This window comes from Populus alba, chromosome 6, assembly GCF_005239225.2.
Source record: "Populus alba chromosome 6, ASM523922v2, whole genome shotgun sequence".
Taxonomy (NCBI): Eukaryota; Viridiplantae; Streptophyta; class Magnoliopsida; order Malpighiales; family Salicaceae; genus Populus; species Populus alba.
This window is the reverse complement of record NC_133289.1, coordinates 21,496,789-21,640,967: the sequence shown is the minus strand read 5'-3', so window position 1 is coordinate 21,640,967 and position 144,179 is coordinate 21,496,789. Positions and strand designations below refer to the sequence as shown.

General features: G+C 32.5%; 12 protein-coding genes across 18 annotated transcripts; 6 read left to right on the top strand and 6 right to left on the bottom strand.

Moving 5' to 3' along the window:
- Window positions 1-37,863: 37,863 nt before the first annotated feature.
- Window positions 37,864-42,199, top strand: LOC118030684 (carotenoid cleavage dioxygenase 8 homolog B, chloroplastic). The gene is made up of 6 exons (XM_035034891.2): window positions 37,864-38,194; window positions 39,187-39,930; window positions 40,061-40,254; window positions 40,564-40,753; window positions 40,944-41,046; window positions 41,664-42,199. The coding sequence occupies exons 1-6, from the start codon at window positions 37,898-37,900 to the stop codon at window positions 41,807-41,809; spliced, it is 1,674 nt and encodes a 557-aa protein (XP_034890782.1). The 5' UTR covers window positions 37,864-37,897; the 3' UTR covers window positions 41,810-42,199.
- Window positions 42,200-42,257: 58 nt separating this feature from the next.
- Window positions 42,258-46,250, bottom strand: LOC118030685 (probable transcriptional regulatory protein At2g25830). Its single transcript, XM_035034893.2, has 7 exons — window positions 46,049-46,250; window positions 45,754-45,941; window positions 45,338-45,399; window positions 44,988-45,144; window positions 44,577-44,854; window positions 43,217-43,337; window positions 42,258-42,921 (listed from the first exon to the last, which is right to left on the bottom strand). The coding sequence occupies exons 1-7, from the start codon at window positions 46,128-46,130 to the stop codon at window positions 42,829-42,831; spliced, it is 981 nt and encodes a 326-aa protein (XP_034890784.1). The 5' UTR covers window positions 46,131-46,250; the 3' UTR covers window positions 42,258-42,828.
- Window positions 46,251-46,750: 500 nt separating this feature from the next.
- LOC118030683 (F-box protein At5g51380) lies at window positions 46,751-49,556 on the bottom strand. Of its 5 annotated transcripts, none has more exons than XM_035034890.2 (3): window positions 48,171-49,556; window positions 48,017-48,066; window positions 46,751-47,073 (listed from the first exon to the last, which is right to left on the bottom strand). In XM_035034890.2, exon 1 carries the CDS (start codon window positions 49,396-49,398, stop codon window positions 48,229-48,231), a length of 1,170 nt encoding a protein of 389 aa, XP_034890781.1. In that variant the 5' UTR covers window positions 49,399-49,556; the 3' UTR covers window positions 46,751-47,073; window positions 48,017-48,066; window positions 48,171-48,228. The 5 variants fall into 5 exon arrangements, with proteins under 5 accessions (XP_034890781.1, XP_034890780.1, XP_034890779.1 ...); XM_073410157.1 differs by lacking the exon at window positions 46,751-47,073 and adding an exon at window positions 47,084-47,889; XM_035034889.2 differs by having other exon boundaries at window positions 48,017-49,556.
- Window positions 49,557-56,259: 6,703 nt separating this feature from the next.
- On the top strand, window positions 56,260-61,756 carry LOC118030682 (protein unc-13 homolog). The gene is made up of 5 exons (XM_035034887.2): window positions 56,260-56,871; window positions 57,523-58,389; window positions 59,058-59,513; window positions 60,030-60,219; window positions 60,305-61,756. Exons 1-5 carry the CDS (start codon window positions 56,329-56,331, stop codon window positions 61,231-61,233), a joined length of 2,985 nt encoding a protein of 994 aa, XP_034890778.1. The 5' UTR covers window positions 56,260-56,328; the 3' UTR covers window positions 61,234-61,756.
- A 2,463-nt stretch (window positions 61,757-64,219) lies between these two features.
- LOC118030681 (uncharacterized) lies at window positions 64,220-65,270 on the bottom strand. The gene has a single exon (XM_035034886.2). The coding sequence runs from the start codon at window positions 65,111-65,113 to the stop codon at window positions 64,388-64,390; it is 726 nt and encodes a 241-aa protein (XP_034890777.1). The 5' UTR covers window positions 65,114-65,270; the 3' UTR covers window positions 64,220-64,387.
- A 677-nt stretch (window positions 65,271-65,947) lies between these two features.
- LOC118030680 (uncharacterized) lies at window positions 65,948-69,558 on the top strand. The gene is made up of 8 exons (XM_035034885.2): window positions 65,948-66,061; window positions 66,462-66,653; window positions 67,364-67,424; window positions 67,547-67,583; window positions 67,942-68,019; window positions 68,138-68,210; window positions 68,591-68,630; window positions 69,065-69,558. Exons 1-8 carry the CDS (start codon window positions 66,020-66,022, stop codon window positions 69,112-69,114), a joined length of 573 nt encoding a protein of 190 aa, XP_034890776.1. The 5' UTR covers window positions 65,948-66,019; the 3' UTR covers window positions 69,115-69,558.
- A 1,277-nt stretch (window positions 69,559-70,835) lies between these two features.
- Window positions 70,836-73,453, top strand: LOC118030679 (protein NONRESPONDING TO OXYLIPINS 2, mitochondrial). Of its 2 annotated transcripts, none has more exons than XM_035034883.2 (3): window positions 70,836-71,105; window positions 71,328-71,446; window positions 73,219-73,453. In XM_035034883.2, the coding sequence occupies exons 1-3, from the start codon at window positions 70,975-70,977 to the stop codon at window positions 73,242-73,244; spliced, it is 276 nt and encodes a 91-aa protein (XP_034890774.1). In that variant the 5' UTR covers window positions 70,836-70,974; the 3' UTR covers window positions 73,245-73,453. The 2 variants fall into 2 exon arrangements, with proteins under 2 accessions (XP_034890774.1, XP_034890773.1); XM_035034882.2 differs by having other exon boundaries at window positions 71,328-71,508.
- A 5,346-nt stretch (window positions 73,454-78,799) lies between these two features.
- Window positions 78,800-80,489, bottom strand: LOC118030678 (GATA transcription factor 12). The gene is made up of 2 exons (XM_035034881.2): window positions 79,873-80,489; window positions 78,800-79,733 (listed from the first exon to the last, which is right to left on the bottom strand). Exons 1-2 carry the CDS (start codon window positions 80,233-80,235, stop codon window positions 78,975-78,977), a joined length of 1,122 nt encoding a protein of 373 aa, XP_034890772.1. The 5' UTR covers window positions 80,236-80,489; the 3' UTR covers window positions 78,800-78,974.
- Window positions 80,490-89,021: 8,532 nt separating this feature from the next.
- On the top strand, window positions 89,022-92,667 carry LOC118030677 (uncharacterized). The gene is made up of 10 exons (XM_035034880.2): window positions 89,022-89,355; window positions 89,475-89,519; window positions 89,636-89,692; window positions 90,264-90,333; window positions 90,674-90,715; window positions 90,841-90,914; window positions 91,547-91,617; window positions 91,770-91,855; window positions 91,955-92,064; window positions 92,442-92,667. The coding sequence occupies exons 1-10, from the start codon at window positions 89,227-89,229 to the stop codon at window positions 92,499-92,501; spliced, it is 744 nt and encodes a 247-aa protein (XP_034890771.1). The 5' UTR covers window positions 89,022-89,226; the 3' UTR covers window positions 92,502-92,667.
- An 11,077-nt stretch (window positions 92,668-103,744) lies between these two features.
- Window positions 103,745-111,106, top strand: LOC118030676 (homeobox-leucine zipper protein ATHB-8). Its single transcript, XM_035034879.2, has 19 exons — window positions 103,745-104,307; window positions 104,443-104,668; window positions 104,898-105,057; window positions 105,367-105,470; window positions 105,587-105,677; window positions 106,289-106,384; window positions 106,470-106,583; window positions 106,669-106,752; window positions 106,864-107,019; window positions 107,102-107,176; window positions 107,413-107,519; window positions 107,601-107,793; window positions 108,002-108,187; window positions 108,321-108,398; window positions 108,620-108,754; window positions 108,889-109,214; window positions 109,338-109,437; window positions 109,844-109,993; window positions 110,714-111,106. Exons 2-19 carry the CDS (start codon window positions 104,448-104,450, stop codon window positions 110,858-110,860), a joined length of 2,523 nt encoding a protein of 840 aa, XP_034890770.1. The 5' UTR covers window positions 103,745-104,307; window positions 104,443-104,447; the 3' UTR covers window positions 110,861-111,106.
- A 13,082-nt stretch (window positions 111,107-124,188) lies between these two features.
- On the bottom strand, window positions 124,189-128,504 carry LOC118030675 (uncharacterized). Of its 2 annotated transcripts, none has more exons than XM_035034877.2 (4): window positions 128,346-128,504; window positions 128,049-128,122; window positions 125,257-127,866; window positions 124,189-124,800 (listed from the first exon to the last, which is right to left on the bottom strand). In XM_035034877.2, the coding sequence occupies exons 3-4, from the start codon at window positions 127,808-127,810 to the stop codon at window positions 124,439-124,441; spliced, it is 2,916 nt and encodes a 971-aa protein (XP_034890768.1). In that variant the 5' UTR covers window positions 127,811-127,866; window positions 128,049-128,122; window positions 128,346-128,504; the 3' UTR covers window positions 124,189-124,438. The 2 variants fall into 2 exon arrangements, with proteins under 2 accessions (XP_034890768.1, XP_034890767.1); XM_035034876.2 differs by having other exon boundaries at window positions 128,075-128,122.
- Window positions 128,505-135,981: 7,477 nt separating this feature from the next.
- On the bottom strand, window positions 135,982-136,578 carry LOC118030674 (uncharacterized). Its single transcript, XM_073409883.1, has 2 exons — window positions 136,540-136,578; window positions 135,982-136,422 (listed from the first exon to the last, which is right to left on the bottom strand). The coding sequence occupies exons 1-2, from the start codon at window positions 136,576-136,578 to the stop codon at window positions 135,982-135,984; spliced, it is 480 nt and encodes a 159-aa protein (XP_073265984.1).
- Between the last annotated feature and the right edge of the window lie 7,601 nt (window positions 136,579-144,179).

Sequence of the window (144,179 nt, the reverse complement as noted above, 5' to 3'; positions counted from 1 at the left end):
ATTTTATTAATTCAATATTGATTACAATATTAATTTTACACCAATAAATACATTGTTATACAAATGAAGGTGGAGGTAGAGGGGGGAATCCTGAGCCAAAAAGAACTGGAATAAGGAGGATAATGTGAAGACATATATTCCATCACTTTCACCCAATTTTACCTACCTTCCTTTTCTTCTTCTTCTTCCTTTAATCTAGCTATCATTTCTTTTTCTAATTGGCTTTTCACTTCTTGACGTGTTCTAAAACCCCCGATTCAAATTCCAGCGTCGACTGGCTTGAGTCGAACTGTTAAGTTCCTAGAGTTGAAGTAGTATGACCCAACCTCATTTCTCTAGCTGATGTGTTTCTTTGTTTGGTTTTGTGACCTGAATCGTAATTGCCTTTTAAATTCTTTTGATTCCACAAACTCTTGAAATTTCTCCCAGTTATCCTTTTTTACATGACTTGGTTTACACTTTTTTTATAACTCGACATCATTAGAGTCAGCTTGGTTTATCATTTTTTTTATATCATAACACAAATCACAATCTGGTACAAAAATATTTGTTAAATATACATGAGATTTTCGAAATTTTATATTACAATTTCTTGTTTGATACTTACCCAATTGTGTTGTGATTTTTTCCACTCTCCTAGCCAAACTCTTGTTTTTCCTTTCCCAGTAAAATTTTCCCTGCATTTTCAATTTGTACATTATTATTAGGACAATTCACATCGTGCATCATGATACACAATTCTTGTTATACATAAGTTTATAAGCATGATTGAATTTATATAATTTTAACCAATTTTTTGTAAAGTTTTCCCTATATGAGGCCCTACTCAAAATTTTATCCTGCTACCTTCTTACATGTAATCTACACCACCTAACATAATCATCCATCGCATCACATGTTGTATTATCCCACATCGGCGAGTGAGGACTTGGAGGGGTCTTATATGAGCATTTTCACCTTAACTAGTAAGATGCATTTTAAGGTCATGCGTGGCTGTCAAGAACAAATCCGTGAGGCTCGTTAGCCAAAGTAGACAGTATCTTTCTAGTGGGGTGGAGTGTTACACATGTAGCCTCAGGTGTACCACCGGTCAATTTAATTTTTATCCACTTAATGATTATATAACAACAATCTTTAAACATTTCATAATTAATTTCATACATGAAATAAAATATGTTACAAATGCTAGAAAAAAACTATACATTAACTAAAAAAAAAATATTTGTATCTTACCTTAAATAATCCCCACAAAGCATTTACCATTGTCATCTATTTAGGAAAGTCTTGGAGTTGACTTTTAAATCCTTGGAATGATGTTCTTCATCTAGATATCATTAGCAATACAATACTTTTTAAAGCCTCTTTAAATATACTCATCTTCATTGTCTAACCTCAAACACTTCAGCGTTGATCATGTTTCAGTCTTCATCATGGCTTTCTATTACTTGAAGGTATTAAATATATCAAATTTATTTTTTAAAAAATAAACGCACACCTTCTATTTGAATCATTGATAAAGGTCACATAATACATTGAGCCTTCGAGGGATGGGACTAGGAAAGAACCGCACAAATAATGTGTACTAGCTCTAATTTTTTAGATTTTGGAATTCTACAATTCTATTAAAAAACCATTATTTGTTTCCAAAAAATGCAACAGTCACACATATCAAATTTAACTTACTTAAATCCGAGTAGTTTTTCTTTTGAAAAGAAACTTTTCTTTCCCTTTTCACTCATATAACTGTGTTTTTAGTGCCATAATTTTGCTTGATGTTTTACTTTAGCAGTGATAATGGTACTTTTTGGTTTTGAAGCCATATACAATGTATTGGTTTTCTTTTCTCGAGACAAAACTATCACTCTCTTAGAGACCTTTTACATGCCTCTTATAAAGTTTATTGAATAACCATTGGCATCAATGTATCCCACAAAGATCAAGTTCTTTTTAGTTTAGAAACATGTCTCACTTGCTTGAAATTTCATATGAGACCATTTGGCAATTTGATTTTTACATCTTCAATGCCTATAAATCTAATGGTTCTTCATCGGCTAGGTACACTATATTATAATCAACTATAATTTGATTTTTACTGTACCTTTATAGTAGTAACACTTTTCTTGTATTTATGCAATTCTTCATAAAAAAACTAGATTTATCATAATTCCAACAAAAACTTGACTTTCTTGACTTTGACCTGCTTCTGATCCTAAATTTGGGTTTTGAATTGCCCATGTTTGAGCTTCTATCATATATTTTTTTTGCCTATTGTCTCAAGGTTTAAGATAGCACTAGAAGTTGAGATTTCATATACATCTTTTTTTCGAAATTCTTCTCTAAAAATCAAGTCCCGAATGTTGTTAAATCTCATTTGAACTTGGATTTTTTGGTAGTTGCTTCCATTATTTCTCATGGCTTCCCCAACTATTTAGGAGTGAAGCCAATAAGATCAATACGTATATCTCATCTCCATACTCATTTTCAACATAAGATAACTTATTTGTGTTGATGTTGAAATTTTTTAGGATTTGTGGGATGGGCATTCCTTCTATCATTTTCAAATCGAACTTCTTCATCATATACACCTTGTTGTTCGCTGACATATTTTTATATATACTAGATAAAGCTTTTATTAGATCTGCAATAGTTTTTTTTTTCTTTGATGACATTGTGGGCAACCTTTCTTGTTAAGTTTAATTTGATTAGGCCTGAGATATATATGTAAAAAAGATCCACTATTCCTTCTCCATCTTATCCAGGTTTCCTAATAGAGAAAGATGCAGTTTCCTCCCATAAAAGATGATCTTTGATATGTATCCTTTAATACCCAAAATCCATGTCAATAAATCTCTTTATCCTAGCAAACTTCTTTTCTTTTCCAACCAGTGCTTCATTTTACACTAACTTTCAATCTGAATTCAACTGATGGCTTAAATTAAAAAATAACACTAGTTGCACATACACCTAAACGCATTAAAATATCACCCAAGATAGAGGTGATGTAATAGACACATTGAATATGACTAGACCATTTGGGTTGATATGTTTGTCTATATGGAAAATATGTAGATGATGACTTGTTGAACAACGTGAAAGGTAGGTATTGATTTCTTAGTCGGCTTGTCGATGTCATGGATGATAACATGTCCAATGAGTTAATCATCACTACCAGAAAATCAATAAATACAAACGGAAATACCGAGAGAATATTTTCGTCGGTAAATTTCTGAGGGATTTTACCGACAGAAATATTTCCGAGGGATTTTACCGACGAAAAGATTCCCTCGGTATATACCAAGGGAATTACCGTGGGAAAAAAAAATAAAGCAAAGCAAAAAAAAAAAAGATGACGTGTCATTTTTGACCAACGGAAAAATTCCGTCGGTAATTCCGTCGGGAAATCTGTTGGTAAACTGTGAACACTGTTCATCATGTCAATTACAAAGGGAATTACCGCGGTATTTTACAGAGAGCTCCAGAACTGTTCATCTTCCAATTGCACTGTTAATTGTTTTACTTTATGGACAAAATCACCGACGGATTGAAAATTCATCGGCGTGTTTTGGCGGTTTTCTGAAAAAATTCAATTGATTTAAAATTTTCATTTAAATATTACAGACGGAATCACCGATGGATTTAAAAATCATCGGTAATTTTTGGCGGTTTCTAAAAACTTTTTACGAAATTGAAAATTTAAATTAAATATTACCGACGGAATAATTAAAAAATATTAATATTCAATTATCCGTCGGTAAATCCATCGGTAACGCGCCCCAATAAAAAACCTGAATCCGCTTATTTCACAAGAGACAGACTCATTTCTTCTTCTTCTTCTTCTTCTTCTTCTACTACTTCTATTTCTTCTTCTTCTTCTTCTACTTCACTATATGTAAAAAACATCAATATCTATTTCTTTCTCTTCTTTTCTCTCCTCATCTCCTTCTCTTTTCCTCCATGCTCGGGTATGTCTTCTTCTTCCTTCTTCTTCTTTCTTCTTTTATCCTCTTAGTTTTTTTTAATTAATATGCTTCATGCTTTTTTTTTTCCTTAGCTTCACTTGCAAGTATATTAAGGTAAGATCTTTCTTTTTTCTTATTTTTTCATGATTTTTCACTATATTTGTTTTTTATTTAATTTTAATTGATTTTGTTCTTAATAATTGTATAAATGTTGTTGTGAGTTTTTTTTTTTTCATATGAGATCAATTTTTAGTTGATTTATTTATAGGATTTTTAAATTTTTAGCAATTGCAACTTCATTTTTTTCATATGAATTTTTTAGTTGAATTAATTTTTTTGTTTTATTTATTTGTTACAAATTTGTTTGAGTTGATTTTCTTATTCTTTTTTCCAAGCATTTTGAGTATATATATTATACAATGTTGATTTATGTTAATTTAATTATTTTATAATTTTATAAAGTGAATTTTTTTAAAATGTTTTTAAATAATTACCGACGATTTACCAACGGAAATTTCTGTCGGTAAATCTGTTGGTAAATCCATCGGTAATAAAAAAAAATTTACCGACGCGTCTGTTCCGCCAGTAAATCCGTCGGTAATATTATTACCGACAGAATTACCGACGGATAAAAAATTACCGACAAAAGATTCACCGACGAAAATTCTCCGTCGGTGATTTAGTCGGTAAATTAATTACCGATGGAATATGTGTCTTACACTGACGGAAAAAGTCCGTCGGTAAAACTGTTAAATCTTGTAGTGCATGTAGGGTTATCTGGTTATAGGCTAAGTTATCAGGTGAAGAAGACAAGATGACATGGCTGGCGAGCGTTGAGCACATAGATAAAATATTGGGTAGTATGTGATTAAGCATGTATCTCACTCCGATCTTTTTTTGCATATGATTTTCATGGTTGTGTTCATCTCGGTCTCCTCTTTACAATAATATATTTAAAACATGTTTCTAAATACTTTTAATTATGGGAAAAGATCAAAACACAAGGTTTTTCTTAACAATGCTTCGATACCAATTGTAAAGAGTCGTGATCAATGCTCATAATTAAGAATATATAATTTAATGTTATTCGGTAATTTACCTAAATCCATCGAGCTACTACTTTTTCTCACAACATAGAGAATTGAAAATTACATTAATGGAAGAGGAGACTTTCTCAACTCAACCGACAAAACCCTTTGTAATTTTCATCTCACTTCTCTCTATAACTTAATGTTTCTTGTTATGTATGTCTACTGCTCTTACAAACCCCTCTATTTAGAGGTCAAAAGAGGGCGCACACATCATGATTCTTTCCCTTTAATTTGGTAGAATCCAAAAAATCTCTTCCCTGAAAACCATCCAATCTCATCCCTCAAAATAATCCATTTCTATCCAGCTTGATGTGGAGATGATATTGAGCCTAATTTGTGTCCATCCATATCACAACCTAGTAGTTAGATGCACCACTACATATAATACATATATTAAATATTTAATCTCTATAACTTGGAAAATTAGCTTAATTCAAAGAATTACCATTTATGAGTTACATTAGATGGTAGTATTGAACCATGGTGAGCCCTGATATTGATGACGAATTAACAATGCTAGATGTGGGCCTGTGGCTACATGTGCTAAGTGGTTCTAGCCAATGAAGACTTAATGCACCTAAGTTTCTGTCTCCCATCATACATGTAAAACTTTTTTCAGATGTAAAATATTTTATACAGAACAATCTCCTCTTACATAAGAAAAGATGAAAAGATCTGCTCATTATATCCAATATTTTATAAAATGTTGCTTAGATTCGAACTTCCTTTTCAACTTGTTTGATTATTTGGTTTCATTTCGTTGTCAGTGCCAGCTTTTTATTCATGGCGATCTATATTTTCATGCTTGAAATGAAATTGTCATGTTTTGAATAGAGAAGATATTGCAAAATGAAAATTATAATGCTCCAAATGAGGACGCGATTGGATTCTGCAGAAGTAAGAGGGCCCGGTCATGAGTTAAGGTCTTAAGAGACGAAGACCTTACTAGTATTAGCTTTTGTGGGACGCCATGTCTAGAAAGTCTAGGATTGAAAGCGAAACATACAAGAGAACATTCAAGAAAATACAAAAGGCTTCGCTGTTTTCGGATTTTGGACATGAAAGCTCCGGTCCTAAATAATTGGCTGCTAAACTTCCAATCAAAAATAATATAAATTATTTTTTAAAAATTTTATTTAATAATTTAAGTTTTTTGATCGAATTGTTTCTTTAATATAATATTAGAATCTTAATAATCAAGTGATCACGAGTTCAAATCTTACCATTCATATTTATTTGATAAAAATTAAACATAAAATAATATAAACTTATATAAATTTCAAACTCAAAATATTTTTCGTACCAATGCTTTTATACACAAGGCCACAAGTAAATAATCTGTATATGTAAGTATAATGAGATGACCAAGAAAAAAACAATTTAAGTTATGCTGAAACTTTCAATCATTTGAGAATAATATAAATTATTTTTTGAAATTTTATCTAACAATTTAAGTTTTTGGATCGAATTGATTCTTTGATATAATATTAGAGCTTTGATGACCATGTGATTATAAGTTCGAATATTACCATTCCTATTTATTCAATAAAAATTAAACACAAGGTAATACAAATTTACGCAAGTTTCAAAACTAAAAAAATTTTATTTTAAAAAATAATTTAAATTATATCTTAAAATTTTATCTAATAACATAAAATTTTGAGTTGATATAAAAAGTCACAAATAAATAATCTGTATCGGTAAGTATAATGAGATGACCAAGAAAAAAAACACAGGGTTTCGTAAGGTGACCGGGTCACCAAGTGACTCCATGAGAGAAAATGTGTTCTATCGTCAACAAAAGCGTGCTTCTTCAATGAGCTGTGTCAAAAATTATCTTGTAGTAATTGGTGATCAATTTCAAAGACAAGACCTGACAATTTTATAGCCTTTGTTTTTTACCTCGACTCTGCTATCATTTGGGCAAGGCATTATTTCAAAATCCGCCTGCATGTTGATGTGTGGTTCATATTTCATTTTCTTATCTCCTTACAATAAAGTCGTCATTCCATTAATAAATTGACTTTAAGATAAGTGGGCTCTCGTCCTGGTTTCCAAATCAAACAGTTCAAATGAAAAATACTAAGAACAGTACTTAATTTCTTACCAGCAAGGAGAGCTAGGCTCTTCCGATTGTTCGTACGAAAGAATGTTTTCTCACAAGTTCCCTCACATTCTATAATCTATATTAGGGATAACCACTTTATATTATTTTAGGTGTCCTAGGCCTTGATACAAATAGATATATGCTTCCTATCATCTAGACATGGATGGCTTGTTTAATATCTAATCTAGAAATAAAATAAGAGACTATTCGGAAATGTAGTTGTGATTATTTTTTAAAATAATTTTTATTTAGAAATATATTAAAATAATATTTTTTTATTTTTTAAAATTATTTTTAATATTAGTTTATTAAAACACAAAATCAAACAGAATCTTAAACTTATTATGTAAAAACTATTTAAAAAATTATGTAAAAACTATTTAAAAAATATACGTACAACTACATACACCAAAGTTGATAAGCACATAATTTATTTGTTATGATTGCATGTGAATAGTTTCGTTGATAAAATGTTATTATTTCGAGTATTTATAAATTATAAAATAATCTTTGTAATTTAAAAAAACAGATAAACAAAATCTTTTATCTTGTAGAGGAAATAATTTTGTTTAGGAAAGGTAGAGATGGGATTTGGGTTAGAGAAATTTTTAAAAAAAGTTTATAAAGAAAAAAAATAAAACAAATTATTTATCTAGTAAATTATTAACGAATGAGGAAATAATTTACAGAAACCTATATATTTTTTTAAAAAATAAAATATAGATTGCATTGTTCCTTACAGTACAACTTTTTTCAAAAAAATATTTTTTATATTATTACATTATATCAATTTGAAAATATAAAAAAAAAATTAAAAAAAAAAACGGTGTCATATCGCAAGTTCTGTTTCTGAGAGAGGACCCTATGGCTAATTCGTTTGTTTTCTTGTGTGATTACTCTGTTTGATTTGATGTCTTTTCGACATGTTCTAACGTTGAGGTTTGGTCCCACCTAAAGTTGAACTAAAAAACAAAACACCTGATGCCACGCACCAAATTTGTTAGAATCTTTAAACACTAGCAAATAGGAACCCAACCTCCTTTTCTTATCAGATATTTTCATTACTACTTTTGTGTATTTAACTTTGGTCACTATTTTTTAGCGATTTTTTAACTAAAGTTAATATTATTACTTTCCAATGTGATTGCTAGAAATAAAAATTGTTATTTTCTATCCATTTAAATAAAAATAAGTTCAGTTAATGAAATGATCATAATAATAGAGCTAAAGTTAATATTAAATAAAAATTGAGGGACCAAATAAGAGTTTGAGCAGAGAAAATATGAGATGAATTTATAGTAATCGAGAAAAGCCAACTTTAAAGGTGGAGGTAAGTCACATGCACCATCTAAAAAAGACCACGTGTAACACATGTCTGGTACTCTATTTTAACTTGGTGGGCTGACACAAAAAAATTGATTGTGATATTTGTGTCTCAAGCTGCGTAAGATAGATCTGGACAACCAATTTACTATGATAGTATAGAAAAAACTTTTTCTAGCTAGTTTGGAAGAAAAAAAAACACTTTTTTTTTTGTTATTTAATTTAATATAAAATTTTTATTTAATTTTATCATTCAATATTATATTGATAATAAATTAATTTTTGTATTTTTTATTATATAATAAAATAAAAAAATTAATTCAATCCGATAAAGTCCATAACCTAAGTCATGAGTTTGACATGTATATTAGAATTAACGTGACTTGTTTCTTTATTTTTTGTTTAATTTTTTTATTCCAATCAAGTTTAGCCAATAAAGTCACATTAGAAAAACTCCTACGTAATCTAATTTAAAATTTAAGTTAAATAAAAAGTTGAGTAAACAATTATCAAGTTTAAACCGCTATACGGAATTTCATAATAATTTTATGGTATGTATATTATTTTTTATGTTCCAGAAAGTTTTGGTCCAACCAGCTAGCATGTGAAATAAACTAAGTACTAATCTAAAAGACTTGCATCCACTTTTTTCACTATCTATATGAACAATAAGTAAAAAGGGTAGCTATTTTTTTTTCCAATTCCCCCTTTCTTTTTTGTTTTTTCATTTTTATTCTTATTTTTTTTTTAATTTTATTATTTTAATATATACTTGATTTTGTTTTCATAAACTATTTTGGTTTTTTCTGAGATTATTGCAGTATCAAACAAATATCCTAGCATTTTATTTGTATCTAGTTCATATTAGATTTTATAAACTTTTATTTTTTTATCATAAAATTAAATATTTTTTTGTTTTTTAAATAAAGTTTTTTAAACTAAGTGGAGTCCATCATTCGGATTGTGAATTCGAATGGTTAAATTGTAAAGCTCGGGTTGATACAATATGTTCCCGTCACATTATTAAAAAAAATTCATCTTATTTTTTAAGTCAAACCATGTTTTTTATTAGTCCTTCATGTTACTTTTAAACCTTTTAAGTTGAATAAATATGTCAGAATAACTTTTACTTAGTTTAATTTTAAGTTCTAACTAGTTAATGAATCATTTTAAGCTTTAAAGTTGACTCGTTGAATGATTTATAATAACAATACCAAATAAATCTAAATGTTTTTTTATATTTTTTAAAAAATTGATTCAATGAAGCGTGCCCCGTAAATTAGTTATATCTTAAAAAAAATATAATTAACGTGTAGCATATGACAATATGACGTCATATCATTAAGTAGAGTATGACAAGATTAACTTGAAGAAAAAAAAACTTTGACAATATATCTAGCTTTTCGATCCGAATAGAAAAAACAATATATGTAGTTAGCTAGCCATCGATTTTCTTGACATTAACATTATATATTATATACGCTTTGGTTCATTGAAGTTAAATTACTTGGTTCACTTTTTGTGATATAATAGTATATTATTTGTAACCTTTAATTGAATTTAATTTAGATATTTAATGAAATCTTATATTTAAAATTTTTTCAAGTGTTAAGAAATGAAATTTAATCTTTAAAAATACTACACAAATAAATCAGAAGTCAGCATCTTTTATTTACAATTTTAAATAGAAAAAAATTAATATTAAAATAAATTTCTCTAAAATATTTATTTTTATAAAAACCTTAAAATAAATAAAATGAAGGTAATAAGAGTAATATAAATAATAAAATGAATTGAATTTTATCTCATCAAAATATGTGAATTCAATTTATTTATCAATTGAATTCAAATTAAATATTATAATTTTATTTAATTATAAATAAAAAAATTAGTTGCAAATAACCTGTAAATTACCTCATACCTGACATGAGAAACTGTAAAACAAAAAATATTTTGTTAGTTAATTAAATAATTAGTCATTTAGAAGTTGGAACGATTAATTAACGATTTAAAAAATAGGATTGTCTAGCGCGCGCGCATATATGTATATCAAGAGAAAAAAAAAACATTTACGACTTTGTGACTCTGAATTAGCTTTTAGAGTTTTTATGAAAGAGTTTTAATTGTCCAAAAGGTACATCTTGAATTAATATTATAACAATAATTAAACATTTTCTTAATGATTAATTTTGAGAAACTGGACGGGATATAAAACAATAATGTTTTAACATTTTTTAATATAAAAACGGAGATTGAGATTTTTTTTTTTAAAAAAAGCGGCACGTGACAATGAATACTGAAGAATTAATTATGAAGCATTTAAATATTATGTTTCAAAATTCTTGTTAAATATAAAACCATGAACATAGATTAATACAAGGGGGAATGATGAAGAATTAACCATTTCCTTGGTGACATTAAAGAATGTGTCGCACATGGAGGAGCCCATATGATGAATTAACCATTTTCTTCATGTAAAAACAAAAAAAATGTACATGTTAGACATGCATTTAAAAAAAAAAAAAATTACACACATACTTAATATCTTTAATGCTTTATTTTCAACAATTTATTCATACAATTAACACTTTCACCTCTTAATAATTGACTCTTTACATCAAGACTCTAATTTTTTACCTATAACAAGAACACAACCTTAAAATTAATTTACATAAGGAATAACAGAAGAGTTTACTTTTGTAATTAGTGTAAGCAAAATTCATATACGAAGATTAAAATTTTATACTTTTTTATAATTATTCTTTGTTTAACAACTACTCCTTGGATTTATACCGATAATATTATGAAGAAAAAAAACTTCAGTTACCATCTCATTCAATGTCTTAAAATCATAAATATTAAATTCGGATTGATTTAGGAAATTTGGGACTTGAAATAAAATTTTTACATTAAAAATAATCATCTTGACTTATTAAAACTTTTACGGTTCACAAAGATGTTGACATGATTGCTTATAAATTCACCCGAAATAATTACAAGTTGACATGATGACTAAGACCCCTTTTAAAATCAATTTTCAAGTTGGATATGACAACCATGCCAAGACCATTAACAACTTGCTAGTTGCTCCTCCGAAGGAGGAAGGGAAATAGGCAGTTCCCCTCGGGCCGGCACGCACCCCTCCCTCGACCAGTGGATCTCGAGCCCTTACCACAATAGGCAATAGGGTTCTAATTAACTTGGCATGTCCCGAGCAATTACATTAATGGCAAGAAAATGACCATATTTAATTTAATCATCAAACTTGACCTTCACATTTTCTCTTCTTGCTCGGATTATTTGTTAGGTTTCGTTGACTCCACTTTGTCAGAATCCAATCTTAAACAAATCGTTGACTCCCCTTTTCCAAAAATGTATGTATACAACAATAGTTTGTCAAAAAATAGAAAAAGAAAACGACAAGGAAAACATAGTAAAAAGAAAAGGAAGGCACCAGCAAGACACAGGGAGGGCACCATGGCGTTTGTCATGACCTGAAGGGGAAGGGACCCAAAACCCTACGCTCTGATGGCGATTGTCGGCATTAGCTTTCCTTGCCACGTTTCCTCATCACCCGCCCTTGCTTTTTGCCTCTCTCTCTCTCTCTCTCTCTCTCTTACACATGAAAATTAAGGATCCACGCATTGGTGGCCGTGCATGAACATCGAGGCACGAATTTAGGGCGTAGGGTGGCCTTTGTCCTAATTTCAAGATTCTTGGCATGCACCATCCCCATCTTCCCCACCCCACCAAAACCGAAAACCTTGATTTTGTTTGTAATTCGAAGTAATTTTACACGAAAAATGCCTTTCATGGGCCAAACTTTCTTCGGTCTGGATTCGTACAGACATTGTGGCTATGGATGCAGGGTCTGGGTTTCATTAGTCTAGGGGAATCGAGCCCTCATTTGAATTCCAACCATTAACATTTTATTCTTGTAAATTAGTGGCCATGTGTCGGATTTCATGTCAAATCTGTTCACGGCCCTTGTCATCGTCGATTAGGGTTTTCAGAGGCCCCTACAAGTTTTATAATATTATTATGTGTGTCCCATTTGGCACTCGATTTTAATTTTGAATTACTTTCAATAGACAGATTTTATTTTTTTTCATCTAAGAACACACCCGATATTTTCATGATGTGCTCCAATACCCACACTCAGACACAGATTGGGTTTCTGTGTCCATCTTTAGTTTTTTTAATTGGACTTCAGAGGTCTAGAGATGAACACGTGGCATGAATGGGACTCCCCTGATTTAAAACAAAACCAACTGTTTAATTATTGAGCGTCTATTCTGCCATCAACATTCTTTAAGTACATGATATTAAACGATGACCCCTATTTAGAATATATAATTGATTATATTTACATTAAAGAATGATTTTATTTTAAAAGTTTAAATTATTAAGTGAGGTTTTAATAATATTTTTATATTATTTTATAATAAATTTCTTCAAGTGAAAGTTGTTTCAATTTGAAATTTATACATGATTATACTACATTGTGTTTAATTTTTATTAATTAGAATGAAGATGAGATTTGAACTCGTAACTATTTGAGGAATAAGGTTTTGATACCATGTCAAAGAAGTATCTTAACCTAAAAGTTTAAGCTGTTAAGTGAGATATCAAGAATATTCTTATTATTCTCGAATAGTGTAAAGCACCATTAAAGTTTTAGAATTACACTTTTGAAATCTCAGTTTATCTTATCAATTGAATGCGTACTTTTGTCATCAATAATATGTCTCCTTTTGATTGTCTTTTTCAACATTCTCTTGATTATGATTTTTTGCGTACGTTTCGGTGTCTTTATTTTTTATTTTTGTGTTCATATCATAATCATAAATTAGATTTTTGTTTCTCTCTATGTGTGTTTTTGAGCTATAAGTCATCACATCTTGATTATAGTTGTCTTGACCTCGCCTCTCAATAAATTTATATTTCTCGTCATATCCGTTTTCATAAATAGATGTTTTTTTTTACAAGTCTAAAGAAATTGCACAACCACCCCTACTCCCTCTCCTAAAAATTCAACTAATTTGTCCAATTTCCTCACCTCACCATTTTTTCACAATTCTACGCTTGCATCCTCTTAGCCTCCCATTTCTGCCAACTCACAACAACCCATCAGTTCTACTCTTACATCACCCTATGCATATATGTTTCTCTAATAATTATATTGCAGGTACATGTTCGACCCCTTCTAAATTGCAACATGACAAGTCTGATGCTGCTGGTTCTCTAATATCTGACAGTAATACCTCTATTACAAGCTCTACCTCTTGGTCTGCCTCTACTTCTGGATTAAATTTAGTTGTTGACCTCTCTCCTTTTATATGTTGCATCATCATCAGAGTTCAGTTCTCTCTGCCTCGTCATCAATGGTTCGTCTATTATTTAATATTCAACAAAAAATAAAATGCCAATATATATATATATATATATATAGAGAGAGAGAGAGAGAGAGTTAGGTTTGAATATAATTTCTAATTAGGTTTAATAATATTTATATCTTGTTTATTATTTATCAGGTAAATTAACTAATTAAAGAATTCATCTACTTAAATTGAATAAGATGATATAGAAATTATAATCTTTTTCTTGATTGACTCGAGCTATTAAAAAAACTTATCATAACATTTATTAAGAAACTCTCAACTTGCTAATTATATATATATGGAAGAGTATATATGCACTATACGTTGAGATTAATTATATGTAAAGCGACTTCTTGATTAACAAATGATGCTTTCTCCCCGAAGAAGCACCATGCCTTAGGCTCATGTGATGGTCCATGATGGTGGTAGTGACACGAGATTAACATGCATGAAACGATCATGCAGTGCCATGTTCGGTACCAAAATTTGCTAGCTATTTCAACGTGCAACTTTCTTTTAAGAAACAGCAATGATATAATGCTGACATTAGTGATGGCGTATGCTTGGAGGGCAAGGGGCCCTTAATTTTGTCGCGCTATTATAAGAAAGATGACGTTGATGCCTTTCCATAATTGGGCGAAGGGAGCCATTTGTGGGGCCAGAGGGCTAGCGTATAATTATGGTAGTTATCATGATTGACTTAGTAACTTCATGGTGATTAAGTTCTGATTATACTTAATTTGTTGTTTTCTTTAAATTGGTAATATTATTTATTAAATATAGTTTTTTTTATTTAAGTACATTTCAACAGTAAAAAATTAGTTAGAAGAACCGATTATATTTTAATATATTTGATAAATAGTCATATTATAGTTATCAAACCCGACTTGGTAGTTGGTCCGGTTAAGAAGTAAGATCCCAGGTTACATGGGTTGACTCGAGTTAACCCAGAAAAATTAAAAAAATATTTGAAATTTAATATTTTATATGAAAAAAATTAAAAAACAATCCATGTAAATATAGGCTATACATGTTGTAAATAATGAAGTTTAAAGAATTATTTCAAAAGATTTTTTATCACACATTGAAAAGATATAATGTTCATCATTTTGAGTTGAAGTATTTAAACCAAATTTTTTTTTTATTCCACATTAAAAAAACATAATTTTTTTCTTGTGAACATATATAGAGTATATATATTAAAGGTTTTCAAATCTCACATTGAAAAAAAAAAAATTCTTATGAACATAGAGTATATATACTAAAGACTTTCAAATCTCACATTGAAAAAATAAAACATTCCTTTAGTATTTATATAGTGAACTCTGAAAAGAGTTACAACCAACTAAAAAATATAAAAGGATCTCTGGGACTGGCTAGGAGAAAAAACACATTTGAAAAAAAAAATTTATCTACCGATTTTTGTCGGGTCAACCAGGTTTGACTGTTTTTTTGCTCTTGTTAATCTTTCATCTTACTCAGACCGATTCAACCATGTCCCGGGTTGACACATCAGGCTTGTCCAGGTTTACTAATTAAACCTGATATGACCCGGTTGACTTGAAGGGTCTAAAGATAACTCGAAAAATTACGAATCAATCCAATATTAAAAGATAGAATTAAAAAAAATCAATTAAACAAAGATAAAAAAAAAAAAACAAACAATCTAAGTCAACTCATAAAAAGAAACTTATAATACAGGTTTTAAGATTATAATAATTTCATATTAAGCAAATAAAAAAATTGAGATAAAAATATAAAACAATAGTAAAAAAAATTATTATTGCAATGAATAATCATCTGTAAGATTTTGGTATTTATGCAAAATATATGATGGATAACATTTTTGCAAGAAAAATGAAATCTTTTTATTTTTTCTAGCATTTACTTGTATCTTGTAAGACAATTATAGAAAAACTAATTTAAAAAAAAAAAAAAAACTTTTGACTCTCCATTTAGCACATCGAAGCGCTTAGGAGTAGGAGTTGCATAAAACAATTTTGTTTGGAGTGCAGAGAAGATCAAAATCAACTAGTTGCAACAAATATGGGACACCAAGTCGACCGAGATCTTGTAAGGGATTTTATTAGTTAATTAATGAGCAATAAGATGTTGAAAACGCACATTTAGTCAGCAATGCTATATTTTCTAATTGTGTGTAGACGAGCACTTCCCAAATTAATAATGAACTAGAGTTTTTAAGATTTATTGGGTGTTTTGCAACTTGTCATAGACATTGTTTTGTAGTCCCATTAACAATAATTGTTTGAATAACCATAGTAGTTGGACTAAACCTATCCAATAAGCTGCAAATAGAATAGAAATATATGAACCCAATGAGCATCTCCAATATGTTTCAATGTGTTGGCTTGACTTTTTTCCCTTGGCGGCATGAAATTCATTATTCGAAATAACTTCTCTAAATATAGCAAGTAATACTAGTTATAGAAACAATGCTTGTCACCTATTCCAATATTCTCCATGCATAGTACTAGCAATATGATCATATATTTAGAATATGTTTGTGAATATGGTTATGATTATTTTTTAAATGTACTTTTCGTGTCAAAATATATTAAAATAATATTTTTTTTATTTTCTAAAAATTATTTTTAAAATCAATGCATCAAAAAGATCAAAAACAAATAAAAAAAATTAAAATTTTTTAAAAAAAAATGATAAAGGATGCCTTAGGCACAAGTGTAAATTTAAAAAAAAAAAAAATGATAAAAGGATGCCTTAGCCACAAGTGTTGTGTATATCCAAAGTTAACGGATAAAGTAGCATTGTTTACGAAGGGATCACTTTGAAAAAACAGACCCCAAGTAGAAAGCATGGATTACGAGAGAAAAAAAATAATCAGTAGGGGATGAATTTATGGGAAAATAAAATAAAATAAAGATTGAAAAAATCATTTACCAATCCCTTTACATCCAAGGGGCTGGTATGATAGTTACGGAGATTTGCTTTAATTATACGTTGATCTTCTTCTAAATTTGGATTTTAGAGTGATTATTAGCATATAGAAAATATCTGAGTCACTGTACTTGATACCCAAACTAACCCAATAATATCTTAATCATCAAGATAAAATAAAATAAAAATTAACCCGTAGCTTTACTTATGACCACTGTCTCTATTAAAAAATATATACTTTAACTTAACAGATGAGAAGTGCATATATAAATAATCGATGTCAGCGCATAATGGTTAGTGGATTTATCGAAGATTTTTATGAACAATAAAAGTTTACATCACCATGCCGCAACTGAAGAAGAGATTCCCTGCGATGTGAACCTCAACCCATCAGCTTCCATGGCAGCTAATGCATCCCGAAGTTAAATCACTATAAAATGTGTTCTCTTTTTCTCCAACCAGTACGTAGAACCCACATGGCTTTTACTGGCCAGCGCTTGTGAAATAAATAGTGTTGCTTCAGAGCTTAATCAGGCAAAGTACTACCATTATTAGTATTATTTCTGCAAAGTGTTGTGAAAACGATGGAAGAAGATGAGAGATTGATTAAATTACGCAAGTTTACATTCATAGCCTAACAGGCTAGTTTCCACCTATCAATGTCACGTACAAAATTTTGTCTGTTTCGACATGGGATTGATGAGCACGTAACCAAGTTCTTGTCGTTATTTCCCCTGAACTAAATATCCGTTGTTGTTTAAGGAAAGAATGATGCGGGAGAAGACTAAAATTGTCTCCTCCATCCTTGAAAGAGGTAAACAACAAAGAGTTTTGTGATGCACTGTCTATTCAACCAGCTAGAATGTATGACAGCCTCAAGTTTTGTCAATTTTATTCTCAGCAACATCAAGAAATTGAAGGGACTTGGGACTGTCCGAAGGACAATATTGGTTTGTCCAGCTAAAAATATCCTATGACTATACAAAAGAAATTTAAGTTGTCGTCTGAGTGTAAGTGTAGATGGCTTACTTAATATCCAATTAAGGAAAAAACTTATTTAAATATGTGAAACACACCATCGAAGGTTGCGGCCGGAGTAATAAGAAGAGTTCTTGTTCTGTTTCTCACCAGGTTAGGGATTTGATTTTCACTTGGAAAGTCTTCCCTTTTTTTTTTTTTTTTTTTATGACAGTAAACATGGGCTGGTTGTGAGTTCAAAGAGTTCAGCACCTGGAATCAATCAAAACTAGGTGTGATCCGATGCTGACCAGGCCCAAAGAATGGTAAATTTAATCTTGCTTGACGTGAAGGCTAACTCGAGGTATAAACATTAAAAAAAAAAAAAAATGTGAGAGGTAGTCCTGCGTAATGATTTCAATAGCACATTAAATTATTGTTGATTTTAGTGCATTTCTCTGTGTTTTTCTAGATATCTCTAGGTTGCCTAATCTACTCTTGTGTTCTTGTATTGTAAATTTAAAAGATATTAAAAGACACAATAGAAAATTTAGTAATTATAAAAACTTTTAACGTCATATCAAGATTTTACAAACTGAACTACGCAGGCAATATAATTGGTTGAAAGAACTATTACAAGCAATTATTCTTCACACTAGGTGAGCCGATAATCCGAATGATTATCTAACACATTCATATTTTAGTACTTTTGAATGAATCAACACTTGTTTTTACATTGCTCGTAGCAGTATTAATATTTCAATTGGGTTTTTGGTTCAAAATCTAAAAAAAAAAAAAAATTCTGAATAAAAAAAATATCAAGATATGTAATTTTTTAAAAATAATTCTAATTAAAGAAAACAAATGGGAAAAAAAAATCTAATTCAACAAGGGTTAGCCGATTAAGAATATCATGAAAATAACAATCAAATTTGATTAAAAAAAAACCTAATAATTAGGAATAAAATTGAAAATAAAGATAAATTAAAAGAACATAAAAAAATAAAATAAATAGTAATAAAATAAATAAAGACTAAACTAGACATGGAATATAAATGTTAGGACATCCATTATCATACTTTGACCAGTCACTTTTTTTTTTCATTAATATTTTAGTTATAAAATATCAAATTACTCATAAACTGACATAATTATAACATAAGAACCCAAATGAAAGGATAAAAACGCCCATTGAAAAGAAGCTTTATTTTAATTACTTCCTAAAGCGGTTTAATTAGTAATTATATATATTGTACCGGGAAAATGAAATATCTCAAAGGTGCATTGATGCAAGTTAATATATTTTTTTCTTGCTTATAAGGCTAATTAAGTGACTTAATTAATCATAATAGTAGTTAAAGCCAAGTTTATTTCTAATTAATTTATTAATGACTAATATATCCTTATAAAAAGATTGATCATCTCTAAATTGTTAGGTTAGTAGATTTTTTTTTTTCAGGTTAAAGTAGAGAAAGTATTGTTCTTTGTTAATGATAATAATTTTCATGAATTTCACGATCTGATATAGACAATCCACTTGAAATACGTTTGAAAAGGTGCCATCTTGTTAAAATTTGTTAAAATAAATAGAAAGAAAAATATTGGCAAAAAGGTTTTAGTTCTCGTCGGCATTGAAAAAATCAAAAATTCTTTTTGGAACCTCTACTAAAATGGTACAAATCACTATCTATCATCTTGACTTGTTGAGAGCACAACGACAGAAAAAAGGCTTCGTTGAAATAGACCTCCTCCTCCTCCACCACCTCTTCGCATCGTCCATGGCTGCCATGTTGTAGGTCCATCTCATCATTTTAAGGCCTATCAAGATCAAAGGTCGAGATATCTCGGTGGCTCATGTCGGCCAACCAAAACGACACGCGGACCTCAGTAGTGAATTATTAGCCGTCGATCATTCAGTCAAATCAAACCAATTTCAGCTTTTGGTGATGTTGATGTGTCCTCATTTCTATGGTGGCCGTACATATTTGCTGGCCCTTAGAAATGATTTTTTGTTTTGTTTTGTTTTTGTTGTTAAAGGGAGAGAGAAAGATGGTGTTGACGTCGGACACCTTTAATTGGTTGCTGGAGACTTGTTGTCAATGGCGGGGGCACATCATCGTGAAGGCTGATTCCCTGCGCACGGGCCCATCTTCTCGTTGTTTTACTCGATATTATTTTAGAATATAAGAGATATAAATATATTTAATTATAAAAATAAATATATTTTTTAAAAAAGTTAAACTTTTTTACTTTTAAAATATAAAATACAGAAAAACATATTTTATTCTTTACTATTTTTAACTTCACGACAAAACAACTAAAATTTACCATAAATATTTTAACAAGCACTAAATGTGTGTAATTTCATTAATTAGATTCATCTATTCAATAAATTACAAATTATAACATTCGGATAGATTTGGGCAAAATCTTTTTTGAAATTTATATTACTGAGTATATGTAGGATTAATAAAATTACCGGCACTTTAAAATAAATTACTGTGTTGTTTGTTTTTGAGGTAGCTTTTATGGTTGTGATTTTAAAAAAATAAGTTTTAAAAAAATATGGTTAGCTATGATAAGTTGTTTTTAGATACTTGTTTGGTAAAAATTATGGTTGGGGTTTATGTACAGTAAAAAAAGTATAAAATGTTCGGTAGTTGTGTGGTTGTGGTTGCGGTTGCAGTTGCAGTTGATTTTCAAATTGTTTTTTACTTGAAAATATATTAAAATAATATATTTTTATTTTTTAAAAAATATTTTTTATATTAGCGAATCAAAATAACCTAAAAACACCAAAAAAAAATATTAATTTGAAGCAAAAATAAAAATAAAAATAAAAATTATTAATTTTTTTCAAAAGTTTTTTGTTAAACACAAAAATAAATAGTGTTTTACGAAACGCAGTTAAAAAAAATGTAAAAACTGCTTCAGAAAATTATGTTTCAAACTCAATTTTAAGTAGGCCCCACTGTATAAAACACAGCTTTTTAGTCACGAAATACCTTACTGTATTTTTTGTACCGCAAACACAAAAGCACGTGCAAAACAAACACACCCACACTTATACTTGGAGCATATCTTATATTATAAAAACTCTAGATTATACATGGATTATTACAAAAAAATATATTTATAGTTTGATATGAATTTTATTTTTACTCTTTATAGTTTGATATAACTCTAGAGCATACATTTTGGACTACTCATGCATGGAGATGCACCCGGTAACCAGTAAACACTGAAATGTGGTTGAAGAAGTTAATTTATGATCAGATTCATCAATCGATTAACTATAGTATTTTTATTTTTAAACAATACTGTCTTAATTTTTGTTTTATATAAAAAAAAAAAAGATGTCGATCGAGGGTTAAATTACAGAAACTCGTAAAGTCCACCAACCAATCCACTATCCGTAGTTGTATAAAACGACAAAAAAAATATCTACAGCTGGTGTTTCATTATAGAGTTGGCTGTCGGACACAGTACATGAAGATAAAATATTTAGGATTATTATCAGACGTTAAGACAAGAAAATCCCATGGCAAGCAAGCCCTAGTCTATAGGGCCCTAGCAAGCACCATTCCAAAGACAGAAAACGACAGTACTTCCTTTGTCGGATTGGAGTTCATTTGTCGTCTGGCTAGCAGGTAAATTCAGAAGGGGAAAAGAATAGCAATAAAGAAACACAGCAACATCCATCCATCCACACTCTCATCTGGGATGTTGAATCAACGACCCAGAATTGCTCGAAGTCTCAAGCTGCAATGCTCGGAGACCCCTTTCTTTGTTATCTAGTGGTAACTTTACATGGGCAAATTTCCCCTTCCTTCTCTGATGACAATGATTTCTCTAAGAATATCCCAATAAGGGAGATTGAAAAGCTTATCTTTCTATTTTTGTAAGCTGTTAGTGGCAACATTGCATTCATGTTGAATGTCAGCAGTTTTTACGCTTAAACGTTTAAATATTGTCGGATTGGCAGACAGGTAAAATTAGAGTCATGTGAGTGACAGTAACGATCGAGTAACGACCCTAGACCATGGATCGTACACATTTGGACCATGTGAACTGGACCCTCTACTGTTCCAAACACTCCAGCCCTAAAAATTGTTGCCTTCGAATGTCTTGATGCTCATGTTGGGTTCATTAAGTTTATGCTTTCTTGTCTCTCCAAAAACTCTAGGAAGGTGTGGATCACATCATAACATGGCAGAACATGTTTTCTAGTGTTTGGGTCTTCTCAACGTAGCACAGGCAAGCAAATACATGCGCACAAGATCTTCTGTGACTGCAACAGGCCGCTGAACCTAATGGAGCTAGCCTAGCCACAAACTTCTGACAACTCACAAGGCTCTGGACGAAGGACAATAGAGGTTGTCACTGGCCCTTTGGTGCTTGTCATCAAGTGGGAATGTGTCTCTCTCTTGAAGGGTAATTGCTGCAATCGAGGACTCAAAAGAGGTCAGCTTCAAGTCCAACAAGAGAGAGTGGGTTGGGTCTTTTATGACATATAAAGAGGTCAGACCCATGAAACCTACAATTCAACCTCAAATTTAAGGCAATTTTGAAAACCTATACTGTGTTAATTATGGGCCATGGCATGCAATTTGTAGGGAGACATGTTTTCTGATAGCTCTGCTAAAACAAAAGCCCATGCCATGTTTATATCACTAAATTAGCCCATTTAGCCCAGAATTCTAAATAGAATTAACATATTGATCCTTCTTGGGCCTTTAGTCTTAGCTGTGTTATTGTTTTCTGCAATCAAATTAATGTTAATTTGTATCGAAAAAGGTTAAAGTTTCACAAGGAAAAATAAATAAATAAAGAGAGCGCACAGGGTGTACAAATAAAAAAAGGAGGAGGGTGCATGGCCACATCAAGTGAATTCAGGGTGTCAAAGCCAAGACAGTATACTTTTCTATTTGTTATTATTAACAAAAACTAAAGTATACCGAGAAAACATTGTATTATCTCACAGTTTGTTATGGATTGTAATAGTAAATTTTTTAAAATTTTACTCTTGAATTTTTCTTTTGTATAATTCAGTTATTTTAAATCCAAATTTAATTCAAGTTGCATTTTTTTTAGGTGAGGATTGAATTGAAAAACAAAAGATCGAAGTAATAAAAACGGGTAAAATAGGTGGCATGTCTATAAGTTATTTAAATCGTTCATTTTAGTTTTCCATCTTCTTAAATTATTTGGTAATGTGTCATTATAATTTAAAAGAAAAATACATTTTGATACCAAACATTATTTTATTTTTTTAGTTATTTTTTAGATGGAGAAGAAAGAAGGGATTGCTAGATTCTGACTTAGAGAAAAAAAATTACAACTGAAAAAGATTTCAGCCATTAAAACAGTTGATTGTTGTGTTAAAAGGTTTCATATAATGAGAAAGGTTAAAATTGAGCTTCATAATTTGTTTTGATTTGTTTTGTATAGAGTTATCTCGATCTCATAATTCAGGTTTGGAAGGTTAATCTAGATTGATTCGACTTATTTTTTTAATTGAATTTGGTTTTTAATTTATTTTTCAACATTGAGTTGATTAAGAATTGAGTTTAATATTTTTTTATTATTTTTTTCTATAGTATTATCAGGGTCTCATGACTTGAGTATCAAATTTGACAGGTTAATCCGATCGAGTTGATCTGAGTCGATCTAATATGTTTTCGTTTCAATACTTAAAAAAAAATATTGTCTTGATTATTATTATTTTAGTTAAACTACAATTTTCTTTTTCATTGTGGTTGTTTTTTAATCTGTCAAATCAACTAAATCACATCAAGTCAATTCATATATAGTTATAACTTTTTTTTTATTAAAAAACCTAATAATAACACCCAAATATTTTTTTATATCTAAAAAGAATTAATTCGACTCGCAACGTAACGCTTGAAATTATCTAGTTTAGGAAACCATTTTAATCCAAAGAAAGATCCACCCTAGAAATTTTCAAAATACCCAAGAACAACTAGACAAAACTCATGTATTCAAATTTAACGGTTTAATTATATTTGTTTGTCACACACCATAAAATGAGACAAAACATAATTTTCAATTGGTCATTTTCGTATTATATTTTGTGAAATTAATGGTCTTCATCCTATAGTCGTAATCTTTCAGTCTTTAGTTATCTGTCCATACAAGCTAAGCAATTTCCTAAATTCAAAGCTCAATTTTCGGCGACATAATATTGTCACTGTCATGATCGGCATTGCTTTTTATTTGATAACTTAATGAGTAGATTTTTTCTTTATTTCTAATTATATTTATATTGTAATTTGGGAGATATTTAAGCCATTATTTCTGATCATTATAGCTCTAAATGAGAATTTAATAAAAAGTTTTGGGAGTGTTGGGAAACTATGTTGAAGGAGAAAATTAGTTATTTGAGTGTGGGCAGTTTGCACATTTTTTTTAATGAATGTGATGGAAATTTTATTAATAAGAAAATACGTAGAAATTACAGCCACCATGGAGAAAACATACGGAAAATCCATAGTTTCCATAAAAAACCTAAAGCTCTTTCCAATATTTCAAATATCAGAGATAATAAGGTGTACAATATAACACCCACCTGCACCTGCACATCCACGAGTAATATGTAGAGAGAGAGAGAGAGAGAGAGAGAGAGAGAGAGAGAGATGTTATTAATTAAATTACTCAAACAAAGTATCAAACTGGGTTTGGATGTTTTTATTTTTATTTTTTGTTATTATAATTGCCATGACAGTAATGTGATCCAGCCTGTTAACTTACTTTAAAAAATAATATTGTTCTTGAAAATAACTTTTTTTTTTCCAAGTGTTACTGCAAGCTAGAATTTGACTCACAGTTTTCTTATATCTGTGTCGAGAACATTTTAATAAAGAATGCAATGTCTTAGAAATTTTAACTGGCAGTGTATATAGCTGTGGGCACCATAATGATATGAACTCGGCTGGCATAGAAAAATGATGAGGCAACTTGGTTAGAGTCTGTTGTGTTGCAAAATATAAAAACCTTTTTCATGTTGTGTGGGTAATAGTTCATGGTTAAGCTGTTTGAATTACAATGATAATAAACTACATGAATTTTAGACTTATAGTTCAATGATAGGAAGCTTCTTGAAGATCATGGATTCAAGTCCTTCTTTAATTAAATGTTTGAATTTAAGAAAAAAATATGTCATAAAAAAAGGGTTAAATTAGCCTATCTCTCTGTTATATTATATATATATATATATATATTAACGTGAGTGTTTAGATCAGTTTATGTGTACATCGATTAATCCCACGAGTCCTGAAATTAATAACCATGTAAATCTCCAGTGATACTGAGATGACTCGAACTAGTGACCATTGAAAAGTAAACCCAAAACTTGATCAATTGAGTTACCTCTCAGGGTTAGTTAAATTAATCATTCATCCGTGGAGTGGTAGAAATGGATCTATGTGTATTTTATGAAAAATATTAACAAGATGTTATATAAATGTAAATTTTTAATTTATACCCATTTAATTTAAAAGTAAACATAAGATGGTGGGGTCATATTCTTAAAAATAATCTGACTTTAACGGCTCATAAAATCATTTGCCTTTTTTATTATTATGTTTTGTCTACAAGAAGGAACCCATATAACACCCCCCCTAATTTCCAATTTTTATATTTTCTTTCTTAATCATGAGTTTTCTTTCTTTCCTTTTTATTTTAAATAAACAAGTAACACTCAAAATTCCTTATTTGATTTTTATATTTCTTCAATTATCACTATACTTTTTCTATAAAGAAAATCAAAGTACTTTCCATTAAAATTAATTAATGTTCAAAAGTACTTTTGCTCATACACCTTGTTGCTCTTTGAACGTGATATGTTATTGACGGATTAGATTTTTTTTAATATATATCTTGGATTATATAGAAACAAATTCAATCTATTAGGGTTATTTGATGCACCTTATTTTTGTTGATCGGTGATGTTCATGGTTTACAACAATCAGAGATGTATATGAGGTTAGAGTTTTATTCTTATCTAAAGTCATACCATATCTTAATAGTCTGGGCAGGAATATAAATGTTTATGTTTTACTGTTGATTGATAAGATAAATCACTTGTGGTCATATAAGACTTTGACTTATGATGTTTTAAGGAAATAAAATTTTCAGATGAAAAAAGCATTGATATAGACTACCAATGATTTCCTGCATATAAGATGGTTTTTTGTTGGAGTACGTATAGAAAATTAGCATGTACATCGTGTATGAAAAATAACAAGGTTTTCACTTTAACAAAATATGGTATAACGACTTTTTTTTTATTGCCATTGGAGATTATTTCTAATTGATCAAAAGTATAAAAAGAACATAAAATACTTCTTTATAGGTATAGTTAAAAAGGATGTTGCATTGTCAGGTAAAGAATTTTATGAGGTGGAATCATAGTATGAAGGCATTGTGTTTGTTTTTCAATCCGGTAAACAGAAGTTTTCTTATTTTAGTTTGACCCACAATTGGGTAAATTGAAGTATATTTCGGGAGCTTTTTTATTAGAAGACTAATCTCCTCTATCATAACCTGGATATCATGAATATTGAAAAGAACATGTTTGAAAATATTTTTAATACGGTGATGGACGTGAAAGAGAAGACAAAAAACAATATGAAGGCTATAATGGATATACCTTGGTTTTGTCACCATAAAAATATGAAGTTGTTTTATGATGAGACATGGGTTATAAAAGCCATAACCAGTTTCTTTTTTGATAAGAATGCACAATTACTTGTCTACTAATGGCTTAAGAGTCTGTGTTTTCTTAATGAATATGCTTTGAACAAATCTAGATTGATAAATTTAGAGGATGACAGATTATATGGAATAAAGATTCATGATTGTCATGTGTTTATACAAACATTCATTCCAATTTTTTCAGGGGTTTATTACCAAAAAAAGATATGGGACACACTCATAGAGATTAGTAACTTTTTTAGAGATATATACTCTAACAAGGTGCATACCTGACACATAGAGAAGTCTGAAAAAAATATCATCTAGACAATCTGCAAATTTAATATGATATTCCCTCTATTATTTTTCAACTTAGTGGAGCATTTACCTATATATTTACCGATCAGGGCAAAAGTTGAAGGTCTTGTCCAATATAGATTGACATATCCATTCAAGAGATTAGGGATTACATATACGTCCTAAGTAAATTTCTATTATCTTTATTTTTTTAATTTAAAACATTCATTTATTCAATCTCTATTTAATTCCATGTAGAAACTTTTTCAACCTTAAAAAAAAAAAAAAGAAGTTAAAAACAAGACACATGTTGATGTTTTGATACACAAGGCTTATATTGTTGAAGAGATTTCAACACATTTATCTCGTACCAATTTGATCCTTACTTGAGAATAAGAATCAACCACATTCCAAGATATAATGGTGGTGGGGAAGTGTCTTCGAATGAAAACTTGTCAATATTTTCTCATCTTGGATAACCTTTATAAAAAAATACAGTGAATGAAAGATTCTTGATAAAAATCAAATTAAGAAATGCACATAATTATGTGTTATTTAACTACGATGAATTGAGACCTTTTATTCAATAAGTACAATATTAACATGTTATTTTTAAACAATTTTCTCTTATACTCTCATATAAATTGATAGATTAAATAATTCTTTATAGACAACATCATCAATTTTTGCTATAAAACAATTTATATATGATTGAATCTAAAAAATTTCAATTACAAGATGAGCAATTCACCACGTGGTTTAAAACACATGTAAGCAATACTTAATAATTCTTAACTGGCATGATATTTAATTTGATTACACCTTTTTGTTTAACTGTTAATGGTTGTAATCCATGTATCATATTTATCAAATAGGAGGCAATGCTAGTGGTAGTTTGAATTTCCTATGATTGAGTCCTAAAAAAAACGTTAAGTGTTATAATAAGTATTTCATCAATGGATATATCTTTCATATTAAAGAGTATGGTCAAGGTAGAAAGACCTACAATAATAGAGTTTATGTTAAGGGATTAATTTTTAACGAGTTTGAAGTTCATTATTATGGAAAGTTAGAAGAGGTGATTGAATTGTAATATTATAGTGAGCAAAATAGAGTTTTTTATTAAAATATTATTGGTAATATAACACCGATAGAGGAATCATAGTACATCTCCGCTATGTCTTGGTCAAAATTAATACAAAAGCTAGACTTCACAATGTCAATAATATCTTTGTTTTTGCAAAGCAATGCCAATAAATTTATTACACATAAACTCCTTCGTTTAAAAGAATCTTTCTAGAGTTGATTGGCTATTCGTTATGAAAACTAAATCTAGGAGTCATGTCCAAGTTGTTCAGGATGGTAACGATGAAGTAACTATGTGAAATAATGTCTTTCAACTTGATAAGTTAGTTAATCTATATCGAGTTGCTTTGTTTACTAACTTAGAGAAAAAAATCAGATTTTTATGTTATGAAGAATATTTTTATTGATGTTGATGAGTTAAATGATGTATTATGAATCAGTGAACATACAAAAATCAATGAAGGTGATGAGACCGATGAGTTTTGATTTAATGAAGAAAATAATGATGAACATGACGATAATGAGATATAAAAAGACGAAGAACAAGAAGATAATTTTGATTAAAAAGATTTCGAATTGATTTTATATGTAAAACATCAATGTGTACTAAAATTGACATTAATGTAACTTTTCCATACGTTGTTGCTTTATAATGAAATACTATTAATACAGTTGAAACGTTTATTATTGTGATTTTACTATTTTGTTATTAAACATAATTGGTGGAATTGTATTGTGATTTTACTATATTTGCAAGTGAAATAGATAGGGAATACAAAAGTATTGAGGTAAAAAAAAATTATTTTATATCGATGAAATGTCAAATACTAATAGAATTACCGACGGACTTAATCCCTCAAAAAGTTCTAGAGTGTTGGAAAAAATTATAGGACTTTTCCATCATTTTATACTAATGAAATTACCGACAGACTAAATCCCTCAAAGAATTTCAGAGAGTTAAAAAACAATTATTGGACTTTGCCACTATTTTATACCAATAGAATTAGTAACATAATTAGTCCATCAAAGAGTTCCAAAGAGTTCAAAAAAAATTACAGGGCTTTGCCAATGAAAAATCAAATCACCGATGGAATTACCAATAAAACAAAATTTCATCGGAAAATTTTAGGGGGTTCTCATGAAAATTTAGTGTTAATTACAGAAAAAATTACTAATAGACTGTAAAAAGATTTTTAATTTTTAATTTTTCATCGGTAATAAATGACGTGTTAATTTTACCAATGAAAATACCATTAGTAATGTCATAACCCAAATTTGACTATTTGCTTTTAATTTAATTTTAAGAGAGGTTAAAAATTATATATTAAAATATTAGGGATTAATTTTAGTTAAATATGTGATTTGTCAACTTGTTGGAAAACTAAGGATTTTTAGTGTGTTTTTGCCCTTTTTCTCTTGATCTTTAGTTTGAAAAAAAATAGAGGGAGGCAGATTAAAGATTTCCAAGGGGCATAACCTTTCACCAATGTTAACCCCACCATAATTCAGCCTCCATCTTTTCCCTTCTCAGCCTTAACCAATTCCACCATAACCAAACCAGTGATATCAAACCACCACCAACAACTTCTTTTTCATCTTTCTTCTAATCACTCATAAGTCTTCTCTCTTGAGCCCCATCGTTGACATCTTCCAAAACACATTGTGACAACACCTTCAATAACCCAAGAACAACACTATACCCATCATCATTTTTAGAAAGCAAAACTAGAACCCCTCTATTTCTTAATTAGTTTCTTCCATCGTAGCCTCCCAACACCTCTCACAAGAATCAACCAGTAACCCACTGTTATCGTAGACACAACAACAACCACCCAAACTCGAAACCACCAAATTGAGACCCATTAATACTAGCCTCTCCATAGCCACCCAATTGACCCAACTGTGGTAGACAAAAACAATCTACAATGCATATACACAACAAAAATCAATTCTTGTGGTAATTATTTATCACATGGAATGATTTTTGAACAAATAACGATGGTGTACGATTATTCTAATTTTTTTTTGGTACTCTATGAAAAATAATTGCATATAGTTTGATCTTTTTATGCTCCAGTAATTCTAGAAGGTTTTTAGGTGTATTTGGCACATTTTCTATTTCTGTTTTTTAGTGCTTTTTAGAAAGTTTTGTTTTTATTTGAAAAAACATTAAAAAACATCAATTTAAAAAAAATATTTAAATTGATGTTTTTTAATAGTTTTGATGTGTTGATGTCAAAAATAAAATAAAAATATTTATTTTAATGCATTTTCAAACAAAATTATTTTGAAAAGCACTTTACATTGCAATTCCAAATATCCTGGTCAAAGATTAAGTGAGTGTTTGAAAATATGGTAGAAGTTGTTTTTTACTTGAAAATACATTAAAATAATTTTTTTATTTTTTAAAATTTATTTTTTATATCAGTACATCAAAACGATCTAAAAATATTAAAAAAATCAAAATTTAAAAAAAAAACACAAGTTCAACCTTAATATCGAATGGGTACTAAAGCTAGCCAGCCAGTTTATTAATGGTTCACATGCATGTGTTATTGTAAGGCTCAACCCCATGTCATATTCGAATCCATGAATACAAAGTGCAACTAGAAAAATGCTCTTGGAAGAGGCTGAGAAGTACAAATGGAGCATCTGTTTTCGCAGCTCTTCTCAGCTCTCGGAGCATCGATCTAGACCTTGTGGATACCATTAATGTTGCTTCAAAACCATTATGGAATAGCTCCTCTGTACTGTTCAGACTCAGAGTTTGGATTCTGTTTCCTCTTTTCTCAAAACAAAGACAGAAATGTTCATCACGGTTTGCTTTATTTGACTCCATATGTGGCATACCTCACATCAAATCTCATATTCATCTTTTAATTATTGTATATAACCTGAATTCCTTCAGACGAATCAATTGAAGACCTCACTGATTCAGAACTTGAATTAAACCAAGTTAAAAAAATTTTAAAAAATATTTTAGTTAATTATGTTAAAAAATTAAACTGACCATGATTTGATATATTCAAACCCGAACCAGTGAAAAGTTAACCCCTAATTCATTAATTGTTTTTGGTTAAACAGTGCTATTTTCATATTTAAAAAAAAAAAAAACTAGAGTCCACTTTTTTAATCTATAATCTGAACCTAGCACAAATTAATCCCTTGATCAGGTTTTACATCTATACCCACAATCAAACTTGAAAAAGAAAATAGCATTAATAACACCAAACCACGTGACAAAGAAATTAAGAGATCTTCCAATTATGAAATTAAACAAGTTGCGGACAGGACACGGTAGTGGCATCATCACCGCCCACTTTATTGTGATGGTTTTGGGGCCCTCTCTCCACTAATTACTTTTGTTTAATCGGGCACCAAATTAATTAAGGGGAAGTGTTGATTGCTGTGGCAAACCCTAATTGTGTCTGCCATACTTGGACAGACTGATTGATCAATTGTTGGAATCAACAATAGGCAAGAAGAGACCTGAGCAATTACAAGGGTCTTGATTTCTCAGTGAAACACGACCGGTCCTTCAATTAAGTTAAACCAGGCAAAATGTTGGATTAAAGCACTTAGGGCAAGTGGGTGATTAGTAGTTTTGTTGTCTAATTAATTCTGAATATTTAAATCAGCCTGTAATGACACAACTGTCCTCCCCATTTATGAAACCTTGAATGGTTCAATCTCGAACCCACATCTACATATTATGGTGCAATTTGAAATGATTCTTCAATTATACTGCGGATGAGTTGTAATGTTGACGGGAGGGTTTTTTTTATTATTATTATTATTATTATTATTTATGAATCAAATAGAGAAAACAAAGTATAAGAAAAAGTTTGGATGCAAAAATCATATTTGAAAATAATCAAATATTTGACCGCATGATCAATCATGATAGATCGATGAGGATTCAATGACCATAATTCTTTTATAAATTATATATGTTTTCCTAGTTATTTTAAAATTTACTAGGTTGCACGTAAAATTATTATTTTTGACCCAATGCAAAAAATATATATACTCAGAATACATAATGAAAAAATAAATTATTGTCTACTAAAATAAACCTAGAAGTATATGCATACAAAAAATATAATCTTTCTAAGCAATGTTCCTTATCTAATTGATATTGAAGCCGATACAATTTTATGATAACATTTTTTTTTTGAAATATTATGTTGGTAATATATTAGATTGATTTTAGTCGATCAAAGTTAATTGTTAAATTCATGACCCTAGTAATATACATGAAAATATTATGCGAACTTAGTTGATTAGCTCTCTTTTTCCATTTCCTTTTCCATAGTCTCTCCCTTAATGGGTCTTTATTAGCATCAGGTTTTACAAAATTTAAGACTAAATTGAAGATTTATTAGAAAAACATGAACAAAAATGAAAGAAAAGGATTTGCTCTCAGTCATATTGAGAATTAGGACTCAATTAAAGAACCATTATAGATTCAGGGACTAAATTGAATACAAAAAAAAAGAGAATGGTATGGCTCCTGCAACACATGCACCAATGTATAAGAAAAGTTGTCGTATTTATCGAATACTTGTGGGCTCCTTCACCCTTATAATCATCCCTTGATGTTATTGGAATCTTGATGGAATAGATGATGTATTAAGGTGGTATATCTACCCTATGAACCGGCATCTCTAGCCATCAAGTTTTTTATTATTATTATTATTTCTCTCTCCTTTCTAGATCCTTGTGCATGCTTCATGTTTGTAACATAAAAGAGTTTTTAAAAACCCAAACTCAATTAACGTCCCTCTATTTCTAATCATTTGTCTAACAAAAAACCCAAACTAATTTTTGCAAATCAAGTATCAAACCGATCATTAGGATGTTTGTCTAACACCATGAGACCCGATACTAAGCTAATTTAATGAAACTATAAAGTTAATTATCAACCAAGATAACTGTGAAAGGACTAAACTAAAAAGCAAAAAACTATGGTTATGCAAATAATAAAGATGGAAGAAAAATGTAATCAATAAGTCTACTGTAATTGAAGAATAGATATAGAAGTAGTTTCAATTGAAATGTTAAAAACATAATATAAATAATTTGAGATTTGTGTTTCCGTTTGAGAAAAGATAGGTTATTAATACTTTGTGCGTAAAATGAAAATGGGTGGCAAACATATGGACCCGGATTGCAATTATATACAGTCAAACAAGTCCTCTAATTAAGGTAATAGTATATAGTAAAGTTGCAAATGGGGGGCTCCCCACTTTCCTAAACAGGTATGGACTAGGAAACTTGAGTGGACAAATTAAACTCATTGAATTGTTCATCGGAAAGCATCATTGTATCTTCGGAATTCAAATTGCTCAACCTTGTGATTCACCACCACCATGGACGGTCGGACACCACATTAGTTTCTAAATTCTTCTTGCCGGTTTTCTCACTTTATCCTTTCAATTTCCCTTGATTTAGCTGAATTGGGCTGTCTTTCAGATTGATGTAGGCTTGGACCCAGAATTTTTTACATTACTCAAGCTGCTTATTATTCTGGTGTTAATTTCCAGAATTTTCTTGCAGCTTTCTCAAATTACTCGAAGTGTCCGTTATCGGTTCCTACACATTCTAAGCAAGACTTTGTCAGCTCAAATTAATTTTAGTGAATTAATTTGTACGTGCTATATAAATACATTAGAACCAATATTGTTGAACACAGTGACCAGATGTCATGATTAGAGTGACTGATGTGATTGGAATATATCCTAAATCTGCCTCTTAAGATTTCTAATCAAACTAATTTTTGAAAGAAATATTCTAATCCGGCAAAAACTAACATTTTCTATATGACTTCAAAGACTATTGTTCGAAATATAAATTAATATTGTATCTTTAACCTAATGGCCTGGATGTAATTAATTAACAATGTTTGATCTGCTTAAAAGATAAGCTAGATCAAATCGCTCTTCTTTGCCAATGAGCCATTGGCTAAGTTGTAAAAAAATTAAGAAAAAAATAGTGCAAGTTGAAGTTATCATTTATTTCGACTTGGATTCTGGAAATAAACATGACAAAACAGCTAATTATTATGAAACAATGAGTGCATCCCCACGGTTGAGTCTCCTCCCTGGCCCATTGTGCAAGGGCGACGATGATATCACTTATATAATTTATAATGGCACTCCAACAATAGTGAAATATATATATATATATATATATATATATATATATATATATATATATATAAGTGCTGATCATATAAATTGATGGAAGGTCATTACTAATAATTATTGTGCAAAATCCCCTATCCCCATCCGTGAGACCACCGTTTGAGCTCACGGTGTTTGTCCAGGAAAATGAATGCATCCTGAAGTCACCCTGGATAAACTAAAAGGAACTTATAGCAGTTAAATGGAACCCATCCTTGACCCATGAATTGGTTTAGCAGCTGGCCACTGTGTCCTATGCTAAGTAAAAACAATGACAATTAGAATGAAACTGAGCTATATGTAGCTAGAGGTCTAAGGTACTGTAATTTCGTCTTTCAATTTATGTATATTATGTGAGGATAAAAGGTGGATATATTGGACATGCAACCTTTTTTTATTTGATAGACCGGAAAAAATTAACTTTATGAGTGAAGGAACACAGAGCTAGAAGAAGTAGGTACACAGTGCCAAGTTAACAGCTAGAATTGCAGCAACTAGCAGAAAGAAACAAGAAATCAACACTGCAAACAACCAAACTATGTGCAAAACTAGACGAGAAAAAGGAACAGCTACACATGGATATAACAGCTTCAAAAGATATGGAATCAGTAGTGCACTAACTACAAGACTTTGTATAATAACTAGGACAGAAGAAATACATGGCATGGACATAAATATTTTATGTTTTGGCCGGGGGATGCTATTGGAACAGCCTCTTTTGTCTATTGTCGTGAGGGTTGGAGTGAAAGATTGGCGTAAGTGGTTTTCATGATATGGATTTCACTTGCCGATTTGCTGTCTGAGGTCTACGTTGGGGCTTGCTAGCTGCAGTTGCTCTTGTGATGATGGAGTATGGTGAAGGTGATGGTTGGACCATTGTGGAATTAAGTTTTTTGGATTTTTTAATTATGTGATGTTGAACATTCAAAAAAGTATTGGTTGTGCTTTTTTTAATGGATACGATAATGATGGTTTAGTGTTTGTTTGGGAATTCAGTCAATCATGTTCACGCACACCGTTAATCATATTTCAAAATAAATTTTTAATATTGTTTGACTTTTAAAATATAAAGCATAGTTGATTTTAATTGGGTTTTTTCTTTTATATCTAAAAAAGATTTTGGTTAATATATATTTTGCTTTGCTTTGAAACCAAAGCATGTGTTAATTTGAAATAAAATTGTTTTGTTTTTTATTTAATTAAATGATAAATTTCTCCATTATTTTTTTAGTTATTAAGATGCTAGTGCTTTACATTATTCTAGTTCAATATTATTTTATATCATTTTTTTTTACTTAACAATGTGTCTATATATATATTATCATTCTATATAGTTTTTTATTTATTTTTTTAAAACTTAAGAATCACTCTTATAAAAACATATATATGCATATATCATATGAGTTTAACTATACATCATTCAATATAAATAAAAATATATTTTTAGAATATTTGTAGTTATGTTATAGTATTTATTAGTCATTTTATATCTCTAAAGCACATAAAAAAATTGAACTAAAATTATTTAACTATCTTAAATATTTACAAATATAGCATAATAAATCATAAAATATCATAGCAACCACAACACAACTGTTAGAGAATAATATAAAATTATTCGTAGAACCTCACCTAACAATTTAAACTACTAGTTTGAGATGATTATTTGACATTCAAAGCACTAATCAAGGACCATCGCAAAGCTTTATTTTAATTAAATAATCAGACTTCCCTTGTTTATATTAGTTCTAAGTTGACTGTTTGATACACGGGGAAGGTCCCTAAAGGGGTCATCCCCTGGCCAGCACGTGATGACCCATTTTTGTCATGGGAGCAGCTCGAGCAGTCCACTGACATCCAATGGGTTTAGGACTGGAATCCCTAGCCTAGCCCTCAAAGCTAATCCTTTTCTCGAGATTACAAATCTGTTTTGCTAACTTCCCTTACCTACATTGTTCCAATGACCAGAGGCTATTCACCTTAGAGACCTGATGTAATTATGATTACGACTAGGCATGGGAGGCACTCGATCCTTTGGATTTTCAAGGGCCACCAAGGGCGCACCACACCATATGATGTATGATGCTTTTCCAGCCTCTGGATGTTACCTCCGACTAAGTCATTTCTAGGGCGAGTGAGTTGTTAAACAGAAAATATAACTCTTATTAAGGCCCCCGCCCATGTCTTCAGACTCCTTAATGTTGTTGTTAGCTGTCATGTCCCAATTGAAGAATTTGAACCCAATTCCCTTTCAAAACTCGCGCACGAAATAGGTTGTCAAACGGGTTTCCCCGTCTTTTAGGATCTACTAGACCATGTGCAAGTGTCATTCACATGTAACATTTCCCCTCTTCGACCTTCAAAGTTCTCGGTTGAATAATTGTTACTACCACCAAAATTGGCACTAATGTCCACTCAACCCAAGCTCGCACTTCGGGTTTTGCAGCAACTGCAACGCCCTCCTACCCATTGGTCAACAAAGATAAAGTGAGTATGTACAAGTTTCAAGTTTAAAGAACTTTCACTTGAGAGGTGTGTTAAGAGTAATATAAAATTATTATTGAAATCTCATTTAACAGCTTAAGTTATTGGATTAAGATAGATATTTTTACAACAACAATATCCATTTCTCATATTATTGTTCATGCAAAGGAGGACCAATGGAGGTTTATTTAACTTTCACAATGATGACTTATAAATAATATAAACTAACCCTGAGGGGTAGCTCAATTGGTCGAATCTTGAGTTTGCTCTCTAATGGTCACGAGTTCGAGTTTTTTCAGAACTACTAGAGGCTTATATGGTTGTTAATTTCAGGATCTATGAAATTGGTCGAGGAGAGTTCAAGCTGACCCGAATATCCACATGTGTGTCTATATATATATATATATATATATATATAGACACACATGTGGATTAAGTTAGGATAAATTAGGTATTCATCTCAAGGAAAAGAAAAAAAAAAAAGGAAGGAAGAAGAATGTCATGCCAACAACAGAGAGAATGTGGCAAAAGCAATCCCTTATGTTTCTTGTGATGATACACATTTTTTTTTCATTCCCGGATATCTTCTTGTAAAAATTATCATTTTTTCATGTTAATCATTTTCTAAATGGATAACATAATATATATATATATAACAAAAAAGGATCAGCTAACAAACAAAACAAGCTTAGTCCATATACATGTTAGGTACAAAAATATGCCAAGAACCATATGCTAAAAAATACATCAATCCTTAATCAGATCCATGTAATTTAATTTAAAAATCATTTCTAATTAGTTTACTCCAAGCAAAATCCTGCTCACAATGTGGAACAAAAACAGAAATGGTTAATTTTTCTCCAAGAAGATATTCAATGATCAAAAATTGAATTTTTCAGTTAGAAATTTTATAAAATTCGAACCCTGAAATGGAAATTCAAGTATAAAAAGGGCTTTACTTATTGAACAGTTCAAAAGTCGTTCAACCTTTCCATATATCAAGAAAAAATGAAAAAAAAAAAAAAAAACAGAAGAAGAAGAAGAAAATCACAATACCAAAGTGTGCGTCGCTTCAATTGAGAAGATTTGAACATATGTTGAAGCAATCACCGAGCTTGGACATACATGCCATGAGCATCTTTTTTTCCTAAACATGGAGCATACTCACACAAGATTAATTTCTCTTAATTAAAAGTACAAATAACGTAAGCAATGTCCTATAGTGGGGAGAAATTCCACTGATAAGATTCCAAAATGAATTCTCAATGTCTCTCCAACTTCTTATGTCCCCCCAGTGTTTTACTATAAATACATGTCATTATACAGCTCTAGCTCTCTCAAGAATCATCTTACCACATTAAATCATTCACTCCCTTCATATTGGTTAACTAGTTTCATGGCTTCCTTGGCATTTTCCGCTAGTATTGGTCGCTTTATTTCACCATCAAATGCAATGGTTTCTGATAAATTTGAGAGCAGAAGAGAAGGGTTTTCCCTAGGCAAGGGTACTTTTGCAAGAAAACGTGACCCTCGGGACTCAATGGTCCCGAAAGTTGCAACCCGAGCACCAACTGTGTTTCCATCACTGGAGAAGGAACTTGCTGGTGACCGGAATCATGTTGCATGGACAAGTGTCCGGCAAGAAAGATACGAAGGAGAGCTTGCTGTTCAAGGAGAAATTCCACTGTGGCTGGTATGTAAAATATTGCACTTAATTTCCATGCGCTAGTAGAGATTAACTACTTGATTTGTACCCCGCCTTACGAATTAAGGGATACACGATATTCATGTGTGGTTAGAGTATTCATCCAAAAATTAATAAAATAAATAAATTTAAGGGTATTCTTATAGGTTTTTTTTTTCCTTACAATTATCTAGGTTTACACTTCTTTTTTTCATCCTAATTTGTTTAGGTATCTTTTATATATATATAATCTTTGATTTTATTAAAAACATGGCTATTTAGGCAATAGCCATAAAAAAAGACAAGAAAATTTGCGTTGAGAATTTTCTAAAGGAAAACAAAACACATCAATAAGTCCAATAATGGTTTGTTTAGGTATCTTTATGAACTTGATTCTGATGCGGATTAAGTTATGTTTTGAAGTTGCAGCAAGTTTGAAAGTTGATGAAAGTGTACATAGAAAGATCCAACAGAATTTCCGTTTATTTTATTATCCTCTCTTATTCTGTCTTACATGTTTGTACTTTCAATTACATGACACGAAAACTTTGAATGCTTTTGTTAGGTTGTGATTATTTTGTTCATTTTCCCGCATAGTTTGAAGAGCTTCATATAGTTTTATCATGTCAGGGGTCCAGGATTTGGGAGGAAAGAACAAAGCATATTCCTTGTTTTATTAGTTTCATAATAATTGTTTTATTTATTTAGCATGGATCTGAAATATTCCAGGATTTGGGAGGAAAGAACAAAGCATATTCCTTGTTTTATTAGTTTCATAATAATTGTTTTATTAATATAGTATGGATCTGAAATATTCCTAGTGCCATAATCAGATGTAAGATCTGGCTAGTTCGCATCCATATATATAGCATATTTCATATATTATAAATTAAGTGAATAATACATCATTCTACAGCATACAATAGTACTGTTTTAGAAAGAAAAAATAGATTTTTGATTTAATTGGTGTTGGTTAATAACCTGAGTTTGATTTCATGCAGAGTGGAACGTATCTTAGAAATGGTCCGGGCATGTGGCACGTAGGGGACTACAACTTCCGGCACCTTTTCGATGGCTATGCCACATTAGTCAGACTCCACTTTGAAAATGGTCGATTAATCGCCGCCCACCGCCAAATCGAATCGGAGGCTTACAAGGCGGCAAAGAAGAATAACAAACTATGTTACCGTGAATTTTCTGAGGTCCCAAAGCCTGACAATTTCCTGTCCTACGTAGGGGAACTGGCTAACCTCTTCTCCGGAGCATCATTGACCGATAACGCTAACACTGGCGTGGTCAAGCTCGGTGATGGACGTGTGGTTTGCCTAACTGAAACACAGAAAGGGTCAATAGTTGTTGATCCAAACACGTTGGACACGTTAGGGAGATTTGAATATAGCGATTCACTAGGGGGTCTAATACATTCGGCACATCCAATAGTGACAGACACTGAGTTCTTAACCTTGTTGCCTGATTTGTTCAGGCCCGGATACTTGGTGGTGAGGATGGAGCCTGGAAGTAACGAGAGGAAAGTACTCGGACGGGTGGATTGTCGTGGAGGTCCTGCTCCGGGATGGGTCCACTCGTTTCCGGTTACTGAACACTATGTGATAGTGCCAGAAATGCCGTTGAGATACTGTGCACAAAATTTGCTAAGAGCTGAGCCCACACCATTGTACAAGTTTGAGTGGCACCCGGAATCCAAAGGGTTTATGCATGTTATGTGTAAAGCTAGTGGCAAGATTGTAAGTCCACTTGATATTTCCTCTCTTACATCATCGATCATCATTATTAATTTTTAGGATTGGGACTAATTATTACTTTGTAATTTAACTTATGGGTGGATTTGGTTTTGTTTGTTTCGAATTTTTTAAGGTGGCAAGTGTGGAAGTGCCTCTATTTGTAACGTTCCATTTCATCAATGCTTATGAAGAGAAAGATGAAGATGGGAGGGTGACTGCCGTCATTGCCGATTGTTGTGAGCATAATGCGGACACGACTATCTTAGAGAAGCTCCGTCTACAAAATCTACGGTCTTTCATGGGTGAAGATGTCCTACCAGATGCTAGGTACGTAATTAATTAATCTCCCTTTTTTATCATTAAGTTCTTTGTCAATGATGTTTATTATGCTTAATTATTGTACACAAGGCATGTTCGTCAAACTAAAAAACAACAATATCTTCATTTAGTTTGTCCTCCTCTGGATCATCCACTTGTGCGATAGCTAGCTAGGCTTATGTACTCCACAATTATGCCTTTTTTCAATGCTCTCAATTGGAAGATCATCTCATGCATGACGTTAAGGAACTATAAACATTGTTTAAAAATCAAAAAGCTGTTTTTGAATACTATATATATATATATATATACACGTAGGGTCGGGAGGTTCATAATTCCTTTGGACGGGAGTCGACATGGGAAATTGGAGGCAGCATTGGACCCAGAAGAGCATGGGAAAGGAATGGACATGTGCAGCATTAACCCTACATATTTGGGCAAAAAATACAGATATGCTTATGCTTGTGGAGCACAACGCCCTTGTAACTTCCCCAACACCCTCACTAAGGTAAAAGTCTTGACCACTGACATTAATTGATTAATATGCATGCGTACAAGTTTACCAGTATTTATATATATTGCCTTGACTTTTCAGTTTCTACCAATTGGTTATTTAAAAATGGTTTTCAATTTCTTGTAAATGGTTATAGTGGACACTTTCGTTGAAAGTTTTAACGTTGATCTTCGTCATATTGTAGATTGACTTGCTCGAGAAGAAGGCAAAGAATTGGCATGAAGAGGGTGCTGTGCCCTCGGAACCATTTTTTGTGGCTCGCCCAGGTGCTACAGAAGAGGATGATGGTGAGTAAATGTTATTTAATTCTTTTTTTTTTTAATTACCAATCGTTTCAGTTCCTATGAGTATGTACGTTCTCTTTCTCGAGAGAGAGAGAGAGATCTGAAATATGAGCTCCATAATTGGCTAAAAGAAACCATTCAAAACCCTAACTGAAAACTTGTTTTCTTTATGCCATATTAAGAAATGTATTGATTTTACAAGGAGTTTGACTCTTCTTCAGTCAAGCTACTTGCAATTGTTTTTCCTATAACCCTAATTACAATATTATTTATCACTTCTGAATTTGCCTTTTTTAAGTTGATTTTTGTTAACATAACAATCATCGATTGATAATTAATTAACTTTCCAATGACTTCATGATTGTATCTAACTATTTAGAGTGTTTAATAGTGTAGTAATGATTATTTTTTAAATTATTTTTTTGTTTATAAACACATTCAATAATTTTTATTTTATTTTTTAAAATTTATTTTTGATATAAAAACATCAAAACGATCTAAAAATATTAAAAATTTTAATTTAAAACAAAAAAAAAATTCATGAAAAACATGTTAAACCACAACCTTAAACAAGCATTTCATTACGAAGGACATACTAATTATATGTAAATGGGTCGCAGGTGTGGTGATCTCCATGATCAGTGAGAAAAATGGAGATGGATATGCACTGTTATTAGATGGATCAACATTTGAAGAGATTGCAAGAGGAAAGTTCCCTTACGGTCTACCATATGGATTACATGGATGCTGGGTGCCAAAGAAATAAAATCAATAATCAACTGAGGTTGTGTGATTTGGCTATCAGGCCTCATGATTTATCACCAGTTCAACGCTGCTTAAGATTTGCACCAGCAGAATGTTAATACACGTGCAAGGATTAATAGATAACTAACCCATGATCGAATATCGCTGGTTTGTGTAGCATATGGTGCTCCTTGTCTCTTGTTGTTGCTGTTGTGTTGTTGTTGTTGTTGGTATTCGGGTGTGATTTTTTGTTGGCTTGTCCATGTTTTATAAATAACATGTATCTTTATTTGTCTGTAAAATTAAAATTACATTCCATGTTGAAATGTTACCTTAGCATATCCAGCAGTTCTTTTGTACAAACATATGCATCAGAGAATGCTTTCTCCGCAAGGAAATCTAGGAATGATAACAGCTCCTTTAAACATACTGCTAAATAGGAAGGAAAAGAGCATAGAATCACATTTAAATAGAGCCGAATTGAACAATTAGATAAAAAAGGAATGGTTCTCTCTCAAGAAAGGGATGTTTTGGTACAATCCAGTGACAGGAATATCTGAGTTCAGAGGATTCATGTCAGGAAGTTAAAACATGGAACTAGCAAAACATCATATATGAAACTAGTAGACATGATAAAGTTTTCTTAGTTTAGCCCTGGCACAAGTTGCTCAGCTCAAGCATAGAAGGAACGGACCTGATTCTAGAAACTGGGGTTGACAAAACAGCTGTTATTGCCGGGTTCCCAAAACCAGGCTTACGGTCACATCACAGAATATGCTTTACATTGTTATTGCAGGAAGATTGAGAGTGGGGAAACAAATGTGGGGCTACTGTTCTAATCAATTTGGTAATCAAATAATCTATAAGATGGAAATCAATGTATAAAACCTGCCACTCTCCTGCAACAGCTACAACCTTTCCATGGAGTTGGTGGACAAAATAAGACTTGTATCATGTGAGTGGACCAGATCCATAAAGGCTGTCCTGCACTATTAAGACTTCAAATAAAAAACTGAGAAAACAACCCAGTGAGGGATTTCATTACTTCTGGTCCGTGTAAACAGCATCGACATCATCAAGTTCAAGTAATTTAGACATGAGTACTTTGTTCAACTCTACTGCCTCATCATCTACCTGAAACCCATTCAAACACTAATATCACTTATTTAATTAAAAAATGCAAGTAAAGATTAGGCTTGCATTGAACAGGCACAAAAACCGTTAAAAAACAAATAAAGACAAGAATTCCATCGCTACGCTGCTAGCATGTTTCACAATCTTTGGCACTTTGTGTGTGAAAAACACCAGAAAAATAATCAAATGCTCATTAGGCAATTCATTGAATCCTAAAGTTAATGAAACGACACCAAGAACAGAAAATCAGAGAGGTGAAGAGACAAAAAAAAGCATTTCAGCACTGTGGACATACCTCAATAGTTGTTATGGGAAGTAGCTCAGAGCCATTATCAGTCTCAAAACTTATTCTTTCCTCGCGTAGTTTTGACAATATTGCTGCATAGTTCTCTGCTGGACTGACAATTTTATAGTAGCTATCAAAAAGGAAAAACAGAAAATGATTAGGGCTTCGCATATCCTGAGAAACATAATTTATTAAAAGACCTCATTAGCCTGGTGAACACCATCACAATCAGATTTTGTGTATACCAGATAAATGTAAAAGACATCGAATGGTTTAACTTAATTGTGGCTTTTTGCAATGCATCTTGTATCTATTACAAAGAAATAAATAATTATTGGGTTCTCCTCACATAATATTTTATTTTCTGCTTCTAGAACAGGAATTTTGAACACGCATCAAGCAAAGCATTTGTTTTCTTCTCTTTTTTTGTTCATAGACTTTCCAAACTGAAAATTAGAGGTTCATTTTAATAAATATACATTTGAGGATGGACTTTCCTTGGTAGATCTAGGAATCTAGAAGAACTGCCCCCTTATGAAATCTTGGAGAAGGAAGACCTTGGCTGGTGCTAGTTTAGCTTACATACATTTTATGCCAAACTTTTCATAAAGCTTCCTACATGATGTCTTAACAGTTTCTTTCATTGCTAGCCTACAGCTTATTTTCACCCAGCCACGCATCTGTGAAGTGCAAAAGATGGCTCATCATAAGCTCAAAGTCATCACCATGCAAATACTTATTTGTAACTTGCCTTACATGGTCTGATTTCATAGGCAGTGCTAGGAATCAAGAGGTAGCAAACTTTGTTTCCCTTGAAAGTCCATGAGGAGGACCTTGATTGGTGTTCACTTAATTTGCATGAAAGTTTATGACAAAAATTTTATAAAGCTTCCAACATGATGTCATCGTGCAACTAGATATCACCATGAGTGTGAAAGGCTACTTCATCATATCATACATATCAGATGCTCAAAAATCCATTTTACATACGCAAGGACTTCTTACAACTTGTCTACAATGCACCAAGTGATCATCTACAGAATTAATAACTTGTTTCTTCTTTTTGTTAAAGGCTTTGAAATCAACACGTCATAGAATATTTGTACATTTGTATCAATAATCTAGAAATTGAAAGATTTGTGAAACTCATATGATTTTTTAACATTTAATCTAACTCTGAACAATCATCTTTAAAGCTCTATATCAGAAAAGGGTCAACTAAGAACCACTACAGGAACAAGTTCCAGCACGAAGTATCAAACATCAAAGTCATGGAGGATGGGACAAGAATTTGTGAAACTAGAATTGAAGCGTGGCATCTACAGATTCAAAAGCATCTACATATGAAATTGGAGGATGGGAGCATTACCTTTCTGACCTATCCTCATCAGAATCATCTTCATATGTTGGAGGTTCAATAACATCCTCAGCACCAGCGTCTAATGCAATGCCAAGGAGCTGATCTCTATCAGCATCTGTGACTTTAATATTCACAACCCTGGCACGTCTAAACTTGAACATTACAGATCCTGGATCCGCCATCTTTCCTCCATAGTCCTTGACCACCTCTCTGATAACTGCCACGGATCTTTTTATTTTATCTGTCGAGACCTCCACTACAATACTAACTCCACCGAGACCATATACCTAATGTGGAAGAAGCAGTTTATTTGAAGAAAATCAGATTGAAATAACTAATAGGACCAGCTTAAGAGAATCCTCCTACATGTATTGAATCTTAGCAGCCCCTGATAAAAGGATTGATGATAATCATACCAACCTCATAAATTTTCTCAATGAAAGCCTCTTGTCCCTTCTCAGAAGCCCTCTTGATATTGCGCTCCAAAATTTCCTTGGGTACATCAAGCTCCTTGAATTTATCAATTAAAGCAGCCAGAGCTGCATTTGATTCTGGATTTGGACCACCTTTCTTTACACTGCATCACTCAATAGAGTTACAATCCATTTCAAGAAACAGAAATAAAACAACTTATTTTTTCATCACCCTGAAAGCAAGAAATGCGGTGGCTATAATTATAAGAATTGGGTCAAATCCCGATGATCACAAACCACAGAAAATGTTCTGAAGTAAAGTTTTATTCACAGCCTATTTAGAAGCAACCAACTTACGCAGATACAACTTCCTTCCCAATCCTACAATACAATTTTGCCTTCTTTGCATCTTGAGCTCCCTGCATTTGAGGCACATTCATAAACTTAAAAGTAGAATACAACAAAAATCCCCTTGTAACTTTGCATTTTAACCGGTTAATGATCCTTCCTAATTGATATTGCCGCATCCAATGATGAAGGAACAAAAACTTTACTAGCATATATCATTCATAGTCATACCGTGAAATTGGATTTTCGGAGGTTTAAAGTTTAAAGTAACAATTAAAAAGAAAAAGATTGAGAATTTACAGATTAAACTGATACTATTAGAATCTGTTTTAGGCTTTTCATCAAACATGTGATATTCAATCAATTTAATAAGGCACTTGCTATTGAAACCCTCTAAAACCCAACACGGAGAGAAAAGGAGGGACCTTTCTGCCAGCAATTTTGCAAGAACGCCTGCCCATACAAACAGGAGGGAAAGTCCATATCTTTCTAACATTATTGACTTGATAACCACTACTATCCCTGTGTTTCTCTTCATATAGCAATAACAAACTAGAGGAATTGCTGCTATTTGATGATAATAATGCATCCATGCTTCCGAGAAAAATACTCCCTGAATCACAGCAATAACGACAACCCTTTATTTAGAATCACTTAAAACATGAAATATGATTGAAATAAATGAGAAATGTACTTATTTATTTGTTTAAATGGACTTACTTTGAATTGAAAGTGAATGTGTTGGACATTTTAAAGAGATCCCATTTGAGAACCTGTGGAGAATCGCCCCTACTCCTCTCATTTGATTTTGTTTTTATTGAAATACTACTTACCAGTTGCAGCTACAAAATCTTGTCTTTGCAAAGATGCAATGCCCATGTGTCCCTTGAAAATCCCAGAATTGTTTTAGAGCTTTATCGTCTGTCCATCCATTAGTAAAGTAATGGACTAGACCTGTGTCCCCTGCTCAGGTTCTGAGGCCCAGATTCTTTTGGGTCTAATTTACCTACAGATTTATTCTTTTTAAATTTTGATGATGGGGGATCCGAAGTTGAGCATTCCAATTTCTAAAGCTCCAATCTTAGTCCTTGGTAACCGTTAAAAAGGTATCTGATTGGTTTTGATATTAATTTTAGGTAAGATTTATTGTTCTCGAATTATAAGAAACTTTAAAATGAGTGGCATAAATATGTTAACTTTTGCATTGTGTACCAAGAAACGTTTCATTGTGTAAAATTTTCTTCTTCTTCTTTTGTCATCAATTTTTCTTGGGGCGATTTCATCATTTGTGACTTAATTGAAGGTCAATTGATTCATATTTGCCAGTGTGAATATTTTATGTAAAAAAACATATTGAAACAACCTGTATAAGTGGTATTTTTTTTAGCCTAAAAAGAAGAGAAAAAAACAACAAAATTTCCCTGTTTGAACAAGAGCTTCCAAATGTTACTTTTTATTGCAGGATTTGATTCCTGCACCTGCATCATAGACCAAATCGAATGGTTTTCAGAATCATTGACTCTCAATCTGAGACACTTGACTACCTCGGATTGCTCCTATGGAACAAAAAAGCCGACACTAGAGCAATTGAAAAGAGTAATTAACAAACACAGATGTGTATTGACCATATTTACTGTCCGAAGTTATCTAGCAAAGAAGTTTGTAAACTCAGTGCAGAAACTACGTATTCATTGCCCTTGGAGCTTCAGTTCAACTGTTGCTTAGCTTCTCCTTCGCGTATAGCTCTACACATGAAAGAAGTGGATGTTATATACAAGCAAACCTGCTCATGGTTTACTTGAAAGAATACCCAGATAGTGATCAGACTGTAAATTTGACAGCCAAGAAGTCTCTGGTGTACATTATTCCATTATCTAGATCAATCACAAAGTTCACAGCCCATCTATCCATAATTTCGACAATCCTCCACGCATTCAACAAACAAACTTCACAATACATATGTAGGAAGTATATTACTCTGTTGATGAGCTTCACATATTAAATAGAGATCAGCTAATTCTTCTTGTCTTTGTAGAGTTGAATGGAGTCATCCCAAGCCTTAAAAGTAATAATGATTATAAGAGAATCACATTGCAGGGATGCCCATAAGTCACATAGCAAATAAAGTGAATCACGAGCAGCAGGAACTACCTGGAGATTTTTTTCCATCTCATCTAGAACAGCTCTAGTTTTATAGAAAATGACCTCTTAGAGGGCTGATGCCTTGTCTTCCTTTGGCAGCGTGGTGAGCCAAAATTCATATAAATGTACCCCCAAAATTTGGTAGTTTGAAAAGAATACAAGCAGCCATTAATTCAGTTACGACAAGGCAGCATTGGGAAGGACACCAGTTTTTATGCGTAGTGTAAAACAACAGATCGTCTGCCTCTGATGGTAAAGGATAAAGAGGTCCTTAAACTTATGGGATAAAAACTTGACACATCGACATTAATTCTTATCTTCCCAGATAGAGTAATGACGATCATCAACGTCTCAGTACTGCTATCTGTATGCCCTGAACAGCTTTCTAGCTCAACCTTGATTTCGTCCGTCAAATTTGACTTCACGGATTAATAGGAAACCAACTATTAATAACTAATGAAGCAGGGATAAATTTCATCAATGTAAACACAAGTTACTATAGAAAACGAAATAAACACACTCTTGCAGGTTAAAGAATCTTTCTACCTATGGAAATACAGAAACTTTTTTTTTTCCTTCTCTGGTGTCCACGGAAACTAACAAGCAAGGAAAATTTGTTAACATTCAAACATGGAAATGCCGAACATAATGAAAATCGTTCAGCAATCAAAAGGAGCATGAAATATACTATTTCACTGACCTGTATAATCCCAGGTATCCAGCATAAACATTTTTTGCACTCTTTTTATCCATCATCGTTATCTCCAATGCAGCTGACAAAACCTGCTAATGTTTTCCTGCATCCTCATTGGCATCCACATCTTCAGTCCTTTATCAAGCACAATGGACCTCAATGACTTGCATTTCAACACCATATCCACATCATCCCAACAAATGTTGTAACAGGAAGCCAACACTAATGATTCCAAACACTCATGATAACCAAGGGCACGAATGCCAGCTCCAGTAATCATCTCACACCCAGTTAAATCAAGAGCTATCAAATTCCTACAATTCCCAGCTATTGCAACAAGTGTAATATCTGACACATTGATCAACCATGAAAGATTCATTCTTTTAAGACTAGCAATCGAGGCAACTGCCATACCTCCATTATCTGTCACTCTTGGCCCACATTCAGCCAAATTCAACTCCTCCAAACAACACATTCCCTGCAACAATGACATCCCGAAATCAGTAAGTCTATCACATTCTGCAAGAACCAACCTCTTTAATGTCCTTGAAGGAGACCCGGTTGCCAAAAAGGACAAACCTTTGTCAGTAACTAAAGAACAACCTTCTAAATTCAAAACCCGAATCGAATTCATACACCCAATTGCTTCAAGTGATGAATCGTTTATCAAACTACACCGCCCCAAATCTAAAACACTCAAACTTTGTGCACACTTGACAAGACTAATAACCCCAACATTCCCAATCCTCCTTCTCCTTCTAAACAACACTTTACACAATTTGCAACAGCCATTCGCAATAGCTAAAACACCAACATCATCAAAATCTAATAAGTCATCAAACTCATCAAGTTTTTGGCTTTCAACTGATTGTTGCTTGAGATTGAGAAACTCAAGTTTAGGACATGTATTGGCTATGAATTCAAGGTGGTTGTTGGTGATTCGTTTTGAAGACTCAAAAGTTGACAAATTTGGGAATCTGTGCAAGAATTTATGGAGTAATTCGGGTTCAAAAACGCGAATTGATAAACGGGTTTGGCCTTCTACATTAAGCCATTGCTTGCATACTAGAGAGAATGATTGTCTGTCATTCTGATCAATAACCGAGCTGATAATTAAGGCTAACTCATCATCACCCAGTTTTGACATAGTTTTATTGAATGAAACTATTCGGGGTACTACAGAGAGTTGAGATTTTAGAAGCTTGCCTGTCTGATCCGGTGTTGATGCACACATTCCTTCTGTTGTGCTACAATTCTTGCGCGAGGTCCCTCGAGTTTATTACAACTACTCAGATTGATCCCTGATTTAATTTTGGGCTCGACAACCCTCATGATTTCAATTCGTTGTCATATTCAGTCCCTGCATACAACTCCTTCTTCATAATTAACACCTACAATGATAAATTTAAGAATATATAGTTAGATACAAGAGAATATCGCAAAATTAGCCCACTAGAATAGAGTGGTCATTCTCGTGCGTGGCTCAAGATCGAGGGGCAATGGTGTAAATGTGGGCATTAGCTCGAAGACCTCTGTATCAGTCGATGATTTTTAGTGGTTGAAAATAAATAAACCCTTAGTAAGTGAGATCCACCAAACCTTTTTCTACACACATATGGCGTGACACGTGTCCCATATACTTTTTTTTTTTAATAAATGAGTGTCGATATTGGATACTTGCATATTCTTCAATTTTGTACATTCCCTGCTGAAGCATACAATATACTTGTACATATTTTCTCTTTATGAGAATATTTAAAAGAAAATATAATCATTTTTTTTAAATATAGTTATGCTTTCACTCAAAAATTCATTTTTTTTCCTTTATTAAGATGCATATTGATGTGCCTTTAATTAAAATATGTCTAATTATAGTGTGCACATCGATCAATATCGAAGCATAATATTATAAGAGAACAAAAATGAATATAATTATAAAATTTTGTTTGGATTTTAAGTTCGGGATTGATTCGAGTCGATCCCAAATATGACATTACAATAAAAATTAGATTTTTTATTTAAACAACCAAAATCAAACTTTAATTTGATAAATCATCAAATTAATCTAGTAGGTCATATCAGATTTTATAACTGTAAAAATAAAAATGAATTTTATAAATAAGTGAGAAATTGTTTATAAATAAGGTAAAACTTAGATATAATTTAACGGGAAAAAAAATGTGTTTAAAGTGTAATTGTGATTATTTTTCAGAGTGTTTTTTACTTTAAAATATATTAAAATAATATTTTTATTATTTTTTAAAAATTATTGATATCATTACATTAAAATGATCTAAAAATATTTAAAAATATATTAATTTAAAACAAGTAAAAAAATTTTAATTTTTTAAAAAATACTTTTAAAATATAAAAACGAAAACCATGGATTCATAACGTGCAATTTTTTTTTTTTTTTCAATCTTGAATTTTTTTGTGTCTCGTCTAGCCGCTAGTGTAGGAATATTCCTTTAAACCTGCTTGAGATATTTGGGGAGGGGGGGGGGCAGATATTTTTTATAAAAAAAAAAATTAACAAAAAAAAACCGTAAATTTTTTTTAAAAAATAGAAATGAGAGGCTGGGTTGTAATTAAATGCCTTTTCGGGGCATTAAATCATCAGCTTAGAGATTAGATTGGGTCGGAATTTTGTCAAAACCAACTCCATCTGTAACTTAGATTTCTTGGCACCATAGCGGAAAGCCTAATTTCTACAACCACCAACCATCCCTCTTGATGCCTATAATTTGATGAAGATATTAGAACACAATTGATTTTTTTTTTTTTTTAAATGATGATTCAATTTTGACCACACCTACAATTTTAGTAGCTGATAATCTTCGTAGAGTTTTTCGCCTGTAAACACCTATTGTACAAGGATCTAATTGTGAGCATGGTTAAAGTTTAGGGACACAAAATATAATTGCCCCCATATATTTAGACGCCTGGTGAAAAACAACAGGCCACCAAAAAAATAATTATTTTTAATATTAAAAGGTGTATCTCAATTAATTAGGTTTTAAATTTATTTTTAAAAATTATCAATTCAGATCTCACAAATATTAAAGCTATATAAAAATTTACATAATCATTAATTTCAAAAACCGTAGAATTAATTAAAATATACATAAGTAAGTTGATCAGACATCATGCAATAACAATCAAAAGAATTATGAATTTTGACGAGCAATTTGGACTTTGTATTGGCATTATTAGATTAAGTAGTTGGCACATTGCATGATCAAAAGCATGTGGTGTTGTCTGTGGCCACCATTTTTTCTCTTTTAAAAACACCGAAGTCAGCATCATCGTCACAGAACAGAATTTTTTTCTCTTTTTTTTCTAACATGGATTCAGCTCCAAGGGGTATGAAACATTTTCATTCACTGAAAAAAATCAGAACAAGAATTCCCATGACAGTACGTATGATACACGAGCAAATCAATGGAGAAATAATTCACAGAAAATGGAATTATTATTACTATTAACAAAGATTTTCCTTGTTAAAAATGCTAAATACCACCACTAAACTGTTTTTGTTGAATAATTTTTCTTTTTTTCGTTGTCTGAACAATGGCACCATATCATCGGCTGGTCATAATCTTTGCCAACAACAGGTAAGAGAAGCAGCTTTGTCACTTTAGCTAATTAAGGGTCCCAATCATAATCATAAATTTAGCACTTTAGCTATTTTTTATCCAACTGTTTAGAACCATCTGCAGCGAAGATTCCTTGTAATTGCGTCTAACTCTAGTTGGTGAGTAGATGTGAGAGTTTTAGTGAAAATTTCTTTAAAAATTAACTCGCAATCTAGTTAAGACTCGTCCATTTATTTATTGATTAAAAAAATAAAAATAAAAATAAAAAATATATTGTTATGATCTTTTAATTGCCATGTCCCAACTTCCGACATTGTTCATTTTACTCGGATGTGGTGCTAATTAAGAATCTAGTGGTTGTAAAAAAAAGAAGAAGCAAAAATCGAGTTACTGCTTTGTCGTGTTTGGTGTCGAACAACCTCATTTCATAAATAAAAAATTGCGAAGTTCATGTTTGGCTTAGTTATTGTAAGCTTGTGATGTAAGAGCGTATTTAGCAGTGTGGTAATGATTGTTTTTTAAATAATTTTTTTTGTGTTGAAATGCATGCTAATAATTTTTTTTATTTTTTAAAAAATTATTTTTGATATCAGCACAATAAACGACGATAAAAAAGTACAAATCACATTAAATTTTAATAAAAAAAAAATTAAATTTTTTTTAAAAATATAGTTTCAACTACATTTTCAAACACTACCGTAGCTCGTAGCTCCTAGCTCCGAACGCTAATTCCTCGAGAATATCCAGTGGACAAATAGGCTGTTCAGTTTACAATTTCTTTCTGACAAGCAGTGCAGAAATAAGAAAATTTAAAGCAAGAGAGAGGCTATTTCTACGAGATTTGCAGAAGAGCATGCATTAATGTAATGGAAGCACATTCTCAGTAATCGTGGCCTCCAACCTGGTTGCTTCCTTTCTCTTCCCCTCGAGCTTGCAAAGCTGTGAAACCTGACTTACCATGGGTCCAACAAGTTTGTGGGACTCGTCTCTGTGATGAGGCCGATTTTGCTCTTGTTTCATGTCCTGGGTATCCCCACTTCCAATGGATATGTTCTTAAAGAATTCAATGTGGATAATATTTATGGAGAAATTTATTAGAAAATAATATAAACTATATTTTACAATTTAGTTAAGAGTTTAAATTTTTTGATTGAATTGGTTCTTTGACTTGTTATCGAAACTTTAATGACCAAGTGATCACGAGTTTAAATTTATAAAAAAAAAATGTGAACTTGTATAAGTTTTAAGTTTAAAAGACTTTTATTTAAAATAACGTATTATGAAATAATATAAATTATATATTGAACTTTACCTAGAAAATTTAAATTTTTAGATTGAATTGGTTCTTTGATAAAATTATTAACTAAAAATTAGTGTATCTTTCAATAATAATCAATTTATATCGAAACAAAATTAGTGTTAATCTTGCTTCCTAGATAACGTAACAGAGATTTCTTAAATTACCATTCATCATTTTCTACAATAAAAGATTTAAGAAAAACTTAATTTTCATTAGCTCAGTTTGACGGGATGATTTAGTGGTGTGGTGATGTGTAATTGAAATTGTCTTTTATTCCAACCGCAATTTTAATTTTACATGAATCCCATTGAAAACTTTCTTTTTAAAATATTAGTAATAAAAAAAATATAATTTGTAACTTTTTTAGAATATATATTTTTTAAATCACAATAACAAAAATTACAATAATACTAAATACATGTTTTAACCTTGAAAGCCTTAAGCACTTAAAGGTAATAAAAATATATCAAAAACTTGATACTAGAATTTTGATCACGAGTCTTTTTTTTTCACATTTTAAAAATATTTTTTTAAAAAAATTAATATTTTAATATTTATTATTTGATTCATATTAAAAAAAAATTTATGTTTTTATATTTTCTTGATATGCTAATTTTAAAAGTAATTTTTAAAAATAAAAATATACTATTTTGATTGGAAAATAAATATCATTACATTTTCAAACATCCTCCGCGTCATCATGTCTACATAAATTTTGTCGTTCACCGCTTGTTCTCGGTCAATCTCAATATTAGCTGGGGGAATAATTAAGTAACAACCGCCAATTAAATCATAGCAACTTATGGTTGAAAAAAGTAAATAAAGGTGGTGTCATTATCTCTATTATTTTAACTTAATATAATAGAATTGGGGACCAGTCTTATAGGTTTAAGGTTTGGGACTCCATTGAGAATCTATTGATAGATTGGGGACTAATCTGAGGTTTGACCCTTTTCTTTTATAATTTTCTCCGCCGAAATCATTTAATTATAGGCCCGTGCTAGTGCCATATCCATAATTTCTTCGAAGTTCGGGGATCCAGTCAAATTAACCGTGTGAATAAGCCCCTGCCAGGAGTCCTCCTCTGCAATTACTGGTCACTGTAATTATGCTAATTAATTAATTAGTGAATATGACTACAGCTATACTATTTAATTAAAGTGGCTGCCAACCTTTTTTAGTGAAGAAAGAGAAACCTCTTGCGTGATGATCCTCCCCACCTGCTGTCCCCACCAATCAAGCATTTAAACACTTTAAATCCAACCTGATACCTTGAGATCCCAGCTTGCCTTGTTTTCACATTCTTTTCCGTGTTTCTAAACAAGGTTTCATGACATGGCAACACGGCTTATGCTGCGTAGCCCCCGCGCTCTGATGTGGGCAGATACTATTTTTTCCGAGGAAATAAATAAATTATTGAGGCCACCTCGAGCTATTAATGGGTTTAATAAGATTATTTAATTTAAATAATTTAAATAAATAAATAAATATAACAATAATAAGTAATTAAAAAAAGTTAAATAACAACTTGAACATTTATGAGTTAGCATGTGAAATCCACATTTGATTATAATTATAAAAAAAATGAGGACTAAACAAAAAAAAAATAATTTGAAATCAAATATTAAATGATGAAATTGAAAAAAAAAATAAAAAATATATAACAAAGAAAAAAATAAAGACCAAATCTAATATAAAAATTAAATAAAATCAAATGGTGAATGATGATATTAAAAAAGTAAATTCAATAAAAATAAAAAATAAAAAAATAACAATTAAAAAATAAAAACTATATTAAATAAAAAAATAAATGAAAAAAAAATTTATTTTTTGAAAAAAAAAGAGAGAAAAAAAAAGAAAATAAAAAGTCTACCAACCACCTATACACACAACTAGAAAAATTAAGTTGAGTTGCTTCAATATCATTCTAGAAGGTGGCGTTTGGATATGGAGCAACATCGCACACAAATAACTTCTTTTAATTAATACATAAAAACTCAAATATTTTACTTTCATAAGTCGTTCCTTAAAAATATAAAAAAACCAAATTAATCCCGTAAAACCTCTTAAGTAAATCTACTTTTAAGAGTAATACAGGGGTTCTTATAAAAGGTCAAGAAACGAAATTATCATCCATTAATTGCACAATGACAAACGACTCATGCTAAAAAGACTAGATAACTTCAAGAGAAAGTTCCTTTTTTTTTTTAACAGTACTATGTGTCCACGTACACTTGTTTTCTCATGGCTTTCATTTTTTTTTTAAAATAATTAGAATATATACTCGATGTGAGCTGTAATTGTCACCTTCACACCATCATCATCATCCAAACTTAACACATCCAATCCAACGCCAGCACTTTTCCATGTCAATCCTGCTAATAACATCTTACCCTCTTCTCTTCTCCCTTTATCAGCATCAAGCTAGCCAAGCTCTAAAATGTGCTTGGAAATGTAATGCAAATTCTGTTTTTTATTTTTTTTTTTTAATATTTTTTAGATTATTTTAATGTATTGATATTAAAAATATTTTTTATTTTGATATATTTTTAAATAAAAAATATTTTAAATCACCATTATTACTATAATCTCGTTCACATTCCTGCTCTAGTCTAGAAAAAGTTGGAGATTAATGCTTCTACATATTATCATAGTCACACCAAGCATCATTTAATTTATCTTACAACTTTAACATTACAAAAATGGATTCCCCTTGATCAACTCCCTCTTCTTCTTCTTTTTGTGTGTAATAGTGATTTAGTTGTTAGATTTTAGTATTTGTTCATGCAATAAGTTATCAACGAGAATAAAACCAAATCAATTTAAAATAATATTATTTTTATTTTATTTATAAAACCGGGTCTTCATTAGATCAACAGGGTCGCAGGTTATCTCACAGATTGACCGGGTCATTTCAATTTTCAAGATTGATTTTGTTTTAAACCTTACCTGGAACAGGACCCGGTCGGTCGAGTTGAGCCAAACTGCAGGCTGCCGTGTAATATCAGCGTTTAAAATATAAATTATTTTTAAGCAAGGCATATGGTCCCACGGAGGTAAGGCATACAGTAAAACACTGCACCATATCAGTCGTACAACAGCACCTTAAAAAAAAAAAAAACTAAAAAGAAAAAAAACCAAACAAATAAATGCTTTTCCCATTTCTTACTTTTTTTTTTTTTTTAATTGTATAAGCTATAATAGTGGTAGACTGGTAGTTTGTCTCCCCCCTCTCTCTCTCGAGAAAAAAAAAAAAAAAGAAGGAAAGATGGCTTCTCTCTTTAGAGACCTCTCATTAGGCCACTCGAAGAGAGAGTCACCACCGCTAAAACCACCGCTAAAACCACAGCAATTATCCATAATGCCCCCTAAACCCACTATCACCACCGCTGATCTCGACTCGCCACTGGGTCAACTCGCTACCCAACTCACCGATCCCGACCTCCGATCCACCGCGTACGAGATCTTCGTCGCCGTGTGCCGTACTTCCTCTGGAAAGCCCTTAACTTACACCCCCAACCCGTCCAATTCTGACTCAACCACGAACCACTCGAATCACTCCCCTAACTCGCCTGCTTTACAACGCTCACTCACCTCTGCTGCTGCTAGCAAGATGAAGAAAGCTCTAGGGCTGAAGTCTCCTGGTTCGGGCTCTAAGAAGAGTCCTGGGTCGGGTTCGAGTTCTGGGTCGGGTCAGGGGAAGGTGAGGAGAGCTTTGACTGTTGGTGAGTTGATGCGGGCTCAAATGCGGGTCAGTGAAACTGTGGATTCTAGGATAAGAAGGGCTTTACTGAGGATTGCTGCTGGTCAGGTTGGCTTTATTTTATTTTGTTCAATCTTGATTTTCCTTTGATGGGTTTTTTCTGTTTTTTTTTTTTAAAAAGTTTAGATTTGGTCAAGTTTGATGCTTTGTTGGATAAATAATGTGAATCATGATTGGTTTTATGGTAAAGGGAAAAACTCTAAGCTCAAAACTATGGTTAGTTAAAAAATGAGAATTAATAATGTAGTTTTATCATGATTTTTTTATAACTAAAAAGAAAGGTAAGTTTTTCCCTTTTCTTTTATATATTTCTGCTGTTAATTTTTGAAAGTCTGGAGCTGAAGAGTTCTAGAATGTTTCAGTTGTCAATGTGCTACAATGGGATTATATGTGTAGAACAATACAATAAGATATTTTCTTATCTTTTTGTTGTTTTTCTGAATTTAATACTTTGATCCATATGAATTATTATCCAAGCGTGGTTTCCTTTGCTCATGGTGTGTATTTTATCTTTATTATTGTTAAAGCTGAAATACCATTTTACTAATTGCTATAGACTCTTGGATAGTTATGCATTTGATCGCCTCTTTCTTTTATGCTTGTCTGTTGAGTCTTTTTATAGTTTGCTCAGCTGAGGTAGCATTTAACCACTCTCACGTTCATGGCTGTTTTGGACCCCTATTAATGTGCTTGTTACAGGTTGGAAGGCGAATTGAGTCAGTTGTTCTTCCGCTGGAGCTACTGCAGCAGCTCAAGCTTTCGGATTTTACTGATCAACAAGAATATGAAGTGTGGCAGAAGAGAACCATGAAAGTTCTTGAGGCTGGACTACTTTTGCATCCTCATGTGCCACTTGATAGGTCAAATCCTACTTCACAGCGGCTGCGGCAAATTATTCAAGGAGCTATGGATAGGCCTATAGAGACTGGAAAGAACAATGAGTCTATGCAAGTGCTTCGCAGTGCTGTTATGTCCTTAGCTAGTAGATCTGACGGGTCACTCTCAGAGATATGCCACTGGGCTGACGGGATTCCATTGAACCTTCGACTCTATGAAATGCTTTTACAAGCCTGCTTTGATGTTAATGATGAAACATCTGTAATTGATGAAATTGATGAACTCATGGAACACATAAAGAAGACTTGGACAATCCTGGGAATGAATCAAATGCTCCACAATCTTTGCTTCACATGGGTTTTATTTCACCGCTTCGTTGCAACTGGCCAAGCAGAAACGGATCTGCTGGATGCAGCTGATGGTCAGCTAGCAGAAGTTGCAAGAGATGCAAAGACAACAAAGGATCCACAATACTCCAAGATTTTGAGTTCTACATTGAGTTCAATTTTGGGATGGGCTGAGAAAAGGCTTCTCGCATATCATGACACTTTTGACAGCAGGAATGTTGAGACCATGCAGGGAATTGTTTCTCTGGGGGTGTCGGCAGCCAAGATTTTGGTTGAGGATATATCTAATGAGTATCGCAGAAAGAGAAAAGGTGAAGTGGATGTGGTTCGTACCAGGATTGATACATATATCAGATCCTCACTGCGCACTGCTTTTGCTCAAGTAAGTCTTTGCAAGCTATTTGATAGATTCAAGAGCCATAATTCTTCTCACCGTCCTTGCTTTTATTTATAGTATGAGAACACTTGTTATTTCGATGCTTCATGAACCTATAGGAATGGGATTCAGAATGCAGTACAAGCTAAAGTGTTGTGTACTTCGTCAGCACATTGTAATAGTTAGTTCTTATAAAGGATTGAGGCACATGTTACATCACTTTTATTTGAAAATCTGCTCAATAGTGCAAGGTGTGTGACAAAAGAATATAAAGAATGGAATACAGGCTTCCTTTTTTCAAAAAAAATTCCAGAGTCTTACTATCCATCAGACCTAAAAACAATTTCTTTTGGTGGCTTTAGATTTTCTATTTATTTCAAGATGAGTGGATGCAATATTTCTTATATGTTTTACATGTATATAAGCAATGTTTATTCAAATAGGGTTAAGATAGCTGTCGAGAGGTCAACCTAGTGCTACCTGTGATTAGCTCAGTTCAAGCTCAGATTAAGTGCGACCTTACAAATAAAACCAAGCTTCCAGTAATTTTTTGACTTTTGGCAGGCTGCTTTATGAACATTCTGAGAGAGAGAGAGAGAGAGAGAGAGACTCTGTGTTTATATAATTTTTTTTTTTGCTGGTTAGATGACTCTGTTTTATTTGGCATAAAATAGAGAATGGAGAAAGCAGACTCAAGCCGGAGAGCATCCAAAAACCAGCCAAATCCTCTTCCTGTTCTTGCCATCCTTGCAAAGGATGTTGGTGAGTTGGCAGTCAACGAGAAGCAAGTATTTAGTCCGATACTGAAAAGATGGCATCCTTTCTCAGCTGGTGTTGCTGTGGCCACGCTTCATGCTTGCTATGGAAATGAGATAAAACAATTCATATCTGGTATAGCGGAATTAACACCAGATGCAGTACAAGTGCTTAGAGCTGCAGATAAGCTGGAGAAAGATCTTGTGCAGATTGCTGTAGAAGATTCAGTGGACAGCGATGATGGTGGGAAGGCAATAATCCGTGAAATGCCTCCTTATGAAGCTGAAGCTGCAATTGCTGATCTGGTAAAAGCATGGATCAAAGCAAGACTAGACAGGCTCAAGGAATGGGTCGACAGGAATTTGCAACAAGAGGTACTTGCTCTTTATTTTTAACTTGTTTGTACTGCTGTTTCTGTCGGGATTTTGCTATCATTACATCCACCACTGCACAACTTGTCAGATTTATTCTATTGAATTTGGTAACTATGGCAACATTGACATGTTTCAGTTACTATTGGCTATCACAATGTTACAAGACTTCTTAAAAGTTAAATCCATTATGCGATTGCAATCTTATTCTGTAAAAAGAGCTGACCACTGAAGGAGACATGCCTTGAGGAGGCTAGAGTTGAATGTTGGCTATACTGCAACCAGATAGTGTATGATTGGACAGTTTGGCCATTGATGTGGTTCTGTTATGACATTTATGATAGTCTGCAAACTTGAGATAGATTGTGCAAGCATTTTCCTATCCATTCATGCTATCATATGCACTGATCTGTTGAATTTCTTAGTAACTGTCACAGTCTTGATTGTCCTTTCTTTTCTTGATGCATTTTCATTTGTTTTTACCTTACCCTGAGTTAACCAGCTTGCTGCAATGTGTAGGTCTGGAACCCGCAGGCAAATCAAGAAGGATATGCTCCCTCTGCTGTTGAAGTTTTGCGGATTATTGATGAAACTTTGGATGCATATTTTCAGCTGCCAATACCAATGCATCCTGTGTTGCTACCTGATTTGATGACTGGCCTTGACAGATGTCTTCAGTATTATGCAACTAAGGCAAAATCTGGCTGCGGTAAATGTTTGCAAAGCTCAAATAATGTCCATGGCTTCATGTTTTTGAGTTTCTAACAACTGAAATCATTCAATCTGATATGTAGGATCACGGAATACATATGTTCCTACTATGCCAGCATTGACCAGATGTACTATGGAATCAAAGTTTGCATGGAAGAAGAAAGAGAAGTCAGCAAACTCTCAAAAGAGGAATTCTCAGGTTGCAACAATGAATGGGGACAATTCTTTTGGGGTTCCTCAGTTATGTGTTCGTATAAATACTTTGCACAGAATCCGATCAGAGTTGGATGTTTTAGAGAAGAGAATAATAACCCATTTGAGGAACTCAGAATCTGCACATGCAGAAGACTTTTCTAATGGTTTGGCAAAGAAGTTTGAATTGACACCAGCTGCTTGTATAGAAGGAGTTCAAGCACTCAGCGAGGCAGTTGCTTACAAAATCGTTTTCCATGACTTGAGTCATGTTTTCTGGGATGGTTTGTATGTTGGAGAGCCATCATCTTCTAGGATTGAACCTTTTATCCAGGAGGTTGAGCGGAATTTGCTGATCATTTCAAACATCATACATGAAAGAGTTCGTCCACGTGTTGTTACTGACATAATGAGAGCTTCCTTTGATGGATTTTTGCTTGTTCTGCTTGCGGGAGGCCCTTCTCGTGCTTTCATGTGTCAGGACTCTCAGATAATAGAGGATGATTTCAAATCCCTTAAAGATCTATTTTGGGCCAACGGGGATGGCCTGCCTACTGATTTGATAGATAAGTTTTCAACTACAGTCAGAAGTATCCTTCCCCTTTTCCGAACAGATACAGAGAGTCTCATTGAGCGTTACAGACGGGTGACCTTGGAGACATATGGCTCTTCTGCCAAGTCTAAACTTCCATTACCTCCAACTTCAGGACAGTGGAATCCTACTGACCCAAACACACTTCTTCGTATGTTGTGTTATAGGAACGATGAAGCAGCATCGAGATATCTTAAGAAGACTTACAATCTGCCCAAGAAACTGTAATACACTTGAAGTGCTGCACACGGTAACAAGGCACGGCCTTGTCCTGTAGTTCTACTTGTCTGCAGCCAAGATGAACCAAGCAAAATACTGGCTATGGCATGCTTGGATAAGCTGGGCCGTCTTAGGAAGTTGCGGTAAACTTGTATAGTACACTGAAAGTGCCTCTGGCTCTTTACCAGGACCAGCAATCCCGAGTGAAGAAAATTGATAGGGCATGAGTCTTGCCATTGCCAAGCTTGTTTGTTGACTGAAGTGGTAGAAGATCCAACATTATTTATTTGATTATATTCACAGCTCTCCAGATTTCTGTCTATTCCCTACTGCATATTTTTTGTACCTTTCCGAGGTTCCTATTTCTTTTCTCGATAAATTCCATGCTAGTGAGATGTATTTCCTTATTAAATGGTGCAGGCCTGGTATAGCATCATCATGTTGATTGTAGTGCTTGTATTTTATTTTATTTTCTATTAGCTTTGTATTATAAAGGCAGCCTTCTCTTGATTATTTGATTTGTTTCCCTGTTTCTGTTTGTTCTCCCCCTCTGATTCTTTCCTTTATATGGGACTCGTCTATATGTCACCTCTAACTGCGCATCCCAGCCTCCTTGATCCTCCTATTGGCTGCCCCTCAGGACCCCCACTTGTTTTCTGCAGTGTAAGCTTCATAAGTCACTTAAAAGTTAAAACGGTCCCAATTGTGCGCCGCAAGTTTTTACACTTGAAAAAGGGAGTGCGGTAATGCTGAGCATGTGACCGCATGCATTTGTTCAGACCGTGAAGGAACACCAATATGTCGAGACGAGGAACACAAAAACTACAGCAGAATTGAATCCTTGATTAGTAGCAGGAAAAATTAGGTTTAAACATAAAGGTCATTAACATTTATTTGAATGCACCAACATACAACAAAAGCTGAGAGTTTTCCATAACAGGTGGTTAATTCAAGAACTCGCAATTTAGAACAAGATTTGAGGGGGATTTCAAGTTAAACTAGAAAAAAAAACATTAATTCGATGAAACTTAGTTAATTTAGCTAGGTTAATTTGTGATCGATTTAACTTGATCGAATCTTGTTTAAACTTGATCGGATCTACTCCAATGAGGTTTTTAGAAAAATACAAAACTATATTATTTTAATAAATAACCTAGATATCTTTCCGAGTTATACTCTAAACCACATCTGAAATCTATGTTTTATAGAATAAAAAGTAAGAAAAAAAAATGCACAGCACATTGAAAGACTCATCATGGCTGTTAGGGATTGATCGTCAAGGATCAAGATTAAATATGCTAGCTTGCTAGGTCCTCAGCACCGCAAGCCATATGATAAATGTGTCTCAGTCGAACATGACATGCCATCGCCTATCAAACAGCTTCTGATCACGTCGTCGATTGCAAGATGAGAATCAGGTTCGAGCCCAACCTTTTTTGAATCCTTCATCCAACCTAGCTACCGTTAAAACCATCAAGGATACGCCCTAACTCAGCCTTTAGGACTGAAACAGGAGGCAATACAACGAGCAGAGATATATATGATGGAAGGCACCACCAGTGTTATATATTTCGAAACCGTCCTAGTGCTGGAAAGGACCAACCAATACAGTACAAAATTTTTGGTAGTCTGTTAATCAGTCTTTCACTAATGACATGTCCTGGTTACTGGCCATGATTTGAAGCATTATTGCCTCCATGCAATGTATTCTGTTGGAAGTGAGATCATCAAGCTCTCATCCATGGCAACCTTTTTGCCACAATGACACACACAGACTATTTGTCTCTAAAAATATCTGTCAGAAGACTAGCTACGCTAGTCCATATAAAATGACAAAAACTCCAGTGTTTCAGCAACTCTGTTCACAAAAAACCCTTTTCTGCACTCTTCGCAATAAAGGGCATGTCCGTCTGTCTCCCTAAGAGCTCAGCAGTCTTGACCAATTCCTAAGCAACGCCAATTATTTTGTTCAAAGCATCTACCCTAGAAAAGCCTACCTGAACAGACAGAATTTTAGCAAGATAAAAATCTGTAGGAGAAGTTTACCAAAACTTTCAGCTGGGAATCCACTTGACAATCTCAGTTTAAAGATGTCAACACTGATCCAAATGCTTTCGAAAATCAAACTCTAAACAAAATTTGTTGGATACTGATCTATTCAATGAGAAATACATCAACCCATCACTAGGTTTAACCCTTTTATCTATCCCTTCTATTCAATTTAGTAGCTATATATATAATGTTTAGACAATGCTTTCTAGGGACATTGCTTTCAAACTAGTAACTGGTATTATCTTTATTAACCCTTTTATCTATCCCTTGTCTACCACTAAAAGCTTTTCAATTTCCATGGCCTTAACGTAAAGAGTGTCTTTCTTTTATCCCTTGTCTCCTCTTATCTTATTCAATCATCTATTTATCATCTGCCATCTCTTTCCTCTTTACCTGGAAGAGGATTAAATACGTCTAATAGATGTGCTAGCTCCTAATTCTGCTGGACCTATTTGGGTGTTGTTCCATGAAGGATTTCTTTCAGTAATCAAAAAGAGCATCCACGAAGGATATGTTGAGGAAACAAGAGACAGAGAGGGTCATGATTAGAAACACAAGTAGCCAAGACCCAGAAGGAAAACAAAATCTAGAACCAGCTACCTCTACAATGTACACAAATTCAATACAAGATGTTACAACTATCAATATAAGATTTCTCATAAAACGGTAGAATTAATGAATAATCATCATAATCTAGAAAAAGGCAAGGTCACCGTACGTATCTTATCTTTGCCTTCTTCAATGACTTCCTGAATTATCTCTCAGAGGACTAAAAATGTTTTGGGGGCACTTTGATTCGCCTTACGGGACCCCTATACCGTGTTATTGATTGATTTGCACATTTTCTATTATTGTAATCTTGATTTCCATGTAATTAGAGTAAATTAATGGATTAGCATATGTATTGTTGTCCTCTCCTTGACGGTAAAAGGTGGCAGTCAATTTCTTATACTATATTGCAATATTCAAACAAGTTAAATTGTAATTATAGAGACAATATTGGTCACAACAACATTAACCTATGATTGTATTTACAAATGGAATGATCTTCCTTTAATGTAGGATCGATGAAGGTAAACCCTAGCTAGCTAATCAATGCCCATGAAGATATTTAGCCGACACAAATACCTACACCATCTTCAGCCATATCATCCTCCCCAACATAAGCTGCCAAATTCAGATACCTTTCTTCATCATTTCTGTCTCTCCACCTTGCTCGACAAATCACACAGCTAGCTGCCCTCCTCCCCTTACTCCTCTTCCACTTCATCAAGCATTCTGCATGAATAACATTCCTGCATGTTCCACAAGCCGCCACTTTCTCTCCCTTCTCCATCTCTTCAAGACAAATCGGACACGTTGTCCCGTCTTCAACCTCAACACGAGGTCTCAAAACGCCATGCCTTGTCTGAAAGAACAACTGATGGAATCTCTCACGAACGCTAAACCCTGCCAGCGCCTCTGGCAAGGTAGGAGTCCCAAGCAGGTGATTAAGCTGGCAAGTCCTAAGATTCCTCCTTCGAAGACATGCATCATCAAGAGAGACACCCAGTACACGAATCAAAACAAATAATATATGCTTGCATGGTGTTGTACGATCAGGGCATGAGCACGTAGGGGTAGCACTTAAGGTCACGGTGTAGACATTCCCTGTGGCACCCAAGATAAAAAAGTTGGCTTCTGATCGATGGAGAAGGCGAAGACGGTGACGGATGGCTCGAACAATGCGGTCTGCCACCGGTTGGCTTGGCTTAAGCCGTAGATGAAGACGGTTGCGGTGGCGGTAGTTGGAGTCAGGTGAGGATGTAGATGAACTATCAGAGCCAACAGATTCCATAAGAGAAATTAAGGGAAGGAAGATATTGGCGGGGTTGCAAATTAAAATGTGAAGGGAGGAAGGTATTACTGTTTGTTAGGGGTTCAGGGTAATGTAAAGGAATTGTAATCAATATAATGTGGCTAAGATTCCTTGTCTAGTTTTGGAGTGCAAGTGAGGGATAGCGGGAGCCTAGGAAGGAAAATAGTGAAAGCCAAGGAATTCCAAACTTTGACTTGCTCATATCGTGTTTCTCCATTTAACCCTCTCTCCCGCCCTCTCAAGGCACGTGATTCATATATATATATGCTTCCCCTGCGTAAGAATATTCTGATAAACAAACTCGCTTTTCACTTAAAATAAGATTTGATAGGGTACAATATGTTATATAAACCTCCGAATATATTAGTGTTTATCTTTATATTACCTTAGGAGATAACAATTTAACTTTTCAAATTTACTCTAATTAATAAATAAAAAATTAAATCAAATTGATTATGATAAAACTAAGGTTAACCTGATGAGTTAAAATCAAATCAATTTTAGATTGATTTTTTTTAATAAATCACTTGGTTTTTTTTTAATATAAATATTTAAACCAGTTTATTTATGTTGCGATTAATTCGCGGATATAAAGTTAACATGTAACCTAATATCTAATAATTGTATACGTGTGCATGAGTGGGAACTTTTTGCATTGCGAATTCATGCCGGTCGATTTTGAAAAAATAAAATGAGATAGGACGACGAGGATTGGTGTTTGTCCAAACGCTGCGTTTCAGTACTGGGCCCTACAGGAGTGCAACAGGTTTAAAACGACGTTGTTTAGTCTTATATCAACTTTATTTTAGGTCTGTTCTATCTTCTTCAGCTGTTTTCTTCACCTCTGCACAGCACTCAATCTCTAGCTAGGAGAATAGGCTAACTATGTGGGGTGTGTCGAAAAACCCATCTCAGCTTTCAAACAAGGTACTTGAAAACCTTTACCCTTCATAGTTTCCTTCCTTCATGTCTCCTCTTTTCAAATTCATGCTGTTTTAGTTTCAAATGCTTGAAAAGTTCTATTCTTTGTAAGTTGTTTTCTTTGTAAGCTGAATTGTTCTCTTAGCTTTATCATCTGTAATTAATTATTGTTTTATAGAGCTAGTACTCGTTTCTCTCAACTGGGTACCTTCTGCTTTCTTGAAAAAATCAAAATTTTATCAAAATTTGGCTAAATGATGGTACTCGCTCGCTTAAGTGCAAGCTATGTTTTTTTTTTTTTTGAGAAATTAACTAAATTCAATGGTGTATGATAGGATTGTTTTTTTTTTTTTTTTCCTCTTTATCTTGGTTTGATTAATTGAATTTGCTATATGTATATAATCAGAAGCAGGAAAAAGGAGGTTTAGCAGAGAGTTTTAGGCCAGAAAACTTCATTCCGGGCCTTATCATTGGTTTCATTTTTGGCTTGTTTTTGGATTTGTCGAACCCTTCAAAAAATCAAACAAAGAAGAAGAATTTTTTGCCTGGAAAGTCCCAGCAGCAATGTCTGGAAGATGGTGACAAAGAGCTTAAAATGGTTTGTGTTCAAGTATCTATTGCTTTCTCCACTGTAGCTGTTAGCTTATTTAAATAATTAATGGATGAAATTCTACTGCAACAGATGGTGTTTTGGTTTAAAGTCAATGCCAAGGAAGGCATTTAGGTGGCTCTAGTTTGATTTCTTAAACATATTTAGGAAAATGGATTTAGTGTTGGCTGAATCTGATCGCCATTGCTATATGATGTGGTTTTGAAAGTGCTGGCGGCTACAATCACCATCAATGGTTGCATGCCTATTGACCTGGAAGTTGTGGAGTCAAAAGCCATTCAATTTGGTCAATCAAGCTCTTTGCAAATCGTTTTAATGGTTTTTTGTTCCTGCCAATTAATTTGGTCACTTTAAAGCCATGGTCAAGAATTTGGGATATAAAAATTGATAGTGTTAAAAACAGACTACTTTATGTAGATAGCCTGAACCTGTTTCGAAATAGATTTAGATTGTTGTGAACCATAGCTTCAAGTCTCCAAATTTCAAGCTGATAACCCAGATGCTTGTCTTTTTTGCCTGCCATAATGGTGTCCACCGTCTAGTAGCTTACATTAGTTTTTATCTTATTGGTTCAATACCTGCATTTAGTGGGAAGATGCAATTGACATATAACTAGTTCTGGTTTATATATTCAGTTTTTTTTATTTGTTCTGGATGTCAAATAGTTATTTGATGAACTGTGGAATTGCTAATGGCAGGTTTTTGTAGTCAGACAAGACCTGAAGATGGGTGCTGGTAAAATTGCATCTCAGTGTGCACGTAAGACACTTCAATTAAGATTCAGTTTATGAAGTTTTGACTTATGGCTTTAGAATTTCCTTTGCTCTTTCTTGCAAATTGCTTTATCATTTATCTGATTGAACTGGTTTGTGTACTTGCAGATGCTGCCACTGGCATGTATGCAGAGATGATTTACAGGTATGCAGGTTGCGATAATGAGGATCTGTGTAACTCTAATACGTTGAGAGGTTTTTCATTTGTTCTTCCATGTGTATTCTATTATGCTGTTCTAGAGCATGTGAGCACTTCTTCACCAGAAGTAGAAAATGAAGGCTTGAATGAACCATTTAAAGGACTTGAAGAGCTTCACTTAAAATAGATAATTAATTAAGCTTCATGCCCTTTCAATCCCAAGGTCAACAAAAATATCTTTTAGGAGTATATTATCATGAAATAACTGCTTTGTGATCAACTCTGGTTAATAGATGCCCCGCCATGTATTTTTATTAACTATCCATTATTATTCGAAGTCACGCTGTTTCTGTATGCTTTGCAGCCACCGGATTCTCTTGAGACAATGGGAGCAATCTGGACAGCCCAAAATAGTTGTTACATGCAAGAATCAACAAGAAATGTAAGTAGGCGAATTTATTTGAATAATGCAATTGTTTCAGAGTTGCCAAACATTCAGTTATTATGCTAAAAAGCTCTTCGTTGTCTAACTCATGAAGCACCATTTCACTCCTCATCAGGAACAAGATAAGAGAAGCAGCTGAGAACATTGGCCTTCCAACTTTTGTTGTTGCTGATGCTGGACGAACACAGGTAAACTTATGCATGACATAGTTTGTGATTAAGATTCATCTTAGAGTAGCCTGGATACAATTAATAATAGTGAAGAAGCAGCAAATAAAACTTACAATTAAGATTCATCTAGGTAAATTATAGCCTTTACTTATCAAGCTTTGAAGAAATTATACTTGAATTGACACAATTCAAGAACTTGATCTTGCAGCCACATGATTGTTTGATGTAATTTGAGAACAAAGAGCTTGGTTTCTAGTGGTAAAACTTGGAAATATGTTTCAACTTCAGTGCATAGTGCTTGTCTCTCAAATATTTTGCAAACAAATTGAAGTCTGCGATTTGATTTTGATGAAGTTAACTTGCGTAATGTAACTTCCAAGTTCCTTTGTTTTGCACAGGTTTCAGCTGGGTCAAAGACTGTTCTTGCTGTTGGACCTGGTATGATTTTCTTGTTGCTGCTAAACTTGTTTAGCTGTTACCTTTCTGTCACTTGGTATCTTAGATTTAGTACCTGCATTCTCAACTAATTAAGAGATTCAAATTCCAAAATGTCTTATGTAAGATTGTAAAACAAGTTGCTTTCCTTTCACTTGCTATCATAGATCGACTGTCTATATACTCAAACCAATTGACTAAAAGGATTTCCAAAATTTCTTACAGAAGATTAGATTGTAGAACAAGACCTGTGATCAAGAACTCCCAATCTGAGTTGTTGCTCAATCATTCGACTTTTTCATCTTGGTTCTATGAACATCCACCAAAATATAGGAAGAAAAAACATTCTAGTCACAAAATAGCTGACCCTACTTAGTTTGGGCAAAGCTGGTTCCACCCAACAAAATGACAGTAATTATGTTTTTATTCCTGAGCAGGGCCAAAAGAATCAGTTGATTCAGTTACAGGAAAACTGCGGCTCCTCTAATGTCATGGAAATAAAAGATTGCCTCTCTGGTCAAATCTCTGAGGTGAACTGACCCATTGCCTTGGCAACTAATTCTTTCTCATTTCATATTCTCGAAGGAGAGAATTTTTCCTCCGTGATTGCCTGCGGAAATGTTCAAGGTGGAATAGACCATGCTGCAAGCAGTTGCCTATTGAGATGTCTTTTTCCAGCCCTTTTCAACAGGAGGAAAAATGCTTATACTTGAATATATTGTTCCAGAAGCAGGTGGTTTCTAGATCGACCGATTGTTTGCTGGGAGAAATTGAGGAATCGAAAGCTGATCTGTTATCTTTTTGTTTCCTTTGTATGTATATAAATGGTTGGTGTAAACTTCATGGCCAACTCTGTACTCCTAATCATTGCAACCGATAACATTTGTCTTGGGCTACATAATAGAAGTGGTCTTTCCCCATTGCTTAGTAACCTAATAATCCAGAGTTACCGGGACTTAAACTTGCTTCAGGAGCTATCTATTCATATTATGCATGAACATGAGCCAATCCGGGTAGTTGACAGCAGAGCAATTACTAACACTCTAGGCTGTACATTCATATAGGAGTGTCTGGTTGTTACGGCAATGGTTCTGCCAAGTGCCACCAGGCCCGCCACCATCTCAAGATGCAAGTTTAGATCACGAAATATTGTTGACATTAATTTATATCATTAAAATGACCGGTGTTGATATCAAATGGTTTTATTTAATAGTTTATAGTTTATATTATGTGTTTTTTACCTTTAAAGTGAGTGAAAAAACATATATAAGTATATGTGGTTTTTGATTTTTTATTGATTTTAGATTTTGAAATGGTTTTTTTTATTATTTTTATGAAGTTATGAATAAATTTATCATGGTTTTTTAGGTGTTTTGAATCAAAATAGATTGAAAATAGATTTTTGAATAAAAAAACATTAGTTTCGAGTTTCAGCCACCATTGTAGTTAGTGTCTGACCCAACAAGGAAGTGAGCCTTGATAAAAATTGGGTAAAAAAATAAGGGCTCAGACATGCGGGCTTTGACAAAATAGGTCAAACGGACTGACCTAACTTGTCAAGCCTAACAACGCTCGACCCATGTTTTTTTCTCTTTTTTTTTTCTATTTTTTTTAAATTAATAGTTTTTTATTATATGGTTTCTCTTCCTAAAATTTTAACTTGTTTCTATTTTTTTTCGTTTGCTTGAATAAAAAAATATTTTAATAAATAAATTTAGCAAACACAATTGAATAAATATCCCGGCTTGCAAGATTAAATATTTTAATTTATATTTGTTTCTTAATTTTTTTATTTTTACTTCTAGCTACCGTTTATGTTTTTTTTATTTAGCTAGTAACATACATAGTTTTCGATTTATTTAACTATATATATGTATAAAATTTTTAATTTAAAAAAATATTATGACCCATAATGAAGTGTAGGTCAAATATCTAGTAATGATCTAGTGTTTGTTGCTGCAGTTAAAATAAAATTGTTTTTGTTTTTTAATTTTGAGAAAAAAAGGCAAATTTCAGATTACTCTAAAATCACAATATTTTTTTCTATAAAATGCATTAATTTGGTTATAAATGATTTGTGGCAAAAAAAAAAAAAAAGGAGACTGAAAGACTGAAAGGCGACTCAATGACACCTGGTCATAAAAAAAAATTCAATATTTTCCTTAGAAAAATCACATTATTTTCTTGTGAATGCTAAATATGTGAAACGACATGGTTCTCGCTCCTCAGACACAAAGAGACTGAAAAGAAAACTAAACCCCCACTTTAAACCCCAAAACTGAAATCCCTATTGAATTTCCAAAAACCCTAAACCCAAGTACTCGCAACATTTCTTGTCTTCTAAAAAATGGCGTCTCGCTACAGGTCTCTCTCCAAACCAACTTTCTCTCTTCTCAAATCCACCACCAACAAACCCGCCCTTCAACCCAAATCCACACCTTCTCTTCTCCCTGCTCGCCCTTCCCTCACATTTTCAAGGTAAGCAATCCCTTTAAAAACACCTTTCCAATTTTGTTCAAGAAGTTCAAATCTTGACTATTGTGCCTTGCAATTTAGGTCTTTTTCTCAAATGGATTTTCTTTAAATCAGCAAGATTTTAAAACTGACTGTTGGGGATTGCAATTTAGGTTATTTTCTGAAATGGGCTCTCTTTAAATTTGTAAATTTCTTAAATTGTGACAGCTGGGTTTTGAATTTCAGGCCAGTTCCTCAATTGGGTGCTATTCAATCTCTGCTTCCATTTCACTCGGCTGTCTCTTCAGCTAGGCTCACGTCATGCCTTAGCATTGATTCAAGGAGCTCACGGTCGTTGTCTCAGGGTATGCTCTGCAGTGCGAACCCTGGAGTTTGATATTCTCCGAATGTTTTAGTTTTAGTTTCTGTAAGCAACTTTTTTACTCTACAATTAGTTCATGTCTCTATTTTGAATAGGGTTGCCTGGTTTTGTTTGTTTGTTTATCTTATTTTCATTTCTTTTAAAATGTTATTTGGCTTCTGGATTTTGTTATTAACCATACCATTCCAAAGCGAAAAACTCAATAAATGCTATTTCTCTAGTGTGTCAACTGGTAACTCTGTACAATTGGTTGTTTGTAGCTCATCAACCGGGTACATTTTGTGGAGGTTTTTTTTTTTTTGAATTGAGGTTTCCAATTTCATGCAGTAAATGTTACCTCTTGCTGATCTCATGAAAATTTGAAGATCAAATTTTTTTTGTCATAGCAAAGAAATTTCCCAACATGCGGTAATTCTACGTGATACATTTTGTGAGCATCATTTTTCCATGTCCTTGTAACTCCCCTTTCTTTCTGTGCTGTATATGTAAAGTCCTCGGACAGTGTATGCTTGTGATGTTTTGGTGTTAGAGGTTTTCATTAGGCACAACAATATAAGCAAGTTCACCAACAGTACGAGGCATTTGTTGTGGGATAGGGTCATAGGGTTGTTTCTTTAACCTCCCTGTGGAGCAAAGCATCCCTGCTGTTGTTATTGCTGAATAAGATTGCAATTCCAATTCCCTTTTCTACTTTTTCTTTCTTCTTTGTCTTATATCTTTCTTGCTGTATCTATTTATGCTTCCCTTGAATTATATTTCCTCTTTTATCCCCTAAAAAAATTCCCCAAGTGTGTAGCCTGAAAGCATTCTATAGTGTACTTTCCTGTCATTTTTTTCCTTGTGAAAAGATTAAATATTTCTTGGTGAAACATGAAAGTAAATAGCCATTTGGAATGTCAAGGCCAAAAAGGTTGACAGATTGTGCTTCTTTTCTGAGATAATTTCCTGTCATTTTTCTCTCTCAATGATTTTAGATAGGATTGATATTTTTGTGTTATTTTTGGAGTTTAACTTTCCTTAGAAACTGTGAAATGATTGCGAGTCTCCATGATTAGTGGCAGAGGTACAAAGAACCAGTAACTTTATATTAGGGTCAAAACAAACCATAGGTGTGGTACCTAGATTTTGAGCTATAAGTGTTCCAAGACTGTATTACTAGTTGTCACTATAAGAAGCTTTACATTTCTGTAAAATAGAAATATTGGCATTTTATTTTTAATTTGGAGAATCCAGCGTATTGAAGCTTTATCTAGCTTTCTCTTCATATGCTATTTCAAGTATTTCGGTGAAGGTTTAAATTTTAAGTGTTTTTTGTTAAAATAATCAGCACCACCACTGAGCCTTGAGCTTGATATTACACTTGAAATTCAAAATTTCCAACCCATGTGCATTCTTAGCTCAAAAGGATTTGTTCAACTGTTCAGCCCACGTGTCTCTGGTAATTAGCTATTTCTTTTAGCTCATTGTTAATTATATGTTTACTATTTAGGCATGCTATTCTTCGCATTTTCTAAAAAGTCTTGGTCAATGAAGGATATTATAATGTTGCACAGGTGTGAATTGTCCTGTCCTATGGAATGCAACTACCTCACTCTTTCCATGTTTATTATGATGAATGACTGCATTATAGAATGTTTCTTTGTTAATTGTTGTATGTTGAATGAATTCCATGAGGTTGTTCAACTCACCAATTCTTTAATTAATGTTTGCCAGTGCTTGCTAATGCTAATAGGTTTGCTTTGCCATTTTATTCAGAACTAGGTCTCAGTGTGCCTCGATAAGGATATGAGTTGCAAGAAGATAATAGCTGATGGATTGAAGTCATTGCTTCTTCTGGCTATTTCCTTTTCAATGTCTAAACACTCAATCTGAAAGGGTCATAGGTGCAAGATTTGGAAATTTTTGTTGGATTTCATATATCTTCTCATGGATTGAAGCGCTAATTTGATGCGGTTGTTATATTTAAGGAATAAAATTATATTGCCATTTACTCGTGTCTTAATTTGCTCACTTCCTAATTGTTGATCGTTTTTTCACGAGCATTTCTAGTATTGACCATTTAAATTGCGATCTGTTTCATGCGCTCTTTATATATATATATATATATATATATATATCCTCCTCTCTATTTGACGGGAAATTGCGTGACCTTATTGAGTTCCGACTTCCAATTTCCAACCTGTTATTGTACTTGTTCTAGCTATCATGGCGAAGGGAAACCCATGCATGAATAGTCTGAAAATCATACAGTTACTTGGGTGAGTATGTCACTAGCAATCCTACCAAGTTCTCAGAGATCCCCTATTCTTATTAATATATTAAGCAACGTGAAATGCACGTGAGAAAGTGGGGAGGTTGATGAGATAATGTCCTAATGTCTCCCATTTCTTTGAAAATAGCCTTGGCCCTGCTGCTCATGTCTCCCTGATATTAAGACACTTGCATGTGGAGCTTTAGCTGGACCTTTCTCTTCCTCACGAAGTCCTTTGTATCTGCTCTTTCCTTTCCTGTTCACTCTCACATGCATGCTACAGAACCATACTTTTATGCGTGCTGCATAACCTTCCCATATGAGAGATTGTTCTCCAAAGTTTTTCATCAAAGCATAGAACTAAATTTCCAAATTCATTCGCATTCTCAGTGAGGGCTATTTATCTCTCCAGAGTTTCTACCTCTCATATGAGGAAACTCCATATCTGAATAATCTTCATTCAAGCATGGTTATTCCTTCACGAATGAATTCTGCTATGACTTGATGAGCACAAATGATGAAAACCACCAAGGATTCGTGATGTTTGCACAAATTGGTGAGTTGTTGATTCACATGTTAGGGCAACTGAGGAGTACTATATCATGTTAAAAGGCATGCCAGGTCATTGTCAAAAATTGTTATACAAAGGAGACAGACACTTTAACAATGAACATGAAAATAACCCGCATGCATGGTAGCCCGTCTATTCAAAGGTTCTGATGTGGAACCTTTCTTGATTGTCATTTAAGAGTGTGAAGATGCTTTTCATTCCTTTGAGTAACTTCGAAGACATTTGAAACTTACTTTTTTCATTAACATAGTACTTATCAAACACATCTAGCTAGCTAATAAATCAAGCTTCTCAACTTCTTTTAAGAGAATAATTGGAGTCTTAGCTCAGGTATTAAACGGGTTTCTTCCCGCATTATTACCCTACTGAATTATAAGTTTTTAGATAGCGTTATTATTTGTTTTTTATTTGTAAATACATCAAAAATATTTTTTTTTTTTTTTATTTTTAATACATTAAAACTATTGAAAAGCACTAAAAAAACATTAATTTAATTTATTTTTTTCATGCAAAATACTTTTAAAAAATATCTAAAAATAAAAACTATATAATCCCAAACTAGTTTCTCAAACCAAACACATTTTTGTCCAACAATATTAACCAAACACAACTTTAGTCTCCCATAACTGAGATATACCATGTAGGGGGGGAAAACTCATCTTAAGAGAAGTTTGATCCCGCATCAAAATCATTTGTGGATTTTTGGTTCTTTATTCAAATTTAATAACATCGTTACATTAATGGCGACTAAATAATATATTCAAGAACGTAAATTAGAAATTTTGCAGCAATACTCTGCTATGACAGACTTTTTACAATATTATCATTTCTTTTCTCTCACCCGGATGGAATAAGAATCAGCATCCTCACATGAGAATGCTCAGAAGCCTTGATTAAAATACAACTTCATTCTTATTATTAAACAACAAGATTATCTGTGATGAACGGCGTTTATTCATTAAAAACATTACTAAACCTGCTCCACCTGCTAAATAATCATGCATTTGTTATCCATGAAGCACCCTCCTCTGCAAAGTGCACGTGCTTTCTGTAAGGGAACATCTCATATTAAAACACCATGAAATAGGCTGTCCCTGCAGCGAAGTATATAGCATTACAAAGCTTTATGTGTTGTCGTTGAGCCTTGGACCATCAATTTACTTAAATGGAAGACAAGCGTAGCAGTGCTGGATTTGAAGAGTAATAAACGCATGTAAATTGTACTTGATATGATCCGTTAAGTTTCTATACATGTAATCAAATAAAATTAATTCCAAGCTTTAACAGTCAAGGCTTCCTCTTACAACAATCTGATAACCTTTTATTGCAAGGCAACCCAATAAAGATGGTAATTTATACATATAATTAGCAGCTTTTAGAATAAAACTGGCTGTGAGGATGCACAGAGTGGTCTCTGTGTGTTTGGATTTGTGAAGGCATCATAAACTACTGACTACAGCATGTGAGCACCGCAAACATTGCTTCCCTTGAAACAGTAATATATTAGTCTTTTCCCAATTTTAATTTCGTTCTTTGGAAAACAAGACAAATTGTTCATTAAAAGAAGTAAACTAAAGTGGAAATGGTAGCTAGCGAAGTGAAACAATTAATTTTACTAATAGTTATCTGATCGAAGACAGCATATCATCTTAGCAACAGCTCTATGGATCAGTGCTGCCTAGGATCGTGCATATAATATATACTGGAGCCTCGTCAACTAATTTCACTAACCCCTTAATATACCCTCTTTTTTCTCTGTATTTCTTGGCATCGTATGTAGCTTTATTCTTTGCAATATCACAATCTTCATTCACATGTACAATATTTGTTCTTGTGAATAGCATCCTGTACCAAAGCATAGTTACAGAAAACTCGAGGAATTCTCAGAAAAAAATTATTACTTTGATTTTTTTTTTTCCTTCTTGGAATAAGAATCCCTCTTTCCTCCATAACCCAAATCTGATCCAGCTACTATCAAACAAGTTAGTCGCTTGCACGTTCAGGATAATCCAGTGAACCATTAATTAGAGAGACAGTTCAAACTCTGGAAGTGGGGGCAAACCATGGCGGGCTCACCTTCAAAAGAAGATGTAATAAAGCTAGCTTCTTCTAGCTAGGATTATAAAAGTCAAACAAAACGTTATGGTGCTAGAAAATGAGGTTTTTGATGACGCTGCTAAATGAATGGGTCCTGAAAGGTGCGTACTGGTGGTTTTAAATTTCTCGAAGTTCTAAGTTGTGGAAACTCACGCAAAAAAATATTAATAAATCGCCAACTGGATTTCAAGTTTCCAAAAACGGTGTGAAAAATCTGTTAACGAATCTGCCTTGCTTTCTAACATTCTCTGGAATTGGCTAATCCCCAACCCACTGGCTGTACCGAACTAGATTTTTCACTGAAATTCATGTTCAATTTATTGATAGTAATAATATTGATGGGATATAACGATTGGATAAATAATTACGTTATTTTTTAAAATATTTTATATTTAAAAATATATTAAAATAATATTTTTTTTTTTATTTTAAAAAATTATTTTTAAAATAAAAGTATTAAAATATTTAAAAACACCCAAAAAATATTAATTTAAAAAAATAAAAAAATTTAATTTTTTTTAAAAAACACTTTTACAACACAAAAATAAATAAGAATTGGATTTTTTTAGTTAAATTATACTAGATATTGACTTAACAAAACACAGTTAATTATTAATTGATTAAACCCTCTTGAATTAAAAATCATGTCAATATCAAGAAACTTATTTTTAAAACAAAAAATATCATTTTAGTAAAAATAATTAATTCAAGTTAACATTATGATCCGTGAATTAACTCTTTATCCTCGTAACTAAGGTCCTATCTTAAATCAGTTATCGATAATTCTCACAACTATCACATACACTCGCTTGACGAATTTTACTTGATTTCATCCCAAGATTGCACAAACTCGACATTATTCATGCTTGCTTACATGCATATATCTCTTGATTCGCTTTTTTTTTTTCAAGAGACATGGAAATATATATATAAAAATTAGGATAATAAAAAAAAAGTATTAGATTCTGTTTAACAATGTGGTTGTTGTTGTTTTTCAATTTGTTTTTATTTAAAAATATATTAAAATAATATTTTTTTTATTTTTTAAAATTAATACGTCAAAATAATCTAAAAACATAATATATATATATATATATTAATATCAAATAAAAAATAAAATTTTTTATAAATTTTTTTAAAATATTTTTAGAATATAAAAATAAACATAGGCTACATTAAAATTTCAAAGTAAAAAGGCTAGGTTGGAGACCTACCACCTAGAGAGATGTTAAGATGTCAATAAAAAGTGAAAAGGTCAAATGATAACTGGAGTTGTCACATGGTTTGCAAGTTTTCTTAAACAGCACACAAATTTGAGTTTCTTTTAGCCCATTCAGCTTCAATCGCAAACCTTACCTTACCTTACCTTACCTCGCCCCACTTCTCCACTCTTTATTCGACGGGTTCATATGATAAAGTTGCACATACATGGTTGAAACATCTAGGCACGAGTTACTTTAATGGTGGTTGCGGTGGTTGCGGTGGTGGTTGCCGTTGTATCGTAAAACATGAAATGTCACGCCAGGTTGATCGCAGAGTGGAGGAGCCTTTCCGGGGGTCAGCATCTCTCTTGTCTTTGGGATGCTCACTTGCCCCATGGAGGAAGGAGATGTCAAAAGATGTACTTGCTCAAGAATTTCTTGCATTAAAGGGTTGAAAAAAATGAGGTAGCTATAGCTAGCTAGCTCCTAAACGACAAATTACCAACAAAGAGAACATCCATGTCAAGGAGGTCATAATCTCAGAAAAAATTGTTCGAGAGAAGACGATCAATTGCTTCATATGACATGCCATTGTAACAACCTGATTTACCTTTCTTTAAGGGAACAATTAAGGATGTTCACGTTCACCACGCAATGTGGCACCATTTATGGGAGTCCATATCTTGAATAATTAATTAAAAAAAAAACATTTGAATTTACGAACACTCCATTCTTTCATTGTTTGCTTTTACATACTCACTCTTTCTTCTTCTTCTTCTTCTTTTGAAGGGCTTCAGGTTAATTATTCTGTCCTGACTTAGTGTAAGCGTGGTGATTAATTATCAATTAATTGTAAGGAGCAAGTCAAAGCAAGAACACATTAATGACTAAATTGAATACCCTTATAGTGGTAATCTCTTCTTCTTCTTCTTCTTCTTCTTTATTTTTTCATATGGAAGGAAAAATTCGAGTCCAAGACTTATGATTTTTTAAAAAAAAATGAAAAGGGGATGATTGAGGAAAAATGGGTTTTTTAGATGGAATAAGAATTGGATAATTAGAAATTTTAACAGGAAATTCTCTTATAATGAATTGGAATTATAACGATGGATAAAAAGGAAAAATCTAAGGAACGATCGAGTTTAATTAAAAAAGAAATTACTTGAATTATGGAAAAATTGAGTTTCCAAAGAGTTTTGTCAATTTTAGCAAAGAAAAGAAAAACTCCAACAAAATATAATTAACTAAAGAAATTGAAGGGAAAAAAAAAAAGAGTTAGGGAAAATTAGCCCCTACCACATAAGAAAAAAAAATAACGAAATTCACTAATGGATTTCGCCACTAATTAAACTCTCAAGACCCCACCTGATCATAAACTGCGCCCCTACTGCTAGATCATCTGCCTAAAATCGGGTCCCACATGTTGGTGAATCAAGTAATCGTCACCACCGTTGGATACATCAAACACCATATTCTGATGGTGATGAAGATATTGCTGGTGCTGGTGCTGGTGCTGAGCCCTTACCATCTCCTTCTGTCGCCTTAGCTCAAGCACCTTACGGTGCGAATTTGAGTGTTTCGTAAGCATAAACGTTGGGCTAGCTGCAGGCCGGTACTCAGGTACGAGCCGCCCCGATTTGTACCTTACACCACACGCATTGCAAAGGGTCTTAGGCCCCATGGGTCCAGTCCGCCACTGCGGCGTCTTATCCGTCGCACAATGCAGGCACTTGCGACCATCACCACCTTCAACACCACCGTCTCTTCTCTTCAGCCCCGCCGCACCCTTAATTGTCTTTTTCCCAGAATTGGGATGCTGGGTCGAGCCAGGGATAATCTCAGGCTCGGATGATGAAGTCGTAGGCGAGAGTACGAGAAGCCGTGAGGCCCAATTGCCTGGTGCTGCCCGAGACCGTTTGCTCCGAGCCTTAGCTGGGACTGCCATTTCAGGATTGAACATTGTGTTGTTGTTACACATATTGGAGACATTGCCATTGTTATTGTCATCAGTTTGGAAGTGTCGAGTCTCGGATGATTCGTCAGGCCGAGCTTTCATGCCGGAAATAAGCTGAAGCCTTTGCAAGTCTTCGCTGGAAAAGGATTCCTCCACAAAATTCGACAGCCATTCTAGCTCCGCTAAATCATCATACTGAACATAAGAATAGAAACCATAATTAGCAAATTAATGGGATTCTTTTACCCTCCTCTTGCACAATTCCTTCAATAAAACAAAAGGGAAGAAGAAAAAAGGAGAGTCAATGTCGTCATGCATGAAAGTAAGGAATTACCGGCACGCAAAGCTCGCTGCCAAGATGAACGTCATGATGAGAGAAATTATTGGTGTAGTGGGACCCAATATCGCCGTTAAAGCCTGAGGGCTCACAGCCCGAGAAAGAGGAGGAATTGCAGCTATCAACGAAAGTCACAGTGGAGGAGTCCGTGGAGTTGGTGGTGGGAGTGACGATATTGTTATTACTAGGGTCAGTTACCATGGCATCCTCGTCTTCATTGGAGAAGTCCAAAAGGTCTTCAACAATGAAATGGTCACCACCACCAATGGACTTATTAGAGTCCAGAGAGTGGTGCTTTTCATTACTTGTGAATTGCGAGCTGCAAAACCCAGTTGTCCCATACAATTCCGGTGCTTCCATGGTCTAATATTCTGGCTCTTCCTTTGTCGTTTAAGACAGATTAAAGAGGGTCAGGAATTAAGGTTAAGAGCTAGAGTGTTGTAGTTGTGCAAGGGAGATGGAAACGTTAATTTGTGTTGTGTAGAGAGAGAGAGAGAGAGTTGTTGTTGTGGTGGTTTTTGATGAGAGAGAGAGGGTTTATTTGCGTTTGAAGGGGACAGCTAAAATGGAGGACTGGGGATTTTGACGAGGACAAAATCAAAGATTTTGGTTGCGGAGGAGGGGAGGAAAAAGTGAAAAATAAGTGGTAATAAAAAATTATAAAGAAAAAGACTTTAATTTAGTTAAAGGAAAATCTTCCATGAATTTACTTTAGTGTCCTTTTGCTTTTTGATACCTTTATTTCTAGTTAATTTACCAGTTGTCTCCCTTTTAATTTTGCAAATTAAACCCCTATTCAAAGTATACAGAGTTTAAAAACAAACTCACTACCGTACAGCTCATCAACGATTATTAGTTATTTTAGCGCTATATAATATTTAAAGATTGATTGTGAGGATTATTAAATATTTATGGAAAATTACTCTTAGAAATTCAGACAAATAATCATGCATGTAAAATCCCAATGTTGCATTTTCGAACAAGAAATACTCATGATTGAATTTTAAAATAAATAAAAAAGCTTATATAAATTGATTTATTGATTTTGTGGTGGAGAGAAAAAGTCAATCTTACCCATTGCATGGCCCACGTAAGATGATGATGCTGATATCAACCGCACGTGCATAGGGATGATGATCAAGTAGTGGTACGCTACTAGTACAACACTTATCACAAGGCATACCGCAATGAATCATCATGCACCGTTGCTTAGAATACCAGCTAACTACTGCCACGACAATTATGTCAAACACCTCAAAGGGTATCACTGTAAAGTATTAAAACGATAGATGGTGTAAACTGGTGGTTAAGAAATTAAATAATTACAATTAGAGTTATTTAGTGTTAAGAGTGTTAATTATTGTTTTTTAAAAATATTTTTTATTAAAAAAATATACTAATATATATTTTTTATCAGCATATAAAAATAATCTAGAAACATAAAAAGTTAATTTTAAAAAAAAAATTAAAATTTTCATAAAACATTATTTGAAATATAATTCCAAATAACGTCTCTGTTTATGTTTGGTGTTGTGTTCCAATTATACTTTTTAAAAATATTTTTTATTTAAAAATTTATTAAAATATTTTTTTTATTTTTACATCAAGTCATCAAAAATTTATTTAAAAAATATTAAAAAATTATTAATTTAATATTTTTTACAAGATAAACAAATTTTTAAAACAAACTAAAAAATAGATGAAAATTCAGTACCATACGGTCATTAACCAAGTGTTTCAAATTCCACCGCTTAAGAACCAATCAGCAGGTTTATCGCTTAAGCTTGAGCAGCAGCCTCCAAGTTTACCATTTTTAATTCAAACCCCGTTTCTAAGCACAGTGATTACAGCTAAACTTGTTGAGGATGGGATCGTTATGGTTATTTTTTAAAATAATTTTTATTTAAAAATATGTTAATAATAATTTTTTTATTTTTTAAAAATTATTTTTTATATAGTACATTCAAAATAATTTGAAAATATCAAAAATATATTAATTTAAAATAAAATAAAATTTAAATTTTTTTCAAAAATATTTTTTAAACACATAATAAACACTCTCAAGCCAAATCGGTTTTCAAGTACTCCGAGAGTTTTTTTATTTTTAAAGTTTTTTAAATTAATATTTTTTTATTTTTAGATAATTTTAATATATTGGTATTAAAAATAATTTTAAAATAAAAAAAATATTATTTTAAAAAATATTTACAACCACAATTTAAAATATCCTATAAAACTGTAGGAGGACTTCGAGCGAGTCTATAGCTAATAGACATGGGTTTGCATTATAACGTTGTAATTTCATTTTGCACGCGTTCTTAATTTGTTACTTTGTTGTCTAAACATAACTAAAAACGTTGCTATTTATTAGAAAGTTTCTAGAACAGAAAAAGGGTAAAATTGAGACCCGTCGTTATGGGTAGATCATGTAAGATTTTGTCTAACGTAATTTGACCCCCTTTTCTTCCTCGGAAAATTACATGGATTTTCATGTATTAGTGATATATTAAATATTCCTATTTTTTTAAAGAATAAATTGTATATGTAATGATTCAAGTTCTTGGATTTTTTTTAAAGAAAATTTCGTTAATTAATAAAAAGAAAAAGACATATCTTTGATTTTTTACTTGTGAAAAAAAAAAAGAGTTATCGGTGCCTTTTCTTTTGAGTATTCCTCTATTGATAATGTAAAGTAAAATTCTTTCTTTTTATTGTTCAGCTTCGTTATAACCTCTCATTTACTTGTTAAACTAAATTATATTTTATTGCTTTGAATTTTTTAAATTACAGTCTAGTCCAAATAAATCAAACTGATTTGAAGATTATCTCAATCGAACTTGTATAAAATATTATCAAATTAATTCTAATATTTTTTTCTGTTTTTATTGATAACTATATTATTTCACTAGAAAAACTAAAATAATATCAAAATTCTTGATTCAGACATTGAATTTTGTCTAATAATTGTGTTTTTTGTTTTAATTTGATTAGTTTTTTATGATGGTTAGATTCATTATTTTATATATATATATATATATATATATATATATAAACGAGGTTTTTTACTGGCTGTTTATTAATCTGCAGGTTGGAAATTCTATTAACAGTAGATATGACACGACTGAAGCCTAATATGTCGTTTTTCAAACCATTAATTGCTCCCATCTCTAGGGTTATCCCCATTAGGGAGGTATGCAGAGCCTTCAAGTAGAAACTTTTTTAATGACCATAGAATTATTCATTTGGACTTTGAAATATATATTATAACCTCATTAATGTAAATATGAACTTTTGTAGAATTTATTTGATAGCCTTGTGAAAACAAATTGAAAAAAAAAGGGCCTCCTGAAAGCAAAACACACTGATGAAGGCTGCTTTTGTACCACGTGGCAAACATCGAGGGGTGTGGGCAAGATAATAGTGGATGTCACCAATCCCAATAGGAGCTGCTTCTAACTATGGATAAGGTTTACAGCTCCCATTTAATGCTATATATGTTGAAATATTTTTCTTTTTATATTTATATTTTTACTTTTTTATGCTTGGATTTAAAGGAAAGCCTGAAAAAGAGAGAGAGAACCAGGGCCGTTGCTTGGCGTGGAGGGTTTCATGTATCAGAGATTTTTATTTTTATTTTTTCTCATTTACTTTCATCTTTTTTTAAAAAAAAAAAGCTTGGGTGAAGTATATTACTGTATTTTAAGTATTTATTGCATGTATTGGGTCCAACATGCACGTGATAGAGGTAGAGGGAGGTGTCAGGAACCATGTGAGTGCTTGGCTCCTGTCAAAACTCAAAAGCCAAAACTGACGGTGGTCAATGACACGTGTCCGTCATCCGCTGTATCTTCTCTTTGTTTTGATGGATGCTTCGACCATGCCCATGCAAGGTTCTTTTAATAGTTTTACGGTAACGTGATTGCACGTGCCGGACGGTCACGTGAGTTGAGGGTAATACTCGTGTGTTGCTTCCTTCTTGTCACCTGTCACGTGGGAAGGGGTGGGTCTTCGTAATTTGATTTTCACTAGGATAATTTAAGCATGCATAATCATAATTATTTGAATGAAAAAATTCCATTCCTCCAATCATGTTTTTTAAATTTAATATATACATTAGTGTTTCATTAATATTTCAAGACAGAATAATTGAAAACAAAAGGGATATATTTATTATGGTTTTTGCTTTATAGAAATTTACTCGAAAATTATTCTAAAACATATTTATTTTATGTTCATATATATCTCTATTAATCCAATTAAATATGTTTTTTTTTTTTCTGTTTAACCATCTTGCTACGAAACATTAACCAAATGCAATCTATTTTGATTAGGAAAGCATTTATTTAAGCTTTAATTAATTGGAAAATCACTTCATTCAACAACGTGCATGTGTATATAATATATACAAACAGATGCGGCCGCACCATGTTATATAGAGCGGATTATCTAGGGAGATGCTTGGTTTAGTTGGACTTTATTCAAAATTATAAGTTGGCTATGATAAATTAAATCAAGTTATTCAGCAGCTAGTACAGTTGTACATAATCTTTCTAATTATATATATATATATATATATATTTTTTACAGCTGGAGCTAGGCTCGCTAAGTTTAAAACTAGCTATACATCTAGCTCATTACTTCACAATTGTACATCCGTCCGATGGAGTTGCTCTTCCATTAATCTTATAATAAAATGTTTTACCTAGAGATAAAATCAGAACAAAAACTTCTTAATTTTAAATAACAGTTTTAAAAAACAACAAATTAATGAAATGATGAAGAAAAGGGGAGGGGGTAGAGAAATCAAGGACCTAATTTGTTGTGCAAGCAAGGAACATATATATTTGAAATCTGTCAAGCCTCCATAGGCACGGTTGTGGTGGATAATCATGGAAGGGAGAGAGCCTAGGTAAGGGTGAAAATCTGAGAAAAGTTGTGTGATCACTTGCATTATTAATCGCAAATTCCCACCTTTCTAAAGTTTCCAAGTAAAGTGCCATGGCAGCTCGATGAGCACCACTATTAGGCCACAATCTTTATCAATACGTCACTTTCTCTAATACCAAGTAATAATTAACAATAATTAAACTTAGAGAATCTAATTTTGCTCTCTGCATTACCCATAAAAAAGAATGATGGTTTCTTGCAGGATTTCTCTCTTTATCACGTAAGAAAGAAGAAAAGGGAATATTGGGCTAATTAAATTTCAACAACACCCGCCACAAATTCATACTCGTAAAAAAATAAATTGTTTCGTACTTTTTTGAGCAGATAAAATTGTTATGTGCTTGTGGCCGTGGAGATTGTAGCGCAATTGGTATATATATCTTTTACTTTAAAATAATAATTTAATTACATATCAAGAACTTAGGGGAATTAATTAAAAACAAGTCTAGGACCTGAAAAAGGAGTACTGATGGTTTCTTGTGGAGTTTCTCTCTTTATGGCATGAAAAAAAAAAGGTGGAAAGGAAATAGAATTATTTACAAAATTCCACAAGTAATAATTATCATATTAACATTTCACATAATAAAATCATTATTTGTGGAAATTAACCTTATCCTTCGCAAACCAAAGGGTTTTTTTCTGGCATGCTGACCTGACTTTTCCAAATCGAAAATAAAACTTGACATGGGAGTAATTTAAAATACAAGTGAAGTCATAAAATGTTGTACGCTAAGCTAATTCACATACTTTTTTATCCATGGAAGCAACCTCAATTCTCCCTCTCCTCAAAAGCCAATAGTTCTATATGGGTTTCAACCGTTTTTATCAAAGGCAGCCCGATTATTATTAGTAATATAATCTCAAAGGTTTATTCTTTATAATTAGCTAGGAAGAAATTCAAGACTGAAACTTATGAAAAGAACATGGTTTCTATGTTATATCAGTTTAAAAACATTCAGAATTTTATTTTAAAATTGTTTTTAAATATATTTATTTCATGTCTTTTTAATTAGAAAAATTAAAACATTAATATTAATATTTAATAAGTTTTTTATATATATATAATATATATCATCCCTAATTTATATAAGTTATTTAAGGTAAAGTGAATAATATCTTAACAACCAAAAAATAATAAGTGTAAAGAAATATTGAAAGAGGGAAGTTGATCTCATGATGGTACCTTCTAGTTGAAATTTTTTTTTTTTCCCCTTTCCTTCTAATCGCTCTTCCATGATGTTTTCCATAAGCCATGAACGAGTATTCGCATAAGGGCTTGCTTTAGAACCAAAAGCTCGGTCAAATGTTGAGGAAGTGGGTCCGGGATAGCCCGACAGACTTCTATTTCAAGCCCACGCGCTTTTCTTTTTCGCTTTTAGCGAGCCACAGTTTTATTGAAGGAAAAGCCACCGTGTACCAACCTAGTCACCGCATTTTCTAGATTATTGTAATTGATTTTCAGCTCAATTGAAGCTATTGTTCAGTTGCTTATAAGCAGAATCGTTAAACCCGGTCTATCCCAGAAGATCAACCCAGTGACCCGTTGATTTAGAACATGATTTAAGTTGGGTTTCGTGTTAAATCGAGAAAGAGTCAAGCTAGTCAAACTTGGTCCACCTGACAACTTAACCCACAACCCAGTCAAACATTAAGTGAGTCCTAGTTCAATTTTTTTAAAAAAATAAAATTGTTTTCATTTATTTTTTTTTAATTAAAATAATAATGTCTTCAATTAACTGATTGACCTGTCAAACTTGTAAGTTAAGGGCATTTATCAGGTTTTATACTCTAGAGTAGAAGTAGCATAATGTATCCTCTACTTTTTTTTGTATGAAATTTTGATAGTAATTATAGTTTAAAGTGTTTTTTTATTTAAAAATATATTAAAATAAATTTTATTTTATTTTTTTAAAATATATTTTTAATATCAATATATTAAAATGATTTAAAAATATAAAAAAAATAATTTTAAATAAAAAAAATCAAAATTTAAGGAAATGCACCGCCTTCATCCTTTGGGTAACCTTCCTGTTCAATCGAATTCGAGGAGGAATAGATACAGTTGGGCTTCAGTGGAAGGATTTTGAGTCAAAATTGGCATTGGGTGAAGTAGGTCTACTGTTTCACGTTGGGCCATTTTACTTTTTCTTCGACGATCTGGACCAAATCGACAGATTTAGCAAGGATGCATTCGATATTGAATTGTTTTTTTATTGGAAAGATAGGGATTAATTCATGTTTATGTATTGATTATTTGAATTAGGTAGTGTGTTCCTGTATTGAGTTAATTTTATTTTAACACATATATTGAATTAATTGAATATTTCTGTACATGAGAACCCTTTTATATTTTTCACTGCAAATGCTTTATGAAACAATTATATAATAGACACTTTTCCTCTAATTTGATCATCTCAATATATATATATATATATATATATAATATATTTGTATTTTTATATATATATATATATACAGCTCTTCATCCGGGTATCCTTACATCTTTTTTAAAAAATAAGACCAATCCTATTTGAGGTTCGTGGTTACCCCGTCTAATAAGCGTGTTTCTTGACAATCAAACTTCTCACATATTTTTAAAGAATGAGACCAGTCCTATTCAAGGTTCGTGATTGCCCCGTCCAATAAGTGTGTTTCTTGATAATCGAACTTGGTATTCTGATATCTTTTTGAAGAATGAGACCACTCCTATTCCAAGTTCGTGGTTGCCCCGTCCAATAAGTGCGTTTCTTGATAATCAAACTTGTATTCCTTATCTTTATAGAAATATAACAGTGCTTTAACCATTAAACCAACACTTTATATATATATATATATATGAATGCTTCATGAAATAAATATATAAGAAGCATAATTTAGTTGATTCATAGTCTTTAAACTAACAAATCAATATATACAATCCTTATTAGGGTTCCTAGAATTTTATAATAGTGTACTAGTTAAATTATGTGTCATTTAGATCCTTATTATTTTTCAATTATGTCATTTTTTTAATAAAATTATTAAATCACATATTATGTGATTTATAGTATTTTTCTTAGAAATTGAGAACAATCAAAAATTTGAATTGGATGAATGAAGCATCTTGTAAGAGATTAGACTTCCTATTATTAAGCTTGGATTACATGGTTAACCTATTTGCAATAAAGCTCTTACTAAACTAAATTTTTATTATTTTAAAACTAAATATCCTATATTGTTCTTGTTTAAAAAAATTAACTTGCCGCTTATACACCAAATCAAATTAGGCTAAATTAACTATCTAATTTCTTTTTATAAAAAATTAATATATTCTATATTTTAATAGAAATTAGAATTGGCAGTTTTCTTACCCCCACCCGATAATAACTTATATAATTAAAGCATTAAAGTATCCCTATTTCTAATTATTACTAGTTTATAAGCCTCATTTAATTACGGGTTGTATGAAAAAAATTAAACCTAACAAAAAAATATTTTAACTATAAAGAATAATTTAGCATTATCATTAAGAGTATGTATATTTATGTTAGTGCATGCACTACACAAAAAGCATAAAATACATGCTTTTAATGTGGTTTACCATGTTAATAAATAGACCACTTGAAATCTCTAAAACTGACTTTTTTATTTAGTTTATATTTAAAATTAAATTGTGTGGAAATTAATTAAATATAATTTAGTCGATTTAGCCACTTCAAAAATAACCTGCTTGACTAGTAATTTTTTTTTTAAAACACCCCTTGATTTTTATTTTTTTTATCTAACTCGAGTTTAAAATTAAATCAAATGAGAGCTTTTTTAACGTGATTCAATCAACTTTAGTCAATTTAAAAACAACTTAATTGATTAGTAATAAAAGTTTGAGGATGAAATTAATAGAATAAAAAATTTTATAGCTTAACTCCTTATTTAATTTGGATTTAAAATTAAAAAAAATATACTGATCAGTTAATTTTGACAATTAAAAAACAATCAAGAAAACCATTAAAAATCTAGATTTAATTGAGAAAAAAATAAAATTGAAATGAAAAGGAAAGGAAAAAGGGAAATGAAAATGAAAAAAAATGAAAAAGAAGAAAAAATGAATTTTGATGTAATTTGTTTTTGCAGTAAAGGAAGGAGCAAGATATAAATAAAAGAGTTAAAAAAAATAAAAACAAGCATTTATATTTTATAAAATGTAATGAAATTGAACAATAATAAAATTAACCCAGATTTTCATAACTCTCTTACAACACAATAGCAGGTGAAGGTGGTGCTGCCAACAACAATTAATCCTCTGCTTCTCGTTGGATCTTCAATTAATCCAATCACCGGCACCCTTCCTCTCTGTCCCAATACAGTACAAGGGAGACAACAAAGCTTTTGATCTGCTGATAAAAGAAATAGAATCGAAGAGTAGTGATGAATCCAAATCCGCTATCGGAGCCATATTACCTCCTCCATTTCCTCACTTTCTTCTCTTACCTCATCACTCGCACCTCCGCCACCTCTCTCCTCTCTCCTCACCTCGTTCACCGCCTCTTTTATCGAGTACTCTACACCATCTCCCTACCCCTCTCCTATTAATTTTTTTTTTTTACTATATTGCAGCTTTAGGCTTAGTGAAATTAACTGTTTTTATTTATTTATTTATTTATTTGTGTGTGTAGGAGATTCAAGCGGTTTTGGCGTTTGCCTTGTTAGCTACCTATAAGGTAATCGAATGAAATTACTTCTCATTTTTATTATTATCAATATTTTTTTTCAAGTAAAAAGATCTTGTGATTTGGTTGCCTAAATTCTAGGTTTTTTTAATTTTGTGCAACAACAGATTGTGAGAGATGAAACATGGGAAGCTTTTATCTCCAATATGCTATTTTTCGCTAAGGTTATCTCTCCTCTTAGTCGGCAATTTTACCAACTTCAAGCTATGAAATTAATGTTTATTTTTGTTGATTAGCAAACATGATTGCAATGGTGCATGCTTATTTAATATGGGAAATCACACTTGTTAAATGCGCTTGTGTCGTTGGAATGTCGAGTTTTCATTGATTGTGCAAAGGGAATCTGCACAGTTGTTAACCAGTTGACAGTTGTTTTGATTGATGTCATTGTAAACGATGTATGCTTGGCATATCGAAGTCTTTGTTGGGTTAGTTCTATAATGCCTTTTCTGAATTGCAATTGTCGCCCCATTCTGCAATTGTGACTGAGGAGACCCTTTATCTGATAAAAATGTACCTATAATTTAGCTGCACTTGACTGAATATGGGTTGCATCCTGTCGAATACAACCAGATATGATAAAATTATGATATTGATATCCAGCTTTGGAAAAGGCATGGCTTAGGCTGAGTCACTGTAGACTTGTACTATGTTATGGTCTGCTTTGTTTCTTATTGCTCTCCTCTGGGTTACTTCTCATTCTGTTCTGGCTTGAATTACGTGCTATTTTTTCAGATTTTTCTCGTTGCCATTTCTTTGATAATGGATTACCATTTGGCTCTCTGGTACATGGTGGTGTTTTCAGGTTTGTTTCTTTTTCTATATTATGACATCTGTTAGGAGAGTTTTACTGGAAAGTAGAAGATGTGGGTTTATGAATTATATTGTCCTGGTAATATGATTTTCTTTCTTATGTTTAAATGTCATGCTTTTGGCTTTCTAGTCCTACCAAGTAAATTTTGTCTAGAAACCTTAAAAGTATATCCCTCTTGATTGCTTTCGTTTACTTCTTCCATGAAGATACTTATTCAATCTTGGTAGAAAAGGATGCCAAAATTGAATATCTTACAACTAAATGTGTAGATATTGACTTCAATGATTTTGCGGTGAAAAAATAACTTTTCTTGTACTTTACTCATTTGCAGTGATATATCTTGTAACACAACCACCTGCTTTTGAAGGACTAGGTATGGACTGAATTTTGATTGCCCTCATTGATCCCATGCATTTCATGGAGTACAGACAGGACTTGCTATGTTAGGATCTCAGACTGCTTTTCTATTTTTTTTTCTTTATCTGATTTTATTTCCAGGCACGTCAAGTAAACTAACACCACTGCAGTTAGAGACCTTGCTGACAGAAGGGAACACATCAAGATTCTGGTTGGTTAGTTCTCACACTTTCTCAGAATTTTAATCTTAAAAAATGTCCAGTATGCTGACTTCCTTCAGGGCAATATATGCAAATGTTTAGCATCTCACTTTTCATGAAAGTTTAACATGTTGAGCATTGGAACGTGTGCATTATTTCATGAATCGAAGTCGTTGAGCATTAAAAGAGATGCTCCTTGAACCAGTTTTAGTTTAAGGAGAACAATCTAGGATCTCATCTCATCCATGATGACTAATTTGTTGAATGAGCTGCAGCTCTATATTCTTCTTTGGATATTAAAACCACATCAGGGAGGCGGAAATCGGTTATAAATTACAAATTTTATTGACTAAAGACATTCTGGCTTATGTCTGTTCTTGCCAACATGACAGTTCACCAATGCACATCCCTTTATTACAACTTTCACCTTTTTTCTCTCCTTTACTTTCTATTGGCTGCACTACGGGTTAACTTGCCTTAGATGAAGCTGAGAAAGCTTTCCATGGAGATTAATATGTATCATTTCTCACAAATATTGAACTTGCCTATTTAAGACTTGTGCGAAACAATGATTTTTTCCTGTAGCGATTTTGGTGATTTTTTGGATTCCTGCATTTTGGATTATGGGAAAACCTTGCTTCTGGCAGGTAGAATTCCGCGCTTTGTGCTCCTCTGCTTGCATACATGTTAGTCGGTGCTTTCCAGAGCTCTCAATTACGTAAGTTTCCCATATTCAGTTACCATTGTTTCTTGGATATTTGGAGAGCAGAAGAGAAGTTTCCTTTGTTTTTCATTTTATCACTCATGTCATCTATCAATTGCGTGTGCATGCGTGCATGTCTGTTTCATGCTCTTGTGTTCCTATAACAGATACTCGAACAGGAACTTATCATTTGGAATAGTTGATCTTGGACTCTTCCCAAATGCTGCAGAAAAATTTGGAATATCTCTAAGTGGTAAATAATATGGTTATAAGCCATCCTAGGTGATTTTTCCAATTCTTCTGTTTAATTGTTCTCGAGGATGCCAGTCCTGAAAGGGTGGCCTTGATGTAGGTGGCATGGACCAACTTCCTACGTATATTTTGTTTGAGAATGCAACTGAGGTTACACGCTTTCCAGAGTGGGATTATGAAGCAAAAGCTTCTCATCCTCCTGTAACTAAGGTATTCCTGTCAACATAAATTTCTTAGTTTTCTTTTATGTTGAATTATTTTCTATTCTATTGGCAAGCATCCTTTCATCTATGTTAACCTTGAGCCAGCCTTGTGAAAGAATACATTTAGTTAATTCTTGTAGAATGCTTTGGTTTTTCAACCTAGGATTAAGCATTTGATTTCAAATATCTTGTTGCACGAGTCTCATATGCTTGATGATAAGATGGATAAATCACATTAGTTTCTTGCTCTTACTAATAATTTTACATCGTACATGGACTGACTTCGAGTGATGCTGCATATGTTGCTCATTGTGAATGTATTTTGTGCAATGTGAATTGAATATCTAATAATTTCTGTTCATTCCTGGGCTATCTACTTTGCAGAGAGTTCTTTCACGACATTTTGAACTTGATCGGCACCTTCTGGGATATGTAAAATCCTGAGCTATTTACTTGTCAATTTACAAGCTCCAATTCGTCAGTCATTTCAGAATACATCAGGGGGTTAAAAATTATCTTGATCACTTTGCTGTACCTTTTGACAAAGAAAATTGACCAGGAATGTGTAAAGCTGTCAATTTACACAATTTAACACGGTTTTTACGCTGTTTACTCTCTCTTGATATAGTGTCATTTAACCCTACAAGAGGTTTATGAAGAAAGACTTAAAAGCATATTTTTTAAAATCCAGAAGAAGCCCGGGTCATCGGTAGGCTAGGAGAGTTAGCATTTTTTTTAAATGATTAAAATGATGATGTTTTGATTATTATTATTTTTTCTGTAAGGTGTTTTACCAGATCAATCCTTCCTATGCTTGGTCGGGTTATAGGTTGATTTATCAGGTCGGATCAAAAGTGAATGGGCCTAGGCTCATCATCATTTTGACATGTTTCCCATTCATTTATAAACCCAGCGCTGTATGTAACCATTAGTAAATGAGACTCTCTCCCTTCTCGCGCATCATGAGCTATTTTTTTAGCCTGATCGTTAGAGCTTGCAAACCTAACTCGATGATTCTGGTTTTAATCTTATTAGAATGGGATTTGCGGTTTTTATCAAGATGTGACAAAGCTACCCAGCCCATTCAGCTGATCCTAAATAGAAAATACTTCTTGCTCGTTCGTCCAAGCCACCACTCGTCATGAAACAGTTTCTGCAGAATGTTTATATTTCGATGAACAAGTTTTAAACCGTCAAAAGTATATCCAACTATTGAATTCATCCCAAGTATTTTGCATGATTAACGATCCGAATTCTTCCACTAAAGATCCAATATTTTGTAAGAAATTTGTGATGGGCCTCGATATGGTTTTTATTCTAAAGATTAGTGAGTTTTCATTGTGTTTAACAGGCCCTCTGCCCGAAGCCAACAAGTAGGGCGTGACCATGGAGAGGTCTCTGGCAGGGCTGAGCTAGGTTTAGTGGATTGGGAAACTTGATTTTTTGGGCTAATAAACTGCACCATTATCAACTCATGGAGCAAACCATCGGTACACCCAACAAACCTCTCAACTAGGTCACGGGTGAGTTAACACACCGAGTTAATTTCAATTCAATTTAAAACTTGTCTTTGAATCAGATTTTAAATAATTTATTTCTCATATCAACTTACAAGGATAGCTCAGAGATAGTTAAAATATGCTTGGGGGACGTTTTTGGTTTTCAGTGAGGCAACAAGAACCACGGCGTGTGCTCGCACCCATGACCAGGCCAGGCGATTAAAGAGAACCGCCCGGCACAGAACGGGCCCGCCAGAGGCTAAAATTAAATACACCTGTTGGGAGAACCGAGATTTCCGTCGCAATAAAGTGGCGCCGCCGAATATTCTCCTCTAGAATTAAATATTTTTTCGAAGGACAGGAAAAGAAATTAGGATTTGAAGGTGACAGTACAGTCGCAAATCATTATCAACCAAGGACGGATGGGGTCCAGTCCTTCTCTATTTCCTCGCCGCTTTGTGGGCCCCCACCATTTCCTTGTCGGCCCACGCTCAGGCCGTCCCACTCACCCTCGCTTTTTTCCTCACTCCCCATTAACTTGTGCTTGGCGTGCCTTTTGTTTAAGGGCCAGCAGTCACCTTTGCCTTTGGAATTGGAATTTTGAGGCAAAAAAAAAAGAAAAAAAGAAAAGATAGAAAATGCCTGGGGGAGGGGCCATGCTTGCTCTTTTTTATGTACACTCCTGCTGGATTGGATTTTACTACTCCTCCCCTTGCCTCGGATGTGCAAGCCTAGCTCTCGGGACATTCGTTGTTGGTATACAGAATGGAATATTTTTAAATTATTTAAATCTCCAATGATGTGCCAAACAAGCACGTTCTCACATTCATCTATGGTTTTTGATCATTAGTTCTTAGATTTATTAACTTAAATCTGATATTATTCTTGACATTTTCTACTACTTAATTTCCATTTATGTTCTCATTCTTGTACATCAAGTTTGCTACGTAGATTATTTTTTTCTGGATTTTTTAGCCTTGCATTGATGTAAATGTTGAATCCCAATGAGAGATATGAGACTCCCCGGTGGAAAAATAAATAAAACAAAACCATGTATTATTCCAAACTTATTAGGGGAAAATCTTCAAGATGTAGGTAGCATGGAATTCACTTTTACTATATATATCAATAACAATTTTAAATTATACATATCCTAGCATTCAGCGCTAGAGGATAAAAAGTCATAACAGTTTTTTATTTATAAATATATTAAAATAATAATTTTTTTATTTGTAAAATGTATTTTTAACATTAATATATCAAAATAGCCCCCAAACACTAAAAAATTAATTTAAAATTAAAAAAACAAGTTGTAATCCAATTCTTCCGCCCCATATACCCATAAGCAAGCGAGTAAAGTTACATAACAAGGAAAGAGGATTATTTACCGAAAGTAACATGAACAAGTGACAAAAAAGTCAATTATCTAAGAGTTCGATTAAAGAACACAAGCATTCGTTGTCTATGTGGCGATTATTTCGTTTTAACTCATTTACATGCTATTTAGCATTACGCATGAAGTAATCCTAGTTAATAGGATTTGTCCCCGCAAGAGTTGAGATAGCAAGTAGGTTGATAACGAGTAAGATTTTCATAAAAATAAAATTAAAGAATTTATTTTGGGACAGCATATTGGTTATAAAATAAAATATTATCTCACACCCGGGTAAGAAATAAGAAATAAAAAATTAAAAGAAAATATATTACAAATTCCTAGGTTAAAAAAAAAAAACATGGGAACACACAAACACAAGATTTGTACAATCGCTATTACTTTTTTACCACTATCACTTTTGTTTACCTCTTTTCACAACAAATAGTAAAAGTGAGGAAAGGACAGGGGACAGAGCGACGTCGTGTCACAGCAAAGGAGGACTGGAGCTAAAAGAAAGTCCGTCACGTTGACGAAACACGAAGTCTTTTATTACAAGCAAGCGAGACACGCCGAAAGATGGCGACACGCGTTCTGTTTCTAGTGGTCCCCATTTCCACTTCCGGTGGTTTTGTGAAACATACTAGTGGTCCTTTATTTATTTATTTATTACCAATCTCACCTCATCATGACCAAATATTTTGGAGCTGCCACATTTGCTCCTATCATTTCCTCAACTTAATTTATAGCCCATGCTTGAAGAAGGATTGTTTTTTTTTTTTTTTTTAAATAAAATTTAAAAATAAGAAATAAATGTTGGTGTATTTATTTATGGGTGATGTATTTGGACAAATTAAATTGGCATGTGTACGTTGAAATTAATGGTATGTAGTTGCCTTGTTAGAATTTTTTGGCTTGTATGTATCTATACGTAGACTATAATAGTAAGTCCAATATTCCAATGTTAAAATTACAAATGTAACATAATGTTAACATATCATGAGATTAGATTCAATGTTCCCAAATTTTACTATGTTTTCTTTGTTTGAACATAGACATTTGGATTTGAAAAATAAGTATTTCAAAATTTCATTATCTTTATTTTCTTTGTTAGAAAACGAGGTTGTGTATTCAATGAATGTATATAAAAAATTATTTATAATATGAAGAGAATAACCAATGATATCTTATTATTTACTTATTGAATTCATTATTTACTTATTAAATTCATATTATAAAAAAAAATAGGTATAAATAGTAAAAAGAAATTATATAAAGATATTGAGCCGCGGATTTTATTTTCTTTATTCTCTCCGTGTTTGTCTATATTTTCAAGATGAATCTAGAAAATAACTAAGAGAATATCACTAATCAGTCCCTGAATACAATAAAATTCTCCCCCGCAATACATGTTAACTACTGTCCATTTATATACTGGTCATTTGTTGAGCAGCTGGATTGCATAAAGCATAAACACGGACACGGCAATTCCAGGGGGAATCCATCAGTTTACATGGCAGATTTGGTGGAGAAACAAGAAAATTAAGAGTCTTGCACTCCGTTCTCTAAAGAAGAAAACAGTGCTCATGTTGAATGGATCATCACAAGGATCAATGCCAGGCAAGCAATAAACTTTGGAGGAGTGCTAAAATTTGAATTCTTCATCGCAGGAGCGCATGCATTAAACGAGGTTTAAGAATCATGTGTATGGCAGCAAGAACATTAATTAAAAAGAATGGAAGTCAAATGTAATGGATGTTGAACGAATCCAAAGCAATCCTTAAATCACAGTTCAAACGGGTCAATGACATTTTTGTTCACTGGAGGTGTGACACGTTATGGTTATTTAGTCCATTTTGTTTTAAATTATCATAGTTTGGATAAATATTGTTTTGCATTTGTTTTAATTGCCGCAAATTATTTTTTTAAAAAAACTATATTCTATTATTCTTTAACTGTAGTTTCTCGTATATGATGTTCGTTAATGAAAATTCAATTCATTTTTATAATTAAATAGTCCTAATATATTTTGAAGTTAGAAATTATTTTATTTATTTTCAGAACAATGGAAGTTCAATAAGCTATAAGCTGCAATAATCTTAAAATTTTAAGGATCCTGGAAGGGTCGTATAAATTTACATAGATCATTTTATAATTAATTTATTTTAAACTTGATTTGATATTATACAATATTGAACCATGTAAATATCTTTTTAATCATACTAAGACCGAGTAGATAAATATATGTAGTTTTTTAATCTTTTCAAATTAGTTTCTTGTTGTGTGTATGAGTATATTAAAATTTAAATATATAGCTTCAAGTGCATGCGATTTAAATTTTAACTTAAGAAATAATGAAAAGATTTAATGAAAAAGAATCCAAAGAATTATTTTTGGAGAAAAAGTGAAAAGATCTACAAAATAAAAATCCTATATTAAAAGGGGAAAAAAAAATGCTACTCGCAGAAGTGAGGTGGCTGCTGGTGAGGAGCACGTTGTAAAGTTAAAGAGAGAGTCATCACGCGTGCGGGGGCCACACGTGTGGACCACCACAACATAGATACGGTCTGCTGGCGTCAAGTACAGGCCACAACCAACGTGGACATATGTCACAACTTCATAGGCTAACAGTACAAAAACTATACAGATGGAAGAGACAACAAAAACCAGTCCCTGCTAATTTATCGGAATTACGTAATAGTCTCCAATCTTCAAAGCTTTTCAAATTTCTCTCCACCCTATAGTTCACTTGCCAAGCTACGTGCTCCATATAGAAAAATAATTTTATTTTTTCATAATAAATCTTACTCCTTGTTTATCAAAAGGAATCCAATTTCTCATCAAATTAAAGTGCAAAAATGAATTGTTTTTACATGTATAATATATGCTAGCATAAAAGACCGGCTATAAGAATATATCATAAAATAAAAATGACATTAAAATTAAAAATTCAATCAAATAAAAACATAAAATCAATTAACAATAAAGGAAGAAAACCTTGGATTTTGAAATTTTATAATTAAATTATTATTTTTTAAATTAAATTTTTTTTATACTATCCTAGATAAAACATGTCTGCCTGTGCAAATCATACCAACCAAAGTCAGAATTTTAAATTTATTTTTGGATTTAATGATATGTTTATTTTTAGGTTGTTTTTTACACATTATTTTTTCCCCTTCAAATTGAATCGCATTTACATTTATTTTTTAATATTTTTTTTTTATAATCATAGCTTCGAGAGGTTGCCGAAGAAACCAACCCACTTAGAAATCAAGCTAAGTATCTGTAGCTAAATTTTAGTTTATAATAAATTCGATGAAACATTTTAGTTTTCTGCTAACGAGCTATGCCACAGGGGATGAATGTGTTACAACCTGGAAAGGTCAGGGGGAGAAATGCAAAATATTGAAGGTTGTAGACTGATTTGTTAATGAGACACTAATTTTAAATCTATCTCAAATTGAGAATTAAAAAACTTCCAACATGACATATCTTCTCATGAATGGCACATATTTCCATGGTCCTAGCGGGAGTGGCGGGGTATGTTCCCACTTTTACCAGCCCTCGCCCACCGCCACAGCCGTTGACATATTGACAATTGAAAATAAATAAATAAATAAATAGACACAAATTAACTTTCTTCCTTTTAGAGATAGACAATTGATGTCGTAGTTTGATGTCCACCCTTATCTTTTAAACTCTGGATTATGACCGGTAAGTATCTAATCAGGCTATTCATTAACAACAATGTTTTAAAATTAGATCTAACCCTACTAGTTGACTCAGGGTTCTGGTGGTTTGAAGCTTCGACGAAGCTTATAAAAAACATTAAGGTTAATCTTGTTGATATTTTTAATTTTTTTTTCTTAAAAATAGATTGTTTTGATTTTTTAAAAGAAAATTCATTCAATCCAGATCAATCTGAGTCCGTTTATTTAATTCATGATCTAAAATTTGCCGACGTCGACGCAAAATAAGAAAAAAATATAGAAGATTAATGGTTAATTTAATGTGATGGTAAACACGCGTATGCCTAGTCTTTTACTTTGAAAGGGAAAGAAGTTATTTTAGAGTCCATCTTTGGATGCGGAACATTGAAGGATGAAAAATAACCCCACTACTCTTGGTCTGCCATTGCTAGGTTTTAAACCAATCAATTTGCTTTGTAGATAAAGTTTGATTTTCGTTTTTTTCAAGTTTTGCCAAATTTGAGGCTGGTGTTGTAGTGGGATTGGAAGGGACGACCTTGGATTGACTTGCTTGTATCATGGTAAATAGTATTGACTTGTCCAGATTTGAAAAAAGGGATCGCAAAAGAGAGAAAGGTGTTTTCCTTTACCAGGAAGGCAAGATGCGTTATGATTAGCTAGTCCAGTCATTGCCGACTTTTACCTCGGAGATCGATATTACTTGTAAAATCCTATCTTCTATGTCTTCGCTAGCTAAACGTCCGGCTATAGAATTTAACTTTACTTGCTATTTACCCTGTAAACTTATAGCTCAAAAATCCCACAACTTGTTGGACAATAAAAATAAGAAATCAACTGTTAACCTAGTAACTGGGTTATACTATTTTTCTAGATCCCACGATGTACAGGAGGATCTGTTGTCGTGTCTGAAAATTGGATTAACTAGTAGCAAGAAAAACGGTCAACTTAACCAATCATGTTTAGGTCATTTAGACCGGAATAGTTTGAAGTGAAATTGAGACATCTCGATCGATAATCAATACTATGGACCAGATACACAGAAATGGAGGACTTGAGAGATTGGATTATTCATCAAGTTCTAGTCACGCTGTTATCTTTTGCTGACTGTCTATCCTTCAAGACTTGGAAATAAATCAAAAGTCAAATATTTAACCCAAAATTCTAACATCTCATGCAGCCCTCTTCCACCTTTTAAAGGGTTTTCTTCTTCTTGACAGCAAATACTTCTGCACCATGCACTGTTGTTATTCTACTTTCAGACGTACGGTTCATGTATACCGCCCTCTTCCTATTGTATTCTTCACATCCTTTGAATTCTGAAATTTATTTGCTTGGAAACAATAGTCACATGTAATTCTCGTACAATTAGTACAATATCCAATATGTAATTAATGAATCGATCGATGAGCCTGAACTAATTGATCTCTTAAATAGTCTAGATAGATAGATAGCTAGATCGATGGTGGAAGTGTGTTTCCAATATCATTCTGAGAGAAATTTAATCTAAACTAATACATAAGTTGAATCTCTGTGTTGTTCTTTGAAAAATATAATGGGGATGTCTCTATAATTGAAATAAATGCGAAAGAAAGTCGAGGCAGCTTGGGTGCCATGCGGACATGCTGTTTGGATAAATGCATACAAGAGAGAATTGATGATGATGATGAGAGAGGAAAGGTGGTGGTGGATGGCACTAGAAATGTCAAGGAAGCATGGAATAACCCTCATTATTTTGTCCACGGAGCCTAGCTAGCTATCCTCTTTATTCTTCAAGATTTCGAACCCATCTCTGTAACCCTAAATTTCATTTTTCGAATTAATTCTAGATATTATTTTACTAGTTTCTAAGAAGGAAAAACTCTCTGCGGTGAAATTAGGTTTAAATGAGGTGATTTAACGTGAATGATATCTCATTAATTTACTATTGGGAGGGTGGCATGGCCCAGCAAATTAATTCATTATTCATGCTCTTGTCAAGAGAATTATGGATGTACTTCCTAATCAGTTTGGAAAAATAGTTTTTTATTTTCTTTTATTCATGGGTTAAGAAAGATAATATTTTTTAATTTTAACGATAATTATCGCTGAAGAAATCACTTATTATGTATCTATATATCTAATCAATTTGTTAATTAAACATAAAGTTTTTTCTTCATCTGGAAAAAATAAATGTTGAAAACATAAGCTATTTTTATAATTTCATTCAATGCTCAATGGTTTTTACTTGTTATTATATATTTATGTGCTCTGAAATACATGCAATTACTGAATTCGTGAATGTTATATTATGTGTGTCTTCATGATAGGAAAAGGAAAAAAAATAGTATCTTGCCCGTCTTAAAGAAAAAAAAGAGAGGTATATATCCACTTTGTAAGAAGTCAGATCCAATGGCAGAGCCAGGATCGATGTTAAATTTGTGCAAGATACCTGTGGGTATGTATTTTAAAATTTATTGGTGCAATAATAATAATAATAATAATTTACTAGACTGCCCATTTAAAGCAATAAAAATGTTTTAAGAATTAATTAATATATTCACTATTATTATTAAATGGTAATTTTCTAACGACTGGGAGAAATTTTTTTTTACCAAGAAGTGCATGTTGATGAAATTCCCTTTAATTTTTTTTTAAAAACCTCTTATTTTCAATTATTGTGAAGGGGACATTTTATAATTGTTTAAGAATATATTTAAATTTTGTACTAACTATAACCAAAAGATAGGGGAGTTTTACTATACTTCTCATCACAAAACATTATTTATTGAAATAGTGATTTGATTCTTTTTTTTTAAAAAAAAATTTATCTTTTAATATTAGATTTGTTTTTTTATTAAGTTATTAAATTTTCATAATATGGATCGTGAGTTTGATGAGTTAATCCAGTTGATTTAATTTTTTTTTAATTTCATCATTTAATATTGAGTTGATTAAAAATTAAACTTTCATGATTTATTTTGTTTACTTTCTATTATGTTATTTCAATCTCGTGACTAATGAATAGTGCTTAATGGGTTGGCCCAAGTTAACTTGAGTTTTTTGTGTTCTTTTTTTTAATTAATTTTTTTTTCAATGTCATCATTTAACACTAGGTCAATTAAAAATTGAGTTTCATAATCTATTTTGAATTGCTTTCTATGAGGATGTCTTGGTCTCACGATTAAAATAATGGGTTTTGATATATTTAACCCTGGTTAAATCAAGTCATTTTTTATTCTCTTTTAAGAGATTATCTCAATCTCATGATCAAGCTCATGAGTCATTCAACATTAACTTTGATTTTTATTAGATTATCTTCATCTCATAATTCAGGTCGCGAGTTTGATTGATTAACTTAATTGATTCAGTTTTATTTTCCTTCTCTTTTATATTTGACTTTTTTTCTTTTAATTTCATCATTCAATATTGTGTTTTATTTGGAATTAGGCTTCATGATTTATTTTGATTTTTTTTATTAGGTTATCTTGGTCTCATGACCCAATAATAGTGCTTAACGGATTAACTTAAATCGACTTGGCTTGTTTTTTGTCATTTTTTTATTAATTATTTTACAAATTTCATCATTAAACATTGAATTCGACAAGGGCGATTGAGAATTGAGTTTTGTAATTTGTTTTGACTTGCTTTTTATAGAATTATCTTAGACTCATGATTAAAGTTGTGGATTTGATAAGTTAATTTAGGTTAAATCATGTTATTATTTTTTATTTTTTTCTACGAGGTTATCTCGGTATAATGACTCGAGTTGTAAGTTTGACGGATTGACTCGAGTTATTTTTTATGTTATTTTTTTAATTGATTTTCTTTTTATTTTTTTTCTTTCTACGTTGAGTTGATTGAGAATTGAAATTTATAATTTGTTTCAATTTTCTTTTCATGGGGAACATTGTGTAGATTGAGAATTAAAATTTATAATTTATTTTGTTTTGCTTTCTATTGAGCTATCATAGTCTCATAATCCGGGTTGTGGATTTGACATGTTAACCCAAATTGGCTTCTTGTCAATCTAATATGATGTTATTTTAATATTAAAAAAGATGTTATCTTGAATCTTTTTAGTTAAAACTATGTTTTTACAGGTTGTAAGGTTGCTTTAGATCTGCAAAGTCAACCGGGTTATATCGAGTCAATTCTCATATGATTAAAAATTTTTTTTTTACATTAGAAAAAAAACATTAGCAATATCTCAATATTATTTTTATGTTCAGGAAAAATCTGATCCGACTCGCAGCATAATACGAGTCAATAATTTAGTAAAAAGATTAACAATATCTAAAATCAACATTTTTTTTTTTGGGTCAAATCCCAAGTTTAAATTACTTCTCCATTATACTGACTAGTTAAAAGTAATAAATTACATTTCCAACAAAAAAGTAGTTAGCTCGCTAGTTTAAAGAAAATCATATTCCTAATTATATAATAATGCAATGTTTACTTCACTCATTATTCAAAAACTCTTTCCCCCCACTCTAATACTTGTAAAAATTAAATGTTCAGAATTAAAATACAGTAACAATTAATATATAAAAGGACTAAGACACCCCTGCGAAAATTATATTTCTAATTACATCTTTTTGTTAATTACCCATATAAATACCGGAAGAATGACCACAGGACTACCATGCATCCATTGTCATTGCCAACAACACTACCTTATAACTAGCCATTTAATCTTTTACATTTATATAATAGGAATTTCTTCTTAAGATTGGATCAAGTTCCTAAAAAGAAAAGTAAGGAGTGGAAATTAAAAGACAGAAACAAAGCTATTTTCATCCACCAAGATGATCAAGTACTCTGTAAACCACACGCGCTACTAGCAAGCGTATAGATTCCTTTCCCACACCTCCAAGGCTCCACCTCCACCTCCGGAGAGAGAGAGAGAGAGAGAGAGAGAGAGAGGGAGGGAGGGAGGAGGTGAGCAGGCATTTGGGGGGTTAAAGTGGAAAGAGAGTGGAAAACAAAAGCAAAGCAAAGCACAGCAAAGCAGCACCAAAAGCAACAGCGAACGAGCTGCTGCACCAAACACCAAAACCATGAACAGCAACAGAGCTCCATGAACACCAGCTTAAATCATAGAAAAATATAAAAGAATCAGCGAGAGGGAGGGATAAAATTGATATGATGTGACATGATGACAGGATATGCTAATACATGTATGTGAAAACAAAACCAAAAACCAAAAAACATGCTCTGATATTCTGTCTGGTATTTAGGGTTTTTTTTTCTTTTTTTTCTATTTACCTTTATCGCCCTTCACCCCCACCCTCTCTTCCTCAATCCCAATATTCCTCGCCCCATTCCCTCTCCCTTTTCACTTTTACTAAAACATTACAAAAAACCAAAACACTTCTCTCTTTTAACTCTCCATCTTCTCATCTTCTAGACCTTTCACTTAGCACTCTAAAATACTTTCTTTCTCCACCATACACGCCAAGAAAGAAAAACGAGAGAGAGGAGAGGAAGAGACTTGTTCATTTTCAAGGAGACAGATAAATCCTTCTTATTACATACTTAACGCTCTGCTTTCAAGAACTCAAAGCTGTCTTGTTCTTGTTCCTGTTCCTGTTCTTGTTTGTTTTGAAACATGAACCTTAAGCTCCTCCTAGTTTTCGGCCTTTAAGCCAACATCTCTTATCCGATCTACGCCAGGGTTTCGACAAACGGTAATTCTTTCGTTCAGTAACCACCACATGTATATATCTATGAGAGGAAGCTTGGGGAATATTTCTTTTCTTACTTTTTTCTTTCTTGATTTCTTGAATTAGTGAATTTATCTATCTATTTATATATTTTTGTAGAAGGGATGATGGCTGTAAGCTCGACGTGTAAGGATGGGAGCACGAAGATAACAATGGACAATGGAAAGTACGTAAGGTACACACCAGAACAAGTGGAAGCACTAGAAAGGCTTTACCATGAATGTCCTAAGCCAAGCTCTATGCGTCGCCAACAGTTGATTAGGGAATGCCCTATTCTATCTCACATCGAGCCTAAACAAATCAAAGTTTGGTTCCAAAATCGAAGGTATTTAAGACACAAACCTTTTAGTCACGGATGATATAATTCTACCTTTTTTTTTTTTTTTTTAAGAAAGGACACCAAAGTTTAGATCTTTAAAGCTCAAGATTTAGCTTATTTTTTGGTTTGCAATTCTATAAAACTTGTGTTTTTTTTGTGGGTTAGTTTGAAGAATTTTGGAAGTTTTGGGCTTGAGTGATTGTGTGACTGTGTTTGTTGTGTTTAATTTGTACAGATGTAGAGAGAAGCAGAGAAAAGAGGCATCGCGGCTTCAAGCTGTGAATAGGAAATTAACAGCAATGAATAAGCTGTTAATGGAGGAGAATGATAGGCTGCAAAAGCAGGTGTCACAGCTGGTATATGAGAATAGTTACTTCCGCCAACAGACACAAAATGTAAAGATCTCTTCCTTTTCATATCTTGACTTGCTTATATTATGAGGGAAATTTGGATAAAAATGAAATTCATAACCAATATGACTCTTGTCAGGCTACGGAATTGCTTGTTCATGTTAAATTTATTGCTGTTAGGCCAACAATTATTTTACAATTTCTTTTCATTCCCTTAAATTTTGATTGTTGGCCAATTAAAGTAGATTACATTGAGTTTTTGAGGTAATTAGTTGTATGCTAATTTTTTCGTAAGAAACAAATTTCGTGTTGATTTCTTTTGGGTGGTTTTTGAGTTAATTTGTTGTTTTGCAGGCTACAAACCTTGCCACCACAGACACAAGTTGTGAATCAGTGGTGACCAGTGGTCAGCATCATTTGACTCCTCAGCATCCACCAAGGGATGCCAGCCCTGCAGGGTTAGTGGAATATTTGCAGATTGTTCATGTTGGGTTGTTTTCTGCCCTCGTTTTCTACAGTTCCTTTGTTGTATTCTACTATATGGCTCAAGAGGTTGTGTTTGTATGTTTTCTAGACTTTTGTCCATTGCAGAGGAGACTTTAGCACAGTTTCTCTCGAAGGCCACTGGAACTGCTGTGGAGTGGGTCCAAATGCCTGGGATGAAGGTTACTACTCACTTCGACATCATTATTTACTTTGTTAATCCTATCCTTTGATCTTTGTCGTTATTTGGATAAATTAATAGTGCTATAATCTTGCTAAACTTCTAAGCAACATCTCAATCACATCGATCTCACAAATACCTGGGACACCGCTATCCAATTTTCTTACATGCCGACGTGTCCCCCCTTTTCCCGTTAACATGCTTCTCTTCTCTCGAAGAAAGTAAGAGATTGTTGTTTGCTTTATTGTATTCTCATTTATAATCTAAGTTAGGAAATCGATGAGTTTTCGAAGCAATCTGACAATTGGCTGCATAAAATATTTCACGCCTTCATGTTAAAATAATAATTACATTTATAGTACGTTGATAAGGTAAATTGATAAAGCAACAAGGCAGGAATCAACTTTCCTTTGTTTTGAAGCATTATCAAGACAGTATGAGTTTGTCTCTTGGCTCATGAGATTCTTCTCCATCTTGATATTTCTAGTCCCAAGCTATCCTGTTGCCTAGTTCTGAAAACAGCAGGACTTTTCCATAACATTTATTTTAAATGTGCTAGTACAAATGCACTGATAATTTCTTCTTGTTTTTTTTTTCTTTGTATCTGAACAGCCTGGTCCGGATTCCATTGGAATCGTTGCTATTTCTCATGGATGCACTGGTGTGGCAGCACGTGCATGCGGCCTTGTGGGTCTAGAACCTACGAGAGTATGTCCTTCCTCTGCTTGGTATAAAAAGCACACAATTCTTGGTTGTGATTTAGTGAAGAGTTGATGAGTCCTGTCTTGTGCAGGTTGCTGAAATCCTTAAAGATCGGCCATCATGGTTTCGTGATTGCCGAGCTGTGGATGTTGTCAATGCATTGTCCACCGGAAGTGGTGGAACTATTGAATTGCTTTATATGCAGGTAAGAAATCATTGTTTCACTCCAGTTATTTCTGGCTTATTACTTTTATTGTATCTTCTCAATTATGAGCTTTGTTTTGGTTCAGCTCTATGCGCCTACAACTTTGGCACCAGCTCGTGACTTCTGGTTACTGCGCTACACATCTGTTTTGGAGGATGGTAGTCTTGTGGTATGTGGCACTGTGTAAAATTTTTCTTATTCAAGTCTGTCTGTCTGTCCCTCCCTCTCTCTCTCTCTCTCTCTCAAATATGGTGCAAATTTTGATTGTCCTGCTTATTAGGTCTGTGAGAGATCTCTTAACAACACCCAAAATGGTCCAAGCATGCCACCTACACAGCATTTTGTGAGAGCAGAAATGCTGCCTAGCGGGTATCTTATTAGACCTTGTGAAGGAGGTGGATCAATTATTCATGTAGTTGATCATATGGATTTAGAGGTATGTAAATCTTGTCACTATGTATTATTTATGAGTGTATTCGTTCCCTTGCTGTTTGAATTAAACCATTTCTTTCATGCAGCCTTGGAGTGTACCTGAAGTGTTGCGCCCGCTTTATGAGTCATCAACGTTGCTTGCTCAGAAGACAACAATGGCGGTAAGACTGTTTTGTATCCAGGATCTTGTCAGATATGTTCTTATATCGCACTTCTCAATGAGAAACATATTTTGCTATGATTCTAGCTTGATGGTTTCTATGCGCAGACGGATAGTGTAATTTTGATGGATATCAGCTGTACCTTTAGCCAAGTATTAATGAATAAGATTGAGGAAGGAATGGAAGGGAGATAATAAATTTCTCGAGCTCTGATATAACCATGGCATTTTATGCAGGCTTTACGCCATTTGAGGCAGGTTTCTCAAGAAGTTTCTCAGCCAAATGTCACTGGTTGGGGAAGAAGACCTGCAGCTTTGCGTGCATTAAGTCAGAGACTGAGCAAGTATGTAGCTCTTATTCTTTGGACAAAGCTTCTCATTAGCGCCATTGATGCTCGAGGTATCTAACAGATCCTATTTTACAGGGGCTTCAATGAAGCTGTTAATGGATTTGCTGATGAGGGATGGTCTATGTTGGAAAGTGATGGCATTGATGATGTAACAGTTCTTGTAAACTCATCTCCTGCCAAAATGATGGGTGTAAATTTTTCTTATGCCAATGGATTTCCATCCATGAGCAATGCAGTGCTTTGTGCGAAAGCATCCATGTTATTACAGGTAAGTTTTGTACTTGTGGTCAATGTTATACTAATATACATATTAGACTGCTAGATGTATAAAGCATCAGTATGTAATTCCAAGGAGTTGCTACTTTGTGAGCTAAAACTTCCTTTATGGTCCATAATTTTATAACTTTATATCAGAACGTTCTTAGAAGAAAATTACTAGCAATTCAAGGAAGTGATTTTCTTCCATTTTCGTGTAGAATGTACCTCCAGCAATACTTCTCAGATTCTTGCGTGAACATCGATCAGAATGGGCAGACAGTGGTATTGATGCTTATGCAGCCGCTGCTGTTAAAGCTGGTCCTTGTAGCTTGCCAATGTCTCGGGCTGGAAATTTTGGGGGTCAAGTTATCCTCCCCTTGGCTCACACAATTGAGCATGAAGAGGCAAGTACTTCAGTGTTGGATTATTTGGTTTCAATTTTCTCTTGTTTGGCTTCCATCCTCTGACAAAAATCTTTGCAATTAGCTGTCTTTTAATACCATGACATAATTGAAGAATACTGTTTGTCCATTGCAGTTTATGGAGGTCATTAAACTTGAAAATATGGGCTATCGGGAGGACATGCTCATGCCCGGTGATGTTTTCCTGTTACAAGTAAGTATCACTTCCATGTTGATTAATTACGTTCATCATGGACCACAGATATTTCGCATTGTTTTTATTTAACTAATATTACTTTTCTTAAGTACTATCTTTGTCAACTAGTTACCGCGTCGACTATTGGAATGGTTCAATTACCATTTGTTTTTTTCCCCAACAATTAGCACTTAAATTCCTTTCTGATTCTAATGTTCCTGGTTACTCTATTTCTTCAGCTCTGTAGTGGAGTAGACGAGAATGCTGTTGGCACCTGTGCTGAACTCATCTTTGCCCCAATTGATGCCTCCTTTTCTGATGATGCTCCTATTATTCCCTCTGGTTTCCGTATCATTCCTCTTGATTCTGGGATGGTGAGTATTCATATAATACAAGTGAAAATGATGTCATGCTTTCTGTTAGGTTATGAGAATTCTTGTTAATATATTAAAAAATGTTGCTTGATGTTAGCTCTTACACTTACTTTTTTCCCATTAATGTGATGCAGGATGCCTCCAGTCCAAACCGCACACTTGACCTCGCATCTGCTCTTGAGGTTGGGCCTGCTGGAAATAGAGCATCAGGTGATCTTTCAGGCCGTAGCGGGTGCACAAAGTCAGTGATGACAATAGCATTCCAATTTGCATTTGAGATGCACCTTCAAGAAAATGTGGCATCCATGGCTCGGCAGTATGTTCGTAGTATTATAGCTTCTGTTCAGCGGGTAGCATTAGCACTCTCTCCTTCTCATTTTGGTTCTCATGCTGGTTTTCGGCCACCACCCGGTACCCCTGAAGCGCACACACTAGCTCGTTGGATCTGCGAAAGCTACAGGTGTGACTCTTTAATCTTTTTATCATGGATCCATGTCTACTTGTCCTAAAAACTTTGATACATTTACTTGATCTGTTTTCCTTTCTAATGATTTAGCCTAAAACTATCTGATCTTCTTTGCAGGTGCTATCTAGGTGTGGAACTGCTTAAAAATGAAGGAAGTGAATCTATTCTTAAAACACTCTGGCATCACTCAGATGCACTTATGTGCTGCTCTTTGAAGGTATTTTATTACCATAAATGAATTTTAATTATCTGCATCACAGGCTATTTGAAGATATTCTCTAATAGTTGGACACTGATATTTCATTGATGTTGCATCATAGTCTGACAAGAGAACGTCATTGAAACAATATGCATAGTTCTACCCATAAACCATCTTTTATTGTCTTAAAAATGAAGAGATGCTTTACTGCCCCATTCTATGAACTAACTTCTAAAATTTTCACTTCTCGTCAGCCTATTTATTGCATATGTGTTTGGGTGCAGATTTGAACTTTAGTGTCTCCATCTGAATCAATAATTGATGTATTTGCTAACCAAGGAACTTTTTCCTTGTTCCTTTCTGCATTACTGAACATAGATGTGCGTTATTTTAAATATCGTAACCTATTTATTGCTCTTTGCAGACTCTGCCGGTTTTTACATTTGCAAATCAAGCAGGACTTGACATGCTTGAGACAACTTTGGTTGCACTTCAAGACATCACTTTGGAAAAGATATTTGATGATAATGGAAGGAAAACATTGTACTCAGAGTTCCCACAAATAATGCAGCAGGTATGATAACTATTAGAATGCACATGTGGAAATTTTTTATGAAAAAATAACATAAAATGATAAAGGATCGTCTAAACAGGAACTGGGGCTACAAAAAGCCTCTATCTTAGGTGCCCTAGCATTTCCTTAGCTTCAAACCTTCATATGTTCTCAGAATCTCCATGTCAGTGGTACCAGTAAGAATATTTGATGGACCTTGGTGATGAGTAACTTGTGTGACCAAATGTAAATGTCACGGAAACAATTGAAAACCATTTTCCTCAACCTTTATGAACTTATGCAATCGATGATATTAAAGAACTAATACATTTACCCTTGAAAATGTAACACACACTGCCTTTAAAGCGAAGTAAGAAAATGAATTGTCTTTTTGGAGCAGCACATATTGTCATAATTCCATGTATCACATGGTAAAGTTTTGGCTGATTTAACATGCACATTCACTTTGATCCCTTGAATGTAACCCTACCTCTTGATGGGCTTACCTTAGCCTTGCACAAACTAAAAATGTCGAATTTAACCAAATCCTCCCACTGGCTGCCATTGAAAGTCTCTTTTAATTTAGAGTTCATCTTATGTGCTTGCAAAGTTGGTAATACAACCTATCAGCTAATAATCGTGTTCTTGCCAGGTTGATTAGCTAAAAGAAAAGTAACCGTTAGCTTTCCTTCATTTTATCAAAGTAATGGTGGTTAATTTACTGCAAATTATTTTTGGCAGGGTTTTATGTGCCTTCAAGGTGGTATCTGCCTGTCAAGTATGGGAAGGCCCGTCTCCTATGAAAGAGCTGTGGCATGGAAGGTATTGAATGAAGAAGAGAGCGCTCACTGCATTTGCTTCATGTTCATCAACTGGTCTTTTGTGTGACACTTTGGCCAGAACGTAACTCCAGAAACAAAACAAATTAGACCACTCCTTACACTGTCTTTCTAAAATTGGTTCAGATGCTTTGCAGTGCCTTGATACTGTAATGATCACGATACAACAATGGCATTTGGGGCCCCGTTTTTTGCCGCCCTTATCTTTCTATGGCCCCATTTTTCTGTTGCAATTCTCTTTGTACTCTGCTTTATACTTTATTTATGAATGTCTAAGCTTATCTCTCCCTCCAAACATGGCTTCCTGTCTGCACTTCTAAGTGTTAAAGAAAGTCACATCACTGCTTAAATGCTCATTTGCCTAAAAACCTTTGGGAGCGTCTTTCTATGAGAGACACTGCTTGGTTCAAATGTGGACTACCATTACAGAATTTCCTTTTTCTTTACCCTCCTTTTGCCCCTTGTCAAGCTTTGTTTCATTTCTCTTGTCTGCTTGGACATGGTTGCTATCAGCTCCGTTGGGTGCTCCTCATTTTTCCATTTAGCCACCAATCTTGATTGAATCTTTTGCTTTTCTTTTCTCAAGCGCCCCACCTCAAATCCTTTACCTGCTAGAAGTTGGGACCCGATATGTCATTAGTGATAATGATGCCAATAATACAGTCGCACAAGATGATGTCTTGTTCCTTGTGTCCCTGTCTGGTCGAAGATCAATATAAAATGTGAAGGGACCATGAGTCTTGTCAATCTGCAAGCCTTTTTTCATAACCATGAGCATTCACTACTCAGATAGATAACCAATCTACCAGCCCAATTCTAATATTAATAGAAGTTGATCAGGTACTGCTTCTGAAAATGCTTAACCCTTTGGCAAGTGGCTTGCTCCCCATGATATCATTCAAGGTCAGGTCCTATGAAAGGCTGCGAGAAGAATTTTCTCATGGACACACAATCTCTACTGTAGACCACCTGTTTAAGACTTCATTAAGAAAGGACTTGATTTTAATACACGAAGGATCTTTTGCTACAAGCATTGTTTCCAGCAAGCAAAACATGAAAAGAGCTATGTTTCAAAAGTAATCACAACAGTAGAAAACCCTTGACATAGAGGTCAATGTTGTCCCTTCCCTGTGCCTATGTATAAAAATCCGTGCTCCCAATTGCAAGCATTGAACTTGGTCACATGAACCCTGGAATTGATTTTGAGAGGCTGAAAAGAAATAGAGAGAGAGAGAGAGTTTGAAATTACAGCAAGAAACATGATTATATTTCACATGCAGATAGACAAATCCTCATGATAAAGACCAATATTCTCACATATGCCAACAACACTCTCACTAGAATAAAAGACAAAAGTGCTTGCTTTGAAGCATAGATATGTCATTTCAATATCAATTTCTTATTTAATAAAGTTATTGAAGAAGATAATATACCGTAAGCGACAAGTATTTTCAATCAAGAGCATATAAATAGTGCTTCATAACATGTGCAATTAATAAGTTAAATAATTAAGTACCAAGTCCTATCCCAACATATTAAATGGATCCTTCCCTCTGTCCAAATTGACCTTTTATTTTTTCTTTTAGGTGGGAGGCTCACCTTGTAGTGCATTTGGAGGACAGCAAGGGTCATATGCACCCAATCCATAATTTATACTCTTGGAACACAATTGATGGCATGGAATTTCTAGGGGTTTTGCTAGAATATCCCACTCCATTAATATGATGATCGAATGTTCGACATCTTTTCAAATCTCTAGACTTGTATGTTAATCATTTTTTTTTTCATGGTCTAACGATAATTTCCATGTTAGCTTTTTTCTTGACCTAATAGTTAAAAAAAAAAAAACGTTTCTTGATTTTTCGGATTTAAATTTTCCTAGACGTATTTGACTAATATTAGAGATGCATTCTTAAGATTATCCAAGGAGGAAAACTAGTCTCAATTCACATATAAATGAGCTCAATAATATCCTTTATTGTAAGAACAAATAGAATAAAAAACACATCATTTTTCCTGTATATGATGAGTGCAGAAAACCCCTAGCCCTTCTAGTCTTAGCTTACTCAAGAATGACATTTGACATCATGTCACATGCACTTATTTATCAGCTTTCTTCTCAACATATTCAGTTAAGTCTCTAATAAAACAAGCTTCTCCACACCATCGCTAAGTCCCAATCAAGCTTTATGGCAGATGATGTTGAGACTTGAGAGAGGTTTTTCAAGCTGTAGCCTTCTCCCTAGACCACTCATTTTCTTAATAGAGTACGTGTCCACCATTGATTCCAAAATGTTGCGTTCTAGCTTGAATCATGTGAACAAGTTTAGGCTCTCTCAGCTATAGCAAAATCCATTCTAATTTCGATTTCAGTCAAAATCCACTTGAAAATGTCAGAATCCCACTTCACTTCCGGTGATATAAGACAAAACCATGTGAAAGTGATTTCCATTTCGCCTCCTTTATGTTATCTAATCTAGTGGTTTGTTTTATTTTCAACCCTAAGCTTCTTTTTGGTACCATGTCGGCTACATTTCTTTTATATTTATATTTTTATTATTATTTAATATGATATTAGAATTTTAATGATTAAAGAGTTATAAATTTAAATCTCAACACATCTCTTTTATATTCTAATTAAAATTAATTAATTATATAAGATAGTATGAGTCTATATAAGTTCTAAATTTAATTGATTTTTACTTAAATAAATAAATTAAAAATAATAAATTATAATTTAAAATTGCACCTAATAATTTAAGATTTTGAATTAACATGTTTCGTTAACAATGTAATAATCACTCTACCTATTCTCTATATGTATATGTATATATATATATGGAGCATACATTAGATTAACAATATCGAGAGTAAATTGAAGAATGATGCTAAATACCCAAAGACATTCATTGAATACAAAGATTTTCAGTAGACACAATAAAACGTTGTAAATAACAGAAGAATAATGGCATTTTTCTTTCTTCTTCTAGTCCATTAGGAGCGTTGTTCGGCTTATTTATTTTAGTATCCATAAAAAAATTTGATTGAATTTATACCTTTAATACAATACTAACATTATAATATATTTATCAATATTAATAACTTTAACCCCACTAGCTAGTAATTAAAAAAATATCAATATTGGTAGAATTCTTAAAAAGAAAATTATTAATTACTAAAAAATATAGATGTTGCATGCATCTCACAATCAATGATTACACAATCAGGAAACTAGCATTAGTTAGTAAGATAGGAGAGTCATATTATCACGATGGATTAAATTGGCTACTGCTACAAAGACAAAGGGCTACTTAATTTGACCTCACCTTGTAATGAAGCATTTTTTAAGCTCAAATATTTGAATCTGTGACCTCTTGCAAGTGCAAGGAGCTCACTAGACAAAAGTTGTCTAAGACTTGTTGAATAATTGTAATTTTATTATTTATAAACCATATAAAATGTTAAATGACATAAATAAGCTAATTAAATCACTCCTATATTACTTTGATTATTAGATTGTTAAAACTAAAAAATTAATCAATTATCTAACAACTAAGTCTTGCTCTTAAATTACTTTGATTATTAAGGAACTCATAATTAAATTATTTAATTATTTATCATCTTTTCAACATAAATATGACTCTATAGACAATAATCAATGATTAAGTAGTCAGGAGACTAGCGTTAGTAATTAGCAGTTAGCAGGACAATGAAGTCGTATATATTACCATGATAGATTCAATTGGCCAATACTACTAATACTATGGAGAGTATTATAATATGTGATCAATTGCAAGTCTAAAGAGCCCACTAAAATTAGATTAGAGATCTATTGGTTAAATTTTTTTTATATATTACATAAAATCCTAAATGATATAAAATAAGCTATTAAATCACTCATAAACTATATAGTAATATATTGCTATTTTATTAAAACTTGACCTGGGATGGGATAGCAAGTTATTAGGTTAACCTGCTAGGCTATGCCTGATTTAATGCCTGTTTGGTATCGTGATTAAACCATTGTTTTGTTATTTTTAATATTTTTGAATCGTTTTGATTTGCTATATTAAAAATACATTTTAAAAAACCAAAAAAATATTGTTTTATTGTATTTTTATAAAAGAATACTTTAAAATGTAATCTTCACTACATTTCTAAACATACACTTAATAATACTTCATTAATGGTTAAACCTAAAAAATAAAAATAAAAAATAAAAATATTTATATGCTTGAACCCAAAAACAAAACAATGCACGCGCGGGTTATTCAGGAAGACATTATCAGTTGAAAAGGACCTGGGCCAGAGCCCTCTTGGAAGCCCTTTTTAGATATCGGGGGAGAGGTTGGATTTGACTGTTGACCATGCACTCCAATCTATGTGGCATGCTGTCTATGGGATATTATAAAGTTTGAGACAAAATCTTTGCTTTACGACATTTTGAATTTTATGATGGAGTAGATTTCACATTTCAGACAGATGATCCAGACATGTTAATTGAACTATTATGAATCCTACTTTCTGCTTGTGGCCTCAGTTGTCCATGGACAATTCCTTAAAGAGAGTTCATACTTCATCAAAAATGTATGATCTCCTCTCTTAATTACTTCACTGATTTACCTTGAATTTTTTTTAACATAGTTATTCGGGTCAACTTGTGCATACTTTAACTAATTTTATGAACCTAAAGTTAATAAACATATAAATTTTTAATAATTCTAAAATTTATAAGACTAAAACTACCTATAAAAAAATAAATTCATAACTTGACTAATTAAACTATACCTATACCTCTAAAATAATTTTAGCTACTTAAATTATTTGATTGTTGATGTTATGAACATCAACAAGGAAGCTTTTAGGACGTGAAGACTCTAAAATTCAAGCCAGCCACTTAGCTTAATGAATTTTTTAAATCTCATGACATTCATCCCTTAACCCAACATAAAACTCCTTGCTCCGACGACCGGCTGATTCAAATTCCCAATCCATAAATATGGTTTTGTGAATGTCGACCTGCAACAAATATCAACCCACAATGTAAATCCTCTACCCTAAAAAAGCACTATAATTGCCATGTTAAGTGGGTGTTCTTGTGCTATCCGATGGGACACACGTGTATTTAATTATTAATATTATAATATGAAGAGAATTCAAAAAACAACACCCATTGTCTTGAACCAAAGAAACATTCAATAAAAATGTTTGACATGAACACCTTTTACCCCGTTGAATCAAAGAGCAAATCTTGCAACCAAAAAAAGAAAAAACAATTGCCAGAAAAGGAGCTTTTTCAGTAGAAAGAAGGAAGTTAAAGGGGCTTTTTTCATGGTCTCCAAGGACTATAATTGATATCTTGAAGCTTTTAAGATAAAAACACTTCCAATATCATATCCATGCCAGCAAAACTTAGCTGGTCTGCTCCTTGTAATGTCAGCTAGTTTAAATTTATATGTTTAGACTGATCTTTAGAGGTGGAATCTTCTAACCATACAAGCTCCCCATGAATTCTGATCGAGCAAAAGAGAAAAGGGTTCCATGTCAAGCAATACCATCATTGCTTAGAGAGAGAAGTAGAAAAGAAAAACCTTAGGCATCATCATTGTAACATAGAAGCAAAAAGCAGGTCACAAGAAAGCTCGTGGGCAGGGCATGGCTGGAAAAAGTCCATTTAGACATTCTTTTCCTTTTGACCTAAGTGGGCATATGCATTTATTAATGTTTAATTAGATAAAAAAATAAAGAAAAGGAGATACGTGTCAAATTAAATTAAGTTAGTGCTCTTACAATTAACCTCCTCCTCTTTCATTTCCTCCGGATACGAACTTAGAAATAAATCCCAAGGGGATAACATATATAGCAATTGAAACTTGATAGTTTAAACATGGAGGTGTCTGATTCAAATCGAATGTATGGGGAGATATTAAAGAATATGGAGATCTTCACCAAATCTTGATATGGATGAATGTGAATTCAAGAAAGGAAAAGACAGCTACATTATTTTTCCGTGCAATCAAATTCCAATCTCTCAACTAATTTGTTTTTAAGAAAGAAGAAAACCGTTTATTTCAAAACGAAAAGGACATAAAGTTGATGAATCAAACCCATTACATTTAATTTTTGATCATATGATGCATGGTGCAATTGTAAGATCAGTTTAAGTTGATATCTATAGAATTTAATAGTTGATTCTAGGTTAATCTAAAAATTTTAAATTTTGTGGTAGAAGATGCATCTTTTTTACAATCTGATTTTTAAAGTGTCAAGTGGCTTGAATTTTACAATCTTAATTTATTAGAAATTTAGTAGTTGATTCCAAGTTCATCTAGCTTGTGATAGATAGGCCATCTCACTAATAATGTGTTTTAGGGATTGTCAAATGATTTGTGCTTTAAAAGCTTAATTTATTGGGTTGTTATGCTTCTTGAGGCTTTGATACAATACAAAGATTTAATAGTTAATTCCAAGGCTTTTTTTTTAGATTTAAATCTTGTGGTGGATGATGCATTTCTAATACTGTATATTATTTTTTTTTCTTATATTTATTGATAATTTCCCCAACAATTTTCAAAGAAAAGATATGATGTAGACGAAGCACAATAAAACAACAACAACAAGCATATAAAAACAAAAAAAAAAGAAGATAGAAGTATAGTTAAAACATAAAAACTTAAAAACCTTATTTTATTTTAAAATATTAATATGATCAAGTTTACCTTTCATGGAGATTTACAATATCTTTAAACAAGTTGGAAAACTAACCTATACTAAGTAATGTAATCAAAATCCTAAAACATATAGGAAAATAACTTAAAATCCATAATAGGAAATTTCAAGCCTAATTTAGAGAAATCCATTAACAGATGAGCTGCTAAAGATATTCTTTATAAAACTAGACATTGGGAATTTCCTGTAAAAATTTAAACCTGATGCAATAGTCGGATAAAACATTATGATCTCTTTTAATCACCATGTTAGTTTAGAATAAACTTATAACTAATTCTCCTCTTGGACTAAACCCTATCTTAATAGTATATAAAAACATCCGTTTAGTTATCTACATAATATATTTGGATTAAACTTTCATATAATTGCCTGTAACCTCTATTCTTTTTAATATTGGCTACATTAAGATTAATATTGACTTTGAGTAGCTTTTTTATATTTCTAAAAAAAAACATAAACTAAATTCTTTAGTCTTATAACAAGTAAATAGGCTCATGAATACTACCTCATGATGGCTAAATAATCTTAACTCATACACTAACCCATATTATTTAATTTTATAGTGTTAGAAATGAAACCTCTTTCATCAATGAAGAATACAAATTTACCACTAAAAGGTCTTGATTATAATTAAGTTTTTTTATTTATTAAAAGAAGAATATAAAGCGAAGACTTCTAACTATTGATGTGAAGCCTGTTGAGTTCCTGAATATCATATATGTAATACAAAAATAAAACAAAATTATTTGAAAGTCACTGAGATTCCATTTAATAGATCTAGAATTGTTTAGTAATTTATTACCTAAAGATCTAATCTTTTTTGGTTTTGAATAATTCTTTAGAAGCTAGGTTGTTGTAAATCACAAGCCGTTCAATTGTCCGGTCTCCAACGGTAATCCACACGAACCACTAGTGAGAAATCTTCTAAATTTTTATTTAGGAAAGAGAATTGCTATGTCTAGAGTGCTAGCTTTTTATTATGTGACTTACGTAGATTTTCTGTTTAATAGACAACCACACAAAAATATGAGGCATAACTTACTATTTATAGAAAAATTTGGAAAACCCTATAAATTGATAAAATATCAATTTTCCCCATGAATAATATCTATTTATTAATTCAGGACAATTTAAAAAATTAACTTAATCAATACCATCATTGATTATTCAATGCCTAGAAATATAATCTATCTATTAATTATATTCTAGTTCTTAATTTTTAAAATATATTTTAATCAAATCATACTTGATTAAATCATCTCAACTTAATTTCTGACTAATGGTTCTTAATGTGTGTGACCCATTAAGTTTGTAATATGTTAATCCAAATATAAATTATAATTCTAATTACATAGAATTAAATAAATTAAACAATTTAATTTATTATCAATTCAATAATTAATTAATTAATTTATATTGAAGATCAAGGTGCATCATCTAGTAATGTGTCACAATCTCTCAAATATAAAAAAAGTTATTAGTGGTTTGAATTAACCTTTTAGTGATAAGTTTCTCAGTTTGATTAATATTCTTTCATCAATAACGTTTTGATTTAACATTAAAGCATGAAGTATGTCTGTTATATTAAATCATGTTTGGTCTTTATTAAATAGTTATTGATCGTTTGAATAAGATTTAAAACTCTTTTCAAATTTCATTCCATATTGACTAAGGATTTCTCAGTCAATACTATTTAAGAACAAATGGACATTTTCCCTAATTCATCTAGGGAGATGCATCATCTCTTGATCATTCAAATACCTTCATATAATTCATGTTATATTCAAGTTTGCATCTTCATTATATCGATTAAGATAACATATAACGAGATCAAAGCATAACATTATCTATATAAGATAACTTAGTGATATCAAGTCTAAAGGTCACTTACATAATCGTCATGTGAGCCTTTTCCATATACATAAATGATCTCTTCATATGAAATTCTCATGCAGTTAAGTTCAATGTACATATCTTATGATAGCACCTATATATTAGTTCTATGTATTCTTTACTCGGACTCTATTTTTACTCTAAATTCATAAATCAAATTATGTTAGATTCATTAATTAATCTAATATTATATGAATATTAAAAATAAATTAAATATTTATTAATAATAAATATATATTTATATAAAAATAATAATATCACGTGTTACCAACTTACAAAGCATATTAAACTAGCAAAGCCATCACTGCATGAGATCAAACTTTCTTCATGATCTAAAAAGGTAAAGTCTCCGAGGAAGGAAGAAATGCAATGATTCACTTTAGTTGCTCCGATTGAGATAAATAGTTGTAATTGCAATCACCAAGCCTGCATCGGCAGTGTTCATATCTTAGAAACACAAGGACACAATGATAATGTAAAATCAAGGAATCTATACATAGAATGTGAATGCATTATTAGCTGGCATCTAAGCCAATTGATGATTAAAAAGAAAAGAAAAGAAAAGAAAAGCACACATATTTTTATAATCATAAAATTAATTCAACGGCTATAAATTATTTTTGCATCATTTTAGCGGGTCTTCAAGTTCCTCTCGAGGGAGAGGAGCACTTGAAATGTTCTACAAGACCATCTCCCGTTTTGACCATGCTATTGTCTGTCAAGAGACGGCAGAAGTCTCGAAATGTGAGGCCAAAAGAATAAAGGCATTTTCTTTTCTTTTCTGCCTCCCTTACATGCAGCTTTGTGCTTGTGTAGCAGTTCTTGTTCTTTTTTCAGTTCATTGGGACAAACAATATAATTAAACCACCAGGATTTTTAGAGAGCCTAATTATGTTTATTTTTATGGTGGAAAAATATTTGTTGAAAAAAATTAATATTTTTAAACATTTTTAAACCATTTCAATAAGCTAATATTCTAAATAAATTTTAAAAAATAAAAAATATTTTTTTAATATATATTTTTTAAAAAATTAACAATTTAAAAAACAATCATTACTCTCATTCCAATCATCTATGAGTACAGTGGTCCCTTGCTGCATGAGTGTTCCTGTTGGCTAGCTGTTTGACCTAGCTGCACTCTGATCAGGACAATTCACTTCCCATGTTATTTTCTTCTCTGACTGGTGTATAGTATTATTATGGAAATTAAATGAATAATATTTGTTCCTGGCGTGGTGTATGCGAGGGAAAATTAAAAAGCCCAAACATGTGCTATTGTATGGATAATTGCCTAGGAATGTGTTCAAAGTGAAGCACAAAGAAATCAATCTTCAGAACATGTTTCATGCACGCAGAGAAGTACTGGGTTTTCCCAGAAAAGTTTCCTGATTTTGTTTAGCAAAAAAAGCTTCCTTTTTAATTTTATATATGAACTGTGTCTTGTGTGTTACTGGATGAGTTGGCCTTAAAGGGTTTATTTTATACATGAAATAACATTAGTAGTTATAGTTTTGAACTTTTGATTGTTAATTCATCTCAAAATGTTGAATAATCATTTTAATTTAAAATTTAAAATTATTAAATGAGTTTTTTAAAATAATTTTATAATATTCTTTATCACATATTAATTATATCAACAATTAATGGTGTGAGAGGCCGACTAATTAACGATGATGATTTTAGTTAAGTGATCAATCAATGGAAAATAAGAAATAAATTGAAAAAATTCGAAATCAAATTTTAATGTTCTTTTTTTAGAAAAGAAATTAATGAAAAGACAAAGATAAGAAAAGATGGCAGAGAGAGATGAAGCTTTTGGTTGATGGAGAGTTTTTATATCTTCGGAATTAATATGATAGGTACATATTATACAATCCAAATCGTTGATTTCTTGAAATGAGCATGTTAAAATTCTAAACACAATATAAAATTATTCTTATATACTTAATTTTTAAAATATAAATGATTTTTTAACATGTATAATAATTTAAACTTTTAAATTAAAATAACTTCTTATGAACATCTCTCCATAATAATAATTAATTTTTTTTAAAAGAAATCAGTAATTTACTATAGCCCTAAACTTATTGTAATGTGAACTAGAACAATTAACTTGTTATCAGCAGTAACATAGGTTTTTTTTTTTTTTTTTTTAATAGAACTCATTTATTGTTATCAAATTGATTGATATTGATAAATTAGTTTTTTAATATTTTGGTAGATAATGAAATAACTAGATTACCCTAACAAATGTTTTTTTTTATAAAAAAAATGATGTCTAAAGGCTTTTTTGTATTTTTTTTTTTTTTTTAAAACACAGCTAAATAATTAAATTACCCTTGAAATCAAAACTTCTGTAACTTTCGTCCATATGCATTTTCATCTTTTTTCTTCTTGGGTTTTTTTTTTTTGGTTATTATCAAGTCCATTAAAGGATGATTTGACAATTTAATAAACACAAATATTATTAAAAAGTGGTTGATGTGTACGCTACATGCATTGGTAGTTCCTGTGCTTTTTAGATGGCACATGTTGCTTTACCTAATGGCCAAACTCTGACTTCTAGGGTGTATTCATCGCGGTGACCCCTTGATCCCTGGATGACAAGTGCAGTCAGCAGACCTTTGGTTTGTGCTAGTGGTCTTTTCTTCTTTTCTCTTTTCTTTTTCCTACTCGATAATATTTTTTTTTTAATTTTATCATTTAATATTAAATTAGTTGAGCAGTGAGAATCCTGATTGAGCTCGAGTCTAGGATTTAATAGGTTGCGAGTTTGAAGATTAACCAAGGTTTAGAAATTTTGTCCAAATTTGCTTGGTTTTTTTTATCCTTTTTAATGCTCATATTTTTTTTTTATTTTATCATTCAATATTTATTTAATTGGAGATTGATTAGTTCTGTTATTTTTTTTTTATTTCTTTCTATAAAATTTTCCACTGATTCTAAAAAAGACCCAGGTTATTTCGAGTTCTTTTATTTGTTGTTAGATTTAGATTTTTTTGAAGAAATATTTTTTTGAATTAAATTAAATTAATTGATTAAATATAAACATGAGATTATAATTTTATGATATTTTATTTGGTTTGTTTTCCGGATCAATGCTCTGATGGCTCATGCAACATCTTTTGGTGTCATCATGTAGTATTTCACAATGGTGTTAGAATCATCTTAGTGAATGCTTTCTGGTGGTGGGACGATGTCCATGGTGGAGAAACAACAAGTCTCCAACGTGTTTTTCTTCTTCCCATTTCAAGTTTGATATTAATAACTTGTTTTTTTATAGTAAATTATTGTCTTTTTTATTGGTTTATGTTTTTTTATATTATATTATTAAATTAATCAAGTTTATTGAATTCAGTCAATTCAATAATTTATGTTTTATATTTTTCTTTTTTATTTAAAAATACTAAAATAGCCTGAATATCTTTTAAGAAAAATCTGACCTGCCGGTGGTCTATCGTGGTAGTATAGATTGCAAAAAAATCAAAATAAAAAGAGAAAAGCCAAGGAAGAATATTGATGTAAAGTCCAAAACTAGATGCTACTTTCCAGTTTGAAGGGCAAAAAGGAAGCGGACAAACAGGAAAAACAAAAAGAGAGACCCCATAGTGAAACCCACACCACACCCCCCTCCTCTACATGTAACTTGCTCTTTTTTCTTTTTTTTTTTTGCTCACAAGTACTCTTAAAGGTCACTTGTAAATGGAAGCTGGCGCCGGGGGATAGTTTTGGAAGTTGCTCTACAATCCTTTCCACCCACCCACTTGCCATCCAACCAGAAACAAGAGTTTTCCAGTGGGATATCCACTTACTTGGTACTGTAAGATATAGCAAGCATGGATTATTATTCCCACTCAGACTTTCTGGATGTCTAGGTCATGCGTATCGTCCTAGTGTCGAAGAAGATATTCCTTGCAACTACGAATACTTAAATTATAATCGAGCAACTCCTCATTTGCAGATTTGTTTTCTCTGATTTGTAGATGTGTTTTTCTTTCTTTCCCCCCTTTTAAGCTGAATATTCAGAAGAATTTTAAATAGGCCTGCATATCCATGTAGGAGGCCTTCTGGAAAAAGGCTGGATATTGTCGGGCATCTCTTTATTTTGCTAGATATTGTGGAGATTAACTTTGTTTATCCGTTTTTAATTTTAATATATATATATATCCTTGTGACTATCTTGGATTCAACCATTACAGTAGGAGATAAGGAGCACTGGAGTTAGATGCAAGTATTATCACCATCTGCGATTCAACCATCACTACAATAATGCAAGTTACTGTATGTTATTTTCAGTTTCAAGAAAATAAGTGTTGGACTAGGATAAATAAATGAAGTACAAGAAATTCTCATCAGAAACTCAGTTTAAACTAACATTTTGAGTTTTTCTGCCACTATCTTGTAACTGTACTCGCAGTTCTTTATGGAGTGATCACATCATATTGTTATTGGAGAATTTCCCTTGGCTGATCGATCTGATTCTTTTTTTTTTTTTATATATATATAAACTATATATTAGTCCCTGTAGTTTGGTATGTTTCACTTCAATCCTTATCTCCTGCACTAGTTTTCTTCGTTTAAAATTCTGTCCACCAAATTATTTACTTGTTCTGTTTGTTTTTTGGTCGTGAATGTTATCACATCCTCGGGAACCGGTTATCGGTGCTGCATTGGCATTGGAGGGTCGAGTCCTAATCATTAGTCATAAAGGACTTCATGCCATGATGTTGAAGGTGAACAGCGGAAGGAAGATAATTGAAATGGAAGGATATACACTTTATTAGTTGCCCTAGCTAGGCAAGAAAATAAAACGACCCTTTCTTTATAGAGAGGTTATAATTCATGGCATTTACTATCTACATTTTTACACTCTCAGTAGTATGTAATGTCAAACATACGTACGTACCATCAAACAAAACATATGAGTAACAATCATATTAGAAATCCCAAAAAGAAGAAGAAGAAAGAAACCTGAGCAAAAATTAATCAGGAGATAATTAAAATACTAAAAAGGGGAAGAAAACTTTAGGCCTAGTACAGAAGAACTTTTCCTTAAAGCAGACTCTAGGGTTTTGGATACTTCATTTGCACATGGTCGTGCTGTGGGCTCAGTAGCTGTGCAGTGTAGAGCCAAATTCATCGTTTCGATCAACTCATTCTGATTAATCGATGCATTCCCACTTATCATTGGATCAATCCACATATCTAGATGACAGTCCGAGTAGCAATACCGCGCCCACTCGACGATGCTCTCGTGCCCGCCAAATTCAGCATCTGCCGGCCCTTTTCCGGTCAATAATTCGATAAGGATGAGGCCAAATCCATACATGTCACTCTTCTCAGTGATGTCCTTGGTTTCTCTGGTTTCTGCAATAGAGAAGCAATAGAACCGCATCTTAAGTTTATGATGTACGTGCATGAACGTCATAAAGCAAGACCATTTATATAAACTTAAGTTCAATGGATTACACAAACTTCATACTGTAAAGGGTCTTATATATGGTTTTGCAGGCATAGAAACATACACACGGAAGTTGATTATATATGTTTCTTTTTTCTATCGAAGATAATCATATAACTTTAACTAATAATTTAAGGTTGACGCGTGAATGTCCTGTACATAAAATCATTTTAGCATGCCAAGGCATAATTGGACTTTTATTTAATCAAATTCCTAGAACTACTAGATACTTATTGGTCAACAAAAGTTAAAAAGAAAAGGAAATAAAACCTACTGTATTCTGACAAATACTCTTTTATTCCTAATGTTTGTATGACCATGCTAGCTTAAGATAGTAGCAAGGAGTAAAATAGGCCAGTTACCTGGGGCGACATAGGCTGAAGAAATGAAGCACTTGGTGGTTTCGATGCAAAGCAGGCTGGGAAGGCTTAATATGAGACGAGGCTCATCTTTTCCATCAATGATAATTTTCTCCGGTGACATGTAACCAGCAAGAACACTCGGCGAACAATAACAATGCAGGAACCGGAGAGCTTTCGCGATCCCGATTGCAATTTTTCGCCGTCGTTCCCAACTTAGGTTCAGAAGAACTTCACTCAAACTTTTTCCTTCGATGTACTCATATATTACATATGCAACCTTATTGGACTGACATAATCCAAATAAGTTGACAATGTTTGGATGCTGGAGCTTGCCAAGTCCAGAAATTTCGGATAGCGGAATTGAGTTCACATCGTTCATTTTCTTTACAATGAATTCCATGTCGTTTGTGATGGACTTCCCTTTGTATGAAGCTCCTTTCTTGCCTCTAGAAAACAAATTTTCTTCTTTCATGGACAGTAAAATATCATCAATTGCTATTGATTTTGATACCTTAGAATTGAAGAATTGCAACTCCCATGTCCCGTCTTCGTTTTCGACTCTTTTTAGCTCCAAATTCCTTTGCCCTCGAATGAAAACAAATCCAAAAGCAACAAGAGCAAGTAGCACTAGAGCACCAAGACTACATGCAACATAAAACCACCACTTAGGACTCTTGACCCTTCTGCATGGAGGCAAGCCGCTAGTCTTATCACCGCCACAAAGATAATTACCGGCAACAGCACTTGCATTTATGGCAAGAAATGCTCCTGTGGAGGGTAAACTACCATGAAAATGATTGTGAGAGATGTTTACTTGAACAAGCGATTCTACTCTTCCCAAATTGGCTGGTATTTTGCCGGATAGTTCATTGTGTGACAAATCAAGCAGACCAAGAACTGGCATTTCAGAGAAACTAGCAGGGATTTGGCCACTGAGCTTGTTGTGACTAAGGTCTAGACTCACAAGCTTTTCGCATGAAGACAGCTCGTCTGGGATTTCACCAGAGAGCTTGTTTTTGCTTAGCCTCAGCTGCATTAGCTCTGACAAGCTGCCAAACTTACGTGGAATAGCACCCGAGAACAGATTTTGAGACAGGTCTAAATTCTCAAGATTCTCGCTGCCGAATGAGTCTGGCAAGCCCCCCAAAAAACTGTTTCTTGCCAAACTCAGCATTTGAAGTGAAGGCATCTCCCATTTTCTAGAGTCAATCCTGCCTGAAAGATTGTTGGAAGAGATATCCAAGAAGTACACAAGTGGAAGTTTGGTGAATTCTGATGATAATTCACCAGACAAGCTGTTATCTTGGAGACGTACACGCCGCAAGCTGTTGCAAGTACTCAAACTCTTTGGGATTTCATCTTCAAGTGAATTGGAGAAGAGAATGAGCTTAAAGAGATTGCCAGAACTGCACAGGCCTTCTGGTATTCTTCCAGTGAGAGAATTGCTGGAAAGGTCTAGTACAGTGAGATTGTTTCGCTTTCCAAGATCTTTTGGAATCTCACCAGACAACTTGTTAGACCAAAGTTGAAGGATTTGAAGACGAGGCAAGGAGCTTAAAGCAACAGGGATTTTCCCAGTGAAGTTGTTGGAGAAAAGATGAAGAATCTCCAAAATTTTCAACTTAATTATGAGTTCTGGGATCTCACCGGATAGAGAATTATCACTAAGATCAAGTGAAATCAACTTCGTGAGACCAAAAATGGATTTAGGAATCGGACCAGCAAGCTTGTTTTGGTAGAGAAAGAGGTACTGAAGATTACTGAGGTTTCCTAGAGATGATGGGATTTGTCCAGTGAGATTGTTGTAGACAAGATCAAGATGATTCAAAGAAGTTAACTGGCCTAATTCTATTGGAATTTCACCAGAAAGATTGTTGTAGCCCAAGTAAATCCACTTCAAGCTTCTCATTTGGCCTAATTCACTTGGAATTTGGCCAACTAATTGGTTAGAAGCCAAAGTCAAGACTTGCAAACTCGTCAAGTTTGTTACTGAGAGAGGAATTTTGCCCACCAAAACATTGCCACCAAGATCAAGAAATTGAAGACTCGAAAAGGATCCTATTTCTTGAGGAATTTTCCCGGACAGCATATTATTGGATAGATCCAATGTTTCCAGGAGAAATATTGAGCCATTTGGTATTGGGCCAGTGAAATTATTGTTGCTAAGATTGAGGAACCTAAGTGAGGAGCTAGAGAATATATCATCAGGAAGTTTACCAGAAAGCTGATTGCTTGAGAGATCGATAGTTTGAATATATGGCAACTGAAAGACTGAAGAGGAAATCTTGCCAGAGATGTTTTTCCCTGAGAGCTCAATCACAGTAATGCGAGAGGAGTTGGTGCAAGTGATACCTTGCCACTTGCAAAAAGTGGCAGAGGGGTTCCAGTTTGAGAGATACTTCAAAGGGTCATTTAGGGAAGATTTGAAAGACAAGAGAAGCTCAAGTTCCTGATTGTCAGCATGCAACATGCGAGAATTCAAGACCAAGAACCAGAACATGAACAGCATTGAACATGCTTGAGGTCCTTTTGCGGCTGCCATGGATGATAACATCTCTCCCCCTTTCTCCAAAAGAAGGTGCTTGTCTTAGTCCCTCGGATCTGAAGAAGCTGTTAAAATTTCAAGAAAAGCACGTATCAACACAACTTTCTATACGGAATCGTTGTTTTTCTTGAAAGTGCTTACCATAAACGAACACGAAATAAATGCATGCCTGTGTATTTATGATCATAACCAAGTACAGAAACAGAAACGAAAAAACAACACAAGATAGAATCAGAAGAATTCTCACTAAAAACAAGAAGAGCATGAACTCACTGTTGTTGCATGTATTTATTATGGTTGAACCAACTCCACTCCTAGACCCTGTGCCAAATTACAGCCAGGAAAAATCAGATGACAACATATTATATAATAAAAAGAAAACCATACTTTGCCCCCCTCCCAAAAAAAAAAAAAAATACAACCGGGAAGTAATCTGAAGATGTCGTATGCAAAAACATGTGTTATAACAACCTTTTTAGCATGATATAAGCAAGAGAATTCAACATAGAAATATTGAACTTAGGTAAGATGTCTAGCAACGTACCAAAATATCATCATTAGAGGACAGTAAAATTCAAAGGATTCGCAATGATTTGATCAAAACAAACTTGGATTGAAAGACAAGGAAAGGGAATAGTATTGAAGGAGGTTAATAAGAACTGCAATTATAGTGAGGAACACAGAGTGAGAGAAATGAGAAGATTTTGAGTGTATAAATAGGAGAAATCGGTAAAACAATGAATTATGGGTTATAATTACAAAAGTGCACCTTGACTTTATTTGAAGAGTGTTTGAACACGAAAGGTTGAAAGAGAAACAGGGACACATGTTGGAAAAGCTTCTAATTTTGTCGGATATTACCAAAATGCTCTTTTGACTGATGACTTGGGATTGTGACAATGATTTCTGTAACCGTTGAAAAGTTTGAAAGTTTCAAGGGACATGGAGATTTTGCCTCTGATTTTCTACTTAATTACTATAATGAGACTGGTTTTTTTTATATATATATATAGCTAATTTGAAGGCTGTTTTGCATTTGTAAATACAAAATGAAATATTTGATTACAGCAGTCATGATGTATAGCCATAATTGCTATTAACAACATTATAATGGAAATGTAAAAACGATTTGTGGTGAAAGTAAAACAATACTTTGCAGACATGTCAAATGGGTGATTATATATACATATAGACACACACTAGTGTCACATTTTCTTTAGTTGGGCAGGCAGATATATCATCCATACGCATGGAAGGCTAAGTTACAAGCACGAAAGGGGTAAATTCACCCCGGCCCCATCCTTAATATTTTTGAAAAGATTTATAGTTTTTTTTTTAGAGTAAGAATATTATTAATATTTAAGTAGTACATACCATTAAAAAAAAAAATACTAAATTGACTGAAAAAAACTTACGATATAAAAAAAATACTAATTATGAGTATGAGACCATCTCAACACACAATTTGAATATTTATCTAAATCAATAACTGTATAATTAAAATTATGAAATTTTTTCTAGCTACCACACCATTCTTTCAATTATGAAAAGGTTTATAGTTGTCCTCATTTGTTTTATTAATTTAGTTTTGTTGTTCTTCATTATGAATATTGGTCTTCGATATCCTAGAAACTTATTTGTTTGTCCTTGACATGTGCCTATATAATGGTATTCTTGCAATAATTGTGTTTAAAATTAATTATCATTTAAATGTACTATATTTTTGTGATTATTTATATTCAGTTTTTTATTAAATTATTTTGTGTAAATGAAATATTACTCATTAAAGAAATACTATTATGGTGTAATAGTATCTAATAAAGTAGTGTTTTCTCTTTATTCTTGTTATTTATGGATCTTATCTCTGGTCTTTGTCTATACTTGAACTGGTGCAAAGACAGATCACTAGAAATTTGCAGTAAAACACTTCAATTATTATTATATATATATAAAAAATGTTCCTTGAATGCCTATCATGAGACTCGGTTGGAATTCACTAATCATTAAAGCATCCAGCAATGCGTTGTCATTGGTTATTTATAATACTTTTGTCAGAAGAAATTATGACAAATTATTAGCTCAGATGATTCTTCTTCTTCTTCTTCTTCACCCCCCCCCTACTATTACATATATGGTAGCCATGATAACAATGAAACACATGGTATTGAATCGTAAATTCGGTGGAGAATTGAGGGCTGTGACTCTCTTCCCTTGCATGTAAAAGCAAAATTCTTGAACCGCTTTTGTTTGGACTCTATGATTATCTTGGATTCTCTTCTCAGTAGAAAAAAAGATCAAAGATCGAGTACAAACGCATAGAAGGAGTTACAGGAAGAGGCAGAAATGAGAGGTGCTGCAAAGTGGGGCTGCCACAAAAGTAGTATAAATGAAAAAGAAGTGAAGGAAAGAGAGCAAAGCAGAGGGAATGAAAGAAAAAGTGGAGTGTCTTTACGTTACACTAATGCTAGCTCGTGCACACCCTTTTCTTTCTTTCTTTCTCTTTGCACTCTTGAAGAGGAAGGGAAGGGGGACCCACCATCTCTTTCTCGAAGGAATATACAGTGTATGGTCTTTGTCACACCCGGCATGCTGTGCTCATCTCCATTTTCTAGGGTTTTACACTCCTCATTAATTCCCTTGCCCGCTCTCCACGCCCATATCCCATCCCCACTTCTTTATTTTTCTCCAATTAAAACACTGTCTTTTTCTTGTTTTTTTAATACTAAGTTGATGTTAACTACCAAAGTGAGTGTATTTATTTTTCTTGAGAAAAATTTATTATGTGTTAGTGAACAACCAGAAGGAGCACTTTAGAGTACTTGTTTTGATTTGTTTCTCATGCCTTATAATTGCACAATATTCATATTAGACTATAGAGGCCACTAGGAATCTCTCACTTGTTTAATTTCTTTCAATGGGGCAAAGGCAAAACAGATGATACATCACTGTAGTTTGCAGCACTTCTACTTCTATTATTATGATTATTTTTTGATAATCTTTTGCTTTTATATTAAGGCTGAAAAAATTAAGGCTTCGTGATCCAAATTCTAATCTCCCATACATCTTTTTAGACGTGGAAAATATATATTTATATTGGACCTTATACATGATATATGCACTGTGCCCATTAATTCAGAAATGATGATGTTTCGGTGTGCTATAATAGCCTTTGCGTTTCTTATTTCTGCAACTACGCTGCAGTGTTGTCTTAGCTACCATTTGTCACTGAAAAAGGGGCCTTTTTCTTTGAAGAGACTCTTCTTCAGCTACCATTTCACTGTGCAAGGAAAGACATGGATGCTAACTCAATAAAAATATATATTGAGGTTACTCACTCAATCAATGGATTGTCTCATCAATAAAAATACACTGAAGACTTGATCAAGTTAGCTAACTTGATTGATAATAAGACATGTGCAATTCTAATGGAACTCAATCTAAAGTTAAAACATGATGATGAACGACCTATTTTTGATCGAAATTTATACAAACATCTTGTAGGAAATCTTGTTTACCATATTCTAACTTATTAAGATATGTCTTTTATAGTGTATCCTACAAGTTTTTTTTTTATGACCCTTGTCGGTTGCATCTTACTGCACTTCATCACATCATCATACATCTTAAAGAAATATATGGTAGGGGTCTATTCTTTTCTTCAAATTCTTCTCTTATATTTAATGCTTTTGCATGTGCAGATCATGCTAGTTATTTGAACATTAAGCACTCCATTACTAGCTGGTGTGTTTTTCTGAGTTCCTTTTTTATTTCCTGAAATAGTACAAAATAAGGTAGAGTTAGCAAGTCTTCAATTGCAATAGAATATTGATCAATTTCATTTACAAGTTCTGGAATTGTTTTGTTAAAAAATTTACTCATGACATGGTATATTCACCAAATCCCATTATCCTTCTTGCTGATAATAGAAGTGCCATTTGTATTACTACCAACCTAGAGCATCATAAATGAACAAAACACATAGATATAGATTGTCATTATATTTTAGAGCTCATACAAGACAAAACACTCGTTTTATCCTCACATGATCAAAATGATGACTTGTTCACTAGATCATTGACATCTACTCATAAGCTTCCTTGGTTAACAAGTTGATGATGGTTGATTTCCCATTTCAATTTGAGGGGGAATGTAAAAGGAAGGGTTAAATGTAGGCTAGGATAAAGGGATTTATTGGCTAGGATCATAAGACTCATGTTAGCTAGGATCATGTCTAATTTAGGTACTATAATTATAGGATATGATTATGCTTTCATTCCTTATAAAGCTTTTTTCCCCCCTCTGCATAAATAGTTGTATAAATCTATAGAATAGACATATCAAGAACCGTAAAATTCTCTTTTAGTTTCTCTCTAATATACATGTCTTTCCTTAGAATTTATACAATTATCTGGTTTAATTAATCACCTAATGCGTTAGGATATGTTATTAATATAAATAGGGCAAGATCAAATGCTAATAATTCTCCATGCCTTTTTGTAGTTATATTGAAAAGTTAACTTATGCCAATATGCTCTGTAAAGAGCATTACCATCCACAACTAGGTTTAGTGCTTTATTTTTGTACTTATACTAATGGACTCAACCCTTTCTGTTATAAAACTTTTCTAATCTTCATATTTAAACTCTTTTTTTTTTATTATTATTATTGAAGAAACAATCTTTCCCCTCCTCCTTGGCTGATGAGGTAGGCCTGACGTGGTCGACCTAACCGACCCATTTCCCTCGAACAATGGTCTGATCTATTTCCTTTGCAATATGTAGGGTTTTATGTTATTAATTAGCTAGTTAGTGGTCCAGAGAGGATCGCTCAACGAAAACTTTAACGTTTGCTTTGGATTTGATGAGGGCTATTAGCAAGAACATTGACATGTACTTTCTTCTGTGCTCCTTTTTTTTCAAGGAATAGATTTTCAATGCATTATGATCTACAAATGTCGGGCGCAAGGGTCCACTAAGATTCTGCATATTGGCTAATGTTAGTGACCGGTGATGAGCCAAATCGAGCATCACATGGCTTAACCAAGTCAACACTTTCGTGCAAAATTGCTCCATTCTTCGCAAGGAATCACTTCATTTTAAGCACACGAAACCCCCCAAGGACTGTGCTTGTAATTTGGTTATTGATCGGTGGATGAATATCCACATAAATCTATGAACAAGTTGGGAGAAAGAAGAACTGATATGGGGTTCTTAATTAATCAAAAGGCTTAATTAATTTTGGTTTAGTACTCCACTACTTCTTTTGCAATCCTTTTGCTGATCTAGTCGTGTACATTTCTCAATAATTAATGTATCAACTAAGTCTAAGCCAATTCAATTCTCATCGTGGTAGCACGATTCCTTTTATATGTTATGTTTATTTTTAAGTACAAATATATATTGAAAATTGTAGGATCCTATTTATAATCGAAAAAAAAATTAAAATAAAAGGCCCGAACCAATATTAGGCTGGATGCATGTATTGTGTACTTGCCTATTCTTTTTATAGTTTTTTCTTTCTTTCTTGTTTTCTTTCTTTTGAGATTAAAAGATATATTAAATAAAATAAAATGATTCATTATAGGGTCATAGTAATATATATCCTCCATTCTTGTTAAACTAGAAGTTGAAATAAATCATTCAATGTTTTCTAAAAGTTTAATTGATACATTCAATTGTGGTATTTTGTCATAGGAAATTGAAGATTTGTATGTGTAAATAGTCTATCTAATTCAAACCCAACAAAATAAATGGTATTAGTATATAAAAACTAATTAAAAAATACACCTTTTCTTATAAAATCTTAATCCAAAAGTTTAAGTCAAGAATAATTTTATATTACTCTTCAATATGTCTTCTCAAATGAAAATTTTTTTAAACTTAAAACTTGCAGAAATTCACACTATATTATACTTTATTTTATTAATTATAATAAAAATAATAAAATTTAAATTCATGACTATTTAGTTATTAAAACTATTTGACTAGTTAAATAGTTTTTACTTATTATACTGAATCTCATGCATAATTACATTTTAAACATCAATTTTATAGAAGCTAAAATAAATTGTTCTTATTTTTTTATTCATGGGGATTTTTCTTCATGCAAAAGTTTATCTTATAGTAATTTTAAACAAAAATATATATATTTTTTAAAAATAAACCGCAACTAAATTTTTTCTCGCTTAAATTAACATTTTTAAAATCATAATCACAAGAATTGCCACGGAAAACCAGCTAAAGATGGCTAATGTTAACCGAGCCCAGCCATGTTGCGCAGCCAGTTGAACTTTTTTTGTGTGGAAGTTGTTTTCTGGATGGAGCCTAATGTGAATATGAAGAACCGTAATCCAACAAGATCGATAACTCAAAATATTAAAGGTGCGGTCCATCCCTGTTCTTTATAACCTAAAGTGGAAGTCTATTGCACGTGTGCGACTCACGTGCTAACGATGATTTTGGACCTACTTGGGTTTAGCTTCGATCAATGTGCACAAGGATGATTTATAGGGATTGGCAACTTGGGACCATACAGCCATTATTGTACTTCAAGATAAACATGAACCCTATTTTGCATAGGCACCGGTCCACCTCTCTCTCTCTCTCTCTCTCTCTCTCTCTATATATATATATATATATAGAGAGAGAGAGAGAGAGAGAGAGATGTCCAGGTGCTGGAAAAGAAAAACCATTAGATTTCACAAATTTGATCTCGACCATACCTGTTTCCTCATTCCGAGGAGTTTGAACTGGCTCCCACTTTCTCTGTGCTCTGATTATCTGTGATTTTGAAGTTATTAATTATTTTTCCAGGTGGTTTTCAAAATTTATTTTTATTCACTTTTATAATTATTAAAACAAATACTTGATGGAGTCTTGAAATAAATACTATTCAGTTAAGATTATGTCTTTTATTTATGCATTTTTTTATTTAACATAGACATAACTATTTTATTAACGTCATGTTTTTTCAGTACTGTAGTACTTTAAAATATATTTTTTTAAAACAAAAGTCCGTTCTTTTTACACATTTATTTTATATTGTTTTTTTTATTATTAAAAGCTTGATTATTTATATAAACACTTATCATAATCAGTAAAGCAATTTTCCACTAAAAATAAAAAATAATGTCTTAATTACTCTTATGTGAATGCATGAAAAATAAAAGAATAAACAATTTGAGTTTCATTTGCAATTACTCATAAATTACCAAAAAATATAATTTTATTTGAAAATTATGATATATTCAGATAATTTTTAAAATAAATTTTATCATATAAATTTTTAAATAGTGTCACATAACTGACATATAACGCACTTAGTTGCATCATCTATGTGTTCATTTTTTCTCTTTAGATGGAAGCCTTCTAGACACTAGTTTTTATCATTAATTAACCGATTATACCCACTTTGATTTTATTCAATAATTCACCATATGAACGTGTTTTTTTCACAAAAATCAACTTAGCATAAGTTTAAAGATTTTTTTTTTTCAAATCTTTAATTTTATGTTTTTTATATAATAATCAAGTTATTTATTAATGAAATCAATATATCATTAAAGCTATAATAAATTAGAAATCATATTTTTATTTTCTTATCCAAATATCCTTATATTTTTTTTTAAAAATAAAACTAGTCTTGTTTGAGATTTGTGACCACTCCTCTTAATTATTTAATTATAGAAATATAACAATAGCTTAACTGTCATACCATCACTTCATTAATAATTAGAAATCAAATATAAAAATATAAAAAGAAGTTATAAAGAAAATAACTACTCACAAGCTTTTATAAACAAGAACATATCACTTATTAGACCATACTAAAATACCTTCTAGATCTCTAATCAAATCAGTATGAAAAGTTACTCTTCTAAACCTCTAACCAAAGTGTAAAACAATAAAATATGAGTTGAAACAGTGGTATTATTCCAATCAGTTTTCTTACCTACGAAGACCATCTTCTTTCTTGCATTCCAAATACCCTCACAAACTCAGGAGTATGAGTTTAACTTCTTTAGCTTTATGTTAAACATAAAGTTTAAAACTCTTCTGATGGAGAGCGTAATCGTGCATGAACTTATTAATGTTTAATTCTCGTCAAATTATAGATTCAAGTTAATAAATGATTGGAGATATAGTTGGGAGAATGACCACGAGTTGAATGGATGACGGTGATTAATGGTTGAGATCAATCCTTGGAACGCAGCTAGTGCTTCGAGCAATCCTTGATGTGGACGAATTCTTGGAGCTTCTATTCTCACTACTTCGTTTTGCTATACCCCTCATTGCACACGTCAAAGATAGCTGAGGATTGAGTCTAGTTGTGTTGAACTTTTGGCAAAAATCCCTGTGAGAGCAAACAGCTTCATGCATGGCGATCTTCGGACCTTGTGCCATTCTTTCTTTGACAGCTTCAGAACAAAGGCCACAAACCCATTTACCAGAATAAGAGCCCTTAACTTCCGAGATATAATCTGGCGTGCAATCCTCTTTGAGTCCACAACATTCACATTCTGCTTGCTTGACTTCATCAATGGTAGCACTGTCTTCCAAAGTCTCATATTTGTCAATTTCATATGAATCACAAGACACCGCTTTCCGAAGCCTTGGCTCACTCTGGAGACAGAACAGACAATACCGTGATTATACAACAACACCAATTAATTACATAAAAAAGAGAGTGTGAATGAGCCAAAGTGACATTAATGAGAGAATAGACAATACCATGATTACCACTAACACCTCTTGTTTCGATAGAAATGCAGGTATCATTCCTTCCAAAAATGAAAACTTTTGATTGAATGTAAACTATATATAGATCTTACAAATGTTCTTTGTTTGGAATAAGGGATTTATAGGGTTTTTGTAATTGAGAGAAGGGATTTTATCCAAAGAAATATTAAGAGATATCTCTAAGGTTGATGCAAGCATATATAGTTTGAGAAATCTGTCAGGCTCCTGCTGATCAGAAAGCACTTTACAGTTAAAAATATCTTTGCAATTACGGATAAGAGTTGCTTTTCCTTGCAACTAATATTAATGAGCAAACTGCACCATTGGGCAGCTAGGGTAATATTTGAATGGAGAGCAAATTGTCATACGAAACAGCTGATGGAGATGGCTATGCATATGAAAAAACATGACAGTTCATGCGTCATAAAAGACATGGAATTTTTTACCCTCGTGAGGATTCACGAGTTGCATCAATCCTGCGTGTATTTTTTTTGATTCGCTGTATGGATAAAGATTGAAATGATTGATCATCATATATGACATATAGTGAAGCAAAAATATTATTATGTTTTAAGAAAAGAAAGAATTCAAAGATGAGAACGACGATGGAATAGTTTAATCCAACTGTTGGGGTAGTTTTCATGGTTCCGTTGTCCAGTATTTAAAAAAAAAAAAAAAAAACCATTGCTTATAAAATGAATAAATAAATTAATGTGAAAAGTTGATTTATCTAAGATAAGGTGTTTGACTGCAGATTTTTCATATATAAGCTATTGATGTGCTTAGCTAATAAAGTTTTCGGTTCAGAGGTCCAATAAATTTTCAAGCGGTATAACGAAGGAAGTTCTTTGCGTTCTTAAAAGTTATTCCATTCCTTTAAAGATTTTATTTGAAGATAAAAATACATATATTTTTACATTATTTTTTATATTAACCTCATATATTTTTTAAAATATATTTTTTTTAATGTTAGTTCTGAAAGTACAAAAGTACAAAATAAAAAATTATGAAATAAAATGGATCTATTTAACAACCAAAGCAATCCCTTATATCTAGTCATATTGTTAAGCATAAACATAATGAATTTCAAGTTCGTAGGACTTTCACTTGACCAACCCGAGCTCCTAACTTTATATAATAAAAACTTAAAGGCGACTCTAGTAAACAAGAGGTGAGAATAAAGAAAAGAGATAGGGTTAGATTGGAATTGGTTATATGATGTTTAAACAATCTAGATGCATTGTTGCCACAAATTAGTCAAATGAGGATATTTCAATGGCTTGCAAAACATCAGTGTCTTGAGGATAAAAGCTAGCTAATGGGAGAACACTACACAATTAGATTAAAATAAAATAAAGATTAGTCCAGTTTGTTTAGATTCAAATAAGGATAAAACTATTCAAAAATTATAATCCCCTATCTTTGATCAATTTCATTTTATTTAAGCAGTATGATTAGAATAATATTTTCATTTTGAAAGTCTTGCAGTTTCATTTGAATTCTTGAAGGCTCAGACTATCTTAAATCGATCCAAAAAACTTGTTTTCTCTTTTTCATTTTGTCCTTGTATATAAGTATCAATTTTAATTCAATAATATCCTAGATTAGTTACCAATCCAATTCAATTTATTATGTTTTTTATAATTGGTATCAGAGCTTGTTGATCCTCCAAAAAGGTATATGAAACCTGTATGTCTCAGTTATTAAAAACTATAATCAACTTCAATGGCTTGCAAAACATCAGTGTCTTGATTATAAAAGCTAGCTAATAGGAGAACACTACACGATTGCGTGTTGGTCACGTGGATTAAAAAAATAAAGATTAGTCCAGTTTGTTTAGAATCAAATAAGGATAAAACTATTCAAAAAATGTAATCACAATCAATTTTAGTTTATTTAAGCTATTTTTCAGAAGGCCTCAAGGAAGAAATTAGGATTGGGGTTTAAATGTTAAATCCTCTATATCTGATGGTGGCTTATGAACTAGGAAGGATGTAAGCAGAAAACTTAATAGTAATTCATAAAAGCTAAAAGCCTACTAAAACAACCCAGTCTAAATTAGAGCCTAAGTCTAATTTAGTAGTACAAAAGTTAACGCTAGCCTACATAAAAGATAAGAGAGAGAAGAGGCTTTGTTTCAGGTGTAATAGTAAGTGGAATCCATGTTATAAATTTGAAGGTCTGAAGTTATTCCTTATAAAAGAACTAGGTGATGAAGGGGCAAAGAGTTCTATTGATATAGAAAATTTGATTGACTTAAGAGAACCATCAATAAAAAGAGAAGAGACCACAACTTCCTTATAGGCCATAACAGGAAGCCCTAGCCTAAAAACAATGAGAGTTCAAGCTAAAATCAACAATCGCATCATCATTGTCTTAATTGATACAGAAAGCACATATAACTTTATTCATTTTATAATAGAAAAAATATTGGTAGTAGACATAACAACTCACTAGTTTATCAAAGTAAGGATTCCATATGGTACTAAAATCCTAGGTGAAGGTAGCTTCTTAGGAATTAAGGTAAGGGATCCATGAATTTCAATTCAAAATCAATGTCCTTGTAATTTAGCTTGGAGGTTGTGATATGGTTTTGGAAATTCAATGATTAAATAAATCAAACCTTATATTATAAGATTTCACCAACTTAACTATGGAATTTAAGTGAAATGGGTGTAAGGAAAAATTGTAAGGCTTGGGTGTTCAAGATTTAAAAATAAATAGTACTTGTTATTATGGATTTTGAGTATAAAAAGAGAATTCAACCATCATTCAAATCTTTCTAATTCTATACAAGAGTTGCTGCAAAAGTATAAAGGGGTATTTGAAGAACCCTAAAGGTCTTTCACTAGTAAAACACTATGATCATTCAGAAGTGCTAAAAAAACTTTTCTAGTTAATGTTAGACCCTATCATTACCTTTACTATCAAAAGATAAAGATAAAAAAATATTCTAAAGGAACTACTGAAATTATGATCAATTCATCCCAATCAAAGTCCTTTTTTCATCACTAATATTACTAGTTCAAAAGTCTGATGGATATTGACGAATATATGTTGATTACAAAGCACTTAATAAGGAGACAATTACGGACAAGTTTCCCATTCCTATTGTTATGCAATTGTTAGATGAATTGTATGGGTCATAATACTTTTCCTAATTGGATATGAGATTAGGATATCATCATATTAGAATGAGACCAAAAGACATTCCAAAGATTGCATTCCATACTTATGATATGCATTATGAATTCCTGGTCATGTCTTTTGCTTTGATTAATACCCTATCCACCTTTCAAGGTTTAATAAATGAGGTATTTTGACATTTTGTTAAAAAAATTAATTTGCTATTTTTTGATGACATGTTAATTTATAGAAGAACAAATAAGGAACATTTAAACCCACCCCTACATAACTTTTAAGGTGGCTTAAGTTTTCACTTAGAATGTATTGAAGTTCCATTGGTTATCAAAAGATATTGTGATTGATAAAGACCCAACTTTTAATAGAAAATTTTGGCAATAACTATTTTAGGTATAAGGGGTCCAGTTGCACTTTTCTTCTTCCTATCACCCATAAACTGATGGTCAAACAGAAATTACTAATAGGACTTTAAAGGGTTATTTATGTTATTTTGTAGGTGACAATCCTAAGAAATGGTCTAGTTGAATAGATATGAAAGACTGGTGATATACTACCAATTATCACTCATCCCTACAGACTACATCCTTTGATATAGTATATGTTTGTAGTCCACCATGTCTCATCAAGTATATTTCAAGATTGACCAAGAATTAGGTAGTGGAGGAATATTTATAGGACAATTCAACATTATTAACAAGGTATCAAGGCAAACTTACATAAAGCACGAGATAGATAAAGAGCATAAGAACATTAAAAAAAAAAAAAAAGAACTAGAGCTTGTAGTGGGGGATCTTTGTTATAAGAGATCTAGTGTACCTAAAGCTCTAACCATATGAATAATCTAATGTATACTAAAAGAAAAACTACAAGTTAGCATATAAATACTATGATCCATTCAATATATAAACGAGGATAAAAAGGGTGGCTTACCAATTTGGGTTTTCTTGAAGAGTCTTAGGTGCATCTTACATTCTATATTCTCTGCTCAAGAAAATAAATTAGGAAGGTCACATCACTAGTCTAACACTATCATTTTTTTGATTAGGAACGCTACCACCTTTTGAATGGGAGGGGCAACCTAACCTAAGCACAACAAAATATTGAATTAGCAAGAAAAATCTACCTAAAAAAGAAGCAAATAAGAGCTATTGGTTTTATTGGCAAGGTCAAATGATGAAGATGCTATAAAGGTGGAAGAAAGATTTTTAAATTGAGCATAGCCTCACCTTGAAGGAAAGCCTTTTTTATAGTGAGGAGTTGTGATTAACTCAAGCTCTAAATATCAGACAGTGAAAAAGATCAAAGGAAATATTCTAGCATATAAAGGGTGAGAATAAAGGAAAGAGATAAGGTCAAAGAGGAATTTGTCATATGATGCTTGAACTGTCCAAATACATTGTTTTCACATGTCGATCAAATGAGGATGTCCAATGGTTTGAAGAACATTAGTGTCTTAAGGATAATGACAGCTAATATGAGAAGACTATATAGCAACATTTTAGTCCTGTGGATAAAAAAAAAATTAAGATCAATCCAATTTTTTTTAGATTCAATTAAGGATAGAACTATTCAAATGTTTTAATCCCCTATCATAGGTCAATTTCAGTTTATTTAACTAGTATGATTAGAATAGGATTTCCATCTTCAAAGTTTTGTAGTTTTATTTGAATTCTTAGAGGTCTAGACTACCTCAATCAATCTCGAAATTTGTCTTTTCTTTTTTTTTTATTTAGTCCTTGTACATATCAATTTTAAATTCAATAATATCCTAGACAATACCAGAAAATTGATAAATACAAAACGAAAATACTGATGGAATATTTTTTGTTGGTAAATTGCCAACGGATTTTATCGATGGAAATATTCCCTCTATACATACCGAGGGAATTACAATAGGAAAAAAAATTAAAACAAAGCAAAAAAATAATGACATGTCATTTATACCAACGAAATTACCGAAGGGATTTATACCGTTGGTAAACTGTAAACATTGTTCATCAAGTCAATTACAAAGGGAATCGCCAATGAAAAATTTTGTTAGTATTTTCTGGATAGCTCTGGAATTGTTCACTTTCTAATTTCACAGTTAATTAATGTTCTTTACAGATAAAATCACCGACAGATTGAAAAGTCGTCGGTCTTATTAGGCGATTTTCTGAAAAAAAATTATTAAATTAAATATTACAGACAGAATCACTGACGGGTTTAAAAGTTGTTGGTAATATTTGGTGGTTTCTGAAAATTTTTATTAAATTAAAATTTTAAATTAAATATTACCAACAAAATGATTAAAAGTATTAATATTTAATTATTCATCGGTAAAAACGCTTCAATAAAAAGCTAGAATCCCTCATTTCACAACAGATGGGGCTCTTTTGTTCTTCTTCTTCCCCATATGTTAAAAACATCAATATTCATTTTTTTTTTCTTCTCTTCTCTTCTCTCCTCAACTTCTTTTTCTCTTCTCCATGCTCAAGTATATATTCTTCACCTTTCTTTCTTTTTTCTCAGTTTTTTATAAAGTAATATATTATGATTTTTTTTTTTCTCTCTTAGCTTCACTTACAACCATATTAAGGTAAGATTTTTTTTTTTTCATGTTTTTTTTTCAACTATATTTTTTATTTTATTTTATTTTTAATTGTTTTTGTTCTTAATAATTGTATGAATATTGTTGTAGGATTTTTTTTTCATATGAGATCAATTTTCAGTTAATTTATTTATAGGATTTTAAAAATTTTTAGCAAATCACAACGCTTCATTTTTTCATATGAATTTTTTTATTTGAATTTATTTTTTTGTGTTATTTATTTGTTGCAAATTTGTTTGAGTTGATTTTATTTTTTTTCCAAGCGTTTTTGAGTATTATAGAGTGTTGATTTATATTAATTTAATTATTTTATAGTTTTATAAAATGGATTTTTTTATAATATTTTTAAATAATTACGACGGGATTAACATAACAATATTTTTCGAGGGAAATACTGACGAAATGAAGTGGGTATATTTTTTTTCTCAAGTTTTCCGTCAATAAATCCATCGGTAATAATTTTTTTATTACCAACAGAAAAAAAAAATTACTGACAAAAGATTCATCGACGGAGTATTTCTGCTGATGATTTCGTTGGTTAATTAATTACTAACAGAATGATAATACAAATACCAATGAAAAATTCCATCAGCAAATATAAAAATTATGGTAGTGAGATTAGTATTTAATTTGTTGGGTTTATTAAATACACTCTGTTTGTTAGAATAGAGAGGGATCAGAGAGGAAGGATTGAAGATAAGAGATCAAGTGTATCATATATTTGATAAGAAGGATAAAAATCAAAGAAAGGACCGGAGGAATTGTTCGTGTCCTTCCAGTTTAGATGGATTTACTCGTATCATTGCATTCCTTTACTATTTTTAATGCTTTCAATTTAGAAGTATTGACTTCTACAATTTTCTTTCCTTGTTAGTAAAACAACTAAAGAAATAGTAAATCATCCATCATTTATGGTTGTGGCTACTGGTTATGGCTTATAACATAACATTTCATTTTTTTGGACCAGCTTTTCTGCGTATGAGAATTATACTAATTAAGTGAATTTCTTTTGCTCAATATAAAAATAAATAAATAAAAGCCGAACGCAATATCATATAATAAGAGACGAGAAAAGACGGAGAGAAAGGGATATAAAGATGAGAACTGCATGCAGATCATGGGAGCAGAAAGCTAGCTCGGTCCAGTGCCTAAGTGCTCCCACAACTTAAAAGCAAAAGGGAGAAGTTGATAGAGATTTGTTTTCTCGTGATGATGATGATGATGATGGGCTTTATATATATGTATAAGATGAGCATGTCTGAGTCATTAATGTTCATGATGTATCAGAATTAACGGCGGCCTAGCATTGGCTGCACCATACGGGGCTCCGATCGTTATCTTTCGTTTAGTCGCCGCCGCCAATGGATAACGTGGCCATGAAAAAGCTCTGTCCACACAGCAAGGCATCAGCACAATATGCCAAGACTTTTCCTTTAAGGTCCACAATTTCTTCAGACCACTTTCATGATTTGAATTAAATGTTTTAGTTTCCGATGACAGCTAATGCATTAAATTATTAATTATATTAATTTTTCTGAATTCGAACACTTTATAATAATAATAATAATAATAATAATAATACCATAGATTCATTTATTGAATGAGAAGTAACTCAAGAGATGAGGCCTTTTCATTTTAAATGCTAGTTAATAAAACATTGCTCATAGAGGGAGAAATCAGTTTATTGGGTGCGGCTTCAATCTTTTTTATTTTGTTTTTGGTCCAGGGAATCATCCAAATTCATGATGGGCCCAACCAATTATTGAGATTCGGTTTTTTCAAAAAAACAATCCCTTTTTTTTCGGTTTTATCCAAAAAAAAAACCAATTTTTTTTTTGGTTTTGCCATTTGCACACAACTAAACACGACAAAAAAGGCACTTTGGGAGATGAGCTTTGTTTGAGTA

Coding starts and splice junctions, on each gene's coding strand:
- LOC118030674 (XM_073409883.1), bottom strand. CDS start 136,578: ATGATACCTGCATTTCTATCGAAACAAGAGGTGTTAGTG. Junction 136,423..136,539: donor CGAAACAAGAGGTGTTAGTG/GTAATCATGGTA, acceptor TTCTGTCTCCAG/AGTGAGCCAAGGCTTCGGAA.
- LOC118030683 (XM_035034889.2), bottom strand. CDS start 49,398: ATGTGTGCATCAACACCGGATCAGACAGGCAAGCTTCTAAAATCTCAA.
- LOC118030684 (XM_035034891.2), top strand. CDS start 37,898: ATGGCTTCCTTGGCATTTTCCGCTAGTATTGGTCGCTTTATTTCACCA. Junction 38,195..39,186: donor GAGAAATTCCACTGTGGCTG/GTATGTAAAATA, acceptor GATTTCATGCAG/AGTGGAACGTATCTTAGAAA. Junction 41,047..41,663: donor TGCTACAGAAGAGGATGATG/GTGAGTAAATGT, acceptor AATGGGTCGCAG/GTGTGGTGATCTCCATGATC.
- LOC118030676 (XM_035034879.2), top strand. CDS start 104,448: ATGATGGCTGTAAGCTCGACGTGTAAGGATGGGAGCACGAAGATAACA. Junction 107,520..107,600: donor TTAAGTCAGAGACTGAGCAA/GTATGTAGCTCT, acceptor CCTATTTTACAG/GGGCTTCAATGAAGCTGTTA. Junction 109,215..109,337: donor TGGATCTGCGAAAGCTACAG/GTGTGACTCTTT, acceptor TCTTCTTTGCAG/GTGCTATCTAGGTGTGGAAC.
- LOC118030675 (XM_035034877.2), bottom strand. CDS start 127,810: ATGTTATCATCCATGGCAGCCGCAAAAGGACCTCAAGCATGTTCAATG. Junction 124,801..125,256: donor TTCAGCCTATGTCGCCCCAG/GTAACTGGCCTA, acceptor TCTCTATTGCAG/AAACCAGAGAAACCAAGGAC.
- LOC118030685 (XM_035034893.2), bottom strand. CDS start 46,130: ATGAGAGGAGTAGGGGCGATTCTCCACAGGTTCTCAAATGGGATCTCT. Junction 45,942..46,048: donor ACATTCACTTTCAATTCAAA/GTAAGTCCATTT, acceptor GCTGTGATTCAG/GGAGTATTTTTCTCGGAAGC. Junction 42,922..43,216: donor TTCCCATAACAACTATTGAG/GTATGTCCACAG, acceptor AATGGGTTTCAG/GTAGATGATGAGGCAGTAGA.
- LOC118030679 (XM_035034882.2), top strand. CDS start 70,975: ATGGCGTCTCGCTACAGGTCTCTCTCCAAACCAACTTTCTCTCTTCTC. Junction 71,106..71,327: donor CCTTCCCTCACATTTTCAAG/GTAAGCAATCCC, acceptor TTTGAATTTCAG/GCCAGTTCCTCAATTGGGTG.
- LOC118030678 (XM_035034881.2), bottom strand. CDS start 80,235: ATGGAAGCACCGGAATTGTATGGGACAACTGGGTTTTGCAGCTCGCAA. Junction 79,734..79,872: donor GCAGCGAGCTTTGCGTGCCG/GTAATTCCTTAC, acceptor TCTTATGTTCAG/TATGATGATTTAGCGGAGCT.
- LOC118030680 (XM_035034885.2), top strand. CDS start 66,020: ATGTGGGGTGTGTCGAAAAACCCATCTCAGCTTTCAAACAAG. Junction 68,020..68,137: donor TGCAAGAATCAACAAGAAAT/GTAAGTAGGCGA, acceptor ACTCCTCATCAG/GAACAAGATAAGAGAAGCAG. Junction 68,211..68,590: donor CTGATGCTGGACGAACACAG/GTAAACTTATGC, acceptor TGTTTTGCACAG/GTTTCAGCTGGGTCAAAGAC.
- LOC118030682 (XM_035034887.2), top strand. CDS start 56,329: ATGGCTTCTCTCTTTAGAGACCTCTCATTAGGCCACTCGAAGAGAGAG. Junction 56,872..57,522: donor TGAGGATTGCTGCTGGTCAG/GTTGGCTTTATT, acceptor TGCTTGTTACAG/GTTGGAAGGCGAATTGAGTC. Junction 58,390..59,057: donor TGCGCACTGCTTTTGCTCAA/GTAAGTCTTTGC, acceptor GGCATAAAATAG/AGAATGGAGAAAGCAGACTC.
- LOC118030681 (XM_035034886.2), bottom strand. CDS start 65,113: ATGGAATCTGTTGGCTCTGATAGTTCATCTACATCCTCACCTGACTCC.
- LOC118030677 (XM_035034880.2), top strand. CDS start 89,227: ATGAATCCAAATCCGCTATCGGAGCCATATTACCTCCTCCATTTCCTC. Junction 89,693..90,263: donor ATATGCTATTTTTCGCTAAG/GTTATCTCTCCT, acceptor CTATTTTTTCAG/ATTTTTCTCGTTGCCATTTC. Junction 90,334..90,673: donor GTACATGGTGGTGTTTTCAG/GTTTGTTTCTTT, acceptor ACTCATTTGCAG/TGATATATCTTGTAACACAA.